General features: G+C 43.3%; 4 protein-coding genes, 1 long non-coding RNA gene and 2 other non-coding genes across 14 annotated transcripts; 4 read left to right on the top strand and 3 right to left on the bottom strand.

Annotated features, from left to right (window-relative positions):
• Positions 1-205: 205 nt before the first annotated feature.
• PSME3IP1 (proteasome activator subunit 3 interacting protein 1) lies at positions 206-44130 on the bottom strand. Of its 6 annotated transcripts, none has more exons than XM_032613133.1 (8): positions 43931-44130; positions 34107-34202; positions 33565-33706; positions 32969-33067; positions 32433-32554; positions 27483-27616; positions 20185-20249; positions 206-2804 (listed from the first exon to the last, which is right to left on the bottom strand). In XM_032613133.1, the coding sequence occupies exons 3-8, from the start codon at positions 33689-33691 to the stop codon at positions 2587-2589; spliced, it is 765 nt and encodes a 254-aa protein (XP_032469024.1). In that variant the 5' UTR covers positions 33692-33706; positions 34107-34202; positions 43931-44130; the 3' UTR covers positions 206-2586. The 6 variants fall into 6 exon arrangements, with proteins under 6 accessions (XP_032469024.1, XP_032469025.1, XP_032469022.1 ...); XM_032613134.1 differs by lacking the exon at positions 34107-34202 and adding an exon at positions 43362-43422; XM_032613131.1 differs by lacking the exon at positions 34107-34202.
• Positions 44131-44362: 232 nt separating this feature from the next.
• On the top strand, positions 44363-91253 carry RSPRY1 (ring finger and SPRY domain containing 1). 2 transcript variants are annotated; one of them, XM_032613801.1, is made up of 15 exons: positions 44363-44868; positions 58429-58933; positions 63327-63379; positions 64068-64180; positions 65495-65621; positions 66419-66477; positions 68375-68441; positions 69389-69520; positions 70421-70536; positions 71718-71861; positions 76626-76737; positions 81361-81463; positions 81818-81970; positions 85513-85617; positions 89704-91251. In XM_032613801.1, exons 2-15 carry the CDS (start codon positions 58584-58586, stop codon positions 89798-89800), a joined length of 1731 nt encoding a protein of 576 aa, XP_032469692.1. In that variant the 5' UTR covers positions 44363-44868; positions 58429-58583; the 3' UTR covers positions 89801-91251. The 2 variants fall into 2 exon arrangements, with proteins under 2 accessions (XP_032469692.1, XP_032469691.1); XM_032613800.1 differs by having other exon boundaries at positions 44399-44531; positions 89704-91253.
• A 3494-nt stretch (positions 91254-94747) lies between these two features.
• Positions 94748-101883, top strand: ARL2BP (ADP ribosylation factor like GTPase 2 binding protein). Of its 2 annotated transcripts, none has more exons than XM_032613763.1 (6): positions 94748-95144; positions 95881-95942; positions 97989-98095; positions 99108-99193; positions 99409-99505; positions 100156-101883. In XM_032613763.1, the coding sequence occupies exons 1-6, from the start codon at positions 95107-95109 to the stop codon at positions 100255-100257; spliced, it is 492 nt and encodes a 163-aa protein (XP_032469654.1). In that variant the 5' UTR covers positions 94748-95106; the 3' UTR covers positions 100258-101883. The 2 variants fall into 2 exon arrangements, with proteins under 2 accessions (XP_032469654.1, XP_032469655.1); XM_032613764.1 differs by lacking the exon at positions 94748-95144 and adding an exon at positions 95157-95567.
• A 1644-nt stretch (positions 101884-103527) lies between these two features.
• On the bottom strand, positions 103528-124632 carry PLLP (plasmolipin). Its single transcript, XM_032613762.1, has 4 exons — positions 124308-124632; positions 107785-107958; positions 105647-105769; positions 103528-104517 (listed from the first exon to the last, which is right to left on the bottom strand). The coding sequence occupies exons 1-4, from the start codon at positions 124440-124442 to the stop codon at positions 104401-104403; spliced, it is 549 nt and encodes a 182-aa protein (XP_032469653.1). The 5' UTR covers positions 124443-124632; the 3' UTR covers positions 103528-104400.
• Positions 123924-130559, top strand: LOC116744260. Its single transcript, XR_004347003.1, has 3 exons — positions 123924-123988; positions 129184-129297; positions 129986-130559. It is a non-coding gene; the product is annotated as an uncharacterized LOC116744260 (long non-coding RNA).
• Positions 130560-139750: 9191 nt separating this feature from the next.
• Positions 139751-139833, top strand: TRNAL-CAG. The gene has a single exon. It is a non-coding gene; the product is annotated as a tRNA-Leu (tRNA).
• A 228-nt stretch (positions 139834-140061) lies between these two features.
• TRNAL-CAG lies at positions 140062-140144 on the bottom strand. The gene has a single exon. It is a non-coding gene; the product is annotated as a tRNA-Leu (tRNA).
• Positions 140145-143649: the final 3505 nt, after the last annotated feature.

Genomic DNA, 143649 nt, shown 5'->3' on the forward strand with positions numbered 1-143649 from the left:
GCCAGCTCTGTGGGTCCAGTCACATTGCCCTCCCTGCTTTTTATAGATGGAAAAACAGATGCTGTGGATTTCATGCTCCCTTCCTCCCCACCCAGGTGGGTGACAGGGCCAAAGGTAGATGCTAGCAGGAAGTGCTTGAGAGAGAGGCCGTGGTATGACACAAGCTAGATAATCCAGATAGAGCTGGCAATAGGATTCCTCAGAGACAAGCTTTCTCCCTCACATGGTTCAAAGTTGTAAGAAGACTACCACTCAGGACAACGCAAGCAGGTTTTAAGAAACCACCTCAAACCTTGTTTTTATCCCTTATTACCTAGTTATAAAATCCCAATTATCTATTAAGGCAGGAAAGCTGCACCTTGTGATTTAAAGCAATGTTTCCTTCCATCCCAGGTTTTCCTATTCTTCTTTGGGTTTGAAACACACAGTCTACACTAGATGTTTTCCAAGGTGACTTCTTCTACTGGGAGACCAGACTTCCTCCACTGGGAGACCTGCTTTGCTGTTCATGGTTTCTATAGAACCTGTACCTCAGCTCTAGGGCTCTCTGCTAACAGGTACGGCGAAAGATGAAATGATCACTGGTGATTCTCAACTTTTTCTGAGATACCAAGAGCAGAAATCTCAGTCTGATGAGTCTCAACTTCCTTGACACAATCTAGCTGTTACAGTAGATGGGGACGAAGGTGGGAGCACAAGATCCAGTACAAGAAAAGCAAGATCTTATTCTCTGACAGGTTTATTAGCTTTCAAATTAATATAGGTTTTTAATCCCTGCAACCCTTTGTCAACTTCTCCCAACATCGACAGAGGCAATGAGGTATAGTAATGGCCTCTTAAAAGTCAAACCAGCAACTTCCCTGGCGGCCCAGTTGTTAAGACTCTATGCTCCCACTGCAGGGGGCATGAGTTCGATCCCTGGGGTCGGGGAACTAAGATCCCGCATGCTGTATGGTGCAGCCAAAAGAAACCCAAAAGTCAAACCACGTAAAGATGGTGACTTTGGTTCCTCGGTCTGCCTCCTGAAATGATCTGACGTTGCTCTGGGTACGGGCTGTAATAGCAACAGCACAATTGCAGAACAACGAAGCAGAGGAGCAGAAGGTGCCTACACAGTGTTACCTCAACGTCTTGTTTGTAAGGATGGAGCTGATGTGCCTGTACTGACAGTCAGGAACAATTAGCACAGAGTAGCTCTGAAAAGGAAAAAGAATTCACAAGCCATCAGTTATGGGTGAAGGGAAGTCACCATCTGCCAGCGGGCACCAGAGTGTCACTGCTGTGGGAGGGAAAAGGAGTGGGTTTGGAGGAGATCCAGGGGCCTCTGTGCCCACGTTAAAACTGAGTAGCTTCTCTGCCTGCCAGCATCACAGTGTCAACACATCCTGTGTGTGTGTGTCTCTCCGTCTCACACCCAAGGAAGTAGAAACAATTGACGTAGGAACCCAGCGGAAGAAAGAACCGTACAGGCTCACTCTTCTGAAGCAGGGGAGCCTACAGCTTTATGTTGTTGTTGTTAAAAGCTCATGGCCTACCTCTGTCCTCAGGGCCTCCATACCTTGTCTCCCCCTGCCCTTCCCTGCCTCCCTTTAGGGGATGGAGGTGGAGCAGCATGTCTGGGTCTTGGCTGCTCTGTATGGGAAGGGAAGAGCAGGAAGGGCAGCAGGTCAAAGCAGAGGAAAGGACAAGTGTAGCACCTTTAGTCTAGAAACAGCTTCCATAGTTAGAGGCCACAACTAGAAATGTAGCCAACAGAGAGGGGCCTTAACAGGTTAGAGCCAGAATATGCAGGTGGGTCCCCCTGGCTTGCCATATTAGAATTCCAGGAGCTGCCAGAAATAAGTCACCTCATCCACACACCTACCAGCACTTCTGATCTCTGGCTACAACAAAATAAGGCCTATGTTTGTTTCTCTAAGGTTTAGAGTCTTAAATGGGATTAGGTGGAGGGAGATGGAATAGCCAAGGGTAAGGGAAAACTTCACAATGAACCATGAGTGTTAAGTGACACCCCCTGCGGATGTAGTTTAGAACCTTTACTTAGTCACACAACATCAAGAATAGGTTAGTTCCAGGGCAGTGCGCCATTCCATCACCTGGGACCTTCTCTCCCCACTGCACACTCCACAACACAGTATAGTCAAACGGCGCCTTCGTCTAGAATAGAATGTTTTAAATGATACCTGTTCAATAACTGTCCTTGCTTCTTTGTGGCGTTGGGAAAGGAAAAAAAAGAAACAAAAAACAAGAAAGCAACTGAACCCAAACCCTTTGCAAGCCGCTTGGTACCTATTTTCCCAGGGCATTCTTAGTGGAATTTCTGCTGGGCCCTGACCTCTGCCCTACTACAACAGTGAGGACAGAGGCTGTGGGACAGGTTTGGGCATCCATACTGGAGTAGAAAGAGAAAACAAACACAAGTCGGGCCACAAGTGGATTCTGGCACATTTTTAGATGAGGTTAAAAATGTCACGGTGTGCACAGGGAGCAGGCAAAGGACTTTTCTGTGGGAGGTAATGCCTGTAGGCAGAATAAACTGTCCAGTCTATTCTTGGGGAGGAGCTCCCTGCAGTAAGAACAGAGGAACTAGGGGGCCTCGAGGAAGGTGTTGGTTCGGAAGATGGAGGAGACGATCTTGCCGGTGGCGTTGATGGTGCCTTCGCTGTCTGAGCTGGACTCAGAGTCGCTGCTCCCAGAGTAGGCACCCAAACCTGGGAGGATGCCGATACAGACGGCAGCGGAGGGGCAGTGGATGGAGGGACCACTCAGAGATGTGCTTCCAAGAGACACGCAGGAAGGGGCTTCTGCAAAAAAGGAGGCAGGACTGTTACTTCATCACCCTTTTCCAAAGGTGATGGTGTGCTTTCCATGTGTAGAGGGCTTTATGTTGGAAGCCTCAAAACAACCCTATGTAGTCGACACTATTGCCATCCTCATTTTTTTTTTTTTTTTTTTTTTTTTTTTGGCGGTACGCGGGCCTCTCACTGCCGTGGCCTCTCCCGTTGCGGAGCACAGGCTCCGGAAGCGCAGGCTCAGCGGCCACGGCTCACGGGCCCAGCCGCTCCGTGGCACGTGGGATCTTCCCAGACCGGGGCACGAACCCGTGTTCCTTGCATGGGCAGGCGGACTCTCAACCACTGTGCCATCAGGGAAGCCCTGCCATTCTTATCTTAATGTTCGTCGTTTACAACTGAGAAAACTGAAGCCACAGCAGAGAACATTTTAAGACCATGCAGAATAACACCAAGTAGCTGGGGCTCTTTTTGCCCTAGGAAACCCAGAGTCACAGCAGCACCTCCATGCAGAAAGCCTCAACCTAGAAAACACAGGACTTGAAGGTTAGAGGAAAAGTTAAGAACTCTCCTCCACCCCTTCTTCTTCCGTTTCCAGCCTCATTTAATCACTACAACAACCTGGTATATAGATATCCCCCACTTTGCTGATGAGGGAGGTCCAAAACCCAGCTAAGGTTAAAGGCCACTTAGAGTAGAAAACATTAAACTAAATTTGAATCAAAAGATAATGTACTAAAATGATCCCAGAGCTCACCGCAGAGTAAGGGTTGGAGTTCAAACACTGTATCAGGCTGACAAGCATATTACCTTCTAGGATTTTGCCTTAACAAACCCCTAACACTTCATGTAAATGTGAAAAGGATACATGGTTCCAAGTATATGAAATCAGGAGTAAGCAAAAAATATCACTGAGAAGCAAAGAGAGATCTCCAACAGCCAGTATACATAGTTCATTTGCTTATACAGGAAGTACTAATAAGGGAAGGAAGCTGCTAAAGATAAGTAATGTGAAAACATGGAGATGTAGGAAAGTGAGAGCTCACAATGATTGCAGAGGCTACAAGAGGTAACAAGGCTACAAGAAAACAGGCAAATATTTACAATAAGTATCACAAAAGCTAATTTCTTTACGATAGAAAGAGTTCTTCCAAAACCAATAACAAACCAACAACTGAACAGAAAAGTAGACAGAAGACACGAATAGTTCACAGAAAAAGAAACAAATGACTTTTAAACATAGAAGAATAAACAATATAAGGAGGAATAGGCATCTATATATGTTGCTGAGGGAACGTAGGATAATTCGGCTAAGTCCTTCACACTTAAATGATGTTCATGCAGCACTGGTGACAGTAGAAACCAAAAGGTTCATTAATAGAGGACCAGTGTAATGGACTAGTATTCAGCCATTAAGAAGAATAAAGCATCTCTGTGTGTAATGGTATTGAATGATCTCTAAGATACCATGTGTTAAATGAAAAAGGCAAGGGTGAGTACAAGTTATAATCTGGGGGGGGGACATTAAATATGCATGATAATGTATGAAAAAATACATTAAAAACTGGTAACAGTGGCTGCTCTGGGGAGAGCAACTGAGTGGCTGAGGACCAGGGAAAACCTAACTTTTTATTCCACACTCTTGTGTCCCTTTTCAATTTACTATTAGGTACATATAACTACCTATTTAGACAACTGTTAAGAAAGCCAAATGCCACAATTCAAAGAGTATCCTAGGACATTTAATTCAGAAGGACCAGCCCCTCTTACCTCTGTAATCCCTGTATTATAGCCAGGAAGGCTGTAGAAGACTGACAGTCCTAATGGCTATCTTCTCCTTATCCATATTCTCCTCAGACTGTAAGTCTCTGGAGGACAAGGGCTCCTTCTCTATCCCATCCCCTGGGCATAGAGCAGACGGCCTGGCACAGAGCAGGCCAACATTCACAATGTGTGAGAATGCAGGAAAATGCATAACAGAGTTTCACTGCAAATGGCTAAATTTTGGGGGTGGGGGAAATGTGAAAATTTGGGACATAACATCAAATTAAAAACCATTCATTTACCTGAACATTCATTGTATTACTATTTTCACACATACAAGGATACTTTCAGTATTCTGTGAGAAAAACTGGGTTGTTTAAAAAAAAAAAAAAAAAACCCTGATATCATAAGGGTATGAATCAGTTACTTGGAAAAGTAATTTATGTGAAGTTACTCAGTGAAATGTGTCCTTTTATTAAGTATTTCAAGGGTGAATTGAATTTTAGGGTCTATCTTAGAAAAGAAAGATCAAGTTCTGAGTACCTCTGGAGGACTAGAGCCGGCCTAAGGGAAGGATGGAAGCCAGCCACAGAAATGTAACCCAAGGAATCTGGACGACAGGAGCATTAGCAGAGTTTAAGCAAGAGGACCAAATCTCCCAATTATCTAGGAAGTTTCAAGAAAGAAAAGAGATTGCAACTCAAACAAATTTCATTCCAAAAGCAGTTAACTGGGACTTCCCTGGCAGTCCAGTGGTTAAGACTTTGCCTTCCAGTGTAGGAGGCAAATTTGGCAATATTTTTCTAAGTTACAAATGTATATCTGACTCAATAATTCTCCTTCTAAGTATTTAACCTGACATATTACAAATGTGAACAATGATCCATGTACAGGGTTATTTAATGAAACATCATAATAGAGAAAGAATGGAAACAATCTAAATGTTCATCAATAAAAAATGAAATAAATATACTATGGTACAACCATACAATGGATTACTACACAGCCTTAAAAAGGAATGAAGAAGCTCTTTATGCACAGGAATGCTATGATTCCCAAGGTAAGTAAGCAATGAACAGAAGAGTATGTTAATTAAAATAATGATGATGGGGCTTCCATGGTGGCGCAGCGGTTGAGAGTCCGCCTACCGATGCAGGGGACACAGGTTCGTGCCCGGGTCCGGGAAGATCCCACATGCCGCGGAGCGGCTAGGCCCGTGAGCCATGGCCACTGAGCCTGTGTGTCTGGAGCCTGTGCTCCGCAACGGGAGAGGCCACAACAGTGAGAGGCCCGTGTACCGCAAAAAAAAAAAAAAAAATGATGATGATAGGAAATGCAAAACAACATATTAAGTAAATCTTGCCAAAAAATCAACGTGAATTGACCAAGCTCTAGACCTAATTACCATTTTATAGGAAACACAGGATATAAAGGAATCCCATGGGGATGCAATTAGCAAAATCTAGAGTGCAGGAAACTCCACAGGGCAGAGGCCCAGTTTCTTCGCAAGTAAAATAAAAATGAAACAAAAAATAAATTAAGAAAGAGGAAGAACCCATAGGTTAGATGAGACTGAAAAGGCAGATTAGCCTACTGTTAAGATGCCATAAAATGGCAATATTCCCAAACTGATCTACAGATTTAAGCAATCCCTATCAAAATCCCAGCTGCGTGAATTGACAAGTTCATCCCCAAATTCATATGGAAATGCAAGGGACCTCAAATAGCAAAACAATATTGAAAAAGAACAAACTTGGAGGACTGATACTTCCTGATTTCAAAACTTACTACAAAGCTAGAATGATCAAAACTGTGTGGTAGGGAATTCCCTGGCAGTCCCGTGGTTAGGACTCCATGCTCTCACTGCCCAGGGCCTGGGTTCAATCTCTGGTCAGGGAACTAAGATCCCACAAGCCGTGCAGCATGGCCAAAAAATAAAACAAAACAAAAACAAACAAACAAAAACAAAACTGTGTGGTGATGGCATAAGGATAGACATACAAATCAATGGAAGAGAAAAGTTAGTCCAGAAATAAACCCAAACATGCTGTTCAACTGATTTTCAACAAACTGTCATGACAATTCAGTGGGAGAAAAAACAGTCCTTTCAACAAATTATTGAGTCAAAAAATTAACACAAAATGGGCCAAAGATCAAAATGTAAGAGTTAAAACTATAAAACTCTTTGAAAAAAATGTAAGCATAAATCTTCATGACCATGAATTAGGCAAACTGTTTCTTAGATATGACATTTAAAGTACAAGCAACCAAAGAAAAAATAAATTGATGTCATCAAAATGTAAAACTTTTGTGCTCCAAAGAACACTATCAAGAAAGTGAAAGTACAACCCACAGAGAGACAATATTTATAAATCATCTATCTGACAAGTGTCTAGCATCCAGAACATATAAAGAACACTTACAACTCAAAATAAAAAGACAAATAACCCAATTTTAAAATAGGCTCAGGATATGAGTAGATATTTCTCTAAAGAAGATAAAAAAATGGCCATTAAGTACACAATGGCAACGTCATTAGGGAAACTCCAATCAGAACCACAATAAAGTATCACTTCACACCCAATGGATGGATATAAGAAACACAGTAACAACTGTTGATAAGGATGTAAAGAAACTGAAACCCTCATATACTGCTGGTAGAATATAAAAATGGTGCAGCTACAGTGGAAAACAGTGTGGCTGTTCCTCAAAAAGTTAAACATAGATTTACTGTATGACCCAATTCCACTCTTAGGTATATACCCAAGAGAACTGAAAACAGGTTTCACACAAAATCTTGGACATGAATGTTCATAGCAGCATGGTTTGTAACAGCCCAAATGTGGAAACAACCCAAATGTTCATCAATTGACGAGTGGACAAAAAGGTAGCATACCATAAAATGGGATATTATTCAGCTGTAAAAAGCACTGATACATGCCACAACATGAACTATGAAAACATTATGTTACGTGAAAAGAAGTCAGACACAAAAGGCCCTATATTGCATGATTTCATTTATAAAAAATGTCCAGAAAAGGCAAATCCATAGAGACAGAAGTTGACTGGTGGTTGCTAGTGGCTGTGGAGAGGGAAGAATGGGGAAGAATGGGGAATAACTGCTAATGGTCACGGAGCTTCTTTTCGCAGTGATGAAAATGTTCTGGAATTAGATAGTGGTGATAAATACACATTCTTCTGAACATATTAAAAACCACTGAACTGCATCCTTTAAAAGGGTGAATTTTATGGTATGTGGATTATATCTCAATCTTTTTTTTTAAGCCATATAAGCCAAATACAATGTCTAATCCTTCCTTGGATACTACTTTTTAAAAAAACCAATTGTCGGATTGGAATAAAAATGGTGGAGTAGCAGGATGTAGAACTCAAGCTCTTCCTGCAAATATATCAAGAATACATCTACAAATGGAACAATTCTCATAGATCACCTACTGAACACTAGCAGAAGACCTCAAACACCTGAAAGGACAAAAAAGATCTCCATGTAACCAGGTAGGACAAAAGGAAAAAAAAAAGAGAGAGAGAGAAAGTAGAATGGGTCTGGCACCCCTGGGAGGGAGCTGAAGGAAAGTAGAGGTTCCCACACCCTGGGAAGTCCCCTCATGGGCGGGGAGATCAGCTGGGACAAAAAAGAAGCTTCAGAGGCTCAGAAGGAGAGCGCAACAACTAGTTAGTGTTAGGCAGGACAGAGAGAGACCTACACAGTCTGTGTCACCACTCTGCACACCCCAGCCTGAGAGGCATGTCCACTGGTATGGGCAGGGGATGGGTGCTGGAACACAGGGTTTAGAGGACAGACCTGGGGAGAAGACTGCTGTTGGCTGTGTGGAGACAGCCTGAAGGGGCTGGAGTGTGGGGTGTTGCAACCAGGAGTGTTGGTGGCAGAACCCTGGGTTGCCAGAGAAGCGAAGCGAGATTGTTAAGTGGCATGCAAAAGGAAGGGGTGGGGCCAACATTGCAGCCTCTTTCCCCACCTGCCGTCTCCTGCTTCCTTGGGCTCCATGCGGGGGCCCTACCCCAGGCCAGCTCATGCATTAAAGCTGCTCTGGCCCCCTCCCACCAGAGCAGGCTCGCAAGCTCCGGCCGCTGCCTCAGTGGTCTTGGGAACAGATGCCAGTGGGTTGCCCACACGCAGAGGTGGGGCTGAAATTACAGCTGAGCCCCAGGAGTCGTGCAACTTAGGAAGCAGAGCTGAAATCTCTCCCCATGGCCGTGCAAACCGCAGAATTACACCTACACTGCCGGCTTTGTGAATTCAGTGCCTGCGGAACATCTGAACGGACAGCTGGTGCTCCTGTGGCTGGGACAGGTCTGGCCTTAGCAGCTATGGGCTTTGAGGGCACGTACACACAGGGGTCTGAGCTGCCTCCATAGCTCCCATAGCAGGTCAAGGCGTGCAACTACTGCAGTCCTGGGACACGACTTCAGTGGATCTGCACTGGTGGTCTTGTGAAAACAAAGTCTGAGAGGCACCAGGGCCAACTGTCGGCATACCCACAACTTAGGTGGGGCCTAGGGCAGTGCCAACAACAGTGTACTCTGTGAGCCCACACAACGGATGAAAGGTGACAAAACAGAGCACACTCACAGGTGAACGGCTCCAGCGGAGGAATACTCAGTGGCTCCTCTCCCAGTGGAAGCACTCCAATCCCGCCTACCTCACACCACAGATCAGAAATGGAGCTGGGGGCTTCTACTCCAACAACTAGGGAGCAGGCCCTACCCTGGACAGGGCAGTGACAACCACAGAGCAAAGAGGAGGCCCGCTCAATAGCCAGTGCAGGCTCTAATTACCACAGCATCAGTCACACCTTCTAGCAAGGGGATAATGGCCTGCATACACTGAGAAAAGAGGTGGCAAGCATCCATACTAAAAGCAGCCCTCACACCAAAAAATATTAAACCCACAGAGGCTATACGGGGATGTTCCCACTTAAAAATAGCCCTCTAAGACCACAGTAGATAATTGTTTCTCCTAAACTCATAGAGCAAGAGAAATATAAGTAAAATGAAGAAGCAGGGGAACCACTCCCAATTAAAAGATCAAGAGAATTCCCACGAAAGAATAAACAATTAAACAGACATCTTCAGTCTAATACCAAGTTCAAAAAGGAGATAATGAAAATACTGAAGGAATTAAGAAAGGCTATCAATAGAAATGTAGATTACTGTAAAAAGGAACTAGAAACTATAAGGAGAAGCCAAGAAAAATCAGAGAATTCATTTGAAGAGATGAAAGCTGAAAGGCTATGAATAGTAGAATGAATAATGCAGAAGAGCGAATAAGTGACCTAGAAGATAGAATAACGGAAATCACCTAATTAGAACAGCAGACAAAAACCCAAATGAAAAAAAAAATGAAAGCAATATAAGAGACCTATGGGACAATATAAAGCATGCCAATCTATGCATAATAGGGATCCCATAAGAAGAAGAAACAGAAAAGGGGATTGAAAATGAAGAAATTACAGCTGAAAACTTGCCAAACCTGAAGAAGGAAACAGATATCCAGATACAGAAAGCATAGAGGATCTTGAACAAGGTAAACCCAAACAGACCTACACCAAGACGTATTATAATAAAAATGGCAGAAGTTAAAGAGATGATTCTAAAGGCAGCAAGAGAAAAACAAAGAATCACAAGGGAACACCCATAAGGGTACCAGCTGATTTCTCTACAGAAACACTGCAGGCCAGAAGGGAATGGCAAGATATATTCAAAGCCCTGAAAGGGAAAAATCTGCAACCTAGGATACTCTACCCAGAAAGATTATCATTTAGAACAGAGGGAGAGACAAAGAATTTCCCAGACAAGTAAAAACTAAAAGAATACAGCAATACTGACATTATCCTAAAGGAAATATTGAAAGGTCTTCTCTAAATAGAAAGTAGTAAGAATCTATAGGAAAGAAAAAATCACAATTGGAAAGTAAATCACATAAATAAGACAGTACACAGATTAAAAAGAAAAACCAAAAAATTTCTGTGAAAGTGATGATAACCACAATGAACAGCAAAAGGATGAACATGAAGATGCAAAAGGGGACATTAAAATCATAATATGTGGGGAAGGAGAGTAAGAAAATGTAGATTTTTTTTTTTTTCTAGAATGTGTTTGGGCCTATATGACTACCGGTCTAAAGCAAGTAGACATACGAAGGGGTTAACATACTTGAAAAACAGGGCAACCACAAATCAAAAACATACAATAGATTCACAAAAACCAAAAAGAACAGAAGCATAATACGAAAGAAAATCATCAAACCACAAAAGGAAAAACAAAAAGAGACAAAGAAGAATTATAAAATCAACAGGAAGACAAGGTTTAAAATGGCAATGAATACATATCTATCATTAATTATCTTAAATGTCAAATGGACTAAATTCTCCAATCAAAAGACACAGTGATCATCCAAACTGAAAATAAATAAGGGAGCCTGAACCAAGATGGCGGAATAGAAGGACATGCGCTCACTCCCTCTTGTGAGAACACCAGAATCACAACTAACTGCTGGACAATCATTGACAGGAAGACACTGGAACTCACCAAAAAAGATACCCCACATCCAAAGACAAAGGAGAAGCCACAATGAGACGGGAGGAGGGGCGCAATCACAGTAAAATAAAATCCCATAACTGCTAGGTGGGTGACTCACAGACTGGAGAACATTTATACCACAGAAGCCCACCCACTGGAGTGAAGGTTCTGAGCCCCACGTCAGACTTCCCAACCTGGGGGGCCGGCAACGGGAGAAGGAATTCCTAGAGAATCAGACTTTGAAGGCCAGTGGGATTTGATTGCAGGACTTGGACACGACTGGGGGAAACAGAGACTCCACTCTTGGAGGGCACACACAAAGTAGTGTGTGCATCGGGACCCAGGGGAAGGAGCAGTGAACCCAGGGGAGAATGAACCAGACCTACCTGCTAGTGTTGGAGGGTCTCCTGCAGAGGCGGGGGGTGGCTGTGGCTCACCACGGGGACAAGAACACTGGTAGCAGAAGTTCTGGGAAGTACTCCTTGGCGTGAGCCCTCCCAGAGTCGGCCATTAGCCCCACCAAAGAGCCCAGGTAGGCTCCAGTGTTGGGTTGCCTCAGGCCAAACAACCAACAGGGAGGGAACCCAGCCCCACCCATCAGCAGTCAAGCAGATTAAAGTTTTACTGAGCTCTGCCCACCAGAGCAACAGTCAGCTCTACCCACCACCAGTCCCTCCCATCAGGAAACCTGCACAAGCCTCTCAGATAGCCTCATCCACCAGAGGGCAGACAGCAGAAACAAGAAGAACTACAATCCTGCAGCCTGTGGAACAAAAACCACATTCACAGAAAGATAGACAAGATGAAAAGGCAGAGGGCTATGTACCAGATGAAGGAACAAGATAAAACACCAGAAAAACAACTAAATGAAGTGGAGATAGGCAACCTTCCAGAAAAAGAATTCAGAATAATGATAGTGAAGATGATCCAGGACCTCGGAAAAAGAATGGAGGCAAAGATCAAGAAGATGCAAGAAATGTTTAACAAACACCTAGAAGAATTAAAGAACAAACAAACAGAGATGAACAATACAATAACTGAAATGAAAACTACACTAGAAGGAATCAATAGCAGAATAACTGAGGCAGAAGAACGGATAAGTGACCTGGAAGACAGAATGGTGGAATTCACTGCTGCGGAACAGAATAAAGAAAAAAGAATGAAAATAAATGAAGACAGCCAAGAGACCTCTGGGACAACATTAAACGTAACAACATTCGCATTACAGGGGTCCCAGAAGGAGAAGAGAGAGAGAAAGGACCTGAGAAAATATCTGAAGAGATTATAGTCGAAAACTTCCCTAACACGGGAAAGGAAATAGCCACCCAAGTCCAGGAAGTGCAGCGAGTCCCATACAGAATAAACCCAAGGACAAACATGCCAAGACACACAGTAATCAAATTGGCAAAAATTAAAGACAAAGAAAAATTATTGAAAACAGCTAGGGAAAAACGACAAATAACATACAAGGGAACTCCCATAATGTTAACAGGTGATTTCTCAACAGAAACTCTATAAGCCAGAAGGGAGTGGCATGATATACTTAAAGTGATGAAAGGGAAGAACCTACAACCAAGATTACTCTAGCCAGCAAGGATCTCATTCAGATTCGATGGAGAAATCAAAAGCTTTACAGACAAGCAAAAGTTAAGAGAATTCAGCACCACCAAACCAGCTCTACAACAAATGCTAAAGGAACTTCTGTAAGTGGGAAACACAAGAGAAGAAAAGGACCTACAAAAACAAACCCAAGGGGCTTCCCTGGTGGCGCGGTGGTTGAGAGTCTGCCTGCTGATGCAGGGGACGCGGGTTGGTGCCCCTGTCCGGGAGGATCCCATGTGCCACGGAGCGGCGGGGCCCATGAGCCATGGCCGCTGGGCCTGCATGTCCGGAGCCTGTGCTCTGCAACGGGAGAGGCCACAACAGTGAGAGGCCCATGTACCCCCCCCCCCACACACAAAAACCAAAACAATTAAGAAAATGGTCATAGGAACATACATATCAATAATTACCTTAAACGTGAAAGGATTAAATGCTCCCACCAAAAGACAGATTTGCTGAATGGATACAAAAACAAGACCCATATATATGCTGTCTACAAGAGACCCACTTCAGACCTAGGGACACATACAGACTGAAAGTGAGGGGATGGAAAAAGATATTCCATGCAAATGGAAATCAAAAGAAAGCTGGAGGGCTTCCCTGGTGGCGCAGTGGTTGAGAGTCCGCCTGCCGATGCAGGGGACGCGGGTTCATGCCCCGGTCCGGGAAGATCCCACATGCCGCGGAGCGGCTGGGCCCGTGAGCCATGGCCGCTGAGCCTGCGCATCCGGAGCCTGTGCTCCGCAACGGGAGAGGCCACGACAGTGAGAGGCCCGCGTACCGCAAAAAAAAAAAAAAAAAAAAAAAAAAAAAAGAAAGCTGGAGTAGCAATACTCATCGGATAAAATAGACTTTAAAATAAAGAATGTTACAAGAGACGAGGAAGGACACTACATAATGATCAAGGGATCAATCCAAAAAGAAGATATAACAATTATAAATATATATGCACCCAACATAGAAGCACCTCAATATGTAAGGCAACTGCTAACAGCTGTAAAAGAGGAAATCAACAGTAACACAATAACAGTGGGGGACTTTAACACCTCACTTATACCAATGGACAGATCATTCAAAATGAAAATAAGGAAACAGAAGCTTTAAATGACACAATAGACCAGATAGGTTTAATTGATATTTATAGGACATTCCATCCAAAAACAGCAGATTACACTTTCTTCTCAAGTGCACACAGAACATTCTCCAGGACAGATCACATCTTGGGTCACAAATCAAGCCTCAGTAAATTTAAGAAAATTGAAATCGTATCAACCATCTTTCCTGACCACAACGCTATGAGATTAGAAATGAATTACAGGGAAAAAACCATAAAAAACGCAAACACATGGAGGCTAAACAATACGTTACTAAATAACCAAGAGATCACTGTAGAAATCAAAGAGGAAATCAAAAAATACCTAGAGACAAATGACAATGAAAACACGATGATCCAAAACCTATGGGATGCAGCAAAAGCATGGGTAGAATGGGTATCATCAGAAAATCTACAAACAGCAAATGCTGGAGAGGGTGTGGAGAAAAGGGAACCCTCTTGCACTGTTGGTGGGAATGTAAATTGATACAGCCACTATGGAGAACAGTATGGAGGTTCCTTAAAAAACTAAAAATAGAATTACCATATGATCCAGCAATCCCACTACTGGGCATATACCCAGAGAAAACTATAATTCAAAAAGACACATGCACCCCAATGTTCATTGCAGCACTATTTACAATAGCCAGGTCATGGAAGCAACCTAAATGCCCATCAACAGACGAATGGATAAAGAAGATGTGGCACATATATACGATGGAATATTACTCAGCCATAAAAAGGAACGAAATTGGGTCATTTATTGAGACGTGGATGGATCTGGAGACTGTCATACAGAGTGAAGTAAGTCAGAAAGAGAAAAACAAATATCGTATATTAACGCATGTATGTGGAACCTAGAAAAATGGTACAGATGAACCGGTTTGCAGGGCAGAAATTGAGACACAGAGGTAGAGAACAAACGTATGGACACCAAGGGGGGAAGCCACAGGGGGGTCAGAATGGTGGTGTGATGAATTGGGTGATTGGGACTGACATGTATACACTGATGTGTATAAAACTGATGACTAATAAGAACCTGCTGTATAAAAATATAAATTAAATTTAAAAAATTTTTTAAAAAAGGCACAGAGTGGCAGATTGGATAAAAAAACAAGAGCCTACAATATGCTGCTTACAAAGGACACACTTCAGGGCAAAGGACACACACAGATTAAAAGTGAGGGCATGGAAAAACATCTTTTATGCAAACAGAAATGACGAGATAGCGAGGGTCACAATACTCAGAGAAAATAGACTTTAAGACAAAGATAAAGAAGGACACTACATAATGATAAAAGGATCAATAAAAGGAGAGGATATTATACTTTTCAACATATATGTACCCAACATAGGAGCACCAAAATACATAAAACATATACTAACAGACATAAAGGGAGAAACTGACAGGAATACAATAGTAGGAGACCTTAACACCCCACTCATACCAATGGACAGATCTTCGAGACAAAAAAAAGTCAATAAAACAACAGAGATCCTAAATGATAGAACAGTTAGACTTAATTGATATATTCAGGACATTACATCTAAAAAAAGCAGAATACACATTCTTTTCAAGTGCACATGGAACATTCTCTAGGGTTGACTTGGGCACAAAACAAGCCTAAACAAATTTAAGAGTACAGAAATTATTTCAAGCATCTTTTCTGACCACAATAGCATGAAACCAAAAATCAACCACTGAAAAAGAAACAAAAACAAAACAAAACAAAAAAACAATTACATGGAGACTAAACAACATGCTACTAAAAGAACCAATGGATCAACAATGAAAGCAAAGAAGAAATTTAACAATACCTTGAGGCAAATGACAATGAAAACACAACCATACAAAATCCATGGGATGCAGCAAAAGCAGTTCTCAGAAGGAAGTTCATAGCAATATAGGGGCCTTCTTTAAGAAACAAGAAAAATCTCAAATAAACACCATAGTCCACCACCTAAAAGAATTAGAAAAAAAAGAAGAACAAACAAAACCTAAAGTCAGCAGAAGGAAGGAGATAAGAAAGATCAGAGAAGAAATAAATAAAATAGAACTTAAAAAAACAATAGAAAAAATTCAATAAAACCAAGAGCTGGTTCTTTGAACGGGTAAACAAAATTGACAGACCTGTGGTCCCGCTCGACAAGAAGAAAAGAGAGAAGACCCAAATAAACGAAATAAGAAGTGAAAGCAGAGAAATCACAACAGATATCACAGAAGTGCAACAAACCATAAGAGAATACTGTGAACAATTATATGCCAACAAATTTGACAACCTTGAAGAAATGTTCAACTTTCCTACAAACATATAGGCCACCAAAACTGAATCAAGAAGAAACAGATAACTTGAGCAGACCAGTCACTAGAAATGAAATAAAATCTGTAATAAAGAAAAAATCCCTACAAACAAAAGTCCAGGACCAGATGGCTTCACTGGGAAATTCTACCAAACATACAAAGAACTTATAGCAATCATTCTCAAACTCCTCCAAAAAACGGAAGAGGAAGGAACACTCCCAATGGGGTGACATTCTATGAAGCCACCGTCACCTGGATAACAAAACCAGACAAAGACACTACAAAAAAAGAAAATTACAGGCGAATATCTTTTTTTTTTTTGGAAATGTTCTGATTTTTTAAAAATTTTTATTTATTTATTTTTTGGGGGCTGTGTTGGGTCTTCACTTCTGTGCGAGGGCTTTCTCTAGTTGTGGCAAGTGGGGGCCACTCTTCATCACAGTGCGCGGGCCTCTCACTATCGTGGCCTCTCCTGTTGCGGAGCACAGGCTCCAGACGTGCAGGCTGAGTAGCTGTGGCTCACGGGCTTAGTTGCTCTGCAGCATGTGGGATCCTTCCAGACCAGGGCTCGAACCCGTGTCCCCTGCATTAGCAGGCAGATTCTCAACCACTGCGCCACCAGAGAAGCTCCCAGGCGAATCTTTGACGAATATAGACACAAAAATTCTCAACAAAATATTAGCAAACCAAATCCAAAAACACATAAAAAAGGTCATACACCACGACCAAGTTGGATTCATCCCAGGGTCACAAGGATGGTTCAACATACTCAAATCAGTATGTGGGACTTCGCTGGTGGTGCAGTGGTTGAGAATCCGCCTGCCAATGCAGGGGACACAGGTTCGAGCCCTGGTCCGGGAAGATCCCACATGCTGCAGAGCAACTAAACCCACACGCCACAACTACTGAGCCTGTGCACCACAATTACTGAAGCCCGCATGCCTAGAGCCAACGAAGTTAGAACACACCCTCACACCATACACAAAAATAAACTCAAAATGGCTTAAAGAATTAAATATAAGACAAGACACCATAAAGCTCTTAGAAGAAAACACAGGCAAAACACTCTCTGACATAAATCGTACCAATGTTTTCTTAGGTCAGTCTCCCAAGGCAATAGAAATAAAAGCAAAAATTAAAAAATGGGACCTAATCAAATTTATAAGCTTTTGCACAGCAAAGGAAGCCATAAATAAAACGAAAAGACAACCTATGGACTGGGAGAAAATATTTGCAAATGATGTGACGGACAAGGGCTTAATTACCAAAATATACAAACAGCTCACACAACCAAACAACAAAACAACCCAATCCAAAAATGGGCAGAAGACTTAAACAGACATTTCTCCAAAGAAGACATACAGACATGAAAAGATGCTCAACAGCACTAATTATTAGAGAAATACAAATCAAACCTACAATGAGGTACCACCTCACACTGGTCAGAGTAGCCATCATTAAAAAGTCTACAAATAACAGGGCTTCCCTGGTGGCGCAGTGGTTGAGAGTCTGCCTGCTGATGCAGGGGACACGAGTTCATGCCCCGGTCCGGGAAGATCTCACATGCCACGGAGCAGCTGGGCCTGTGAGCCAATGGCCGCTGAGCCTACGTGTCCAGAGCCTGTGCTCCACAACGGGAGAGGCCACAGCAGGGAGGGGCCTGCGTACTGCAAAAAAAAAAAAAAAGTCTACAAATAGCAAATGCTGGAGAGGGTGTGGAGAAGAGGGAACCTTCCTACACTGTTGGTGGGAATGTAAACTGGTACAGCCACTATGGGAAACAGTATGGTGGCGCGTGTGCACGCGCAATGGAATATTACTTGGCCATAAAAAAGATGAAATAAAGCCATTTGCAGCAACATGGGTGAACTCAGAGATTATCGTACTAAGTGAAGTAAGTCAGAAAGGGAAAGACAAACACCACATGATATTACTTACATGTGGAATCTAAGATATGGCACACATCAGCATAACTATGAAACAACAACAGACTCAGATATAGAGAACAGATTTGTGGTTGCCAAGGGTAAGGCGGGATGGGGGAGGGACGGATTGGGAGTTTGGGATTAGCAGAGGCAAACTATTAATATGTAGCATGGATAAACATCAAGGTCCTATTATATAGTATAGGGAACTATATTCAATATCCTGTGACCAACCATAATGGAAAAGAATATGAAAAATATATATGTATAACTGAGTCACTTTGCTGTACAGAAGAAATTAACACAATATTATAAATCAACTATACTTCAATACAATTTAAAAAAACAAGTGATCACAGTGTTGCATTTGAATCTTAAAAACAAAAATCAACTGTTAAGAAAAAAAATGTATGGGAAAACTGAGGAAAATGAATACTAATCTGATACTTGATAACATTTAGTAATTATTATAATTATTTCAGGTGTGATAATAGTAGTGCAATTATGTTAAAAAAACAAAGAATCCTTATTTTTTTAGGGATACATACAGAAGAATTATAGATGAAATAATTTGATGTCTGAGATTTGCCTCAAAATACTACAGTTGGGAGATTTAAATGAAATAGGATTGGACGGGGAATTCCCTGGCGGTCCAGTGGTTAGGACTCAGCACTTTCACTGCCGTGGCCTAGGTTCAATCCCTGGTTGGGGAACTAAGATCCCACAAGCCGTGCAGCGCAGCCAAAAAATAATAATAATAAATAAAACTTTCTTTAAAAAAAAAAGAAGATTGGACATGTGTTTAAAATTGTTGGGACTTCCCTGGTGGCGCAGTGGTTAAGAATCCATCTGCCAATGCAGGGGACAAGGGTTCGAGCCCTGGTTTGGGAAGATCCCACATGCCATGGAGCAACTAAGCCGGTGAACCACAACTACTGAGCCTGTGTGCCACAGTTACTGAAGCCTGTGTGCCTAGAGCCCATGCTCCACAGCAAGAGAAGCCACTGCGATGAGAAGCCCGCGCACTGCAACGAAGAGTAGCCCCCGCTCACCGCAACTAAAGAAAGCCCGTGCATAGCAACAAAGATCCAACACAGCCAAAAATAAATTAATTAATTACTTTTTAAAAAACTGTTCAAGGTACATGATGGGGTTCATTATACTTTCATCTCGATATTTGAATATGTTTTAAGTTATCTATAATAAAACACTTTAAAAAAAGAATATGTGTAATTTCTTATACATACACAGAATAGCTCTGGATATATACATATATACATTAAAAATATATAATACTATTTCCCACTGGGAAGGAGAATTGGATGGAAGAGGACATACAGGTAGAAGGGAGGCTCTTTGCTTAATATCTTTTTCAAAAGTAAATTCTAGAGTAAAAAGATATCAGCAACAGCTCACCATTACTGGAGTTCAGTGGATATACTTTTTTAAATAATCATTTTTTTGAAAGAAAAAAATATATTTTAAAATATCCATTTTTTTGCGTGACACAGAAATAAATGTAAGCCCTGTTTTATCGATGACCCTTTGAGTTCAGCTCAGAGTCTCAATTCCACAGGGAGTCAGGAGTAGAAGAACTGAAAACACTCTTGAATTTCTTATCCTTGATTCAGTCCTGAGTAACACTCACTTTCACTTATAACTTTGTGCCACTTAATACAGTAGCAGATTTGATCACATAAAAGGAACCACCAAAGAAAGTGTACTCCTGGAAACTGTATTTAGTAGCCTCTCGGTTCAATCCAATCCAACCAACAGCAAGAGCCAGGCATTCTACCTCTCACGGGTAGCCAGCCAGGTGAAATGAAGAAACTTGACATTTAAGGGAGACATAGAAAAACTCTTTGTGAGTAGAGGTGATATGACCAGGGCTTTGGCTTTGTAAGCGCTCCTGGGACAACACAATTGTCACTTATCAGTTCCACTGGTTTCTAACATATTACTTTGCAGGGCAGCTGACATATTGCTAGGTTTAAATCCTGCACAGCCTAAAACGGTTTGGTAAGTTAAGTTTAGGTAGGTTTGCTTAGAGATGCACGCATTCCTCCACAGATACAATGCATTCCAGCCTTTTACCATGGTTCACATATATGATGAGTAAAGAACAAAATGAAAGCTGCCACCCACCTTGATTCTTGTCATCTGGGTCAGGGTCCGATTTCAGTCTTTTCACACTGTTGCCACTCTCTGAGCTGTAACAAAAAAATATGGTGATTTGAGCTAGGTCCAATCTTGGGGATCAAACTTTGGGAATCAGGAGCTCCAATAACTATTTATATGGGTCTTAGGCAGCCTCAAGGAGCTGAGATGATCTGAAATGAAAAGTCTTCATTTCAGGTTCTTAATCTCCTTCCAGCTATATTATTGTTATAAATATAATTTAAACCTCTGACCAATTCAAGGGGTGAAGCATTACAGCTTCAAGCATCACCAAAACATCAGATTCTTTGTTGTCATCATTCATCTTGGTTAGAACCACAGATGGACTTCAAGAATATCTGGACATATTTATATATGACAAAAATTTAGTTAAATTATTAAAGATTGAAGGAAATATCTTTAGTGACAGGCTAGAGATTCTGAAAGTCACCCAAAATACCTTCACTAAAAGAATATCTAGAGAATGTACTTCTCTCGCCATGCAGCTAGAAGACACAATGCTCTCCAGCTCCACTGTTACCACTAATATTAAGTAATGTTTGTAAATTCTTACCTAATAAAAAATTTAGGACAGTCAAAAAAAAAGAAAAAAGAAAGCACTCCAAAGAGGAAGGAAATGGTCCCAGGAGGAAGGCCTTAATCCCAGAAGGAAGGGATGGTGAACAAAGAAACTTGTAAATACAAATCTAAACAGTCTATATAAAAAAAACAGCATCTAATTTGTGGTGTTAAACATGACCATGCTAAAGTCCTGGACAGCATGTAAGGAAGGAAGAACGTGACTGTAGCTAAAAGTTCTAAGGTCCATGGATAATTTTGCAGGGAAGTAAGATAGCTATTTACTTTAGGTTTTACTAAGTATTCTTGATAAATTGCAAGGTAAGCCACCAAACGAATAGAAATAGAATACAAAAATCCAAACAAGTAGAAAGAAAAGAAAATGAATAAAAGATTTTAAAATTGTAATCAATTTTTATAAAAAGAATACATGGAAAAAATTTTTTAAGTAAAAAGACAAATAACATTAAGATAGTAGAAGCTGGGGAGTCCCCTGGTGATCTAATGGTTAGGATTCTAGGCTTTCACTGCCACGGCCCGGGTTCAATCCTTGGTTGGGGAACTGAGATCCCACAAGCCATGTGGCATGGCCCAAAAATTAATTAATTAAAAAAAAAAGATAGCAGAAATTGTATAAAAAATCCTAGTATGTCCAAGCCTACCTATAAAGAGAGTTTAACAGACTAAATTTTAAATCAGCTATTCATGAGACACACCTAAAAATTTAGAAGCAAAACAAACAACTTAAGACCCAGAAGGACTGAAAGTAAAGGAATGGAAAAAGAGTTAACCATGGCAAACACTAACCCAAAGAAGACTGGGGTACCTATATTAATATTAAGGAAATAGACTTTAAAACAAAAAGTATTATAAGGGATAAAAGAAGTTAGTTTATAAGGAAACAAAGTTTAATTCACTATGAAGAAAGAACAATCCTGAACATCTATGCTTCTAAAAGAGCTTAAAAATATACTATGTTCAACAGACTGAAAAAAAAATCAAGAAATCATTACTATAGTAGGAGATTTCAAAAACTCCCCTCAAGTACTAATAGAACAAGCAGACAAATGTGTAAAGAAACAGATGATTTGAACAATACAATCAATTAGTTTGTTTTGTTGTACCTACATAGAACCCAGAACAATTACAAAACACAGATTCTCCTCAACTTGGAACATTCACAAAAATTAATCTCAGGAATAGGTCACAAAGCTAGTCTAAAGCAATTTCAAAAGAATCAGCACATATAAACCATAATGCAATTAAGGGAGAAATTGATAACAAAAGATAAAGATTATATTTCATAGACTCTAAGACACCACTGATTATAAGGTATTAAAATGTGAGGGAGAAACAGGTTCATCTTAGAACCAGTGAAATATGGTTAAGTTACCTCAATATGTTTGGAAATTTTAAAAAATGTTCTAATTCATGAGTCAACAAAGAAATCATAATGGATATTTAAAAGTACTTAGTTGGAAATACAAAACTGTATACAATGAAAGCTGAGGAAAAATTATAGCTTTAGATGCTTATAACTGAAATGAGCTGAAAATTAATTAGCATGGTATCTGACAGTTATTTATAACAGAAATAATAAAAGTATAAGTTTGAAGAAAGTAAAGAATATTCCAAAGAAGGTAGAAGATATTAAAGAGCAAAACTTAATAAAATAGAAAAAATAAGAAGTAAACCCAAAAGATCTTTTTTTTTTTATTTTTTTGCGGTATGCGGGCCTCTCACTGTTGTGGCCTCTCCTGTTGCAGAGCACAGGCCTCTCACTGTTGTGGCCTCTCCCATTGCGGAGCACAGACTCCGGACGCACAGGCTCAGTGGCCATGGCTCATGGGCCCAGCCGCTGCGCGGCATATGGGATCTTCCCAGACCGGGGCACGAACCCGTGTTCCCTGCATCGGCAGGCGAACTCTCAACCACTGCACCACCAGGGAAGCCCAACCCAAAAGATCTTTGAAAAGACTAATAAAACTAAGACTACCCTCTCATGAAAATAAGAATAAAAGTATAATTCATCAATATTTGGGATGAAAAAAGGACAATTACAGACAGAACAGCAATCAGAAAAATAGGGAATACTGACAATTTAGCTAACACACTTGAAAAAAGACAAAATGAGCAAATTCCCAGAAAATATAACTAAATAAAACTGACTCAAAAAGACATGGGAAAACATAGATAGTCCTATAATCACAAGTTAAAAGAACAGGGACCGGGATTCCCTGGTGGCGCAGTGGTTTAGAGTCCGCCTGCCGATGCAGGCGACACGGGTTCGTGCCCCGGTCTGGGAAGATCCCACATGCCGCAGAGCGGCTGGGCCCGTGAGCCATGGCCGCTGAGCCTGCGCGTCCGGAGCCTGTGCTCCGCAATGGGAGAGGCCACACAGTGAGAGGCCCGCGTACCACAAACAAAACAAAACAAAACAAAAACCTAGGAATAAATCTAACAAAAGACATGTACAACATGTACAACAACAAAACTATAACTTTATTGGATGACTTTAATTAAAGGAAACAAATAAATGTAGATATATGCCATGGATAGAGAAAGACTCAAATCCATAAAGATCTGTTCTCTCCATAAATTTATCAAGCAATTTAATAACATTCCAATAAAAATCCCAAAAGGATTATTAAAGAATTTAAACTAAAACTAAAATTTATATGGAAGAATGAAGTGGCCAAGAATAGACAAGACACCCTGAGAAGAATGTAAGGAGACTTGCTCTACCAGATATCAATATCTGTACAAAGCTACAGTAATTACACAGAGTGATACTGGTCCAACAGATCCTAGGAACAGAAAAAAGAATCCACAGACAAACCCGTATAGGTATGGAAACTTGTTATAAGACAGAGGTGACACTGAAGATCACTGAGGAAAGGCAGAAGTATTTAGTAAATTGCTAGAAAACTGGCTTTTCATTTGAAGAAAAAATTGCCATGGGATCCCTACCTCATACCCTTCAAAAATCAATTCCAGATTTAAAGACTAACATGTGAAAGACAAAAATTCTAAAACTTTTACAAGAAAAACTATATTACGACCTCAGAGTAGAAAGAATTTCTTGAACAAAATATAAAAGGCTCTAACCATAAAAAGAAAATATTAATGGATTTGACCACCTTAAAATGGACCACCTTCAAAAGGTACAAATTTCCAGTTATAAAATAAATAAGTAGTGAGGATGTAGTGTACATCATGGTGACTATAGTTAATGATGTTATATTGTATATTTGAAAGTTGCTAAGAGAACAGATCTTAGAAGTTCTCATCACAAGAAAAAAAATGTGTAACTATGTGTGGTGATGGATGTCAACTAGACTATGGGGATCATTTCACTATATATATGTATATATATCTCATATTATCAAATCATTATGTTGTACACTTGAAATTAATGTGTTATATGTCAATTATATCTCAATTTTTAAAAACTGACCACCTTAAAATTAAATATATTTGACCACTTTAAAGTAAAAAGATAAGCTATAAACTGGAGAAAATAAATATCAAGACTACGTTTAAAAACAAACAAAACCTATGAATCAATAAGAAGAATACAAATAACGCAGTAGAAAAATGGCAATATAAATGAACAGACCTTCCACACAACAGGACACATGAATGGCAAATCAACATATGATATGTCAACTACATTTGTTAACAGGGGAATGCAAATTAAGACCATAAGGAGATACTAGTTTATAAATCACTTTATTGCTGTATTTGTGCTGTCCAGCAGGGCAGCAACAAGCCACATGTAACTATTTAACACTTAAAATGTGACCAGTGTGGGGCTTCCCTCGTGGCGCAGTGGTTGAGTTCTGCCTGCCAATGCAGGGGACATGGGTTTGAGCCCTGGTCTGGGAAGATCCCACATGCCGCAGAGCAACTAGACCCGTGAGCCACAACTACTGACGCGCAGGCGCGTGTCTGGAGCCTGTGCTCCGCAACAGTGAGAGACCCGCGCACCGCGATGAAGAGTGGCCCCCACTCGCCGCAGCTGGAGAAAGCCCTCGAACAGAAACGAAGACCCAACACAGCCAAAAATAATAAAAATAAATAAATAAATAAAATGTGACTAGTGTGGCTAGGGAACTGGATTTTAAATTTCATTTAGTTTTCATTAATTTAGATAGCCACAGGTGCCCAGGGACTAACATATTGGACACACAGCTCTAGAGAAACAGATGTACATATGTAACAAAGTATGTCCTTGACCTGTCAGCACCGTTTGTCATAATTCAAACATTCATTCACAGGAGAATGAACAAATTTTGGACTCTCAAATAATGCACTATTATACAGCAGTGAAAGTGAATGAATTATAGCTATACATACACATACATACACACACACAAAACTGTTTCAATCAGAGAAACAATTTGATTGAAAAACGAAATTCACAGAAGGTGGTGTGTATATAATGAAATCTTTTTTTTGCGGTACACGGGCCTCTCACCGCTGTGGCCCCGCCCGTCGCGGAGCACAGGCTCCAGATGCACAGGCCCAGCTGCCATGGCTCACGGGCCCAGTCGCTCCGCGGCATGTGGGATCCTCCCTGGACCAGGACACGAACCCGTGCCCCCTGCATCGGCAGGCAGACCCCCAACCACTGAGCCACCAGGGAAGCCCATGAAATCATTTTTTATAAAGTTCAAAACAAGCAAGCTATTACATTATTTATGGGTACCTATATAGGTAGCAAAAAACAAAAAAACCCCCAAAACTACTAAGAGTAAAGAAAGGCGGGCTTCCTTGGTGGCGCAGTGGTTGAGAATCTACCTGCTAATGCAGGGGACACAGGTTTGGGCCCTGGTCTGGGAGGATCCCACATGCCGCGGAGCAACTAGGCCCATGAGCCACAACTACTGAGCCTGCGCGTCTGGAGCCTGTGCTCTGCAACAAAAGAGGCCCACACACTGCAATGAAGAGTGGCCCCTGCCTGCCACAACTAGAGAAAGCCCTCGCACAGAAACAAAGACCCAACACAGCAAAAGTAGATTAATTAATTAATAAACTCCTACCCCCAACATCGTCTTAAAAAAAAAAAGAGAGAGGCAAAAGAATGGTAAACTAGATATAGGAAAGTGGTGTGAGGATGTCAAGGCACAGAGACAGAATGGGGAGGAACACAGAGGCAGACTCATATTGTTGATAATGCTCTAGGTCTTAAGTTGGGTGATGGGTTCAGGGGGGCGTTTTATTACTATGCTTCATAACATATATCAGGCATCAGACTTTCACCAAGCATCGGAATTATCCATGGAACTTTAAAAATTAGACTTCCAGACCTCACTCCAAACTTACTGAGCCAGACAGAATTACTGTGAGGCAATCTACAGTATTAACAAACTCCCAGGTGACTCTAATAAACCCAAGGCTGGGTAGATTAGGAACTCCTGCCCCAGGAGACTAATTTATCACCTTGCTACACAAAACAACAATAAAGGATGATCTAATAAAAGTTGATCTAAGGACTAGGAGAGCTACTTACAACACATTCTGTTAGAAGCAAGACACTGCTGAGAGGTAACTAACTGACCGCCTAGAGAGCCCTTTCTTGGTATAGCCCAGTACAACTGACCCACATCCAAATCCTCAAAGACACTAGGCCAGCAAGAAAGCTTATATGAAAACTTGAAAGGAATAATTCATGGCTGGGGTAACTGGCCCTTTTCAGGCTACTGATATTCCTCCCCTTGGCTGCTATACCACGACGACATTTTTACATGTAAACAACATTCCTAGCAATGTTCCTGGGAACATCAGCATACAGAAGGTGTGCCAAACCACAAAACTGCATCAACACACTTTCTTCAAAACATGTGGCTGGTTGCCAATATACTATATTGATTTCCCTAATAGTCTGCACTTAAGCTTAACATCCTTTTGCCTGTGGTAGGGTTGGTCAAATTGAAATGACCAGATTTAATCACTTTGGTGCCATTTCAAGACTTGAAAAGAGAGGAGCAAACAAGGCAGTGCTGCCACCCCACACCAAACAAGCAGAGCCCCAGCCAGGTGTGTAACCCTGTCACAGCTGCCATGTTCTTATAGATCATTGTGCCCTTGCCCCAGCTCTTCTCTCTTCCTGGGATGTTCTGCTCTCCCCGTCTGCCCGTCAAAGCCCTAGTTGTCTTACCTAGTCAATCTCTTCTTTCTAAGGCCTTAACTTCCCCAACATGAGCACATATATCCACCTCCAGGCAGTTATTCCTCCTCCATGATCTAAGTACACCCTATATAAATCCTTCCATAGAACTTGCTACCTTGTTTGCCTAGAAACAGATGCTCAAGTACTGAACTCCACCTCTCCTACTACTTTGTGACCTTGGACAAAGGTTCTCAACCTCTGAGATTCTCAGTCTCTTCCTCTGATAATAAGAACCTGTACTTCACAGAGTTGTTGAGAGGAATAAAAGAAATCATGTATGGAAAGTACTTAACACAATGCCTGGCACATAGCAGGTATCCAATGAAGAGTAGCTATTATGTTCAATGAACAGAGAGACAATGGTCAAAGGCTATAGAAGACACCAAATCTGGTAGGGGAGAGAGAGGTAAGACCACCAAAGGAACTTCACCAAGACCTATGTTTAGGTAACCTTTTGTTCTGGCTACCATTAGTCTGGCATTTCAAAGCACACAGTCAGAAGGAGATTAAAGTTGTGTGAATTCGGGCTGACCTCTTATGCTTCACAGCTCCTGCCAACAGCTTTGCCTGGGAGAACTTGGTCTTGGTTTCTGTGGGTTTCACAGCCACTTTCTTCTCCACTTCCTTCTTGTTTTCTTGAGAAATTCCAACCTTGTTGAGATTACTGTGAGTTACAGGTTAAGGGTCAAACTAAGCAAAAAGAAGAGCTACAGCAGGACAATGATAAATCAAGAGATGGAAGGCAGATATAACCCGTGAACACTTCAGCTCTGCCATGGAATGTTCAATCTACTTATTTTAAAAATGCCCTCCCCTCCTTATTCTGCCAGTCAAATCCAGCTGATTTAAAAAGAAATGAAGGGACTTCCCTGATGGTCCAGTGGTTAAGACTCTGCACTCCCAATGCAGGGGACCCGGCTTTGATCCCTCATCAGGGAACCAGATCCTGCATGCCACAACTAAGACCCAGCACAGCCAAAATATATATATATTTTTCTTTTAAAAATAAATAAAGGTGACTAGGAGGAAAACAGCAAATCAAGCCCAAAATAATACAGAGAAGCAAACTTTTTCCTTTTGATTCTCAATGAGAATCTGAGTACAGCCAGAAAACCTGCTATTACCAAAGACATGGCCAATATCACGCTTGCTGGAGAAAACAAAGATCTCGAAGAATGCAACAGAAAAAATGTAGCTTCCCTGAAAACATAAAAATATTTGCTTTTTCCCCCCAAGGGTAAAAATCAAATTTTGCGGAGTGTCCTATGACTACCAGTGGCATTCAATTTTAGACATCATGAAGACTAACTCCTACTCTGCTGGTGCAAGACAACATCAGAAATCACCTTAAGGCTCATTAAAAGACAGAGTCCCTCCCCTGTCCCAAACCTACTGAATAAGGACCTCCAGAGGCCCAGGAACCTGTTTTAAACACTCTCAAGGTGATTTAATGAGAAACCCCTGTGCATATGCAACACAACACAGGACTGAAAAGTTGTTTTAAAAGCATAAAGCAACCAGTTCACTTGTAACATACTTTTTTCATGCTTGATGTCAATCTCTAGCCCTCAAGCTTTGCCAGTTTCTTTTGTTCTCTCCACCAACCCCCTCCCCTCCTTCCTTTTCATGCTCTCCCACAACATATCAATCAACAGATAAGTACTGAAACATGTATTGGAACATCATAAGATACAGTAATGCCTTGCTGGAACAATAGTGACATCTAGTGCCCAAGATATCTAAGAAGTATGTATTATCAGCCCAAAGGGGTGGGGGTAGGGGTATACGGTCTAAGCTATTCCTGTATCTTTGAATAATGGAGAAATTGGGTACCAGAAATTAGGAAATTCTAATTCTGATCACTCTTCAGACACTAACTCAATTCTTATGGGCACCAGTTATCTTAAGCATTTTTAATATTCAATACAGATTATGCATAATGCTCAGTACTATTCTGAGTTTCATCAATTTAATGTTTTTAAGGTCATCATGGAAACTGATAATATGTTAATACTAAATGTTTATTTTTTAGAATAAAAATTAAAGAAACAAGTTTCATCTTTCTAGTACAGAATACCAAAAACAATGAGCATGCTGTGATTTTTACCTACAACTCTATCACTAAAGGATAGAAACTCTCAAAGAAAATTAATATTAAATATTGAAAAATAAAACAAAAATGGAAAAAATATAACAAAACCACACATTTATAATACCAAGACAAAGACAAAAACCAACACTTAACTTTCTATTCTTTTGAAGTGAAGAAAAGCCCTCAACCTCTTCTTTTTTGGTGGGCAGGAAGGAAGTGGTAGTTATATTTTTGATCCATATCCAAAGCATAAGCCCTTTTTTCCCCTAAGTCCCTCTCCCCCTAAAATGCTTTAAATACACAAACACATCTCAAAAACCTCATAGAATGCATTAGATGAGCATTTTTTTAAAAAATCACATTGTTTTACAACACACATAATATTAATAAATACTGCTCTGACCTGAAAGAAACAAGAGTTCTGTTGTTTGTACTGGCACAAACCATAGCTTATTTGTATTCACAAGTATCACATTACAAAATGTATCATTTTATAGCAACCAAGCAAAGCCAAGAACCAGCTCCTGATTTAGAGCTTCAATAAACAAATGTCTAATCCTTCAACTCCTATTTCAACATGACTCTGGCTACATGCATGCTTGGGATTAGCACATCAGTGGGTTGGAAGGCTTGCTTTGCTTCAGTTTTTCTAGACAGTCAGAACGTTCCAAGTTTCCAATAAAAACGAATACCCTGGGCTTCCCTGGTGGCTCAGTGGTTAAGAATCCGCCTGCCAACGCAGCGGACATGGATTCGAGTTCTGGTCCAGGAAGATCCCACATGCCGCGAAGCAACTAAGCCCGTGCGCCACAACTACTGAGCCTGCGCACCTAGAGCCCGTGCTCCGCAACAAGAGAAGCCACGGCGATGAGAAGCCCCCACTCTCTGCAACTAGAGAAAGCCTGCACACAGCAACGAAGACCCAACACAGCCAAAGATAAAAATAAACAAAATAAATTTATATACATACATAAAAAAAGCTAATACCCCTGAAGCCTCTTCAATATTGTGCTGTAATGTTACCAGGACAGAAAAGTATCTTTTGCCTCATGGCTGCCCTGTTCATTCTTCTCTTTGAATTGAAAACCGAAAGGCCTCTCACACTCATACCACACCAACAATACTCTCCAAAATGCTGCTTTGGGAGACACTTTGTCTTATTTGCTTGCCTACCAAATGAAGCACATGAAACAAGACATAATTCAAATGAGAGTGTAATTAATATATTTTTCTTTAGAGGAAAAAGCCAGGTGCCTGAAACAATGCAATACATATATCTGCCCATCTCAGATATATCAATGCATAATATCATCCTGGGGTCACCACGGAACAGAGTTCGGGAGGGAAGCTTCAGAGAAACCAAGCTCAGTCCTACAATTGGGATGGAGGTGTGACTTTCCATCAACTCCTATCTTACTTAGTGTTATACCAGAATTCCACTAGAAGAACTGGGACTTGAAGCCAGGTCTTTCGCTACCAGTTCAGAGCAGGTTTTGCGGCACCGTGCTGCCACCTTATCTCGATCACCGTCAGTCACCTTAAACCAAATTTGTCTTAAACCAAATCCCTGGGAATCTGTCCACATTTTTTCCTACATAACTTTTTAATGGAACCTACTGCACACTCTCTTCAACAAATACCAATTAGCACATACACACAGTCATATTATCAATCTTAGAGGTAAAGCCTGCTCAGTCACACTAGTGAGGTTATTCAACATACAAGCATGAAATACTCAAATTAGCTTTCTCACAGAAGGAAAAAGCTAAGGTGGCCCTTTTAACCTCTCCTATGAGTCATTCATTAATATATTCACATATATACTAAGAACTTATTATATGCCATGCACTGGAGAATTCAGTGGTGATCAAGTCCTTGTTCTTATGGAGCTTACTTTATATTCCAGCAATAAAGAACAACACAAACCAGTAAGCATATAAATTAAGATTTTCAGGTAGTGACAGAGACCATTAAAAAAATGACATTATAGGGCTTCCCTGGTGGCGCAGTGGTTGAGAGTCCGCCTGCCGATGCAGGGGACACGGGTTCGTGCCCCGGTCCGGGAAGATCCCACATGCCGCGGAGCGGCTGGGCCCGTGAGCCATGGCCGCTGAGCCTGCGCATCCGGAGCCTGTGCTCCGCAACGGGAGAGGCCACAACAGTGAGAGGCCCGCGTACCGCAAAAAAAAAAAAAAAAATGACATGATAGTCAGTGATGGGGGTGGGTACAATTTTAGATGGGGTGCTCTATGAGTAACGGAGCTGAGACCCAAGTGTCATGAAATGCCAGCCTTGTAAACTCTGAGAGCAGAGCATTCCAGGCTGAGGAAATAGCAAATGCCTCACAGAGCTCAGTATGAGAGGAACATAAGGCAGGCCAGTAGGCTGGAGTATAGTAAACAGGAGGAAGAGTAGTTCAAGATACAACAGGGTGGTGGGTTGGCCGAAATCATGCAGAGCCTTGTAGGACCTGGTGAAGAATGTAGACTTAAGACTAAATGCAACAGGAAGCCACTAGTGTTTCAAACAGGAAAGTGATATGATCCCACGTATGTTTTCAAGTTCCCCAGACTATTGTCTAGAGAATGGATTGTGGGGGAGGAGAGCAGAAGCAGAGACAATTAGATGGTCACAGTAGCCCAGAGAAGGTCTACGACGACTGCAGTGGCAGCAGAGAAAGCAAGAAATGCAGGATTTGGAGTACATTTTGGAAGTAGTTTTTGGCCCAGGCACCTGGGGGTATAGGAGTACCATTACTGAGATTGGGAAGACCAGAAAAAGAAGAGATTGGGAGGGGGGTGGGGGTGGGGGTGGGGAAGGAGATGGTGTGATGAGGGTCGGGGTAATGAGGCACGGAATTGAGAATTTTGATTCAGCCAAGTTACATTTGGGATGTCTATTAAGACATTCAAGTGGATGCCAAAAAGGCAATAGTGAACCAAAGCAAAGTTCTCTTGGATGCTTTCTCTACCCACCTATGGAGACAAACCAGGCTGTATCTGTAGGGAAGGTCTTACTAAGGACACAGGAGGGCTGCTAAACATTTCCTTTTAAAACGTAGAAGCCAGTTTCTCCCCTGGATGAGGTTCACTGCATCGTCCACCTGTTTCAGAGTCTAATACCACAAGGCAAGAATAACCTGGTACTATTAGGATTTAGGCCTTTAGTTAATCCTAAAGGATCTGGACTTTTGATTGCGACAGATTCCTGCACGCAACATAACTCTACATATCACTACCAGTTACTCAGCGTCCTAGGAACATCAGTGTTGAAAGGGAACTAGAGATCACCAGGCAGAAAACCCTCATTCTACTTATGAAGAAACTAAAATGCATAGATGTTGATGAGAAACTGACACCTTATACATTCCTAACAAAGTACAAAGGATATTCTGTATTCCTTCAGTTCTTTCAGTTCTTCTTCTCTTCGTTGCTTTTCTATTAGTTCCTGCTGACGAGAAACCTCATCAAGGAAGTTGGTCTCATCTTCGTCTAAGCCTCTTACCATGTTTTCTGAGGAAATAATTAAACAAGGAACACTTAACAGGCTAAAGGAAAAATATAGTCAAATAAGATTTTCCTTGTCCTATTTTTAAATAAATAGCAGGTACTTCAGGGGATTAGAAGAAAGAATTTGTAAACACCAAAGCTTTTGGATAGATAACATGACATAAAATCAAGGCATCTCTCCCATCACTAGATATTAGCATAAATTAAAATGGGTACCTTGAGTTCTAAACAAAAATGTTCAATGTGGTCTAGATAGTAGAAAGTTGTCTCTTTTCCACCAAATGAGCATCTACAGACAATTTTATCTAAAGATAATCAAGACAATTTCATGGCTGGTTAGTAAAAGTGTTCACAGGGCAAAAGTGCACCAAAAAGGCCCTGCAGAGTCCCTTGGACACTGTGTTTTCTGAAGCTTACTGAATTTGAACTGTTCTTCATACTCCTGCTGCTTCCTATCTTTCTGTTCCTGTAGCCTTTCATATAGAGACCGAGGGTCATAAACCTCCTCTGGGCATTCTGAAAGAAAGGGAGGGGAAAAATACATACTTTAGAATCCTTTCATATTATTTTGGAATCACAAAGGATTTTAAAGATAAAGTCAAGTCTCTGCATGATCTGAGGGCAAAGATAACACAAAAATAGTACAAAGTCCACAGCTTCCCTTTGGACCTCAGAGAGGGGCCAGCAGTTCTCAAAGCCAACTATCAATGTTAATAGGGCCCAAGGCTTGAGACAGTTAACTGGATGAGGGATCCACCCAAACCCTGCATGGTAGCAGCATTCTCAGCGGTTCAGATCCTGGATCCACCTGAATAGATGGAATAGACTAGCAGAATCTCCTGGAAGACAGTGTGGCAGAGTGGAAAGGGCAAAGATGTGAGGACCCTGGTTCTGCTCCCAGCTATGGAGGCCTTACATAGCTCCCTTGAGCCTCATTTTCTCTACTCTAAAGCAAAGACATTAATACCCACTTTGCAGGGTTGTAAGGATTAAAGGTCTACAAGCCTCTATACCTTCTGGATCTTCAGGTTTTCGAACTTTCTCCCATTCTTCTTGCCTCCTTTTGCGCCGTTCATCTAATTCTGCCTCAGACACAAACCTCTTTTTGATAACAAGGTTACCATCATCCCCTCCATCCATAATGGAACAATCAGTCTACAAAAAAAACCAAAAAACAAAAAACCATTTCGAGTGAGAACTGCAATTAAAATTCTAAAGAGAAACAAGAAGATTGAGCTCTGTCTCCCCCAGCAATAGACTACCTCAAAACTCCTTTCAACCTTGAATTGAGAAATCCTCAAGCAGTTTAACTTACAGGTCATTGATGAAAGCACATGATTACATTTTCCTAATGTATCAAGTAGTTTTATCAACATCTATGTTATCTACAAACTCAGCAGAGGACCTGGAATAATTCTCATGATATGCCACAGTAAATCTTACATTCCAGATTTGTCTCTGTCCCTCTAATATAGACAAATTGGTCTCCTGGGCACCCTGACATTGTTCCTTCTCGAAATTCCTGTTTCAGGGATATTACACCACCTTGATTCACCTGTTTTTATTTCCAAGTAGATTCCAAAAGGAGAAACTCGGATATTCAAGGAGTCTTAGAGATGAGTCTAGTCCGTTCAGCAGAAAAGTGATATGCCTAGAGGCACACAGACCACAAGTGGAGAAAGTAAGACTAGAAGAACCCAGATCTCCCCACTTCAGGTTCCATGTCCTCTGTACTCTACTAAAATGACTCCTCTTTCATCTCTTCCTGACCTTCCTCCCTGTAAACTCCAAATCTGCCCCACTTAAGATTCTATCCTCCATCCTTCTTTTTTCTCATTCCCACAATGACCTCAACCATTTTACGCACTTTAGGCCCAGAGAAGTTAGGTCACTTGTCTAAGGTGATAAAGGTGGTGAATGGTGGAGCTGAGAATCAAATCCAGGCCTGAGAGCAAAAATTCATACTCTTACCCACTTCACCATACCCCTTCCCAGAAACCAGGGATCCTCCTTGAGAAGAAGGACATGTCAATTTCAGCTTTCTTCCTACATCAAATTCCAGTGCTGAGAATGTTCATGAAACATTTTTCTCTAGTAAAGACGAAAATGGAAACTGAGAAAATAAATCCGAACATGCAGAACAAAAGAATAGTCTCCGCCTAAATCCTACTGTTGAAGTTTAGTTCAACGAAACAACAATGAGAAAATTTTTAAATTTACTAGAAAGAAAACCAAATCAATTGACAGAAGCTGTTGTTCCCACCTAAAGCCCACAACCTGGACACTTGATTTAGCATTACTTAGCATTTGATTTAGCATTACAGACAGAATTGTTCTCTGTGACCATGCCAAAAATTCCTCAAGTTCTGCATAATGACCTCTTATGGAACAAGAGCCAACATTTTCTTAAATCTCTCTGGCAGAGAAAACATCAACTATGTAGAACTCTAATGGATGGGAGAGACATATTGGGCCCTCAATGTCCCCTTTCTTAGCTGTAGCTCTCCTTTTTCACCCTAAATTGGCTGTCCTCTCACCCTTATTTCCTGGTAAATAATTCAGAGTGCAACGGGTCCTTATAGCCCACCTCAAACAATTCTCCATCTGACAGCAGAACCCACCATCCATACCCAGGAGATTTTCATCCAACCCATACTTTAAAACTGTACTCCCTTCCAGGCAGCTGACTCTCTCTGAGCAGCTCTGACTGGTAGGATAGTTCTTCCTTAAACTGAACTGAAATCTGTCTCCCTATAAATTCCACACACAGGTTCAGTCCACTGGGACTACACAAAAGGAGCCAAATCCCTTTTTCAACATGACAATGCTGCAGTTGTTTGAAGACAACTCCCATTTTCTTCCTAATTTGTCGCTTTTATAAGTCAAACATTTCTAGTTCCTTTAATCTTATAAAATAGAGAAAAAAGTGTCTCTAAGCAGTGAACTTAATGAATTGCATATGATTTAAACCTGGTAAATAAATTTTAGGATATGGTAATGCAACTGGTATGCCATTAAATGCATCTCTTCACTCTCGTTACACTTAAAAAATGAAAATATTAATACTGAAAGAACTCTTCTAAAAGGCCAAAATAAAAACCTAGAATCTTACATGCTTCAATCTAAATAAGAATTCAGAGACTCTTAAGATTATTCTTATAATGTAAAATTAAGGAAGTAAAACCATTTAATTTTCATAGCCTGTTGAGTTTTTGGAAAAAGAAGAACCTACCTTCACTTAACTTTAACAAAAATCCCTGAAACTCAAGGGACATAGCCTTTAGGATACATATAAACAAGCCTTTAGGATACATGTAAACAAGGGTTTGAATTTGAAATGGAAACTCTAGAAAAATAAGAATCTTCCCAACATTTATCAATTACTTTTGGGAAAAGACAAATTTATGGGATTCCAAGACATTCTTACTCTCCTTTTCATCAACCTTTTTCTCAAAAGTGTTAGAATTTGGGACTTCCCTGGTAGCGCAGTGGTTAAGAATCCGCCTGCCAAGGCAGGGGACACGGGTCCGATCCCTGGTCCGGGAAGATCCCACATGCCATGAAGCAACTAAGTCCGTGTGCCATAACTACTGAGCCCAAATGCCACAACTACTGAAGCCTGCATGCCTAGGGCCCGTGCTCTGCAACAAGAGAAGCAACTGCAATGAGAAGCCTGCGCACCTCAACGAAGAGTAGCCCCCACTCACTGCAACTAGAGAAAGCCTGCGCACAGCAACAAAGACCCAACACGGCCAATAAATAAATAAATAAATAGATTTTTAAAAAAAGTGTTAGAATTCAATTTCTACCCAAAGAGTTTAGCCTGTGCTATTTCCCCATCTTTCACAAATAAGGACAAAATCAAGGATCACCGTTGGCTAATGAAAATGAAAACAAGGCAGAAACACATCAAAAAAAGGAAATTTAAAGACAATGGATTTAGAATTTGACAGAGAAACTCTACTTCTCTCAAAGGGTTGACTTCCTGAGAAAACACTCACACAGTAAAAACTAATGAACACTTGTAAAAAATCTGTTCTTTATTTTATTTTTTAAATAAATTTATTTAGTAGCTTGTGGGCTCCAGAGCACAGGCTCAACAGTTGTGGTGCACAGGCTTAGTTGCTCCATGGCATGTGGGATCTTCCCAGACCAGGGCTCAAACCGGTGTCCCCTGAATTGGCAGGCGGGTTCTTAACCACTGCGCCACCAGGGAAGTCCAAAACTCTATCCTTTAAAGCTAATATAATCCTGACATTCCCTCATTCCCAAAATAAAACTAGATGGACACACCTAATTATAATAAATTTCTGTGAGTTTAAAAGGGCCAAGACTAAACCATAGACTGCTTTATCCATCTCTTTCTTCAATTTGCACATCTTCTGTAGGTCCTCATTCCCTGGCACTTCAACTACTGTTGTTCCCTTCTTGCCTTCAATGCCACCAGTGGCCCTCTGGCTAATTAATTTTTATATTAGGAGAGGTTAAAGTACAGAAAATATTCATGAATAAGTGGTCATACTCCTGAGTATTCTGGATAACATTCAGAATATTTCTTCTCCAGAAATATTCAGGTCTTTTCAGAATTCAAAACTTCACTGTCAATAAATATTGCCAAGAAGTCAGCTTAACTTCAAGACACCTTTCACTACAACCTAATCTAATTCAACCAATATATAACAAATACCTTCTGTTGCAGTCTCCTTACAAGAGGTAATGATACAGGTAATGATGAAGACTATAGACTCTGAGATCAAGAGGCCTCGGTTCTGCCACTTACAAGTTGTATGATCCTGGACAAGTCACTTAACTCCTCTGAGCCTTAGTTTCCCAATCCATAGATTGCACTCACCAATGGGGATTAAAATAGTACTGCACAACTTATAAAGCTTTTGTGAGAATAACAAGAGAATTCATGTAAAGCATTTAGCACAGTGTTTGGCACCTGCTTAAAAATGCTTTGAAAGGTTTGCCATTACTACAAAGTGCTATGCTAAGCTCTGGTTATGGGAGTGAGAGAAATACTGTCTGCACTCAAGGAGTGCAGGAGAAATAAATCAGTGACATAAACAACCATGATATGTGAAGTGGGAAAGGGACCACAAGAGAAATTAGGGAAAACGTACATGTATACATATTTGGTAATTCTATATTTCCCCTTTACTGTGGTTCTCTTTTACTGTTTTATTATTAATTCAATTTAAATAAACTCAACATTGTGCTGAATGCTGAACTGTGTCCAGCACTGTGCCAAATTCTATGGGGTGATAAAGAAAATAAACTTTAAGAGTTAGTACTCTTGCACTAGTTAATACCAATAGTGTATGTAATGAATTACCAAAGTGAACAGTACAGGTAGGAGGCAGTAATGAAGGGCACAAATATGGATCAAACAAGTTTCCCAGGCTGAAAACCTGGGCATATATCTAGACTCCTTTTTCCTTTTTCCCTTACATGCCACCAGTCTCTAAGTTCTGTTATTTCTACCTCATAATGATCTCTTTCTAATTCATCCTCTCCTTTAAGAGTCCTTTCCTTTCTAATCTCTTCTTTTCAGGGCCTCATCTTGCATAAACTACTGCAAGAGCATTCCATTAGTCTCCCTGTTTCTCCTCTGGCCCCTATTCCAGCTATTTATTACTCTACTATAGCACTTACCCATTGTGTTTTACCATTTATGACTATTCCAACAGCTCTTTTTACTCACAGTGCTTCTTAGCACAGTGTCTGCCATACATTAAATATAAAGACATACTTATTGAATAAACCAACCATGGAGAGGATTTGAAGAATTTGAGCAGGGAGGAATGCTCTCATATGAATATTCTTAGATACTGTCCAATGTAAATTATAGAAAATGGTAGTCATTAAACAAATATTCACCAAAGCGTCTTTGTCCCATAGGGAATTCTGTTCAAACACTATACAACTTGTGCAATAGGAAACACAAGACCAAAGATTACATCACCTTACTATATTAGATAACTGACGTCTTCTTCAAGAATAACTCCTGTGGGACTTCCCTGGTGGTGCAGTGGTTAAGAATCTGCCTGCCGATGCAGGGGACATGGGTTCGGGCCCTTATCTGGGAAGATCCCACATGCCACGGAGCAACTAAGTCCATACACCACAACTACTGAGCCTGCACTCTAGAGCCCATGAGCCACAACTACTGAGCCCACGTGCCACAACTACTGAAGCCCGTGTGCCTAGAGTCCGTGCTCCTCAACAAGAGAAGCCACCACAATGAGAAGCCCGTGCACCGCAAGGAAGAGTAGCCCCTGCTCGTTGCAACTACAGAAAGCCCGTGCACAGCGATGACGACCCAACGCAGCCAAAAATAAATAAATAATTTATTAAAAAAAAAAAAAAAAAAAACTCTTGCTACTTTCCTTTACTTTCAACTGACTAAAAAAATGCTCTCACACTAAGCAATAAATATTTCCCACACAAAGCATTTTTCTCTGAAGAGTCCAACATTCACTGACTGTTTATTCTGCATTAGAAAGGTGATGAGTACCCACAACTTACCTTCTTCTGGAAGTAGACAGAGAAACCAGAAATTAAAGTGTCTATTTCAAATTCCTACAGCCTATCTAAATTTTCACAAGTCTCTTATTTTCCTCTTTTGTTTGCTAAAATAATTTAAAACAAAACACAAACAAACAAAAGCCCAGGGGTCCGAGGATCTAATTATAAAAATTCATTTAGGGATGAAGAGGATTTACATTGAGAATGCTTATTTTGTCCTTACTGTGTTTAATTTTAGAAAGAATAAATGCTGCCAACTTTCCTTTACTCACATAGCTTTTCTGCATGGTGACTCAAGTTTAATTATCAAATTAAACATTACATTATTTTTAAAAGGATTATTTAAGTTCTTCAAATAGGGAATTCATGGAAAACCAAAACCATGCCAAAATCACTTTGTCCCAACTTAAAAGTTTCAAACTGATGCAGAGTTTTCAAATTTGCTTGACAGCCAAAGAAACAAAGTTCTTATATTTCAAGCTGAAGTAAATGTTAAACACTGCACTACTGTATTTGTACTAGAGACTGTAGTATTTAATTTCCAGGTTGGTGGGACAGAATGGACTCATACATACCATGCTACACAAGTTTTAAAAAACAAAACTTACATTGCTGCTCCCCAAATAATTGCCATTGCTGACCTGAAAATTATTCCATTTAGCTCGTTCCATGATACAAATTAATGGGATCTGGTTTCCTATGAAACTGAATTTTGTGATGGCAGACTACCTAAGTGTTTGCATCACTAGCCACCATACCCTCCTAATTTCTAACATTAGATACACTGTACGTGTTAAAATACACCAGGGAGGATCAGATCTCTGTGTTACAGTGTTCTAAGGCTTCCCTTTGCGGAGCAAAAACAATAGGCCAATCCACTTTCTTTCTGTCAGTAAATATACTTAAGTACTGCTCTTCCAACATTTTTATCCTGATGTTCAAGTCACATGGGATTTCAAAATGCAGGACAGCAACTAAGAGGAATTTGCCATCTGGCAAACTCAAAAATATTCCAAATAAAGACTGCTTTCTGGCCAGGAGACACTTCTACCAAGCTACAACAGTTTAGATCAAGCCAACTTTCCCTGTATTATAAAACTTCAGGGACTTCCCTGGTGGCGCAGTGGTTAAGAATCCGCCTGCCAAGGCAGGGGACACGGTTCTATCCCTGGTCTGGGAAGATCCCACATGTCACAGAGCAACTAAGCCCATGTGCCACAACTACTGAAGCCTGCGTGCCTAAAGCCCGTGCTCTGCAACCAGAGAAGCCACGGCAATGAGAAGCCCGCGCACCGCAACCAAGAGTAGCCCCCACTCACGGCAACTAGAGAAAGCCCACGGGCAGCAACGAAGACCCAACTCAGCCATAAATAAATAAATAAAACTTCAGAGAATGACAACTACTAACAGAGAACACTTTGTCAGCACTTATTATTAGACAAAGTAATCCTTAGTCACTCTTCTAACACTGAGGCTTATTTAACCTACTCCACTAGCAAAGGAGACAAAAGAATCTCAAAATGAGGGTACACCATAAGCAGTGTAATTCATATTTAGAATGTTTACTATAAAGAGCAATTTGAAGTAAACTTCTGGTTGTCTAGGCATCTAAAAAACACATGAAGTTAAAAGTTTAAAAGAAACCTAAATATACATTTATCTTTCCACAGCGCAAGAACAAAATCTCATCATATGTGCATTTACCCTGAATTCATCTATATCCACTGGAAGAAAAAAAGAGAGAACTTAAATATTGGTTCCCTTAGCTGATTCTCAGCTCCCCAATTCATGTGTGCCTCTCAGAGTGTAAACACTTCCCTCACTATGTGTGATTCTAGTATTAGTTATATTTTTCTACACATTGTGATTCCTAAAGGCAAACCAACTACTTCATTTGGGACTCAAAGGAAGAAAAACAGCATCTGTTTCAAAGCCGGAGGAAAATCTGGCCATGCTGGAATTTTGCTGCACTGGTATACCTACATCCAACATGATGCCTCCCTAAAAGTTTTTCGAGGATAGCTTTGATTACACACTATTTTACGATCTGGGCTAACTCTGGAACCTAACCCACACTAAATCATACTCCTTCCCACCCCCACCCTCCAGGCTTTATCTATCTCCTCTCTTAAGACCAAATTTAAAAAAGAAAAAAAAAGGTTTTACATTACACCAGTCATACAAGGCCCACTAACTCATTCAGCTGTACTTTTGAAGTAAATTTTACAGGGAACCTATTATGTGCAAGGCACAGTGCTAGGCAGTAAACTGGCACTACTTTTTAGCAAGTGAGGAACTTGCACTCAATAAAAGAGATAAAGCTGGTACATGAGCAATTTAAGGAAGTATAGAATGAGGTTAAATGGTCTCAGAGAATGGAAGTTAGATAAGGAAGACTAGAAAAAAAGCACAGGGGAAGCTTAATTTTGCAGCTATGACACTGCACAGTGAAAAGTGGTGGAAGTTTTACATATATTAAGAAAAATAATCTTTAACTCAAGTTTGCCTGAAATGACATATTTCACACTCTAAAATCAAAATCAAAGGGGGCCTTCATTTCCAGAAATAGTGGGCTAGGTAACTGAGACCAATCCCCTACCTCTATGATTAGTAAAACTGGAAGAATTTTTAAAAATAATTTTTAAACAAATAGAAAAGCTAACAAGATGGTAAAGAACTTGGCCAAAAACCCAAGACAAGGTGAAAACCAGATTAAGTCCAATATTCAAACTGGTTTTCATCCCAAGGATTTCTCTGATCTTGAAAATTGAAAGTTACTGTTTTGGTGCCCTTGCAAAGCAAAACTCAAAAGCAGGGAGTCCACCCAGGGTGTGCGGAGTCTGATAACCAACCACCTCTTTCTCCATCTTAATCTGGTACCCCAAAGAACTACACCATGAAGGTAAAGGTGAACTGGTAAGAAAAAAAGCAAGAATAATGGGTAACAGAAACAGATTCAAAGGAAATTCACATTCCCAAAGGAATTAACACATATAGATTACAAAACAACTATGCTTACCATGTTTAAAGAAATAAAAACCAAGTCTCAAAATTAATAGCAGAGAATAAGAAGCTGTAAGACAGTGGCATGGCACATTTGAAAAGAAAAAAAAAATAGAACTTCAGTAACTAAAACATGCAATAACTGAATTTAAGATTGCAACAGATGAGTTTAGTAACAGGTTAGAAGTAACCTATGAAAGAATTAATAAAGAAGAAATTATCCATAATATAGTATAGAAAAATAAGAAGAGTAAGAGGCATAAAGAAGAGAGTGAAAAGGTCTATGTTAAATCAATAAAGAAGGAAGATAAACAAGGGGGCAGAAGCAATACATGAATATAAAATGGCTGAGAATTTTACAGAACTAATGAAAGACACCAATCCACAAATTAATAAGTGTAATAAACACCAAACTGAACAGAAACAAATCCATAGTTGCACACATCATAATGAAAATGCAGAAAACCAAAGACAAGGACAAAATAATCTGTAAAACACATCCTATAGTAAAAAGTGACACAGATCATATTTGAGAATTAAGACAAAGCGTGTACAAAAGGTGATCAACAGTGAGCACACTGAAATTGTTTAATTTAGCAGACACGAAGACATAATTACACACAACTGAGTCTATGGCTAAACCATGCACTTAAATTACTTCATTTACCAGATACGTGGTTTTCAATTTCTGAAGCAGCAGCTTGATTCTAACCAAAACAGCAAGATTCTTAGAAGCTAAACACTGTTAACCAGGTAAATGGTATTGACATAATTCTTCCTTTCTTACAACCACGAAGAATTTCTCACCGGAGGCACCAAGACCTCAGGTGAGAAAGATAATTGGGTAGCCTCTGCTTTCAGACCCTTACAAATTGTTAACCTCGATTGAAAGACTGTACAAGCTGCCTTTACCTCAGCTCAATTGCTTGTTATCAAAAAGGGGCCTACACACTAATTCCTCTCAAGTGTTTCAAAAGCAGTGCCTTCCAAACCATTTAACGGGGTCCTTGTTAACAAAGCAATAAGGCACACAGCTGAATGAATTATCAACAAATCTTACCCAACAGCTGGTACACAATAGGTCATTGGGAATTCTGACCACGAGACCCGCACTTGGCTTCCTGGGTCCCACCCAACACCCCAGTCCGACTATCTAGGGTGGGGTCCGAGAATATGCATTTTAAAAGGGCCGCAGAAGCTCTTGTTTTCTACTAGTTTAAGAACCAGTGTTCTGAACGCGCACTCCCCCTTTCCCGCCATGCGCACTGACATTCACCTGGGCCAGCAACTCTCAAACAAGACGCTTCAACCCGCGCGGTCTTAGTTTCCTAAGTTTTCTGCAAAACGAGCACACCGGTTTGTTTTCCATTAGAAGAAAATGCACTGAGCACATCTACTGGTACATGGTACATAATAAATGTTTCTCCTCCTGCACTCATTCTGTGACTCAATCATTTCCAACCAGGCACCCCCCCACATCTCCCGAGTAGCCTGGAGCCGTTCCAAGACCTTTGGGATAGAGCCCGTTCCTCACCTGGAGCCTGGGCGGCCCCACCTGACAGAAAAGGTAGAGGGGAGCCGACTAGAGGCCCAAAGTCCCAGGACCCCTTGAAAGGGTTGGCATCCCCCTCCACAGGACCTGAAGGCATTCCCGCGGGCTCCCTCGGCTTCCCTCAGGCTGGGCCCCGCCAGCCCCAGTCCCCGGTGACTCAGAACACTGGGCGAGAGAGCGGACTGAGGGCAGACCTGGCCCTAAACCTCCCATCAAACGCAGCCCCTCACCTCCGGAGCGAGGAAGCCGGAGCCCAGGTCTCGCTGCCTGGCCAGGGCCCAGGCCGCACTCACCTACCAGCGTGCGGGAGGCGAGACCCCCTCACCTCGGCGGCGCCCACCCCAAAACGCCACCGCAAGGGCCGCTCGCTCTTCAGGGAAAAGAAACAGAAAGAAAGTAAAAACAGAAAGCAAGAAAATAGCCTTTGCTTTTATATTTCTTTCGACCCTGCCGAGCTTCCTTCTCCTCACCGCCACAACAGAGCTCCGCCCCCCTTCCGGCAGCGTAACCCAATCCGCACCTCTCTTCCTCCGCAGGAGACAGATGGAAATCCGGGCCTTAGAAAGCTAGCGGGAAAGACTTGATTGGGCCATTCGCACTTCAGCAAGGGGATTGGCCAGCTGCCTCCAAGGGGGCGGGCCGAGCGCTGATGTCACGTGACGTATTATCTGAAAGCTGATTGGCTTTCAGGAAGAGGGATTGCCACCGAGGAAGGGGCGTTTCCTAGGGGACTGAGGGAGGGCCTGGGCGGTACGAAGCGGGGGTGGGCCCAGCACGTAATGGCAGCGCCGTGGCCTCGCGTCCATCTTTACCGCTCTCTCGGACCTGTCACAAAGGAGTTGCGCCGTCGCCGCAGCCGCCTCCTCCCTCGGGTGGGCCCGGGAGCTGGAGAAAGTCAGTGCCGCAGCCCAGTCACGCTGCTCCGGGAAGCCCCTGGGGACGCGGAGCGGGGGGAATCCCAGGGCTGGGGACGTCCGTGAGGGAGGGGAACAGCCGCCCGAGTCTGCGGCGGAGAGACCGGACTGGGGCCGGGGGAGGTTCCGAGAAGGGGCCTGGGAGGGGGTGGCGTTGGGCAGAGCCCAGGAAACAGCCCGAAGGTCCTCCAGCGAGGCCCGTGCTGAAGACGCTCGGAGAGGTTTCTGGAAGCGGGTGTTCCCCCTTTAGGGGGTTCTTGACCGAGGAGGTTGTTGGGGATCGCCTTTCTGAGGAGGCCGCGGCTAAAGGGGCCCAGGTGAGAAGCAGGTAGCTCCTGGGAGGCTGCTGATATTTAGGAGCGCTCCTCAGGGGTGCCCAGGGTGGAGGAGGTAGGTGGGAGGACGTTTGGGGAGGGTTTCCTTTTGTGGAGTTTGAGGTTTAGGTGGCACGAGTGGGAGGTAGACCATAGCCGGGGAAGCTTAGACGTGCCTTAGGGTCAAGAGACGCCTCAGAGAGAGAGGCTAGGAGTTGGGAGCCAGAGCTAGCGGGTTCTACCTCGGAGGCCCCATGTGACAAATGGGTAAGGGCCTGGAGAGAGGGGATTTGCTGCGCGATTCCGGGAAGAAAAGACCCCCATCCATAGGAAAGCCTGGGTGGGGAATAGTGAGAGGGAAGCGGGAATGGCAAGCGTTTTCTTCTCAAACACAGGATTCAGCCGCTTCTGGGTATAGTGCAGGTGGAGTGGGGGAAGTCCGTCCCACCAACACGCCCTGCGTGACTCTAGATCAGGCTTTTGTTCTACCTGCTACCTCAGTTTCCCTGTCTTTGGGGGCGGAGGTAGAGGCAGAAATGGTCCACTGAGACTCTGGCGTTCTATCCTGTATAGCTGAATGAGGTTGCTCCCCCTGGAGTGTTGTACTTTGAACTTCTAAAGGTTAGAAGTGTCTATTTAACTGACTGAATAGAGTCCCTTGGTTGTCCAGGCCCCTTACCTACCATCTCCTCCTCCTTAACCTCCTTGGGTCTCTTCTGTAAAATAACAGTGTGTGAAAGTACTTTACAGACTACAAGCTGTGTGGAAGTAAAGTACTGTGATTCTACCATCAAAGGGGTTGCTGTTGAGAAATGAAAGTGAAGGCACTTTCTAAACTGTAAAGCAATATGTAGATGTAAGGGATTAGCATTTAATACACTTGTTGATCACCTATGGAGTGTTGGAAGCCATATTGTACCGAAAGCTTCAAGGTTTACAGCTTTGTAGGTCATATAATTTTAAACCCATGATTTCAACCCCTGCTTAGATGGGGGTAGAGGGATTTCCAGTTTTGCTCCCAGAGTTTTAATTTACTTTGAACTTCTGATGGTACTGGCAGAAGATAGCCCTATGATATAATCTTTTCCTTCGGGAATTTTTTTTTCTGACAGCTGAAATTTTCTTGTAGGTAATTTGATCTCAATATTGTAAACTACCTCCCATTTTCCCATATATATGTATTTGTGGCCTTTGGATGTCTACAGGTAGTGACTATCATGTTTCCTCCCTCAGTTGTGATTTTATAAATGAGACCTCCTCTTTTTTCCATGAATACTATGCCTTCCTGTAGTAGCCCCAAACTATAGATTATGAGGCGCATTAGCTATTGCTTTTATATTTCTCTTCCACAGTGGTTTTTTCTACTTTTCACCATATATAGTTTGCATTTCCTGGGGTGACATCTTGCCTTGTAGCTCCCTCTGTGAGGGTATACGTACTGTGCCCATGTCTGACATTTTCCTAATTTTTGTTTAGTTGTATTTGTTAGAGCTGGTTTAACAAATATTTAGTAATTTGTGATTTTTGAAGTTTTTTTTTAAAAAACAAAAAGCCGACTTGAACTTCCTGTTTTTCTAATCTTATGTTCCATGAGTCTTTTTTGAAAAAATCACTGTGGTGATTTTGTGAGCTTTCTGGTTCCCAGGGTACATGTCGTCCAGACCTACTGCTTAAGGTCTGTGTCCTGCTTTTGCTGTTTTCATTATTTCTGTACTCCATGATGATTTTTACGTTATTGACTATAGGAAGTGTTCCAGCATACTCTATGTGGACTTTTTCTGCTTTGTCAGCAAAATAACTTTCCAGTTAGTAAATTGGCCAAGAATCAAGAGAAAATAAAATCTTAGCATTTTATGTAGTAGTATGCTATTCTGTAGTGAATAGGGGAAAACAACAACTTTGAAGTATGTTTTGGCAAGAGTATAATGAAAAAAAAAAGCATTGTGTGTTCCTAAAGTGAATTTATTACAGTCTGTTTCAACTCATGAGCTTAATTCAGTCTATCAGGAATTGCCTCTGCTTTTCCTAATAATGAAGTAATTTGTTATAATGAAATGAGAAGTCATTTTGCATTCTTTAAAATACAACTCTCTTGGACAATCTAGTACCCATATAGTTTGAAAATTATTAGGAATTCTTGAGATGGTAATCGTTATCACGCTACTGTTTTTTTAAATTAATATATTTTTTTGGCTGTGTTGGGTTTTCGTTGCTGCGTGCAGTCTTTTCTCTCTTAATTGTGGCAAGCGGGGGCTACTCTTCATTGCAGGGTGTGGGCTTCTCATTGAGGTGGCTTCTCTTGCTGTGGAGCACGGGCTCTAGGCACGCGGGCTTCAGTAGTTGTGGCACGCGGGCTCTAGAGCACAGGCTCAGTAGTTGTGGCACGCAGGCTTAGTTGCTCCGTGGCATGTGGGATCTTCCCGGACCAGGGATCGAACCTGTGTCCCCTGCATCCGCAGGTGGATTCTTAACCACTGCACCACTAGGGAAGTCTCACTATTATGCTACTTTAAATTGGAAATTTTCTGTTTTGTGGTGGGATTCTTGTAAAGTAGGATGTGACCGTCGCAGGGTTGCAAAAGTAAGTGAAAAGTCATTAGGCATCACAGACAGGAACCACGGTAGAACAACGGTAATCTACTTCAAAAGAGTTATGGCTGGGGAAGGGTGGGTAGTAAAGTATCTATTTAGCTTCTCTTCAAATATTTGGGCATTTTTCAAGGCATTTACCATTGAATTTGGATAGTTTTTTCCTGGTATGCAAGTTAGAAAATTGAAGAACAGAACAGTTATGAAGTAGTAAATGCCATAACTTGGGCCACCAGCTTAGGAGGAGACTTTCACAACTTTTAGGAATGCAAAAAAGTGAATATGTGCCCTTTGGTTTATCTGTTCAATAAGTTGGCTTTTGATATAGTTTTCTTGCCAACCTTTATGATTAAAAAAAAGTACATATTTGTTATATTTTACTCTCAGTGTCCATTCCAAAAGGGAATGCTTGCTGGTTCAGTATGTAAAAGCATGTTTAACTGTAGATAACTATGATATATACAAGGCTAAATGAGATAAAGTTATCTAATAAATAGTGATAAGCTCTTAGAGAATATTCCCCTTTCTCCCTCTCTAAGCTTTTGAAAACTAAGAATGCATTTGAGACAGCAAAGGATTGATGCACTCCTTAAGTTTGTTAAGGAATGAACCCTGTATGTAGCTTTCTTATTGCTTGAAATTATAGTTTCCAAGCATAATTTCATGTATGTATATATACATCAAGTAGAAGGTTTTGAAATACCTTACTTGGCAGGTTTATTATTACCTCAGCTTAATGTTTCAGTGTTAGTTTTTTTTTCTTACCCCTTCTACCTCCTGAAGAATTAAGTTTCCTCATCTGTGCTCCTTTAATGCAATGATTCTCAAAGTATGGCTCCTACCTGGCCCCTCTCCTTTTTTTCAATTCTTATTGCTTCATAGTTGTTCATACCTACCTATGCCTAAAGGCTACTTATTAATAACCTGCCAAGTAAATTATTAAGGAGTACTAAAACATAATATTCATAAACTAAAACTAGCACAGCATTAGAGTTTACTGTTATCTCTAATACCTTTTTCTCCCAGGAAGTACTGTCATGGGAAACTTGGCACCAATGCAAAGCTTCTTACATGTCATATGCAGAATGGGGATTCCTACAATATTCAGGAAGGGATGATGCTTATTTGGGATGCATCATCAGTATTGTCTCAAATTGATCTCGGTTTTTCATCATGTTTCCTCTTTATTTTTCATTAGAGTTACTGTTAGCTTCATCTTTATCAATTTAATTTATGGACTTTCAGTTAACTTTCACTGTGTGGTCAGGGATATTTGTACCAACAATATTTTGGCTTATTTAAGACATGAATGTGTTGCAGTGCAAATATAAATCCTTCATTCCTCTTTTGCTAATGCTGATTTATACAGTCACCTAAAAACTTGCTCCTATGGAGATACTTGAATGTTACTAAGTTCCTTTTCCACTGGAAGAATGGGGGAACGAGAGGCCTCCTCCTAGTGAACCTGACACTATATGCATGGACTTCTGTGGCAGGTGCTATATTATGGGTTGGGCACTCTGTGTTGTCTGTCCTTCATCCCTTTAAGAACAGCACAAGGGACCTGTTTTCATCTTTGCTCTGTGCCTGGCATATAAGCATTAGATTCATATTTATTGAGTGATGTTGTCTCAGCTTCTCAAAGAGATAAATATTTTTTTACAGATTTTTTTAACATTTTTATTGGAGTATAATTGCTTTACAACGGTGTGTTAGTTTCTGCTTTATAACAGACTGAATCAGTTATACATATACATATATCCCCTTTACAGATTTTAGAATAAACTCACTTAAAATGCTTATTGAATGCCTGTTAGGTTCTGGTAGGTATACAGTCGAGAGTGCAATTGAGTGTTTTCAGACACCACTTTAAGTGGATCTCATTAAGGAAAGTGTTGCTATTCATACTGTTTACACATTTTGTTTGCTTTTCTTAATAGCAAAGAGTTTCCTATAACAGAAAAGTCCTTTTCCTTCAGATTTGTTAATCATGTGTGTGTTTGAATGACACATCTATATTATTTCCTGTTATTTGGTCTCCTGGAGGTGAAAATCCCAAACAGCATGGAGTATTACATTTGTTTTTCTCCTCTGAATGATAGCCATCATTAGCACTTACCTCAGTTCTTCCTTAGCATTTCCTTTTTGGGTCCAAGGCAAATTTTTCAAACTTTGAGACCAGGCAGGGATTATTCATTTCTCTTTTTTTTTTTTTCCCCTCTCTTTTTTACTGTTATTTGCTTCTGGAAATCCCTTACTCTGTCCTAGCCATAAATACTCCTTCTCTAACAATTCAACCAGAAAAATTATCTACTTTTACCTCAAAGATGTACTTTCTTAAACCAACCTCAGTGCATAAGAGAAATATCAGAATCATTCAGTGCTTTTCCCAGACAACTTGAAGGTTACAATGCAGGGGATAAGAATACTCTATGTGACTTAAACCTCAAGTGCCCAGTGCCACTGCAGACAGTTTTGGACACCTGGATGACATGTAAAAATATCTTATCAGAGCTGCCTTTCCTTTTGGGGGAAAAGTGAAGTTCCAACCAAATATTTCACAATCTTTCACTTCCCTTTCCCCTGAATATCAGATACCTTAGAGTCTAGAGACAAAAAATGCTCTTGTTAAAATGTCTTTAGGTGGTTTCTGTTTCAACTGGCAAGTGTACTCTTGATATACAATACACCTTTCTTATCTACTTTGCTACCAAAGAATCTTGTTGCCCTCCAAGTTTTCCCCATTTAAATACAAGAAAATTGTGGTCATTGGGGCGTCCTGCAGGATATTTTAAAAGCAAATATATTTCTGGGTAAGTTTCCCTATCTTGATAGGGTTTGAGTTATACAGGTATACGCACTAGACAAAGTTCAGCACGTACATGCTTAAGACCTGTACATTTCATTACATATAAATGTAACCTCAAAACATATTGAAGTCCAGTTAGTGATATGCATACTGAATTTTTTAGGGGGAAGTATACTGATGCCTTTGAAATGCATCAAAAAAAATAGGTGGATTGATGATGGTTAGAGATGTGATAAAGCAAGTATAGTAAAATGTAAATGGTAGAATCTAGGTGCTGGGTATATAGGTGTTCACTGTAAAATTCACCTTTGCTATATGTTTGAAATTTTTCATAATAAAATGTCCGAGGGGCATAGTGAACACTAGAAGCTATCACTTGTAATGCATTCACTGTCTTAGGGGAAAAATCCAAAACATTTTCTAAGGAGAGAAAATAGTTAATATTTCCAGTGTATTATATATTGTTATTGTTCATGCTATACAATTTAGCCTTCGGGTGGTGGATTGGAAAAAAGTCCTGCATCCCACTGTTTTGGAACAATGAGGTAAAGATGACAGCGATAGTAATTTTATGCCCAAAGTTTGGTTTTTCTTCCTATGGTCATTCATTTAACCAGCCTCTCCTGTCTTGGCAGCACAATCCTGAAGTCTTATTTTCAGAGAAAAGAAAGTATTCTTAAAGTCACTGAGCTGTATTATGATTGAATGCAAGCAAATATTTGAAGAGATGAATCATTGATTCCTGGACCATTTGTTAGAGAGGGTTAGGCCATTTGGCAGATGTCTCTGTGGTGAGCTGTTTATGATGGTAGAGGTCTGTGTTTTTTGAACCAGACCTCACTCCTTTAACACTAAACTTACTGAGAGCCCAAGTTTGTTTTTTCCCCCCTCTCAGAGCGGCTTTAAAACATATAAAATGTAAAATTAATAAATCATAAATGATATAGAAATGGAAAGAATAGTCTTTCTTTTTTCAAAGGGGGAGGATAAAAATAAATAATACTACACTTCAGAGAAGTAGATTTGCAAAGGAAATGTTTGTAATTATGCCCTTTTAGCAAAATAGTCATGAACAGTGTAACGATTTAAAAAGCATTACCATTTAGATGGTAAGAAAAGTATTTCTTTTTTTTTAAATAAATTTATTTTTATTTATTTATTTATTATTTTTGGCTGTGTTGGGTCTTCGTTGCTGCCCGCAGGCTTTCTCTAGTTGCGGCGAGCGGGGGCTACTCATCGTTGTGGGGCGCGGCTTCTCGTTGAGGAGCACAGGCTCTAGGCGCCCGGGCTTCAGTAGTTGTGGCTCGCAGGCTCTAGAACGCAGGCTCAGTAGTTGTGGCACACGAGCTTAGTTACTCTGCAGCATGTGGGATCTTCGTGGACCAGGGCTCGAACCCTTGTCCGCTGCATTGGCAGGTGGATTCTTAACCACTGTGCCACCAGGGAAGCCCAAGAAAAATATTTCTACTAAGCAATGGCATCCAGTGGTATCACTATCATGAAATCAGTTGATGATTGCCACAGCTGCAAATCTGATAATTGTATATATTTAAATTATGTGACTAGCTTTTTTTTTTGGTCAAAACTGACTTGACCATCTAATGCTAAGTAGTCTTCAAACTTAAGGTGAAGTATATAGGTATTACAAATGTGTTGCCTTTACATAATCTCTAGTCTTACTCATTTTCCATTCCATTCTGTCTGTCAGCCCTTGGATAACATTACCCATAAGCAGGATACTGTCTAGGTCCAGTATGATGCTTCATAGGATGGATGTGGTGGGAAATACAGGGAGCTGTTTCATTGTGTTAGTATGTACTGTACATGATCACTAATGGATGTAAATGTTGCCTAATGGTTATTTTGGCTAACCTCTCCAAAAGACTATGTTCAAAGATAGTCTCAGTTCATTTTTCTGGAAAAGGAGATTAACTTTTTAGACCCCAGAAGAATCACCCTTTAGTGTTTCAATTTGTCCCTTCATTCAGTCAGGAAGTCCTGCCTACGGTGCCAGTTTCTGTGTTGGGTTCTGTAGCACAGTGATTTCCAGACCTGGCCACCATCAGAATCACCTGGGGAGCTTTTAAGGAAACACTTGCTTGGGCCACATCCTAGAAATTCAGATGCTGGCTATTTGGAGTAGAATGAGGAATTTGGATTTTAAGAAGTACCTAAGTGACTCTAATGCCCATCACCTTTGGGATTATTAAGCTACAATCTTTTCCAAGGTTCTTTGTCTAAAAGTATAGATAAGTAATAATTATTTCAGTACAGGGTAGACGAGTTCTATAAAAGATGAGTTTGTTAGTTATCTTAGTGCTCTTAATTAAGACAGATCTGATTCCAGAGCCCCCACCTCCCAGATTATCTGGTTACTTCTGATTAGCTACCTGCTCATTTTATAATATCTTGCATTTTGGGATCCATTTTACATGTTGGGCACTGTGCCATGTATTTTACATGTACTATTTCATTTAATCCTCATAGAACTACTATGAGGTGTAAGAACTATTACTATCTCCATGTTTTTTTATTTTATTTATTTATTTATTTTTGCCTGTGTTGGGTCTTCGTTACTGCGTGCGGGCTTTCTCTAGTTGTGGTGAGCGGGGGCTGCTCTTCATTGTGGTGCGTGGGCTTCGCATTGCAGTGCTTGTTGCAGAGCTCAGGTTCTAGGTGCACAGGCTTTAGTAGTTGTGGCTCACAGGCTTAGTTGCTCCGCGGCACGTGGAATCATCATGGACCAGGGCTCGAACCCATGTTCCCTGTGTTGGCAGGCGGATTCTTAACCACTGCGTCACCAGGGAAGCCCTCCATGTTTTAAAGTGTGTCAGTAGTCAGGATAATTAGAATGCATATTTGGAAATATTGCAGGGCTGAGACCTGTGCCCAAACTGTGTGACTGCAAAGCCAGTGCCCTTGTACTGTAGGTGGCCTCTGGCATCCTGTACAAGATCTGTACATTGAATGTTACTGTCTTAAAACAATGGTCTTTGGAAAGTGGGCCACATAATGCTTTTTGGAATGAGATAAAATGAAGCTGTCTAAAGTGTAATTGTTTAGCTTCACTACCCAGTCTTTTGCCTAAGGTATTCACAATTTAGTCTCTGAGAAGTGTCATAAGTGACAGCCATTTCCAGATGAAAAGCTATACATTTTTTAGTGCTGAATAAATCTGAAAGATCATACGCTTTGTTCACTTATTTGTCCTGCTTTTGGCTGTAACCCTCAAGAGTACTCTGTATGCTCATTTCAGAAAAAAATTAAAGATAACAGCTCTTATTTTTTCCTTGTATGTTTCATATAGTCTTTGCTTTGAAATGCCTCCTGGCTTCTCCCCCCTAATTAACTTATTTATACCTGGTCTTTACAGATAGTCCTTAAAAAAGAGTCTTTGGTTTTAAAATATTGAAAATACTTGTATTTTTTTACTCCATTTCCTTCTCTGACAAATTTTGTAGTTGACAACATTTTCTAGGTCATTTAAGGAAAATGACTCTTTTGGAAAAAATTGACCTGAACTATACTTGAGTTCAATTTGGAAATAGAAAAAAAGCAAAAACAAAACAAAAAAAACCCCACTACATTTAATTCTCCTCACCTCCAAATTAGTCAGATTTTTAGAAATACCTGTATTATTGGATATCTTCCATTTGCTTTGAAATATACTAAATGGAAATCTGCATAGATTTAATTATTCTACATTCAGTTTAAATAAGCCTTAGCAAAAATATTTGGATAGAATAAAGTTTAAGAATTTGATGAGGACAAGGGGAGGGGGGAAGGGTAAGCTGGGACAAAGTGAGAGAGTGGCATGGACATATATACACTACCAAGTGTAAAATAGATAGCTAGTGGGAAGCAGCTGCATCGCACAGGGAGATCAGCTCCGTGCTTTGTGACCACTTAGAGGGGTGGGATAGGGATGGGTGGGAGGGAGACGCAAGAGGGAGGAGATACGGGGATATATGTACACATATAGCTGATTCACTTTGTTATACAGCAGAAACTAACATACCATTGTAAAGCAATTATACTCCAATAAAGATGTTTAAAAAAAAAAGAATTTGAGATCCAACAAACTTCCATCCTTCCTTCCTTCCTTTCTTTCTTTCTTTCTTATGTATTTATATTTTAATTTAAAAATTTCATCCATTTGGAATTTTCACATATGGCTTGTGATAGGAATCTCTTTCCCCTTACATGGATAGTTAGTTGTATCCTAACAGATCATGTATATATCATAACTCACACTTTTCCACTGGTTTTTCAATGTCTGTAAACTTATTTTTAACCCACTGTTTTCCTTACAATCACTCGCAACATTGTTTCTTGTTAGTTATTCTAAATAGCTCTACAAGTGTTAGCATTAAACTGTAACTTTATAGGATCCCCTGTTCTCTCCCCTTCAGGGCTTTGTTTTCTGAGACTTATCTCACCTTGACATCCTCAAATCATTGCCGATATTTTTACTACCTGATTTGTCTCCCTTAGGTATGCCTTCTCCAATTTAATGTGTCATGTTGGATTGAATCTACTGTTTGCATGTCATGTCCATCCCAACTTCCATACTGATTGCATGGAAAGGTTCTGGAGCTTTAGAGAAGCCAGTGGAATTCCCTCCTGCTCTGATAACATTGAGAGCACCTCCCCAGAAGACAGAGCGTTCATTCCCAAGTAGAGTTGCCTTGTATCAAATCTTGGACCACTACATTCTGCCATCCGCAAAGTATTAGCTGGCTTAGCCACAGACGTTTATAGACTATTGGTTAAGAAACTATGTTAATCCAGAGTATGGATTTCTGTACAGCCTTAAACGGAATGAGGTCGTTTTATATATACTGGTATAGAAAGATGTTAAGGGGGGAAAAGCAAATCATAGAAAATATGGTGATGTTCTAATTAATTTTTTTAAAGCCAATTTGTAAGTACATAATAATAGGTGTGGAAACAGATTCATGAAGCTTTTAGCAGCGGTTACCTCCGGGAAGGGAATGGGCTATGAAGAAAGCCTTTCAGAAAAGAGCAAAAGACCTTTGCAGCATTTAGGTCTTAAAATGAACATGTATTCACTTTTTATGTTTTTTGGTTTTGTTTATTTGTTTGGGCCACATTTCGGCATGTGGGGTCTTAGTTCGCTGACCAGAGATTGAACCTGTGCCCCCTGCAGTGGAAGCACAGAGTCTTAGCCACTGGACCACCAGTGAATTCCCTCTCACTTTTTATTTTTTAAAAATCACCAAATGTAAAATAGCTAGTGGGAAGCAGCCGCATAGCACAGGGAGATCAGCTCAGTGCTTTGTAACCACCTAGAGGTGGGATAGGGAGGGTGGGAGGGAGACGCAAGAGGGAGGAGATAGGGGGATATATTTATATGTATAGCTGATTCACTTTGTTATAAAGCAGAAACTAACACCATTGTAAAGCAATTATACTCCAATAAAGATGTTAAAAAAAAATCAATGGATGTTGTAAAGCAACTATACTCCAATAAAAATTAATTTTAAAAAATCAATGGATGAAAAAATTTTAATCTAATAATTTAAGATTTCAAGGAAGTGACATTAGCTAAGCTACTGCCCAGTGGCAGGCCTGCCAGAAACCTTGGATTCTTACCTCCTGTCATCCAAATTGTTCCAGCAGTGCCTCCTCTGTGAACTTTCTTGTGAGAAGGGCCAACGCATCACTTTTTTATTTTAACCTAATGTTTGCTGTCTGAGATTTTACCACTTCTTTTTTTTTTTTAATTTTATTTGGTTGTGCTGGGTCTTAGTTGCAGCTCTAAGGCTCCTTAGTTGTGGCATGCGAACTCTTAGATGCAGCATGCATGTGGGATCTAGTTCCCTGACCAGAGATTGAACCCGAGCCCCTTGCATTGGGAGCACGGAGTATTATCCACTGTACCACCAGGGAAGTTCCAAAGCATCACTTCTTAAATGTTGCTTTTTGGTCTTTCTCAGAAACCAGCATAATTTATAAGATCAACAGAAATTTATACCAAGGACCCTTTAAAAGAGTTATTTCTGATTTCTGTCTCCTTTTAAGCATTGAAATCTCTTGGTTATCTACCCTCTGGAGGGAATTATATACCCTGGTCCCTGCAGTGATGGGAATGGTATGGTATTACTTCCACTCTTTACTGTTTTAGAATGTGTTCTCTTTCATTTATTTATTTATTTTTAATTTATTTTTGGCTGTGCCACACGGCTTGCAGGATCTCAGTCCCCCAACCAGGGATTGAACCCGGACCGGGGATTGAACCCGGGCCACAGCAGTGAAAGCGCTGAATCCTAACCACCAGACCACCAGGGAATTTCCACTGTGTTTTCTTTTAAAAGGTTATTTTCAGCTGAGTCCCTGCGTCATATTCCTACCTATACTTCAGTCACATCCTTTAAAGTACAACCTCCAAATTTTGAACACAGCCTGACTATGTTGGGAGAACCAGGAACATCTGTCATATTGCTTGGCTCAGCCATTGCTGTCTTGGTAGTCTGGAGGGAGATAATGTCTATCCATTGCCTCTCCTCTCTCCTCTTCTTCCCTCCCTCCCTTACCCTGTCCCTCCCCCTCTCTACATATTAGATTAAATATTATATATATATTTTTCCCTTCCATTTTTCCCCTATGAGCAGTAATTAGACTGGGCAAATATTAAAAGAATTTACTACAGATCTGTCCAAAATAACAGAAATAAGTTTTCTCTTGCTTCTGATCCCACTAAATTATTTTATTTATATCTATTTCTGAGCCAGTGCTCAAGATATGAGGATGTAATTATAAATAGCCAAATGTTGAGTAGAGACTACCAGTCTCTAATCCTTATGTGTCTGTTTGTGTCCTTATGGGTCCTAGTCTTCAGGTCTCAACATGATTTTTTACTTTTTGCTACCAGCCCCACCGTTAGTCTCCTGCTTCCAAATCTTTACTTCTTTTTACATGTAACCAGATTTCCTCAGCTTAATGAAGAGCTGGCTCTATCATTAGGCTTTTTTTTTTTTTTTATGATAAACATGCTGTGTGGGATGAGAATGGCCATCCACAAATTCCTGGAGGGTGGGGACTGTATCTTGTTCATCTTTATTCTGCCAGTGCCAGCCTGGTGCCTGATATGAGGTGCTCAGACAAAGATCATTGGTGCATCCCTGTTCTTAACTTTGTAGCAGTTGTGTGCAACAAACTTATCATTGTGAAAATGTAACCTTGTGATATATATTTACCTTCCCCAAAACAGAGTCTTGCTTACATAACAGAAAAACTTTGTAACTACTTATATGATTTCTGTAAATTCTCAAGAGTGTCTCCAAATGGGAAATCTATGCAGTTTGGGCAATTTAAACAGAACACTCTGGGCTTCCCTGGTGGCACAGTGGTTGAGAGTCCGCCTGCCGATGCAGGGGACACGGGTTTGTGCCCCGGTCCGGGAAGATCCCACGTGCCACGGAGCGGCTGGGCCCGTGAGCCATGGCCGCTGAGCCTGCGCGTCCGGAGCCTGTGCTCCGCAACGGGAGAGGCCACAACAGTGAGAGGCCCGCGTACCGCAAAAAAAAAAAAACAGAACACTCTATCCTTTTATTATTCTTGTTATAATGTGGGTGCTATCACGTTGGTATCATAACTTTTTTTTTCTGTCCTTTTTTTAAACTTTACTTTATATTGGAGTATAGCAGATCAACAACATTGTTACCATTTCAGGTGTATAGCAAAGTGACTCAGCCATACATATACATGTAGCCATCCTTCCCCATATAGACAAACATCTGTAATTAGATATTTTTATTTGAAACATATTAAAATTTCTCATACACTTAAATTAAGAAAGGAGACAATTTTTTTTTAATCCACAAAAGGAGCCCTTAAAAGAGTTGAACACATTCTTCTCTTGTATTTCTGTATCGATAGAGATTTTTTTTTTTTAATCTATGGTAACTCCTGTGGTTTACCAGGATATAGTTTAGCAATCATCTTTATACTATAATGATAGAAAGGAACCACTGGTTGTTAATTCTTATATAAAGACACCTCTTTGCGTCAGAAACCTATAAAAATAACCAAAGATGATTCTTCACTGTAATCCTAATATCTATAATATCAAACTAGGAAAGTTTGAGTAATTGAGTAGGTGAGAATCTTTTATTCATTTTCCTTTTCATTTTTTCTTTTAGAACTGCCACTGGATGACCAGGATTCCTTGTAATTGATAATGTTGGAGATCAACTCTGCAACTTTCTTCAGCATTCAGTTGTTAAAAACAAATAGGATGCAGGTTCCTCAAATCCAGATTATGACAACAGTACTTGGAAAACTGAAAACTATCTAAATGATTATCTTTGGTTGGGCTGTGTTCTTAGTGAGCAGAAGCCTTGGCCAGGGTCTGCTGTTGACTCTTGAGGAGCACATAGCCCGCTTCCTGGGGACTAGAGGTGCCACTGCTACCATGGGTAATTCCTGTATCTGCCGAGACGACAGTGGAGCAGAAGACAGTGTTGACACCCAGCAGCAGCAGGCCGATAACAGTGCAGTACCCACTGCTGACATGAGGAGCCAACCCCGGGACCCTGTTCGGCCACCAAGGAGGGGCCGAGGACCTCACGAGCCAAGGAGAAAGAAACAAAATGTAGACGGACTAGTGCTGGATACACTGGCAGTCATACGGACTCTTGTAGATAAGTAAGTATCTGGCTCACGGTCACCTCCTATCTAATGAAAAGTCTTCTGCCAGGAACCATAACTTTTGGACTTCTTCCCTTCATTAGGATATATTCGCCAAGCCTTGTTGCTCATAGGGCAAGGGGAGAATATTTTATTCCTCCTCTGATGGCAGAGTAAATTATAAGGTTTGATGTTTTTACTTGCTAACATGTACACCGGTTGGGAAATGTGTAAACATTTCTGTAGCAGAAAACACTATTTAAAGCTATGATCTTTATTAGGGAACGTAGTCAGTATGGAGTGAGTTTGTGTTGAAGTTACAAGAGGTAATGGTTTCATGAAGACTCACTCTTATCTTGCTTGACTATCTACTCCACTGACCAGAGATTCAAGATGAGTTGTTTTACCAAGAGCATAGCTGCATGCAACTTCTGTTGGCAATGGAAGGACTTAAGTCAAGGAGAGTTTTCATCCTTCTCCCTCTTTTTTATCCCTTAGTTGGCCCTCTTAGATCCATTTGGGAAGCTTGTAAATTAAAAGAAACTGCAGGACACACCTGTACCTGTTTTGTTTTCCCCTCTGCTTTGTCTAAGTACGAAATCCCAGATTGAATAACAGTGAAATTAAAGGGCATTGTTCAAGTTGAAAAAAATATTTTAACTTAACCCTATAGCACAGTAGTTAGGAGTAAGTTTTAGAACCGTGGTGGACAAAGGTTCAAATTCTAGGCCAGCCCCTTAACTAGCTACATGACATTGAGTAAATTACTTCTTTTAAGCCTCAGATTCCTCATCTATAAAAGGAGAATAATACCTTTCTTACAAGGATTATCATGATAAAATATATATAAAGCATCTAGTACGGTGCCTTGCATGTAACAATTGCTCAATAGAAGACAGTATTTTTTTAAAAGTTCTATCTGGGTTCTTTTTGCTTCAGGGTCAGCTAGTATTATATATTTAAGTATCTAAATATTTGATAATCACATTTATAAAAACACAGTTTTGTTTATTCCTGAGAAAGTATAGCATAAAGCAAGGTATACCTGTGCATATTATTCTGAGGTATTTTTTTTTTCCTCATAGAAATAAATTTATTTTGCATATTTTTCTATCTGCCATAGAGCATGCTGGGGGAAGGTAGTTCTTACAAATATTCACCATAACCAATTCAGAAAGGCCTTCCTAAGTTTACTAAAACCTGCCTTTGAAGTAGTTCTGGTACCTGAATTAATTTAATGTAATCTTTATATGTTTGTGGGAAATATCTGTTGAATATAACTCTATGCCATTTACATCCTCTAAATTCAAGCAAGGGTCTAGAAGCTGTTATGTAAAGTTTCTTCACAGTGACATTTAAAACGTGCTGTGAAATTGTAATGAAAAGTTGTCCTTCCCAAATAAGGAAGTAAACCACAGCAGTGTTATTTAAGCCCATTGGAAAAACAGGTACAGAATAGACTTCGCTGTATTTTTTAAAAGGGTGATTAAGAGAGTGTGGGGGCAAAGCAGGAGGAGCTTTAATTCCAAGCTTCAGGAAAATATTACAAATTATAAGAAAACTTGTTGCTAAAGCACATAATCCACTTATGTGAGGCAAGTAGTGTACACTTGAATAACAGCCTAACTTTTACCTTAAACCTGTTTGTACTAAATTATAGTTAAAACTCTTCTGAGAATGGAAAAATTAGGCAGATGCAGAGCAAGTATGAAGGGACATGTTGGAAAATATAATGGCAAAACGGGGTTCAGACAGTTTGTAAACATAGTTACATAGCTTATTTTTTTTAAACTGCTAAAGAAAAGAATTTCTTAACCTGCGAAGTTTATAAGGCTATTAAAACTAAACATAAAAGACAGGACAGATGGGCTTAGTAAGAATATATGTAAAAGGGTGTATGCAGATATCACAATTATAAAATGACCTATATTTATTGTTCTCCTCTCTCCTTGTTACTTAGGAGAGGATGACTTTGATTTGAGAGGACAGTACAGTTCTTAATGGCATAGTGAGAGACCTGCTACAGGAAATACACTTGAAATACACTTATTTTAAAATCATTTTGAAGTTTGATTATTTGCTTTTTTTTTTTTGGTAGTAACTTTACCCTCAGATTGCTAATGGTATTAATGTTATTCACATGACTTTGGAATTTTAATTTGCAGGCTCCTCCTGATGGAAGTTTTTTTCCTCACTCTGTGTGTGTGTGTGTGTGTGTGTGTGTGTGTGTGTGTGTGTGTTCCCTGTCTTTTTCTCCCTTTCTCTCTGACACCTTTGTTGTCTCCATCTGGGTCTCAGGGACCTTCAGTCCACAGCTGAACCTAAAAGTGGTGGTTCTGAGTTCCCATCCTACTGTAAGAAGCCCAGGTCCTGCTGCATGGCTTTCTCTGCCTTTTTCTGTCACCAGAGACTTGCAGGTTTATACCGGTTGCAGCTCAGATTATCATTCAGAGCTCTGCAACTCCTTTCACTGAGAGCAGTACCCTGTTCCCACTTTATTTGGTGAGTCTCTGCTCCATCACTTGCACAGGTGGGGTTTTGGTCCCCATTACCTGCCTTGCAGGCATAAAGCTCCTGGTGACCTCTGTCTAGTTCTTGACCCAGAACCCAGTAGTCGTATGACTTTAGCTTTTGTCTTCCACCGGAAGTTTCTGCTCTATTTCTGTTCCACAAAGAATTTTATCTTGTTTTTTTGAGTGTAGGGATGTGTATGTCCTTTAAGTGTGTCTGTATAGAATTCAGGTGCTCATATTCGTTATTGGTCACTGATCTTGTCATATTTTTATTAGTTTGTCCTTCTTCCCTAATCCCATTGTCCTTTTTACCACCCACCTCCAAATATCAGTAGGTAATCATTCTACTGAATTTAAGGTATGTTCTTCCAATATGCTTGGCATATGTTTGTCTATGTCTGTATAGGAAGTTTATAAATATTGTTTTGTGTATGATTTTAAAATTTTACATAACACAGAAGTCTCTTTGGTTTTAACTTCTCTCAACATTATATTTGAGACCTATAAAGCTACAACTGCTTCTGACTGCTACAGAGTATTCCTCTGTATGCTCAAAATTACTATATTTTGTTATCATATAATCTGGTGACAGTCACTTAGGTCACTACTTCTAAATTTTTTGTTTCTACAAATAACATTGCAGCAAATAACCTCATATGCACCTGTGTAATAATTTCTCTAGCATTGTTGAGTATATGCATACGTAATTTCATTATTGCCAGATTGCCCCAGAGCAACGTTTGTATCAGTTAGTTATATCATTTAAGACAATTCTTTTAAATAAGAATTTTCCCTTATTATGAAAAGGCGCAGGATGTGTCAAACACCGGCACCTAATGAGTACCTGAAATGAATTTAGTAATTCGCATATTGCAAGGTTATTCTGAGGATTAAAAGATTGAAGACAATAGTTTTTGTTTTTGTTTTTTTTCCACAGTGAAACAGAGAGCCACGATATGTAAACAAATAAGCAGTGAATATACTCGTTAAATAATTAGATTATCATTGTTTGATGGGAAATATTTCATTCATTATTAAAAGTTCCCCTAGGGTCCCTGGTGGCGCAGTGGATGAGAGTCCGCCTGACGATGTAGGGGACACGGGTTCGTGCCCTGGTCCGGGAAGATCCCACATGCCGCGGAGCGGCTGGGCCCATTAGCCATGGCTGCTGAGCCTGTGTGTCCGGAGCCTGTGTTCCGCAATGGGAGAGGCCACAACAGTGAGAGGCCCACATACAGCAAAAAAAAAAAAAAAAAGTTCCCCTAAAGCACCTCTTTGGATTCCTGAGATCACAGTTTGAAAGTCCACTGAATTAAGGGGAAAATGCCATTTTAGAGCAGTGACTAGAAGATTAAGTAGCTTAAGTTTGATTTCTTTTTCTTCTAACACCATTTTATGAAGTTTAAGCACATAGTGATATTTACCAGAAGAACACTTAAAAATGAAGATGTTACGTAGGCCCTTGCTTCTGTAAGTCCTCATTTGGGATTGTCGTCTCCCTTCCTGGTGATTCTTTGAGGTACATGTGAGGAAGATGATGTTGGCCTCCCTGGCTTGTCTCTATTGGCATTGGGCCACTAGAGGTAAAGCTGAAAGTGGGCTCTGGGCTCCAGTATTAGTCCCATGCTTTGACTTCAGGCTACATGGTGGTCCTTTCATGTGCCCTTGTGCCCATTTTATTTGTGGGCCATCATAGACAGTAACCTTGGAAATGAGCACATGTGGTGTGCGTTTGTCCTTATAGATTATAGCTCTGGTTGTCTCCTCCGTCTCTTTCTCTACGCTCACTAATGTACATTTCTTTCTCTTCCTGCCCCCACACTTCCAGTTTGAACTTTTATTTGAAATTGTCATTTCTTATTTCTTCAAGTTTGATGTCTTGAATGTTTGTTTTTCAGTGATCAGGAACCTCCTTATTCAATGATTACATTGCACGAAATGGCAGAAACAGGTATTTTTAAAGTTTTTTAAAATACTTCCTAATTAATGATCATGAAGAAGTGTAGCCACTTTTTTTTTTTTTAATAAAAGACTTCAAAAATACTTAACACATATGATGAAGAAAAGACCCCCTAGTCTATGGAAATTTTCTTGTATAAGGACAATAATTAATAAGCACGGTATTGTATCCTGAGTATATGCTGCATATTTCAGTAATGGTTTTATCTCACTAAAATTATTAAAATAAAATTATTTTTGGCATTGACAGATCTTCGACTATAACTCTTCTAGAATGGGGAGGATAACTTTTTTGTCCCTCAATTTCCTAAATGTCATTCTGAAAATAGAGCCAGCTGTTTCAGATACTTAATCTTCTCAGTTAACTCCTATGTCATAAATAAGATGCTGGAAACTATTTAATCATAATTTGAGAACCCAGAACCATAGCTTAAATGTTCTTCAAATAAAGATACCCCCAAATCACCAGAGTCCTGTAAGTTAGGATTCTTTGTCTCTACTGTGATGACTAGCAGTTGATGACCATGTCCATACCAAATACTAGCTGCTTAAAAGCTATAGGATGTTTCTGTTTTCCAAGAGTGTTTCTATTTTAATGTGAAGTCATCTTGTGTTGTAAGTTATATATTCACATTTTTAAAATATGGCTCCATCGTATAATCTTCTTGATTTGCTCCTAGATGAAGGATGGTTGGACGTTGTCCAGTCTTTAATTAGAGTTATTCCATTGGAAGATCCACTGGGACCAGCTGTTATAACATTATTACTAGATGAATGTCCATTGCCCACTAAAGTAAGTTAATACTTATCGTTTATGAAACTGACATCTCCGCTTAAACACAGGATGAATGACCACAAAGAACATTTGATATAATGCATTTCTTTTTATATATTTTGGGTCTGTTTTATTTAATGTTAATTTCATTATGTAAACTTGTTTTTTATTACTAATAAATTGCTACATCCTCTTTCTGTCAATAGCTTACTCTAAAACTTTAGTTTAAAATTTTTAAAATGTTAAAAATGGAAGCATTTATATCTGAAATGGCAATCTTTGAAACTAGAAAAGAATGTTCAGTTGCTGAGCTGATTTTATCTCTCTCCAAACAATTTCCTCATAACAAAAGTTTTTTAAACATTTTCTATTAAGAGAAAACACTGTTATACCAAAAGTACTTTTGAGTCTTAAACATATTAAATATTGGCATAACTTTGATTATCCCTTATGTAGAATGAAAGTATCTAACTTTCATTGCCTTATTCCATATGGTCTGTGGAATCCTTTTTTAAAAATTTTGGACTCTGGCATCTTTCATTTGTTTAAAGCCTCAGACATTTGGGCCTAACATGGAAAACATGGACAGAGGGAAAAGTCTTTGGCCTTGTCACTGGTGAATTGACCTTTGCCTAGTCTTTTAAAGTCTTTGCCTTTAAAATTCTGGTGATATTTGTTCTTGATTGATAAAAAAAAATTTGTAAGAAACTTTTTACTTTAGTATCACTAGGCCCTATTGTTATCAATCATACTGGCATTTGGGTGGATTTACTCTGTTTAACGACTCGAGTATATAGCATATATTTGATACAACTGGTACATTTTGAATTAAATGGAATCTAGCAATTCATTTAAGAAAACTTTCAGGTTGATCAAATAATATTTCCCATCAATAATGGTATCCTGGGCTTCCCTGGTGGCGCAGTGGTTGAGAGTCCGCCTGCCGATGCAGGGGACGCAGGTTCGTGCCCCGGTCCGGGAGGATCCCACATGCTGCGGAGTGGCTGGGCCTGTGAGCCATGGCCGCGGAGGCTGTGCGTCCGGAGCCTGTGCTCCGCAACAGGAGAGGCCACACAGTGAGAGGCCCGTGTACCGCAAAAAACAAAAATAAATAAATAAAATAAAAATTTAAAAAATAATGGTATCCTAAAAAAAAAAAAAAAAAAAAAAAAAAAAAAATGGTATCCTGTGACTATATTATATCATTTTTGTATGGTCATTCTGAGTTAATTTAACACATGGTTATTGCTTTTGTGTCAAAGAATTACCTTGAGGAAAAAAAAAACCTAAGTAATATATTTATCAAATCCGTTTATACATTTTTGTTTTTAGGATGCACTCCAGAAATTGACTGAAATTCTCAACTTAAATGGAGAAGTAGCTTGCCAGGACTCAGGTCATCCTGCCAAACACAGGAACACATCTGCAGTCCTAGGCTGCTTGGCTGAGAAACTAGCAGGTAACTCTGGGAAGCTCCATCAAGGAAGATCTTAAGTTGTTTAACATCAAGGGGAAGATGGCACTGCAGGTCTTTGATCAAACCTGCTTTACCACAAAGAAGTGTCTCTAAAAAAATAAAATAAAATTGAGCAACAGGGTCTAACTGGAAAAAAATTACTCAAGGCCACAGAGGTAAATGCAAACTAATTTAGCTTTGAGGACTTTCAGAGGGAAATTTAAAAGAAAAAGTTTTCCTTATTTGCTTTAAAATTAAAAATAAGAGAAAAGGCTAAGCTCATATGATAAAGATTGTATGTAATATGTAATATACATATACACACACTTTATAAAGTTTAGCTAGGCAATAGAGACATATTTGGTAGGGGAAGAAGAAAAGGAACTTTAAATTGGAGCAATTCCTGAGAAGACAAGCAGATTTTTTACTTGTCTGTGAATGTTACCCATTTTACGAAAGTTAACATCAAAGTATAGGTGAATAACCCAGCTAGTTGCATCATTTATGGTGGAAGAAACAATGGATTAGAAATCAAAACATGGGTATTGGTTCAACCTCTACCATGTGCTCCCCAAGTGCCCTGGAGTAAGTCACTTCAGGAGTGTGTCTCAGGAGTGGGCTCAGTTGCTCAACTGTGAAATGGGGATAGTACTATTCCCTACCTTAAGCAGGAGGCTTGAATAAGATAATGCACATGAGAGTACTTTGTAAAAGAGCTCTACAATTTTATTGGTATTAGTTACAAATTCAAAATAATGTAACACATTTAATTATATCCAGTGTTTGTTGTATTCATCTAGGTCCTGCAAGTATAAGTTTACTTAGCCCAGGAATACTGGAATATTTGCTACAGTGTCTGGTAAGTGAGACATCAAAGCTAGTTATTCTTAGTCATCTGGAATTGTGCATTTTTCTAAAATTGCCCACTTAGCCACTGGCACAGAGAATGGAATCAGCTATAAATTTTATTTGCAGGTGTTTCCTGAGTGTTTATCTATTCCTTCCTGTGTTTAAAAAAAAGTAAGGGCAGGATAGGAATTTATTGCAAGCAAAAACAGCTGAGTTGGTCTGGTATTAAATTTAGTCATAAGATAGGTGCTATGATTGGCTTTTTTTGTGTGTGTCCTTAGAGTCTGCCAAATGGTAGTAGGAACCTCCGCAGTGGAAACAAAATTACACGGCATTCCAACAGGAAACTGTGAGGTCAGATTCCCAGTGTATATAAACCTCTGTTCCCCCATCCCTCCCACCATTACTGCTCTTAAAACTATTGTTGAGTATTTGATATATCGTCTGTGAAGCTTGTGGTTTGCCAAGGCTGTGCTATCGGATCTCTCACACTGCTTGACTGCAGTCTTGACTGGTCTGTGTTTTTTAAAGTTATTTTTCAGGGCTACTGTGCATTGGCCTTTTTTCAAAATCTGAAAGACCCTTTTTTTCAGGACCTATATGAAAGGTACTTAAAACACTTAACACTATGCTAAGTAAGCACTGTAGGGGTATAGAAGTAGTCTAACAGTCCTTCGCCCTCAAGCAGTTTCCTGGTTAGGGGAACAAAACTACTCAGACAAGATTATTAGCTTCCATTTTATGACAGGATACGATCAAGGGCAAAATAGCTTCCTTCGGACCAAGTGCCAAGGGTTCTGAGAAGGTGGTTGGGAAGTGGGAGAAACGGGTGGAGGGGGCTGGGAGTCATGGGAGGCAGACTTCCTGATGAAGGTGGGACCTCAGCTGGGTCACACCACAGGGCTAGGATTTGTTTGTGCACACAGGAGGAAGAAATGGGTTTCTTGGCTAAGGGCACATCACCGGCAGAAGCCCAGAGCCAGAAATGGCCATGTTCCCAGCATATTACAGAGAATTATCTGATCAGAAGACAGTGTTCAGAGACAGGAGGACATAGACTTAGTAGCCAGGTGGGGAGGGCTCAGGGCCTGAAAAACCAGACAGAGGGAATGAGGATGGATGTGGCCAAGAAGCAGGGTGCTAAACAGGCTTTGCAGCAGGGAAGGGCAATGGTTACATGAGCTCTGCAGAACCCAGTTGGGCACCAGAAAAGTGAGTGGAAATCATCTGTTGTTCTAGAGCTCTTTTGCAGGCACCTAGCATAGCTGTGGGGAAGGATGGCTGTGAGAAGATATGATGTTAAGCAGTTAGACCTTCCTTCAAATGTGAACACATGTGACATGAACTTAAATGTAACTGAAAGAGCTCACTTGTTGCTCTATCCCACCTACCATCAGCATTTGTAGAATTCCTTTCAGAGAACAGGTTGAAAATGAAGCCATAAGTTGTTAATTTCATTATTTATAATTTTGGAACTTGGTAGTGATGAATGGCTCCTTTTAGGGTTCTGAATAAAAAGCCATTTTTAGCTATATTTCTGGGCTTCTGTTTGGCTTGCTTAAAGGAATATAAGAATCAGCATGATTTTATTTAACAAAGCTTTAATATATAAATGATACTAAGTAAAATAACATAGTACATTTAATAAGATACTTTTGAAATTTCCATATCTATAAATGAACACAGTAACTTCAAGAAAATAATATGTTTTAAGAGACTCTATCTTGGTTTATTAATAACAATATTAGCAAATGGATAATCATGGACTTGAATGAGTAAAACTTGTCCTACGGCTCCAAAAAAAATCTAGCACACATTGGGTAAGAAGAGGAAATTGATAACTTGCCACCTCTGCAGGGCAATGATTTTTTTTTTTTTTTTTTTTTTTACCTTTTGTTGTCTTTCAGAAATTACAGTCCCACCCCACAGTCATGCTTTTTGCACTTATCGCACTGGAAAAGTTTGCACAGACAAGTAGGTATAGTGACTTCTTACATTAATGATCTATATCGCTTGTTAAAAATCTTATTTTTCATAGTTACTGGATGAGCTGATGCTTTTGAACCCCATCAAACATGCATACATTCTGGGGAATTCCCTGGTGGCCTGGTGGTTAGGATTCTGGGCGTTCACTGCCGTGGCCCCAGGTTCAATCCCCGGTTGGGGAACTAAGGTCCCTCAAGCCGTGTGGCACAGCCAAATAAATAGATAAGAAGCATGCATACATTCTGATTTGTCTGGGTAAACATCTCAAAGCCAGTAAGATGTAACAGTGACAAAGGCAAGAGTTTTCTCACCTAAAGAATCAAAACTTAATGGTTCTGAAGAACCTAGGGGCAGGACAGGAATAAAGACGCAAACATAGAGAATGGACTTGAGGACACGGGGAGGGGAAGGGTAAGCTGGGACAGTGAGAGAGTGGCATGGACATATATATACTACCAAATGTAAAACAGATAGCTAGTGGGAAGCAGCCACATAACACAGGGAGATCAGCTTGATGCTTTGTGACCACCTAGAGGGGTGGGATAGGGAGGGTGGGAGGGAGACGCAAGAGGGAGGGGATGTGGGGATATATGTATACGTATAGCTGATTCACTTTGTTATACAGCAGAAACTGACACACCATTGTAAAGCAATTATATTCCAATAAAGATGTTAAAAAAGAAATATATATATATATATATATATATATATATATATAAAGAATCAAAACTTGGTGACCGTGATTACCCACTTTTTATAGCTAAAAATTTAGTGATCATATTGCTACTTTCTAGAAAATAGAGCTCTTGGGCTTTGTCATTATTATAGTTTCCAGATTCTCTAATTGTCTCTCCTCACTCTTTCCCTCCATTAATCTACCCAGCAAATCATCCTACTCTTTCATGGTTAATTTAAGGTTTATGTCTTCCCAACAGGTGAAAATAAATTGACTATATCTGAATCCAGTATTAGTGACCGGCTTGTCACGTTAGAGTCCTGGGCTGATGATCCTGATTATCTGAAACGTCAAGTTGGTTTCTGTGCCCAGTGGAGCTTAGACAATCTCTGTAAGTAGGAGTTGTCCTTTATTAAAATGCCTATTTTCATTTCCAAATCCACTTCTTAAATAGGATCACAGGTCTTTATTTTGTGACAGTGAGTGTGAGTTTTTCCATATAAGGTCCTCTACTGGTGGGTTGGCTATATTCTAGCAGTAAAGAGTCTAGGGACTCTTCAGACTATTAGATGGAATGCTTCTAATTGCAGCACTCTCCTGTTCAAAAACTTTTATTGGTCCCCTGTTTCCTCCTGCATCCAGGCCATTAATCAGATGCCACTGTCTAATCAACTCTTTCCAACACAAACTCTTCTCACTGTCCTACAAGCAGTTCCCAATCATTCCTACCCCTGGGCATGTTCCCCTCACTTGGAATTCCCTCTTTACTCTTTTCTTTGTCCCAACTTTGCTCTTCAAAACTCAAGTCATGTCTTACCTATACCGTGAGAGTTGCTCCCAACTTTTCTTTTTCTCCTCCAAGAGCTGCAAGAACTAAAACTATATTACTGCTCTATCCTCACTCCCCCTCCCACAGGTAGCACTGTGCTAAAGCACAGTTGGATGTGTGACCCCTCTGCTCCCTACTGCAGCATTATGGGGAGTAGCTCAGTGCCCAGCCTGTGTAGTGCCAGTTAAAGAATAATTCTGAAAAAGTACCATTTGGATTTTGCTGCATGCAAAATAATGACTATAGGGAACAGAAATATAAACCTAGCAGTGCTGCCTTTACTAGCATTTGCTTAATTAATCTTCATATGGCAGTGTAGCAGCAAAGTTAAGGTTATAAATCTACCAATTCTGCCATTTATGAGCACCTCCACTTCTTAACTAGAATGGCAACTAGCAATGACAGTAGCTTTTTTCTCCACAACAGCCTGCCTTAGAAATGTGCCCACTTTTTCTTTTGCAGTTTTAAAAGAAGGTAGGCAGCTGACCTATGAGAAAGTGGACTTGAATAGCATTAAGGCCATGCTAAATAGCAACGATGTCAGCGAGTACCTGAAGATCTCACCTCATGGCTTGGAGGTAAAGCTTCCATAGACGGACCATTCTGGGGAGAAAATCTTGTCCTCATTTTCCTGCCCTGGTTCTGAACAAAAGCAATCCTTGCAAAATAGATGGAAATTTTCTACATACGCAAAGAGTGTTTAGAGGTAGAAGTGGTGGGAGAGAGCGTGTTTGGGATATTATTTACTCTTTCATGTCTAACATGGTCCTATACATATAGTACATGCTATAATGTTTATTGACTGGTTTAAATATGTCTGATTTTCATCTCTGCCATTTTATGCAGTTAAAGGTACAAAGACTAGTGTTTCTAAAAGAGGCCCTTCCTTTTTTTGTTGTTATTGTTGTTGTTGTTTTGTTTTTTTTTTTTTGCGGTATGCGGGCCTCTCACTGTTGTGGCCTCTCCCGTTGCGGAGTACAGGCTCCGGACGCGCAGGCCCAGCGGCCATGGCCCACGGGCCCAGCTGCTCCGTGGCACGTGGGATCTTCCTGGACCGGGGCACGAACCCGTGTCCCCTGCATCGGCAGGCGAACTCTCAACCACTGCGCCACCAGGGAAGCCCGGCCCTTCCTTTTTTAAATCCCTGTATAACCAATTGTATTCAGTCTAGAGCTTCACCTTCTCCCTTTATGTTGAAAATGTTGCTGATTTGGAGGTGAAGGTTAATGAAAGAGCCGCTTATATACAGGAAGGTACCGTTAGGCACTAGACATGTCAAGATTAAAGAGCCGTTGAAGAATGGCTGCAAATAGGTTCTTTGATCTTACATCTTTTTACCAAATGCTTTACATAGTTTTCTGCTTCAGATTATTTTTAGGTACTCCATCTAATACACTTCAGTATCCTTCTCTCCCTCATCTCCCTCCCTAACAAGTACAATGTTTATGCATTTGGAAAAGATTCTACTATAAGAGCAAAGCTCTGTAAGTACTTAAAAATGAAGCCAGTAGCCTTCACTAATTCTTACTTTGAGGTCTTCCAATCCTTTCAACCTGGAACTCCCTGGAAATTAAACTATAAAATAGAGTGTCCTTCCTTCGGTTTTATACTTTTTGTCACTGAGAATGCACAGGGAAGAAGACAGTAGTCCACCAGGAGCTTTAATGAGGAAGAATAGATTCTACCTTCTGAGCCGTCAGTTATCTCTGGTGGTCTTCAGGCATTGATGGTGGACTGCCATGCTCTTTGATTTTGCCAGGCTCGCTGTGATGCCTCTTCTTTTGAAAGTGTGCGCTGCACCTTTTGTGTGGATGCTGGGGTGTGGTACTACGAAGTAACAGTGGTCACTTCTGGTGTCATGCAGATCGGCTGGGCCACACGAGACAGCAAGTTTCTCAATCATGTGAGTACCTTGGACACCTGTGTGGATGAGAGCAGCAGCAGTTTTTTGGCGAGTGGGTGGCGGATACTCATTTTTCAGATAGTTTTGCACAATAATCGTTCCTTGGGCTGAATCACATGGTGCCAAATCCCTAACAGTGGTTTTCTAAACTGATTTAGAAATAGGAAAACACAGGTGAAATTGCCCGTCAGCTGTTTTTTTCCCTTCAAGTTTTAAGTTCATGTTAATCTTCCACCCAGAGTTTAGATGTGCTCTTTTTCCTCTTTTTTTTTTTTAAATTAATTAATTAATTTTGTTTTTGGCTGCATTGGGTCTTTGTTGCTGCGCATGGGCTTTTCTCTAGTTGCAGCGGGGGGGGGGGCGCTACTCTTCGTTGGGGTGGCTCCTCTTGCTGTGGAGCACAGGCTCTAGGTGTGTGGGCTTCAGTAGTTGTGGCACACGGGCTTCAGTAGTTGTGGCGCACAGGCTTCAATAGTTGTGGCTCGCAGGCTGTAGAGCGCAGGCTCAGTAGCTGTGGTGCGCAGGCTTAGTTGCTCCGCGGCATGTGGGATCTTCCCGGACCAGGGCTCGAACCCATGTCCCCTGCACTGGCAGGCGGATTCTTGACCACTGTGCCACCAGGGAAGCCCCTATTTTTCTTTTTAGGCTCTGCTCCAGTGCCAGCCACATGTTTGGCTCAGTTTTTATATTGGGTCCAGTGATGGTTTTTACCTTGCGTTTAAGCTTTAGGAACTTCGTAGGAATTCTGTTCCTTTCATAAAATACTAAATGTTGTCTTGACTCCTCTTACTTTACTTTTACCTTGTAATTAGTAGGCACATTTGTTTTCAGTATTCAGTATTTATCTTTTGCTATACAAAGCTGTAATTTATAAGGGAAAATTAAGTCCACTAGAGGAAGCAGAATTGGGCTGCCTCTACCTGGGTGTGAGAGGTTGGGGTTCTTCGCTTTCCTACAAATGTTAATTTCTTGTCACTTTATACCCTTCTAATGCCCAACCCAATCGGCTTTCCTCTCATAGTCATATTATAAGCTGTTTGGAATTAATCCAGTTTTGATCAGGAATATTTTGTGGACATATGGTTTTTACCCTTTGAGCTGGGAAAAGTCCCTTAGATTTTTTTTTTATGTTAATCTAAATAATAGCCTCCCATCCCATATGTAAGATCCTGGGATGGGTTTTAGAAGTGATCCAACAAAATCAAACTAAACTTGCCTGCCATACAGCTAGTTTCTAAAGTGCCCTTTCAACAAAGCTGTACAGCATCCTGGAATTGTTCATGGCATTTTACTAAACTCCTTGCTGGAAAGAGACAAATTGGAGGAAGAGGGCCCAGGGAGAGGTCAGGTCTGGATTTTTGTCCAGGATGGAAAACTGGACCCCAGTCTGCCATTGCTTTGTTGGGAACCTTCCCTGATGCAGCGCCTCCTAGTCCTCTAGGCCTTAATTAAAACCTGGAAGAATGGGGCTTTTTTTGTGACACCATGTAGTCAGAAGTAAGTGGGTCTGGAGAACAATGCCAGTTAGTCTTTTAGTGCCCAACTTGGGCACTAATTTAAAGAAGACAGTATCAGTTACACTGACAGCCTGCCCCAAATGATGTCAAGATGATTTTTTAGGAGTTAAAAAAAAAATCTTAATTTCCAGAGCACCTTCATTTTAGAGCCTATCATCCAATTCCCACAACAGTTTTTACTGTCACAGTTTCCATTTCACAGATGAGAAAACTGAGACTAAGACTGGGACAAAAAGAAACTAGGACTAGAATTCAGTCCCTTTCCTATTCTACAATAGTTGTGTTCTTTGCATTTGAAAATGGGGAGAGTCTCAGAGAAGTAGCTAGTCTCATTTGGAAGTAAAGATTTGTTTGGGAACTAGAAGAAATGTGGAATCCTCTCGGGAGAAAGCTTCGATATAAAATGTGCCTCTCCTAATTTGGCAGCACACTACAGGTCTGAGTGTAGTATAGTTGAGACTGAATGTTGCAGATTGTTTTTTTTTAGTGGCCAATGAAGCTGGATCATTTTATCTGATGGGTGAAACTAATTTCTGCCATATAGTTGCAAAAACTTTGGCTTCTCAAGTTAAGAGGCTTAACATACTATCTTCCTACCCTCCAGATTGCTTGATAGACTTAATTTCTTTCTTTAAAAAACAAAAATGAAACATTTTTCCCTGATTCAAGTACTGGTTGGTTAGAAATTGGTGAAGTCTGATGTATCTTTCCCCAAATGTAGGATTTTAATGATGTTGCCATACTTAACTTTGCTTCACATGGACATTGTTCTGGTGATTCTGAATCCTTTTGCCTGTACAGATAGAGTGTGGTTTTATGGAATAAGTCATTCCTAGAATACATGCAGTTTCTAAAACTTTGAATCTGTTCATAGACATATTTTAACTCCTACTGCTTGGGCTTCGGTTTTGAAAAGATGGTCAAAGTGTTGGGCTTGGACATAGATCATTAGTCTGAGAAGCTAAAGGATAGTTCTTGTTCAGGTCACTTAGAGAATAGTTATCTTGTATATATTTATGGGGGTTTGGGAGGAGCAAGTCTCCAAGGGTGCATTTTGACTTATCTAAAATATCTTTTGCCTTTTCATGAACATCTACCATGTGACAGGTCTTTCACATACTTATCTCTAATCTTTTTGAGAGTTTGGGAAGGTATTATTCTCCCATTTAGAGATGAGAATGAAGTTCAAAGAAATTAATTTAGAAACTTGCCCAAAGTCACCTAGCCTCCAACTGCTGGCGAAGAATTCAAACCCTGGTCGAGGCAGCCCGTGCTTCTTTCCCTGTTGAAGCCTCTTGCCATGGAGAAAATGACTCTGCTATCTTAAACAGAAAAAGAATGACTTGGAAGCCTATTGGGGGCTCCCAGACTATTGAGGGGTTTGAGAACCAGACAGGCTCCAAGGCAGCATCAGAGGCTAAGACACAGGAAGTACAACAGCCAGTGTTTTAGGGACCAGGATGCCAACACTGCTGCCACAAAGGTCCTAACCATTCCTCCACGTGGGGTCACAGACACTAGGTGTCTGATGGGAGGGTCCAGTTGGCCAAGGTCACATCTTACCCCTCCATCTCCAGAGCAGGAGGCAGGACATTGTATCTTCATTACATTCCCCATAGCAGGAAGTGGTAGGGATACTGGACAGCAGAAGAAAGGATGGTGTCCACCACATAGGGAAGGAGTCAATATATTCCGTAAACAACAAACTATGGATAAATGCTTTTTTGTTGTTTGTTTTTATTAATGTTGCCATTACTAAAGTATACGGGACCAGAACATACAGATCAAAATAATCACCCCAAGTACCAAGCTAGCTACACTGTTCTCTCATTTGTCTGCCTCAGCTGATGCAGACCATAGTTATAGTTCTGCTGGGAATGTTTTCACGTTGAAAGAGGGTGTAGTACATCTGGACTGCTCTTTGGTATGTGAGCTCAAAGGGCTTTTTAAAGTGTATCTCTGCTTAGCAGAGGCACCTACTTCTTAGCCTGTAGAAGTTGATCTGTGGTTAAAACGATTAGAGTTCCCCCTCTGTCTCCAAATGCCACTTTACTGTGAAATTCATCCAGGCATAGAAGACATTGCATGGTAAAGTCTGCTCTTAACCAATTCTTGGTGGCTGGGAATCTTCTAGGAATTTCTTTCAAGTGTTCAGTGGAGGACTTCCTAGGACATTAGAAAGGAAAGATAGAAAAGAATTGCTTGCCTTTTGCCTATGCCCCAACACTCCACAAATAAAAAGTAAGTTTTTACTTATTTGTTCAGGCTTTGAAAGGAATAGCAAGGTGTTTTTTCTAATAGACTGGTGAATATCTTCTCGGCCTTACACTGAGAACTTATGCAAGTTCATTTAACTCTTGAGTAGTCTGAATAGTGCACTCAGAAGCTAATTCAGAAGCCTCACTTTGGAGAACACTCATCCGAATTCAGTATGTTGTGGCCGAGTAGTCAAGAGGCATCTTGGAGCCCTTTTTCCAATCTATCTCCTCACTGCCTTGTCGCATAGAATAAGCAGACCATCACCAGGATCTGAGATCTTACTTGGATTCAGCCCACATTTTCAATGCCTTTCTCCACTATAATCTTTCACCATTGAGCCTTAAAGATAGCAGTTGTCTGATCTGCATGTTTCCTCTGTATTTTCTATTTTCTTCTTATAAGTGCTCAAAATAATTTCTTAAGATCCCACCTCCCCTTTTATGTTAACAATAAAATAATTGTGAAATAATTAAAAGGCAGTAACTAACAAAAGAAGCTGCCAAGGACCTGTGTGATGTTCAAATATCTCAGAATACCTATTAGCTGATTACCCACTATAACCTTCTGTTGTCTCCAGTTTTGAAATCTCTGAGCATGTGGGTGTTTTGAAGTGTACTACATGAAAGAAAGGTGTTTGCCCACACCAGCCTTGGAATCAGAAAATTCCAGGGTCCAAACTTGACTTTTTTAGTAACATGTCCTTGGGCAAGCTGGCTGACTTCTCTGAGCCTTATTTCCTCTTAAGATGGAATATAATACCACCAGCCTCAAGGTGGTTCATGAGAATTAAATGAACTGACAGACGTGAAACTTGGGAAAAATTTGTTGGTGAAGTCACACTCTATTCTGACTCTATGTCAGAATTTTGGTATCTTCCAAGAACTGTAGGCTCTCTCCCTTCATCCAAAAAGCTTAGAATTCTAGCCACCAGGTTAATGGAACACAGCAGGCAGAACCTTGCTAATCTTCTGGGCCCTCTCCCCTCCAGGAAGGCTACGGCATTGGGGACGACGAATACTCCTGTGCATACGATGGCTGCAGGCAGCTGATTTGGTACAACGCCAGAAGTAAGCCTCACCAACACCCCTGCTGGAAAGAAGGTATTCATTCCTCTTCATCATGAATTTGTTAATTAGGTTAAGACATCTGGTTATGATGAGGCGTTTATTATGTTAGGCTTTAAAATCTTTTAATGGAAAAAGAGTAAATGTGAAAAGGGATATTAGCTTTTGTATCCCCTACCATAGATGTGAACCGTACTCCTGATATTCACCTCTGATGGAGCCCTTCCTTTAGCAAAACATTTCAGACTATAAAATTCTTAATTTAGTGGGAAAATGATCATCTTAAAATTAATATGAATTCTAGTTTCCTCTCTGGGTATATGTCTTAAATCAAAGCAGCCGTGGAGATATTGAGGACACTGAAATTGTAATGCCGGTAAAATAAGATTATTTTCAGAGAATTGGCACTATTCAGGGGACACATTCTGGGGCTCTCTAGGGCAGCTTTTAAAGATGAACTGAGTACTGTTAGCCTCAAAAACTTCTGCCCAGCCTCATTTCTCCAGACATCAGGCTCAGGATGCTGCAGGGCCAGGACTCTCAATCAAGGCTCTAGGATTTTAGCAAGAATATATCTTATCAACAGCATGATCTTTTTTGCCCAATCCAGTTTTTTTCTCCAACTGCTTTGCAATATTCAATGCCCTAGACCCATGAAAACATTTATTAATGAAAGATTCAAACAGCATAGTTAGAGCCACAGTTGATTTGTTAAACACTTATACCAAAAAATTTAAGGTGAGTGTTTACCCCCAACTAAATACAGTGAAAACAGGGCTTCCCTGCTTTAGCACCACTGCACCGGAGGGTAGTATTCTCAAGGGGCCTCCTGGTGCACTGCCTTGTTCTGAAGATATAGAGTCATATGGTAGGGAATGGAACCTCCGGAAAAATTTTATTCCCAGCATTGGAGCTAGATGGGGGATATAGCCCAGCTTCTTCTCCAAGCTGCCCTCTCTCTGTTTCCTGCCACAATCAGCATTATAGATGTAAACTGAATTTTCAGGCATGCTAAGAGAGCAGGAATTTGACCCTTGCTGTGAGGGGACAGCTTCTCAATTAACTAATAGTGTGGAAAGGAAAAAACCTGCAAAGCCCACATAAGCCCTCATTTTAAGGGTTTGCAGGTTAAAGGAACATAATACTTCTTCATTTTTTTAAAAAATACTTTTCTGATATTTTTTTGTTGTCGTTATAAATTTATTTATTTATTTTTGTCTGTGTTGGGTCTTCGTTGCTGCGCACAGGCTTTCTCTAGTTGCGGTGAGCGGGGGCTACTCTTTGTTGCAGTGCGCAGCCTTCTCATTGTGGTGGCTCCTCTTGTTGCGGAGCACAGGCTCTAAGCACATGGGCTTCAGTAGTTATGGCTCGCGGGCTCTAGACCACAGACTCAGTAGTTGTGGCACACTGGTTTAGTTGCTCTGCAGCATGTGGGATCTTCCCTGACCAGAGATCGAACCCATGTCCCCTGCATTGGCAGGCGGATTCTTAACCACTGCGCCACCAGGGAAGTCCCAACACTTCTTCATTTAACAAAGCATAAGATAGAGGTACTGTCTGCAAAGACTGTCTTGTTTGTTTTTTAAATGATTTTTTAAAAGATTTCTTAAGTTTATTATAAAATTTGGAAAATAGGGGTAAAAAGCAAAGTGAAACCAAAATCTCATGTAATTCCTCCATCCAGAGATTTCTTTAAAACACAATCTGGTGTGTATATATAGATATGTATTTTTTTATTAATTTACCTTTAAAATTTTTTTTTAATTTTTATTGGAGTATAGTTGATTTACAAGGTTGTGTTAGTTTCAGATGTACAGCAAAGCAAATCAGTTATACATATGCATATATCCACTCTTTTTTAGATTCTTTTCCCATATAGGCCATTAGAGAGTACTGAGTAGAGTTCCCTGTGCTATACAGTAGGTCCTTATTAGTTATCTATTTTATATATAGTAGTGTGTATGTGTCAATCCCAATCTCCCAATTTGTCCCTCGCCCGCCCTTAACCCCTGGTAACCATAAGTTTGTTTTCTACATCTATAACTCTATTTCTGTTTTATAGATAAGTTCATTTGTACCCTTACTTTAGACTCCACATATAAGTGATATCGTGTGATATTTGTCTTTCTCTGTCTGACTTACATCACTCAGTATGACAATCTCTGGGTCCATCCATGTTGCTGCAAATGGCATTATTTCATTCTATTTTATGGCTGAGTAATATTACATTGTATATATGCACCACATCTTTTTTATCCATTCCTCTGTTGATGGACATTTAGGTTGTTTCCATGTCCTGACTATTGTAAATAGAGCTGCAGTGAACATTGGGATGCATGTATCTTCTCAAATTATGGTTTTCTCCTGATATATGCCCAGGAGTGGGATTGCTGGATCATATGGTAGCTCTATTTTTAGTTTTTTAAGGAACCTCCATACCGTTCTTCATAGTGCCTGTACCAATTTACATTCCCACCAAAAGTGTAGGAAGACTCCCTTTTCTCCCCACCCTCTCCAACATTTATTGTTTGTATATTTTTTGATGATGGCCATTCTAACTGGTGTGAGTTCTTACTTCATTGTAGTTTTGATTTGCATTTCTCTAATAATTAGTGATGTTGAGCTTTTTTTTTTTTTTTTTGCGGTACACGGGCCTCTCACTGTTGTGGCCTCTCCCGTTGCGGAGCACAGGCTCCGGACACACAGGCTCAGCGGCCATGGCTCACGGGCCCAGCCACTCCGCGGTATGTGGGATCATCCCGGACCGGGACAGAAACCCGTGTCCCCTGCATTGGCAGGCGGACTCTCAACCACTGTGCCACCAGGGAAGCCCAAAGCATCTTTTCATGTGCTTTTTAGCCATATGTATGTCTTCTTTGGAGAAATGTCTATTTAGATCTTCCACCCATTTTTTAATTGGGTTGTTTTGTTTTTTTGATATTGAGCTGCATGAGCTGTTTGTATATTTCGGAGATTAATCCCTTGTTGGTTGCTTTGTTTGCAAATATTTTCTCCCATTCTGAGGGTTGTCTTTTCATTTTGTTTATGGTTTCCTTTGCTGTGCAAGAGCTTTAAGTTTAATTAGGTCCCATTTGTTTGTTTTTATTTTCATTACTCTAGGAGGTGGATCAAAAAAGATCTTGCTGCGATTTATGTGAAAAAGTGTTCTGCCTATGTTTTCCCCTAAGAGTTTTATAGTATCCGGCATTACATTTAGGTCTTTAATCCATTTTGAGTTTATTTTTGTGTATGGTGTATATTTTTTGTTGTTACACTTACTATGCCTTGAACAGCTTTCCAGGTTATTAAATAACATTGTTTTCAATGGCTTTTCAATATTCCATTATATAATAGTACTATATTAATCAATGCCTCAAGGTTGGAAGTTACATTTTTGCCTTTTAAAATTATTATTATAAAAAAATTATAAACTATTCTGGATTTTCTCAGGATAAATCCTTAGAAGTGAATCTTCTCTGGCAAAGGGTATACAGAATTTCAAGGCTTTTGCCATATATTGCCAGATTTTCCTCCAGTACCACTGAGGGTCCGTTTTTCTTGTCATTACTTTATAATTTCATGTATTTGTCTTTGACAATTTATTTATTTATTTATTTTTATAAACTTATTTTTTATTTATTTATTTTTGGCTGCATTGGGTCTTTTTTGCTGCGTTCGGGCTTTCTCTAGTTGCGGTGAGCGGGGGCTACTCTTCATTGTGGTGCGTGCACTTCTCATTGCGTAGGCTTCCCTGTTGCAGAGCAAAGGCTCTAGGCGTACAGGCTTCAGTAGTTGTGGCACGTGGGCTCTTCCCAAACCAGGGATCGAACCCGTATCCCCTGCGTTGGCAGACAGATTCTTAACCACTGTGCCACCAGGGAAGTCCCTTTGACATTTTAAAAAGTAAAAACTTGGGCTTCCCTGGTGGCGCAGTGGTTGAGAGTCCGCCTGCTGATGCAGGGCACATGGGTTCGTGCCGTGGTCCGGGAGGATCCTACATGCCACGGAGCAGCTGGACCCATGAGCCATGGCCGCTGGGACTGCGCGTCCGGAGTCTGTGCTCCGCGGCGGGAGAGGCCACAGCGGTGAGAGGCCCACGTACCGCAAAAAAAAAAAAAAAGCAAAAACTTTATGAGTGAATATGAATGCTTTAAAAAAAAAACATGTTTGGGGGCAGTTGTTAGGTCAGACAGTTTTGTTTTGTTTTTTTGGCTGTGCCTCACAACTTTCAGGATCTCAGTTCCCAGACCAGGGATTGAACCCTTGCCCTCGGCAGTGAAAGCACAGAGTCCTAACCACTGGACTGCCGGGGAATTCCCTCTCAGAGAGTTTTAACTCTCACCAGAGAGGCAAAAAAGTTCATGATTTTGATCTTACCATATTTTACTGATCCCCAAATGCACATTTTCCCCACATTTTCACATCTTTGAAATTGGGATGCATCTTACAATTGATGACTTTTCATAGATTAATTGGCAGCATTTTCCTCTTAATGGTACATCAAAATATTGATGTAAATGGGTCAGATCAGTTGCAGAAGAAGCAAAAACGATGAATATGTTGACTACAGGGCTATAAAAACAGACTTAATACAGTGACATTAAAACCCTGAGACAGCAGAATCTCCATATCCTAACAGTGTTTCACTTTATCCTCTAGGAGACACAGTAGGATTTCTGTTAGATTTGAATGAAAAGCAAATGATTTTCTTTTTAAATGGCAACCAGCTGCCTCCTGAGAAGCAAGTCTTTTCATCTACTGTGTAAGTACCTTCTCTCAGTCAAAAATTTGAGCAGATGCATGGAATGTACTTTTCTCCAGAAAAATAAAAACAAAAAAACTTTGTCCGTTTATGTAGTCAGTTGTGATGAGAAATCACTGTATTTCAAGTAATTGGAGACCCATTTGATCTTACCTAAAACCCTCCCAGAGTTTGATATAGGAAAGTAAGAGCAGGATGCTCTCTGGTTCACAGTCCTGTCTAGGTTAATAAACAGAATGTCACCCTTCTTTCTGCTTGGGTATGACCTATTTCCATTTTCTGAACACCACTTTGTGTAAGAGCTTTACTTCGTTTTTATGAATTCTCTTGACCTCTGTTCATTTTTATTTGTAGATCTGGATTTTTTGCTGCAGCTAGTTTCATGTCATATCAACAATGTGAGTTCAATTTTGGAGCAAAACCATTCAAATATCCACCATCTGTGAAATTTAGCACTTTTAATGACTACGCCTTCCTAACAGCTGAAGAGAAAATCATTTTGCCTAGGTAAGGAATCTGCAGTCAAAGAGACCACACTGGCCATGGCATAGCCAGTGTTGGGCCTTTATGGTCTTAAAGGTATCTATAACATAATGTTGTAATCCTAGCTCCTGTTCTGGCTCAAAACGCAGGTTTGTAATGAGCCCTTCTGCAGTGTACTTCACCTTGGACTCAGTGTCCCAAGGCTTGAGAGTGGCTCAGTCAGCAGTTTCCAGATGAACTAGAAAATGTCACACAGTGATGACAGCCCTGCAGTGGCAGAGCCTCCATAATATCTCAGGAACAGAAGGGCCACTTGTATCCCAGCTCAGAGATCTGAAATTCATTCTTAGATCTTCCTTTCACCTTGTCTTGGTGCCTGACAGGGATTCTGAACTTCAGATTCCTCTTAGTGGAAGTGTGAAGTAACACCTTTCTCATCTGTCATACCCCATCATTTTTTTTATGTAGCCTGTCTTCTTGGATGCGGCCCATAAATAAGTCTGCCTTCTCACACACGCCCTGAAAGGTACAATCGATCCATCTAAGAGTTCCCCTGGAGGCTGGCCTTGGTTAAAAGTGCTTCAGCATTTAGTTAACCACCCCTGCAGAATTAAACTTTCCAAAAGTCAGATGGCAGTAGGCGCCAACTGTCAGAAAGTCTTCTTTTATGGGCAGCTTCTCTTGGTACCACATCACTTTCATGCCCAAAGTGCAGCCTGCCTTGAATAAAAACAGCAGAGTTACAAGCTCGGGCAGTCCTATAATACACTAGACTTTGTTTTTTGTGACAGTGACACCAAGACAGGAGTTGTTGGAGACTGAGTGGCCTCCTTAATGTGAAGGGGTCCTTTTTTACTCATAGAAATAGTATTCTTTTCTGACTTCAGGGTAGGAGATCATGGTCCTGTTTCTATCTGGCATTTTGTAAATTGTTCTATATTGTAAATCCTCTCTGTCTCTATCTCTTCTTCTATTCATTCTTTTTTTTTCTTCTTAAACTTTTTATTATGGAAAACTTCAGATACACACAAAAGAAAAAAAAGAATAGTACAATAAAGCACCATGTACCCACCTCTCAGCTACAGAAGTCATCCACTCATGACCACCTGCTTCTCTTAGAGTTTTCCCTCATCTCTGTTAATAGCTCCATTGTCATTCCAGTTTCCCTGGCCATAATCCTAGAGTATCCTTGACAAGGCAGGGAATGACTTTCTGCCATTTCCACGACAGATCCCTCAGCAAATCCTGTAGGCTGTGCCTTCAGAATATATCCCAAATCCAACTACTTCTTATCCCTCTCCCTGCTACCACCATGGTTGAAGCCTCCATCATTTTCCACCTGGATTGTTCTTGCCCTGCCCTTAAACTGTAGTCTCCCTGTTCCTGCCTTAACCCCCTTCGGTCTATTCAGCACAGCCTCCAGAATGTTTTTGTTACAACATAAATCAGATCATGCACTTCTGTGCTGAAAAGACTCTAGTGGCTTCCTCTCACTTAAGGTAAAAGCTTAAATCCTCTATATGATTTGTCCCCTCCTCTCCTCCATTACTTCTCTGACCTCCGACCCTCTCCCATATGCTCCTGCTCTTTCAGCCATCCTGGCCTCCTTGCTGCTTCTGAAACATACCAGGTCTACTATTGTAGCCCCAGAGCCTTTGCACTAGAATGTTCTGCTGTCGCAATGCTTCTTGCTACTAGAATGTTCTGATGTGTGTTTTCCAGTACCACTGAGCAGTTAACTCGATTCTGACACTGTCTACCTGGAGATAGCATCAGATCCCACTGGTGAAGGGCTCAGTCCTGCAAAGACTGCCCTTTTCTCCCACTTTAGATGCCAGTCACAAGTCCAGGTTATGACCAAGTGGCTGTAAATTGGAGGCTCCCATGACCTCCTCCTTGGGTTTGATTAATTTGCTAGAGCTGCCACCACAGAACTCAGGAAAGCAGTTTACTTCTTACTAGGTTACCGGTTTATTAGAATAGTATATAACTCAGGAGCAGGCTATCTGTGCATGCCAATCTCCCTGCCTCTCACTTGTTCACGAGCCCTGAAACTCTTTGAACCTTGTCCTTTTCGGTTGGTAGGGAGGCTTCATTACACAGGGCTGGTTCATTAAATCATTGGCCTTTGATGATCGAACTCAGTCTCCAGCCCACTTCCCATCCCAGGAGGTGGGGCAGAGGAGAGAGGAGGGAACTGAAAAGTTCCAACCTTCTAATCACTTGGTTGGTTCCCAGTCCCATCCTTAGGTACCTAACGGGCTTTTTAAAAGCTGCCTCATTAACAGAACAAAAGACCTTTCTAGCTCTCTTAACTTATGAATCATCGAGGGTTTTAGGAATCTGTGCCAGGAATGCAGATGTAAACAAAATATATTTTTTATCATAAATCACAATTTCTCTTCAAGATGCCCGCAAGGATCACTCTCTCACTCCCTTCATGTCTTCACTTAAATGTCATCTTAGTGAGACCTTCCCTAGCTGCCGTATTTAAAATTATAACTCCCTGCCTCTCACATACACACTCCTTATTCTTCTCCCTGCTTTATTTTTCTTCACACTACTCATTAGCATTTAAAATTCTGCCTATCTTTTTAATCTGATTTATTGTCTGTTTTCCCCCCACTGGAGTGTAAACTCTCTGAAGGCAGGGATATTTTTTTAGTCCTCTCTTCACTGCTGAATCTCCAAAGCTTGGAACAGTGCCTGGCACATAATAAGGCCTTATGTGAATTGAACGAATGTTTCCTGTTTCTCTTGGCCATCCATCAGGCTGTACCTTCAGCAGAGCAGTTCTGCATGTCTGCTTTTCCATTCCAAGCTGAGTGAAAGTATAATGCGAGGCTTCTAACCCGAGGTGTCTGGACTTCCAGGGCGACTATGATGAGCTATCATAAACACCTTGAAAATTGTGTGTGTGCATTTTTCTTGGGAAATGCTCTATGCGTTTCCTCAAACTCTTAGAGTGTGTGACTTAAAATGTTAAAATTTGCTGGTAGGGACTTCCCTGGTGGTCCAGTGGGTAAGATTCCGCACTCCCAATGCAGGGTGCCCGGGTTCGATCCCTGGTCAGGGAACTAGATCCTGCACGCATGCTGTAACCAAGAATTCCGAGTGCCGAAACTAAGACCCGGCACAGCCGAGATAGACAAGATAGATAGATAGATGATAGATAGATAGATAAACAAAAAAAATTTTTTTTAATTTGCTGGTAAAATTTAAAAAGCACTGGACTTAGAACCAAAAGACTTAAATTTGATTCCTGAATCTGTTTACTGTGTCTGACCCATACAAATCATTTCCTTGTCTGTGACCTCATGCAAATCATTTCCTGCCCTTTTCTTTGTAAAATGGGAATGACCATGCCTCCTTCATTCTCTATTTTAGAAAATCATTGAAAGATTGAAATGAGATGTCTTGTGTGATAACTTTACTGAACAAAGCTTAGGGAATGCATGGTAGACTCACATGTGCAGAGCATTTCCAAGGCACTTCGTATGCATCACTGCTAACAGGCCCCATTTATTTGTCGACAAAATGAGTTTCAAACTGTGTTTTCTACTCAGGCACAGGCGTCTTGCTCTGTTGAAGCAAGTTAGTATCCGGGAAAACTGCTGCTCCCTGTGTTGCGATGAGGTAGCAGACACACAATTGAAGCCATGTGGACACAGGTAAGAGGGTTTGTTTGGTCATTTCCTCTTTTGTACATTATATTAGACAAAGTTTCATCCTGTTCCTGAATTGCTTTTTACAGTGTTACCAGTTCCATAGCTGTTCATCAAGGTTTATAATATCCGAAGTGGGCTGAATGAGGAATTAGAGTTTGCCAAGTAGTACATGGCTGTCTTCCAGAAAGTACCTGAAATAGAAGAAGCTGCTTGATATGGAAGGCCTGTTTTTGTTTTACTTAATTTACTCAACACTATAGTTTAAACAGTTTTTATTCACAAAATGTAAAAGGTTTAATGCTAATTATGAGCCTCTTGGGAGATCCCTTTTAGTTTTAGAGCCTTCTCATTTACTTATTATTCACCCTCCTAAGCATTGAGATGGCAGCACCTCCCTGCCATCTAACCAAATTTCAGTTGTATGAGACAAGAGCAGCCTGGATCCTATAGAACAGAGTGTCTAAGACATCAGCAAGAGCAGCAAGTAAGACAGTCCCTAAAAAGGCCATCCCAACTAAGGTTAGAAAAGGGAAGAAGAGTTGGGCAGTGTACTGGCCTTGGCCTAGCCCGGGCTTCTGTGATGATTGTATATGAGCAATACCTATGCTGATGTTCCAGGCTAGCTCCCTGTAATTCATCACATCCCATACCCTGCCTTGCTCTTATTCTTGACATAGCTTTAGCTAGCAGGTCGCCTACGGGGCCAGAGCCTGGAGTGATGGACCCCAGTTTGTCTCCCCCAGGTCTGACTCAGCCTGAGCCCCTGACTCTGCCTCTGTACATTTGCCATCTTATGAAATGGGTTGTTATCTAATAGTCTGGTAAGGGACATACATGCAGTGAGTTTATCTCATTTCACCAGTCTCTCTTCTGAAAGAAAGGCACAGTGACCCCAGCTGTGATTATTCCTCTGTATCAACTCTCTAGCCCAGAACGCCTGAGGATCTGGGCTTATTCATCTCTGAGCTTTCTAGCCCTTCTTGGTGGTTTTGTGCACAATAAGGGCTCGTGAAAGAGGGCTGAAATCTATAAACTTAGAACCAGGTATCTTAAGTATGACCACAGTCTCCTTACTAGATATATCCAAAACAGAGTTGGAAGAGGAAATAAAAGAATTATAAGAAAATTTAGCTCCACTTTCAGCAACAACAACAATTTTAGAAGGGTAGAGGTTAAGAAGAGAAATCTGGCTAAATGGAATGACATGAGCCAACCCCTAGAAGAGACTGAAAATCTAAGCATTCCTGTTACCGTAGAAGAAATTGAGATGATTATCAAAGCTACCTTTGCCTCTGCCACTAAAAGCACTAAGCCCACATGGTTTCACAGGTGAATTCTTTCAAACTTTCAGGGAATAGATTCTATTTAAACTTCTCCAGACCACAGAGATAATAGGAAAACTACAATATTCTTTTTACAAAGCCTGCATCGTAATCATATGAAAAGCTGACAAAACACACAAAAAAAGAAAACTTATGTGGGACTTCCCTCGTGGCCCAGTGGTTAAGACTTTGCCTTCCAATGTAGTGGGTGCGGGTTCGATTCCTGGTCCGGAAGCTAAGATCCCACATGCCTCACGGCCAAAAAACCAAAATGTAAGACAGAAGCAATATTGTAACAGATCCAATAAAGACTTTAAAAATGGTCCACATCAAAAAAAATCTTTAAAAAAAAAGGAAAGAAAACTTATGAACATAAACCTAAAAATCCCAAATAAATTATTACCAAATAGGACCCAGCAACACAACCAAGGGGGCTTATTTCAGGAATGCAAGGTTAGTACAATATAGGAAATCAATTCATATAATTTCCCAAATAGGCCGAGGGACAGTGGAGCAAAGAATTAACACTTTCTCCAAAAATGCTGAAAAGGTATTTGTTAAAATTCAGTATCCATCCCAAATGGATGGAATACTGCAAAACAGAAATGGATGTAGGGAATAAAATAGTATAAAATAAGAATGGATGGATACTTCCTTAGCAATATAAAAGATGTATATATCTCAGCCGAACACTAGCATCTTTTTAATGGTGTCACACTGGAAGCATTGCAAGAGACGCTGGAGACAAGACAAGGATGCCTGCTATCACCACTGTGACTTGCATTGTATAAGCTAAAACAGACAAGAAAGAGAAAAGGGATTAAAACTGGAAAAAGGAGCAAAATCATCCTTTGGAGATAATAGATTACATAGGTAGATATCAGGAGAATTGACTAAAAGCCTATTAGAATCATTGTGACAATTGAATAAGCTAGCTGGTTACAAAAAATAACTTAAAACAATAGCTTTCTATATATAAATAACAACTAATTAGAACAAATATTTGAAGGTCCCTTTTACAATAGACAAAAAAAAAGCTTAAGAATACATTCCAAGAAATATATGGTGCCTATCTGAAGAAAACTTTAAACTACCAAGGAATGTAAAGACGACGTGAATAATTGGATCTGGTCTTGGATAGGAAGACCTCTCAGTGTCATAAACGTGACAGTTTTCCCTAAACTCTAAGTTTAATTTGGTCCATATAAAAAGGACAACATGGGGCTTCCCTTGTGGCGCATTGGTTGAGAGTCCGCCTGCCAATGCAGGGAACACGGGTTCGTGCCTCGGTCTGGGAAGATCCCACATGCCGTGGAGCGGCTGGGCCTGCGAGCCATGGCCGCTGAGCCTGCACGTCCGGAGCCTATGCTCTGCAATGGGAGAGGCCACAACAGTGAGAGGCCCGCGTACCGAGAAAAAAAAAAAAAAGGACAACATGGGTTTTTGGGATTTTTTGGTTTTTTTTCTGGAAATAGAAATGCTAACTTAAAAGTTTATGATACTAAGGCAAGAAAATTCTGAAAAAGAAGAGTTATGGAGAGGACCAACCCTACCTACCACATCTTAAAATATATTAAAATAAATGTTAAATTTGCAACAACATGGATGGACCTGGAAGGTATTAGGCTTAGTGAATAAGTCAGACAAAGAAAGACAAATACTGTATGTTATCACTTATATGTGGAATCTAAAATAAAACAAACGAGTGAATATAACAAAACAGAAACAGACTTACAGATACAGAGAACAAACTAGCAGTTACCAGTGGGAAGAGGGCGGGGGCTAGATAGGGGCAGGGGATTAAGAGGTCCGAACTACTATGTATAAAATAAATAAGCTACAAGGATATATTGTCCAGCACAGGGACGATAGCCAATATCTTTTTTTTTTTTTTAATGTATTTATTTATTTATTTTTGGCTGCGTCCGGTCTTAATTGAGGCACGCAGGATCTTTCGTTGTGGTGCACAGGCTTCTCTCTAGTTGTGGCGTGCGGGCACCAGAGTGTGAGGGCTCAGTGGTTGCAGTGCACGCGGGCTTTCTAGTTGTGGGGAGCAGGCTCAGTAGTTGCGGCGCTAGGGCTTAGTTGCCCCGCGGCATGTGGGATCTTAGTTCCCCGACCAGGGATCAAACCTGCGTCCCTTGCACTGGAAGGCAGATTCTTAACCGCTGGACCACAGGGAAGTCCCTAGCTTTAATTGGAGTATAATTTATAAAAAATTTTAATCACTATGTTGTATGCCTGAAACTAATACAATAATGTAAATCAACTATACTTAAAGAAAGGTTGATAGTTTTGCCCCAGTATATGAAAAGAATGACACAACAATGGAACAGAAGCCCAGAAATAGAACTGATTACAAAGAAAAATTTGATAAAAAATTTGACATATGATAAAGGCATCATGTCAAATCTGTGGTGAGAGAAGGACTATTCAGCAAATGATATTGGGATAGATGGCTAGCAGTCTGGGAAAAAATAGCCTTGTATCTCTACCTACATATATACATCTGTATGTATAGGCTGTGTACATACAGACTTTCTGGAAGAATGCACATGAACTTTTAACTTATTCCTCAGAAGAGGAAGATTGAGGATCAGAAATGGAAGAGAGACTTGCTGTTTATATATTTACTTTTTGTTTTAGCCATGTGCGATTATTACCCTTTCAGTTAACATGCTTGTTAACATTTTAGGTGGAGTCAGCAGATCGTCATTCTGACCTTTTGAAGCACTGACCTAACTGGCATTTATGTCTTTCTCCTCAGTGACCTGTGCATGGATTGTGCCTTGCAACTGGAGACCTGCCCATTGTGTCGTAAAGAAATAGTGTCTAGAGTCAGACAGATTTCTCATATTTCATGACACACGAGAAGAGGCATCATGGACTTACTTCTACTCAATTCCAGCCAATGTTGAAAAGAAAAACAAAGAAAAAAAATTTCTCAAATCAGTTGTACGCACATTGAAACTTACAGCCATGGCCAGATTTTATGCTAAAAAATGATAGTTTGTCAAAGACAAAATTCTCCTAGAATCTAACCCAACTTGCCAGCCCTGAGAAATTCCTTTTAAGACCAAGGAAAGCTGAATGCTAACAGCTAGGCCTGCAGTACTTCCATGAGAAACAATAGGAGACAATGCCCTCCTGAGTGCTGAAGCCACACCGGATTTCTCCAGGTTGGGTTCATTTGATTGTTTAACACAGGATGTTTTGTCTCATATTCTAAAGTTTTTATTTTGGGCAAAAGTCATTATGGAGAAGTAAATGACAGCGTTTCTGAGTTAAGCATAACTTCCCATTGGTCAGAGAGCCACCGGTGTGTTAAGCATGGATATTGCAAGACTTGAAGCTATGAAACTAGAATCACACAGGTCAATACTACAAGCAACATGGAGGGCCTGAAAGAAGGTGAAAAGAATGTAGGAAAAAAACCCAAATTTTTGATATTTCAGTGATTCCAAAGAACACTCTAGTTTTTTTTAACTGCAGAAAATTGGTGGTATTTTCACATTCATGGTGTTTTTATCCAATTTCAGTACCCACATTTTGTGAGGAAAAAATGTTTTAACAATGCAGGAGGAATTCTTAAATTAATCGCAATGTTAGACTGGAGAAAATTTGGTATTTAGGGTATTTTTAAGCTACCATCAAATGAGGTCTCTCTGTTTTTTGTTTAAAAAAATTTTTTTTAATCAGTATTGTTTTTGGAAGTAATATACTTTGCAACTCTTGAACCAGTAGTCTCAAAAACTCTTAGAGGTCAGTCTGAGAGCATGTATTCCTATTGTTTAAAATAAATACATGTTTTTGAATAGTAAATTCAATCATGGATTGTTGACTATGTCTTCATCCAAAGTGTTATTCCCTCTCAGGGTCTCTGGTGAAGACCTTCAAGAGTTTGGTTTTTTCTCCCAGAAAATTGGAAGGTAGAATTGTAAATTCATAGAACTTATTTTATAATGGTGTACCTCAGCAGCTGCCTTTCAATTTATGCCAAGTCCTTACTGAGTTTATACTTGAATAGCAAATATGTCTTCTGAGTTTTACAGTGTCTTAAATTCAATGCACATTTTTTTCTTCCTTTCCCACCCTTTCTTGTTTGTAGTTCATTAAATTGTCCTGTTACAGAGCTGATTTCCTTCCTGGCCGTACTTGTTGGGGTGCTGGATTTTTTCCATGTCTTTAGTCTTCCGTAAATTCAAAAAAATATATAAATATATATATATATATATATATATATGTTCTCTTCTTTAGCTTGTGGTGAATACAGTAATTTGCATTGAAGAAATAAAACATTTGTTGCCTTTTTTGACTAAGATTTCACAACTTTCATTGGTGCCTGCTGCTAAGGTTCCAAGATATTATACTCTCAGGTTTATACTTTCCGGGGTAGGACAGAATCAAGTATTAGAATTAAGAAAAAAGGTTAATCACTTATTCATCCAGCAAACCTTTATTGGACACCTAATATGTTCTGGGCACTGCACCTATACGGTATATAAAACAGATCTGTTCGTGGAGCTGACATCTGGTAGTGGGGAGAAAACTATATTTTTCCTTATTGTAATAAATTTTTGGTGCCCTGAAAGAAAATAGGGTGCCTTTGAGAAAGAACAAGGGGAACCTAATTTAGATGAGGGGAAAGGGAGAAAACTCACTGAAAGAGTAATATTAGTAAAAACTTAGAGGAGGGACTTCCCTGGTGTCACAGTGGTTAAGAATCCACCTGCCAGTGCAGGGGACACGGGGTCGAGCCCTGGTCCGGGAAGATTCCACATACCACGGAGCAACTAAGCCCGTGCGCCACAACAAGAGAGGCCACCGCAATGAGAAGCCCGCGCACCGCAACAAAGAGTGGCCCCCGCTCGCTGCAACTAGAGAAAGCCTGTGCGCAGCAAGGAAGACCCAACGCAGCCAAAAATAAATTAATTAAAAATAAATAAAAAGAAATCATAAATCCATTACAAAAAAAAAAAACTTAAAGGAGGAAGTAGGACCTAGGGATATAGCCAGGCAGAGAGACTGAGGACAGGCTTCTAGGACTGGGTAGCTAGGTGAACACATTATAGGCAAAGGCCTTAACTAAGGAGGAAAGGAGCTCAGTAGGCCCCAGGATCAGATGGAAGTCCCTTGAACTAGTTAGGTAGGAACTGAGTGGGTAGAAAAGCATGCTCCAAGGTTGGAGAGGTCAGGGAACTGCTCGTGAAGGCCATGTTCAGGATTTTGTATTTTATCCTAAGTGCCATAGAAAACAAAGTAGTTTAAGCATGTAAGTATGCTTTGATAAATAAGTTTAAAAGATGGCTCTGGCTTCTATCTGGAGAATGGAATTGGAGTGGGGTTGGAAGGGGGGCAGTATAGAGAACAAGCAAAAAATGGAAATAATATGACCAGTGGGGAGACTTTTAATTAGTCCAGCAGAGAGGTAAAAGTGATCTGTAAATTCAGTGGAGAGAGAAAAAAGTAGATGGAAAAATAGGTAATTTGTAGTAATTTCTGCAATGAGTCATTGGGGAAATGACCCCGGGGTTCCAGCCAAAAAGATTTTAATAATTGCTGTGTTTTTTGAATGATATTGATAGAGCAGGATAAAGTCATGGTGTCATTTGCAGAATGCCTGGGAATGATGATTCAATCACAGAAACCAAAACAATTTCATTAGCAGAAAATGCCTTTTGCATGAATTTCAACCATCTTGATTATGTAACCAAGAAAACTAAGATCAGCAGTTTCCAAGATTGTCCATTTTCTTGCTATTTAGTCACATAAAACAATTCTTAATGCCAATCCAAAATGAATGAAGAAAGTATTATTAATGGAAAGTATTTCATATATACAAGTGAATTTTCTATTTTTCTATAAAAAGTCTGCCATTCTGTTTTCAGCAGAAAAACATCATGTTCTGATTTCCAGGAATATTATTTGACAACTCGGGGATTGGGACCATACATAACTTGATGGTTAGGCTCTTAGGAGTGGGGCGGACCCAGGTTCCAACCCCGCTATGCCGCATTACCTGTATGCAAGTACTTCTAGGCCTTAGTTTCCTAATATGTAAAATGGTGATAATACTTTTTAGAGTTTTGGGGGATTTTCTCATAGGGTTTCAAGTATTTTAAAAGGAAACAATGTGTTTTTAAATGTGTATCACAGTATCTGGCACATGCCTGAATAGGTGGATACCTATTATTCTTTATTCCCACTTGTTCGTAGAGCCAGAGATGGTGAAGTGGACTAAAGAGGGCCACAAATTCTTTGACATTCCTCCCATCTATAAATGAAATTTCTGCCCCCTCCCCTTAAATCTGGGTGAGCTCTATGTTTGCTTGAACAACTGAATGCAGTGGAAGGGATACTGAGCCAGTTTCTGGTCCCAGGCCATTGAGTGACTGGCAGCTTCCACGTCCCGTCTCTTGAAATATTTGCTCTTGGACCTAGCTGCCATGGTGTGAGAAAACCCAAGCATCCATGGGAAGACCTATGTGGAGAGGAACGGTGACCACCTCCCACCTCCCAGGTCCTCTGTTCAACGTCCACAACTGAGCTACCCCAGCCAATACTGATTTGCCAGCCACGTGAGTAAGCTTCTTGGAAGAGGCTTCTCTAGCCCCATTCCAGCTACCCTAACTGATGCCAAGTGGAACAGAGACTAGCTGTCCCTACCAAGTCCTGTCCAAATTGCAGACTAGAGAGCAAAATAATTGAGTTTTTTTAGCCAATAAGTTTTCTGGTGGCTTGTAACAGCATTAGATAACCAGAACAGATGAAATCAAGTTTCCTCCTCTGCTCTGATCCCATATATGTATTAGCAGTAGAACGTGTGGGCAAGTTCATTTAGTCCAGCAGAAGTAAGTGTGGTTTATAGAGAAAGTAGGTCATGAGGAAATTGCTGAGTTTGCCTTGAGCTGTGTGACCAGTGTTTGACTTACAGAACTCAGTCCAGTTATTCAGCAAATCTTTCTGGATGCCTGCCTTCTACTTGGTGGTAAGCAGAGGTAGTACCTCTGAGAATTGATCTCACCCTGGATACAACTGTGTCATGGTAACCATTTTTAGTTCCACATCCCACTGATATCTATTTTATGTCCATTCAAAAATGTCAATTTATTCAGACTGTCCATCTGACCCACAGATCAAACTTAAGCCATACCTAAAATTCCTCTAGACATGTACCAGACATTTGGCCAAAAAATAAACTGCAACCGAAGAGACAATGTCTAGTGATCCAATCAGGAGAAAACAGATCTAGGGTATCCTTTTGCAAAATTCGTCAGTTTTGGAGGGGTACTTTTCCTGGAGCAAAGTCACCTGATGTAGTTGCTCAAAGTGGTTCTGTCAACTTTTATCTTGCCTAATTACCCAAGAAACCAGTTAGTGCCGAATAATCTTTTTGATGTAAATATTATATTTATGATGTAAATTACAAGACCTCCACTTCTTGCGGTGGGGCGATCCTTCCACGAGAGGGAGTAACTGTCTCGCAAATCAGAGGTCTTCATTATCTGGCTCAAAAGCTAAGGGATTGGCTCTCAAAAGATTTTCGATTTACAGTGCTCTTAAAACCCGCTTTAAACGACCTGAAGCTTCATCTTAAATCTTGTAATTCATTCCAAGTTGCAAGTGAGGAAATCAAGGCTCTCTCTGGGCTTGGATTCCTTCCCCTTCAAAATGGGGACGACGTCAGATTTAATCATCCCACAGAGTGAGTATACCTGAGAGAGCCTCTGACCTGCTCAAAGAAGTCCGACTTCCGTTCGCGACCCTCCATCCCTTTCCCTCACTTCCTCTCCCTATCTTTGCCCCGCCCCTGACGTTTGGCAACGCACGCCTGTGATTGGCTGCTGAGAGGCGCGAGGCGGCGGAAGGGTCGCGGAGGCCTTGGTGACGGCGGGGTGGGCGCGGTAACGGACGCCGGGACCCCCGAGGCGGCAGCGGCGAGTTTAGTGCGGCCCGGCTGGCGCGTGGCAGCAGCCGGGGAGCCTGAGGCCGAGGTGTCGTGCGCAGGCGCTACTCGGTTGGGCCGTGAACCGGCCGAGGCCTCGGCTGCGAGGCCTTCCCGATGCCGGTTGGGGCTCTGCGGAGCAGAGCGGAGGCTGCTCCCGGGCCTCGGGCGGGGTAGAAGCCCGACGGGCCCGCTGCGCCGCGCGCGGTGGATGCGGCGGCGGCGATGGACGCCCTAGAGGAAGAGAGCTTCGCGCTGTCCTTGTGAGTGACGCCGCACGAGCCCGGGAGGCTGAAGGTCGGGGCTGCCGGCGCTTGGCCTCGGCCTCTGCCTCCGCCCTGCGAAACCAGTATCCCCGGTGTGGGTGGGAGACCAACAAGACTCCGCCCCAGTTCCCGCGGTCGATTCTGCCGCCGCGGCGACCGCGGGGTTCAGCCCTGGAGGACAGGAGTGCAGTGCGGTGTCATGCGATGATACACGCCTCTGTCACAATGCCCCCCGCCTCCAATCCTTGGTCGTCAGCAAAACCTGGCGAGTTTGAGCTGCAGAGGCCCGACCACGGGTCAGAAGACCACCACCACTACCCCCAGGGGCTCTAATTGCCCCCCTTCCCGGCCAGTGTCTTAACCGCACCAAGTTTACGCCCGCCCACAAGCAGATTGGTGTGGGGTGATAGCGAAAATGCGGTGAGTAGGACCCCAGCGAAATAAGTGCGAGGAGCCTTAAGATGTCCGCTGTGAGCCTTTGCCCCTTTTATTTGTCCCTGTTGTAAGTCCTTGGGTCGTATCATGTTTTATGAAAGTGGAGCCATTGCATTCAACTTTGATGTCACAGATGTGTCAAATGTGTTTTCTTCTGTGTGGCATTGCTGAATTAGACAGTAATTATTATTAATTTTTGAAGCTAGTTGATGGGAAGTTCATTTGAAAATGTCCATAATACATTTTGAAAAAAAGAGGAATTATCTGAAACAGCTCCTAATCCACGTGTATTTTTCAGCTCTTCCGCCTCTGATGCAGAATTTGATGCTGTGGTTGGATATTTAGAAGACATTATCATGGGTAAGCTTCCTTGCCTGTGCTTTTTAGGTTTTAGGCCCTTGCTTTTAAGGACGTTGAAATCCATTTGGAGAGTTAATTTTCAAAAAGAGAGAAAACATGAAGCTGCATGTAATGTTTAATGTAACGTACTGTAATATAAAGTAAGCCTTACTGTGCTTTGCTTTACAGGCTACAGCCCCTACTCCTTTAAGTAACTAGTAACCATAGATTCAGTCCCCTGAAGGGACTTATTCAGGTAATGGGGCACCTTGAAGTTATGGGGCTCTTGGCAAAACTTCAGAAAATATTAACCTAGTTTATTTCAGAGAGCAAAATCAATTTTTAGTCTTGTGTTTTAATATTTTGTGACATAAATCACAGTGTAATACCATAGCCATTGGGACTTCCCTGGTGGCGCAGTGGTTAAGAGTTTGTCTACCAGTGCATGGAACACGGGTTCGAGCCCTGGTCCAGGAAGATCCCACATGCCGCAGAGCAACTAAGCCCGTGTGTCACAACTGCTGAGCCCGCGAGCCACAACTACTGAAGCCTGCGCCCTAGAGCCTGTGCTCTGCAACAAGAGAAGCCACCGCGATGAGAAGCCTGCACACCTCAAGGAAGAGTAGCCCCCAGCTCGCCACAACCAGAGAAAGCCTGCACACAGCAGCGAAGACCCAGCGCAGCCAAAAATTAATTAATTAATTAATTTAAAAATACCATAGCCATAGCACACATGTTCATGAGGAACAAGATGTCATACTTCAGCTGGGTTCTGAGTTCGAATTTGTGGATTCATTTTGGCATCCATAAGTCCTGCTAAGTAATAAGCAGTAATAGGCACCAACCATTTAAGACAAATATGTGGGAGAGAAAAATTTGAGAAAATCTTGTCTGTTGACTTTAAGTTTTCTGAGAATTAGGAAAAGAACACTGTTGTTTGGTGTTACTAGCTGTATTTCTTAGCCTTGTTTAGTGAAAAATCATTGACCAAGTTTTTATACCTTCGGGTCCTGTAAAGGTTCATACCCTTAACTCCTAAATGCAGATGTTTCACTGTTAAGATCCCATGTGGATCTGAGGATTTCTGGGGAATGCTGAGGAATACTTTCTTTTGGCCTCTATGAGTAACCTGTGTGCTGTGGGAAAGCCCAGGGTATTTATTCCAAAGTCTAGGTCATTTATGAACCTTTCCTTTTATTTTTAGAAGTTATATTCTATTTGGTTGTTAAAATACCCTAAGTACCATAAACCTTTTTTTTTTTTTAGAAATTGTGACAGCCTTTATTGAGCACTTTGTATTTTGCTGAGCACTCTGAATTATTACATGTCATCGTTACTAATATTATTAATATTTGCCTTTTTTTTTTTTTTTTTTGTGGTATGCGGGCCTCTCACTGCTGTGGCCTCCCCCATTGCGGAGCACAGGCTCCGGACGCGCAGGCTCGACGGCCATGGCTCACAGGCCCAGCCGCTCCGCGGCATGTGGGATCCTCCCGGACCGGGGCACGAACCCGCGTCCCCTGCATCGGCAGGCGGACTCTCAACCACTGCGCCACCAGGGAAGCCCTACCATAAACCTTAATGTTTGCTATGAACCAATCTCTATACATGAATTCTCATCTAAATTCCACATAGCAAGTCTTATAGGATAGGTACTCTGATCATCCTCATTTTTCCGATGAAGAAACTGGGGCTTAGAGAAATTAAGTAACAGGCCGAAGGTCACACAGTTGTAAGTGGCCGAGGTGGGATTTGAACGCAGGTAGTCTAGCCTCTATCAGAGCCCATGCATTTAATCACTACACTGTTTACACCACTGCTGCTGAAATTATATTAAGAGAACCCTTTGTGGAGTTCCCAAGCCACCCTGGTTAAAGTGGACTAGAGGATAGTGGTGGTTGCTCTTCATGCCGCGAAACTGTACGGTTAACACCTTCAGCTTCCCCTCCTAGAGACTGGCCATCCATCCGTAAAGCAGTTCTGCTGACATCTCTTCCTGCCTGTTTAGAAATCAGAATGGTTTTTAGTCTCCACTAAAAAGAGTACATTTTTCCTATTGCGGTTCAGATGATGAGTTCCAGTTATTACAGAGGAATTTCATGGACAAGTACTACCAGGAGTTTGAAGACACAGAAGAGAATAAGCTCACCTACACACCTATTTTTAATGAATATGTAAGTGGATTCCTGTTTCTCTTACTGGAGATTAGGATTTCTTTAAATTATGAATTTAGAAACAAATGATGTTGAAATCTGCTCAACTTTTAAAATCTGCCATCAGCACCCTGCTGGGAAGCCTAATTAGAATCTGATTTAGTCTTCATCTCCTGTTGTTTTCCTCTGCACAGTTCTTGGGGCTGTTTTCCAAATATTTAATGACTTCGTCTTCTGTTTTAAAACATGTTTGGCTTTATCATAATCCTGCTTTCAGTTACATATGTGGATTCACCATACCTTGCACTTACATACTTTTGACCCTTTGGGCTTTCACACACTATTTTTTCCTACTGCATAATCCAGTCAGGTATGCACGACTGTTTGATAAAAGTGAAAACTAAGACCAAGATCATTAAGTAGTTGGTGGCGAAACCAAGACTAGAACCCAGGAACCTCGACTCTGACCCCTTGGGTCTTTGCCCTATGCCAAGGCCTCGTGCAGCCTCCTGTTATGATCTCATCGGTCCGAGAAGAGGTTTGAGCCTCCAGGACTTTCTTCCCTTAACATAGAAGTGTGGCAGAGTCGAAGAAGGTTTCTTAAGCCAAGCCTCAGCTTTTAAGGAACCTGCAATTACCTTCAACTGTGTGCTTTTTTATATGTTCTTTCCGCACAGATTCCGTCTACCCAGGCAGAAAAGCCCCCACTTACCTCACTCCTCACTTCCCGCCGTGGGGAGTGGGAGCCCTTCTGCTCCCTATCCCTACCCACCTTGGAGCATTCCTCTTGTTACATCGTAATTACTTGCAAATGCCTCTCCCACGGGTGGGCCAGGGCACAGGGGGTGTGCTCACTGAGGACAGGAGCTGGGTTTGGGTTTGGGTTCTCTGGGTTCTCCCAGCACTCGGCGGGGAGCCAGGCACACAGAATAGGCTCTTAGGAAATGTTTTCAAAGGGCTGGAGGACAGGCTTTCTGAAGAGAAACTTTGTTTTCTTAAAGCACAGTCTGACCAAGATCCTTTCCACTGTTAGATTTCTTTGGTAGAAAAGTATATAGAAGAACAGCTGTTGGAGCGGATTCCTGGATTTAACATGGCGGCTTTCACTACAACTTTACAGTGAGTTGAGCTTGACTCTGCTTTTTTACGTCTTTTTACCCTCCTCAACTCTGAAAGAAGACCCTCCCCCTTGTTTTCCTCAGTGCTTGAATATCAAGCTTTAGAGCACTTGGTTAGGTCCTGGGTGGGAGGCCCTCCAGACCTTTGAGGGAAATCTCGAAGAGACAGTCTGTATCATCATTCATTCATGAAGCAGCCACCCTTTTCTTTTGCAGGCACCATAAAGATGAAGTGGCCGGTGACATTTTCGACATGCTGCTCACGTTTACGGATTTTCTGGCTTTTAAAGAAATGTTTCTGGACTATAGAGCAGTAAGTTCCTCTGTCTGTTTAGTCACAGTGAACTGCTTAGAAAGTTCCAAGTAGACCTGTCGAGCACAAACCACCCCCTGTGCTCTTCTCTGTAAGACTGGCCAGTATCAGCCCAGCAGTGAGTGACGTGTCAGCAGAGCGAGCTGCTGTCCTCTGCTGGCCGGGGCCTGGGACCCTTAACAAGGAATTACATTCTCATGGTTTTGGTGAAACAGGTCCCAGGCACCTTATAGGGTTCCTAAATAATCGAAAGGACAAAGCCAAAAAACAGGTCAAATTGCCTTGCTTTTCTTGGAGTACAGGTTCTTAATAGGAAAAAGAAATGTTTTTCAGTGAAGAGAGGTCATTTTTTTGTTTTTTTGGCTGCGCCTCATGGCATGTGGGATCTTAGTTCCCCAACCAAGGGACCAGGGATCGAACCCGTGACCCCTGCAGTGGAAGCGTGGAGTCTTAACCACTGGACTGCCAGAGAAGTCCCCAAGAGGTGCATTTTTAAAGAGTGACCAGCTCTGAATATAAATGCAAAATCACATACTCCCTCTTCCTGTGTGCTCCCTGGTGGCCCACCCTGAACACTTCCTTCCCTGTTACGAGCTAGAAAGGACTTTTTTTTGTCTCTTGCCTCTTAAAGTTGCTCTCTTCTCATGTAGGAAAAAGAAGGCCGGGGACTGGACTTAAGCAGCGGTTTAGTGGTGACTTCATTGTGCAAATCATCTTCTATGACAGCTTCCCAGAACAATCTGCGGCCCTAGGTCCCACCTCCAGGTAATGGGATCTTTCTAGACATCACCAGCCCAGTAGACTGGGAGAGGCTTTGGCTGATGATGTCAGAAGAATACATCTTGGAATGACTGACTCTGTTCTGCAACTCTTTGTTAAGTATTGATGGGTCAGAAGATGACCCGACCTTCCTGGGACACGTGCTTGTCTTCAGTAACCCTAGTACTCCTCCCTGAGTAGACACCTCTTTCAGGAGCTTCTGAGCCTGGCTCCTGCACCAAGCCCAAGTCCAGCATTCCACCTGGGGGGCACTTCCCTAGCATATGTGTTGGTGTGTCCTTGTTGGAAGAACCCACCATTACCAACTCTCTTGGCCCAGCAGGCCTTGCATGTCCCAGCAGGCTTTTTTTTTTTTTTTTTTTTTTTTTTTTTTTTTTTGCGGTATGCGGGCCTCTCACTGCTGTGGCCTCTCCCATTGCGGAGCCCAGGCTCCGGACGCACAGGCTCAGCGGCCATGGCTCACGGGCCCAGCCGCTCTGCAGCATGTGGGATCTTCCCAGACCAGGGCATGAACCCATGTCCCCTGCATCAGCAGGCGGACTCTCAACCACTGCGCCACCAGGGAAGCCCTCCCAACCAGGGTTTTTGTGCACTCACAGCTTTTTATATGGGTCAGAGTTTCAGTCCTGCAGCTGCAGTAGGCTTTTTGACTGGGAATATTTATCTAGGGTTTAACTCAAGCTAGGTACCCATCTCAAGATTTCTGAAACTCCTACTATCATAGCTAGTCTTGGCTGTAGGAATCGACTTAGAGAGTTGTCCTTTACCTAAAAAGGTACTTGTGAAAATCAGTTCCTAGTCTTACATGTACAGTCCTTGTATCACTTTACTGTCTTCTACTGGTCCTGATGCAGTCCCATTGTTTCTATAACTCTCATTTATGTGTTTTTGAAAACATTTTTATAGATGAATACTCAGGCTAACCTAGTGGATATAATCTTGGAACTTCCATGATTACCCACTTCAAGATCAAAGTATTATATTGCTGTGTGCTTTTTAGCTGTTAGTGCTATGAAAGCAAAAATGCTTTCCGTGTTGGTGTTCCTATTTTACTGGGCACCAATGAATGTATGCTGGAAGTAGTCTAAAAGGTTTCCTTTTCTTAGAGCATGTTAGTGTTTGTGCAGGTTTGCTTAAAACCCTTTCTATGTAGAACAGCTCCTTAGGTTTTCTGTTGGGGTAGGGGCTCTGCACTTCCTTCTTGCTGTCAAAATAATCCTACCAAGATAGTGCTCCACTGGTCTAGCTCAGTAGGAGATAGCAAACAGCTTTACTGGTCATCTGTCTGCTTGGATTTAGTACACTGGTTTAGTACAATGTTTGATAGAACATTACTGACCAGAAAACATGGGTGTCACCTCTCTAGAAAGAAAAACTATAGTAGTTCAATTCCCAGTGTATACCTTAGTTGTTTTTTTGTTGCTTTTTTTATTTTTAAAGTAAAAATAAGACTCTTCTGACTTTTCACTTGGCTGTTCTGGTTTTAAAGGATGAGCTAGCTGTAGGCTGTGCGTTTTTCTGTACCAACGTGGCGCTTATTAAATACTTTTGTACCATGAGTAAAATTTCAGGTGTTTTGAAAAAAACAAAAACCATCATTCTAAATGAGTCATCCCTTCTTTACTTTTGCTGCTGCCATCAGGTTATCAGTACTTTGGTCTTTCGAGACGAAGGCTTTTTAAAACACTTCCTCTCCTGGCCTTGCCTACCCTTCTTGCTCTTTTTATAAACGGGACTGCCCATCGCAGGCCAGGCATGTTGGAAGCACTTGATGAAGAATCCCTCTATTCAGTCTGGCTGAGAAAAGGCAGGTGGACAAATCCAAAGATGAAATTATGAAAAGTGAACAAAAAAGGCAAATGGTTCTTTTTCATCCTTTTCCACTCAGGAAAAAAGCAGGCACGTCTGTTGTAGCTTCACATTAGAAAGCAGGCTTTCTGATTTTTTTAAAACAAACTAGAACTCTCTCCATCTGCTCAGGAACTTAGCTCATCATGTCCCACCTTCAGAGGGGCTCAGGGATGGTTGGGATGAGAAGGCCCCACGTGCAGACCTAGCCTCAGGGGACATTTGCCTCCTCCTATTGCTTAGGCCTCCTCAGCCATGGGAAGCACTCTTCACCCAAACTGCAGGGCCAGGGGCTAAGGGCTGGGGGATGCATTGGCCTGAGCCAACAGGTAGTTGTTTGACAAAGAGTGTTAACATCTCCAGCAAAATAGGCTGTGTTTTAGGGTGTCAGAAACCTGGTAAGACTTGCCAAGGATTTTGTTTTCTCTTAAGCCTCAAAAGAAAATCGGTTGGTCTTCCTTAAAACTATCCTTTTATGGCTTAATTCTAGAATGACTTTAATTTGTTATTCAAACTCTGAGACACTGGAGAGTAAAAAGGGATGCTATTAATTGTCACACCAGGACAACAGGCACAAACTAGGCCTGGGACCCAAATGGGACATGGGTATCAGACTTAGTCCTCCCCCCAACCCTTCGCAATGGAGCAGCTCATCTGCAACTGTTTGAATCTAGTTACATTTTAATTGTTCCCAGTTTTTTAAGACAGGACCAAGGAGTGCCCAGAAATGCCTGTGGCTTATTATTCAGAGCATGTTGCGCTGTGGTGGGAAAATAAGTTCAGAAGGACTCCCCCTCTTTGCTGCTCTCCCCCCTCTCTCTACTGTCTGTAGCAGCTCCGCGCATCAGGCACTTGGATTATCTGATCTCTGAACTTCATAAACTGTCAAGGTAGGCGACATTATGGCAATCTTAAGTTCATCAAGATGACTAAATGATTTACTGTTAAACTGAGACCCTTTTCTGAATAAAAAGGGGTGCTATTAAATTTACGCCATGACAAGCGGCATAAACGGGACTGTCCCAGCAAAGCAGGCAGGAAGTTGGTCATCCTACCTCAGGTCAAAGTGGCTGGTGGTGCTGAGTGACTCCAGGACTGGAATTGCCTTTAAATAGGCATTTGGAACCTTTGTACGGTTGTCCCTTGGTATCCGTGGGGCACTGGTTCCAGGACCGCTGGGGATACCAAAACCCACAGATGCTTAAGGGACTTGAGCATCTGTGCTCAAGTCCCTTATGTAAAATGGCGAGTATTTTGAATACAGCTGACTCTGCATATCACCTGATTGGTTGAATCCTCAGATGTGAAACCCACGGATATGGAGGCCTGACTGTACTGACTTATGCTGCAGCGTCCTGGAGTTTATAAGCATCTATAACCGTGATTCCCCAACATCTTTTCCAAATAAGTTCTTTCATCTTTATTTTTGTAAAAAAAAAACAAAAACAACGAAGTCGCCACCAAGCACAGGACAAGGACCTAGCCAGGACTTGCCACCTAGCAAGGACTTGCTTTCCCTCCCTCCCTCATGTCCCAGGTGCCTGATCAACAGTGTCAAGGAGGCAGTCGGCATTGATGTTAGCTTTTCCCAAAGGGAAAACTACAAACAAGCGCTTGGGAAAGGGAGGGAAACCTGGATAAGCTTTTCATCATTGAGAAGTCACTTAAAACTGATTAGTTTAAAATAACTGGTATGTCTGAAATGTAGGAAAGGAAGACCATGCTGTCAGCATCATAACCCTCTTTCGACATGTTTCCCTACAAGTGACGTGCTAGCTTGGTGGAGGGTCAGGCCAGGATTATGTTTTAAGGAATCAGAACGGTTTCATGAATTTGCTCAGCTTCCCAGAACAGAAACAGAGATAAATAATTGCTGCTTGTTAGGCATATTCTATGGTGGGCTGCAAGTCTGGAGTCATTGTTAGTGTATTTAGTGCCAATGAGAAGGCTGGGTTCCAGCCTTGGACACCGAAGTCCTAAAGACAAAGCAGAGAGAGTCCTGTATCCCCCATCACCTTCTGCTGAATATGGAGGATGGAGAGGTCTTGGCTGTTGGCCTCTCTTCCAGCCCATGCGCCTGCCAGAGGAAGGGTCCTGATTCCTTGGGAGTGTGGGGTGAGCCCAAGGAGTCTGATGAGCAGAGAAGAGCAAGTGTAGTCCCTTCCGGGCTGACTCCATGCAGGGCTCAGGCTTCGGGCTTGCAGGGCCACCTGCACAGGGACCAGGCTACAGCCTTCAGGCCCAGGGTGGCCCATGGCACCAGTGGTTTAGGCATAGCCGCCAGCCATCTGACTGGTGGCTGCATTGCTGCCTACTCCTCGCCAGGCCTGGAAGCTGAAGAAAGCGCTCACTCCATAGGCAATCATCACTAAACACGAAAAGAACTGAAAGAGAAGACAGCAGAGGTGAGTCTGTCTGCAGCACGGCACACGGGGCTGGGGGCTATGACAGTGATACAAGCACCAGGAAGGTAGATGCAGACAGTGAAACCCGGGGCCCCTCAACCAGAATGAGCTGCTCTGGAGCCACACCACCTCCTCCTTAACCATACACCCATTTAACCACCATGGGGGCTGATGGGTACCGGGTTCTGGGGTGCCAACTTTATATTCTAGTGGGGAACCATTAACCACACAAGCCAGGTGTGTCTTAGATTGAGAGGGATAACTGGACAATGTGCTAAGAGTCACCAAGGGGTAGGAGCTACTTTATAGACACATTTCAGGGATTTAGTTTTAAAAAGGCAATGTTCAGCTACCCTAGGAGTTTTTCTGGAATCAATTCATAGGTATCCCTACACTAGCACCTAAGGCCATGTTCAGAATTTCCATGTCTCTATCCTGGTGACTGAGTTCACAGATTTCAAAACCATCCTCACCAGAAAGAATGAGGAAACCCAAGTCCTGGTCTAACTCCCGCCCTACCCAGGACTCAGTTTAGGTGTGTCTCTTCACCTCTCTTAGCCTCAGTTTCCTGGTCTGTCGAAAGGACTGGCAGTCCCTGTCCCCCTCCCCACTGAGGGAGTGGAAGGACAGTGAGGAAGTGCCTGCAGGGGCTCATGGGTGAGGCGTGCCAGGTATGGAGGGGATTCTGATTCTTCACTGGCTACCTGACGTGGAGCCAGAGTTTGAGCTGCATGGGAGAGCCTGAGGATCTCCCAAATGGTTTAAGCCGAAAGGTTTTTGTGCGTGCCTTTCTCCAGGGGGGAGGATAGAGCGCTTTTAACAGATTCTCCAAGAGGACCTATGACCCTAAATCATTGCAGCACGACCGATTTACAGTAGCGTGAACCCACACTTCATTTTTGCCACCCAGGTATTTCCCAAGCATTCTGGTTCCTCAGGGTTTTGCTGTTGATTATGGAAAACTGTGAGCCCACTGAGAGGAGGGTAATTCAGCACGTGGCAGGTGCCTGGCCTGGGACCAGGGAGCAGTGAGAGTCCAGGGGCCCAGACCTTGCTTTGGCCCGTCTCCCCTGTAACTGCCGAGGGTGCCCCAGGGAACCATACTCACGGAGGCAGCTGCACGCTGGTTGTACTGCCGGGTGCCCTTCAGGGACGTCAGTTCAACCGAAGCAGAGCAGGTGATGAAGGCCGTGATGTAGAGAACGGTGGCGCCCACATTAAATATCATTAACTGGGGGTAGGTGGGGGAGAGAAGTCTTAAGACATGAGACACTTCCAGTAACTGTGGAACCTCCTGGTCCCCACGAGCACATCCCTTTAGTAGCCAGAACAGGGGCTGGGGCTCAAGGATGAGGACGGAGACACGTGGGTCTTTCCCACTAAAAAGGCCTCAAGAGACGGCGGTCTACACAGGGTCAGCCTGGAGGCCATATGAGCAGGAAACGTAGACATACCGAAGGCTGAGAGATGGCGGTGGGGGGGGGGGGGGGGCGGTTGTGGAGGGGCTGCTAAAGTGACCTGGTCAGGACAGCAACAGTTCCACAAGTCAAAACCCATTCCTGATGGCAAGAGACCGAACCAAGTCTGTCTCTGAGTGCACCAGCTCAACCCGGGGCCTGCTTGTGTTGGCTCCCAGCCAGGCCCGGCCCTCCCTGTTCTCCGAGGACTTGGCTCTGAGGCTGACCCGTGCGGTGGGGGCGTGGGTGGTGGTGCCTCACGTCCCTCTCTGCCCTCAGTGGGAAGAACCTATGTCTGCCTTTCGGCCACATCCTAGGCTCTAGGCCCCATGTCAAATGCCAGGGTGAGGACCCCTAAGCCAGGCTGGCAAGGAAGGGTCCTGGGCTGACAACCAGGCCCAGGTCCCATTCCCCCAGCGCTTGGCCCCGGGAGCCAGTTGACACTTAGCAGAGATCACAAACTGGTGGCCCTCAGGCATGTTTGGCTCATCCCATAGATTTTTAAAAAATATTACATCTTAAATTTGATTTCATACGAAAACTTTAAGATTTATAACTTTCAATCTTAAAATATCAAGATTTGGCACTTGCATTCCCACTAACAACAGAGCTGAGTAGAGGCGGCTTCCTATGGACAGATGGGTGCGGGTTCTCCAGAACCCCTCCTGACCTATTTGACCCACGCCTTTTACCTGCGCCCGGAAGGGGACTTGTAGCCCCTATCCCAGAAAAGCCCAATTTGGCAATCATAATTCAGCCTCCTCTAGGAGGGTGAGACACTGCCTTGCCATCATGGCCTGGGAAAGGAGCCTCCTTCCATCAGCAGCTGTGGCTGGGCCCCAGATCTGTGCTAAGAGACACCAAGGCCCCTCCATCTCCGGGGATGTCTTTCTTCAAGGCTCCTAGAACACGAGGCAGGGGCTGGACCCTAGCCAGGAAGTCAGGCCGCCCCCTCCTCATGCCAGGATCTTCCCTCCAAGCCCAGTGCCCGCCGCAAACACCACCTGGCTCCTGCCAGTGATGTCAAGATCTAACAAACACGGTCTGTCTTGAGGATGACTCACGTTTCCTCAGCTTCAAAAGTCATTGAATTGCAAACAATGCTGCCTAGTCCCAGCTTTGCTTGTCTTACAATCATGTGCCTCTCTTGCCTCTCTCCGCTCACTGAAAGCCTCAGACCCCAGCTGCAGGGGTTTTCCGGGTCAGAGAAAAAAGCCCTAGCAGCTTTCTCTGTGTCTGGCCAGGGTACTTCCTATGGACACTCACAGCTCTGTGTCCCAAGGAGACTGACCCGGGCAACCCGGGACACCGTCCTCTGCCAGGCTGCAGGGGCCTCACCCTGCAGACGCGGGGTGCGGGGGGTGAGATGGCACGTTGAGCCCTGCACACACCAGGCCCAGCCTTGGTGATTCCTGCCAGCTCAGCCCAACCTCCAGGCCCAGGGCTGCCAGTCAGAACCCACAGATTCAAATCCCGACTGCCCCCCAAAAGGAAAAATACTTTCAAGATCCCACCTCCGGTCTCTCCATTCAACAGCCCCTCACTTCTACTCCCTTCATGAGAGAAAGTCAAGCCTAAGTCCTCCTGGATTCATGGCTCTCAGTGCTCAGAAAATCTGGACACCTGAACCACCAATCCTCCCTCCCCCACCCAGAGCTACAGGCCAGCGAGGACTTCAGCCAACCCCCACCTGCCACTTCTCATTTAGGGAAGGCTGCATTGTCACAGCTACACCCAAAGGCAGAGGGGTCAGCCTGGACCCACCCCCAGGGTTCCTACCCAGACTCACCACCAGCGGCCAAGGCACCATGTATAGCTTCATGTGCAGCTGAAACAGGTAGAGGATGAAGAAGACGATTGTCACCAGCCAGAGGAAGACAGCGACAAACATCACCCAGCCATAGGCCGGGTACAGGTGGTACGAGGTGTCGGCAATCAGGGCCCACACCAGCAGCCCCAGCACCTGGAGGGAGCGAGACAGGGCCAGCGTCTCCCAGAGCCCCCAGCACTCAGGCTGGAGGCCACAGACCAGAGGCTTCCAGGCCTTTGCCGTGGAGCGCCCTCTGCAGGACACATTTCTCATTTGCCCAAGAAAAATGTACTTGGCTCCTACTACGTATCAATACATACCAAGCCCTTGCCTGGTAACGTACTCCTTTCAGATCTCAGCTGAAATGTTATGTGCTCCAGGGCACCTTCCCTGCTCCTCCAGTCTGGGTTCCAGAACTCTCTTCTGTGCTCACATGGCCCCCCAGGCACCCACCACCCAAGACTGTAATTCTGTTTCCTTCCCCAGACTGGAAGCCACAGCAGCAGTGCCTTCCACCCTGCTGCCTCCAGGGTGAGACCCCTGCAGCCCCGGAGGGGTGGTGTCCCAAGCTTGCCTAGTTCCCCACGGGCAAGACAATGACTGTCCCATTCATAGGTGCATCTCAGCACCCAGTACAGGACCCGAGCTTGGTCAGGGGCTTAGTAAAAGCCTCTGAAAGAAAGATGAAGTCACCAGCACATCCCTGAAGGAGGGACACACAAGCACAGAGTCCCAGAGGTACGGTGACCTCTGCCTGGTGCCCTACCAAGCCCCTTCCACCCCCAGCTTCTCCCGACTCTCCTAATTGCCCCTCAATACAGGTGTTACCATCCCCACCTTACAGGTGAAACGGCCTCAGAAAAGCAGAAGGACCTATCATGCCATTCCTATGTGGCAGGGTGGGCCCCAACATCCCTGTAGTGTGTGTAGCGGCTGGCAGCATGGCCTCCGGAGCCAACTGCCTGATTTAAAACGCACTCCCCTTACCAGCTGTGTGACACTGGGTAAGCTCACAACCACTCTGTGCTCTAGACACATCACCTGTCACATGAGTATAAAGAGTATACCTACCTCATAGGTTCAGGACCCATGGGGGTTTGTATACATAAAGGAACAATTCCAGCTGGGGACGCCGTGCTGCAGGGAATTTTACACGGGTAGGTTGGCTGAACCCCTCAGTGGCCTCGTGGGGAACTTGGCAGGGTGGTACCTCACTTGTGGCCATCCTAGCCTCCCCCAAGCCTCTCCTGGCCCCTTCCCTGCTGGCTGAGACCCCACAGGCCAGCACGTCCTCCTTCACAAGGGCATTCTCCAGAATCCCTGGCCGGCAGCAGGCCTCGGGACTGGCCGCTGAGGGAGGGAGGATCAACTGGGGGGCTGTGGAGAAAGGCTGCTCTGCTGATGAAGGCACAGAGAAAGCTGTCACTCTTCTTCCCGTGGACAGTGTGTGACACCAAGGCTCCCAGTGACCTTGCCACCGTCTCAAGGATGAGCCAACCATCAGTCGGATCACAGGGAAGTGGCTCAGGAGTGAAACCCACCTCTGCTGCTGGTTTGGGGAACAGAAAGTCTCCCCGCCACAAGCTCCTAGACCAGACCCGGGAGAGCTGTCACTCACCCCAGAGCAGCCAGAATGGGTGCCTGCCAGGCACCCCACCAGAGCACCCCTGCCAAGGACCAAAAGGGAAGTTTCTGTATCGATCCCCCTACACCTGTGGGGTCAGGGCAGGAATTAGCCTAGGTGAGGCCGGGCATCCAGCAGCCCCTGTGATGACTTTCCTTTCTCCCCACCACCTGGACGTGAGAGGTGGAGCCCTGGGCTTAGGAGTCAGGAGCTGGGATTTCATCCTGCCTGGGACACCAGGCAAGTGCCTTCCCAGTCTGTGCGGCTCACCAGGGCAACTCGAGTCCGCCTGCTAGAACGCAGGCCCCTGAGGAATCCTTCTTTGGTCATCGCTGTGTCTCCAGTGCCCGGCAGTGCCTGGCACATAGACCTGCTCGATAAACACATGCTCAAGAGGTAACTGGCCTCAGTTTCCTTATCCAGGAAACAGAGGTCAGACCCCCGCCCCCGACAGGTGCTGTGTGTCACAAGAGGACGCAAGGGTGAATCGGTGAATGTGCTCCCAGCCCTGCCTGCCTCCACCCAGGGGTGGGAGTGGGAGACTCGGGAAAGCGCCCACTCCCCCCCTCTCCAGATTTTTGCACCTGCTCCTCCTCCCGTTCCGGGGTGGGGGGGGGTGAGACCCCAGGGACGCCCACCCCACACTGCACCCTGCCAGCCTCCCCTGCCCTACCTCTAGCCTCTAGTGCTCTCCTCTAGCCACCACCAACAGGTTGGGTGGCCCATGGGGCCCAGTTTGCAGGCGAGGAAGGTGGGACAGATAGCAGGGCCTTGAGGGCAGTCACACCGCTGGGGGCACAGCCCTGACCCATGAGGACCCAGAGTGCGGGTGTCTCAGCACAGTCCCCCAACCACCCAACCTTAGGACACCCTGCCTGAAACAGACACATCGGCGGGCAAGAGCCCCCAGGGCTGGGGGAGGGTCACTGTTACAAAGGAGGACAGACACTCCCAAAGCAGGACGCAGGACCCTCCCGGGGAGGACTGAGCATGTCAGGGGCAGACAATTATCTCCTCACTTAAAGCAGGGTCCTTACAGGCCTCCATGCCATCGTGTTGCCTGGTTCCAACTATCTAAAAGGAAGTTAGAAAATGCGGTGAACTGAAAAATCAAGAAAGGATCGATCTGGGTTTACACTAATGTACACTTATCAATTGTTGGTGTACTACTCATGGGCTTGGTCACAATAACCACATAATGCCCTCCAGCTGTGTGCCAGGCCTCAGGTAAGCACCTTCCCTTTTATTTCATTGACTTCCCCATAACCCTCTCATTAGTCAGTACTATGTATTATCTCCATTTTCCAAACAGGAGCTCAGAGGAAAATGAGTCATCTACGGTCACCCGTGGGTAAAGGGCAGGGCAGGATTTGAACCCAGATCTGTCGTTCTCTGGAACCTGGGCTACTGAGAGTTACTTAGTGATGTATAAAAAATGAGGACACTTCGCTGGCTCCGAGGGGGGAGGCCCCGCAGGCATCCAGGCTCTCTGGTCTCTGCCTCGCCCTCCTGCCCAGCCCTGATTTCCGGATCAGCAAGCGCAGCCTCTGAGAGACAAAGCTGCTGCATAAACAGTGGCAATTGCTGGTGTTCCTTCTGGCCTCGCTGCCCAGGGAGCCGCCTTGGTTTCTGCCCTCCCCCACCTCAACCAGACAGACTGGTTTTTCCCGTCCCCTCACCCCCAGCCCCAAGAATCTACAGGAAGTGCCCCAGCCCAGGACAGGGCACCCCTAATGTGTTGACCCTCTGCTGGCCGGGGTGGCCCTGCATGGGGAGCTGGGCCCAGGCCTCATCTCCAGAAGCTGCAGGAGCTGCTGGACCCCTCCCTCCTGCTGTGGACCCACAGTCTAGCTGGAAGAGGCCAGAGGACTTGTCTTATAGTCCAGTACAGAACAGTAAACCCCACTGTGCAGGGGGAGGGCAGTAGGGTGACGAGGGTGGAGAGCAAGGCAGGAGGCCCCAACTCTGCCACCTGCACACAGGGCTTCACCCAGGCCCTCGTGCAATTCTGACACCCTCTCTGACCACAGGCCTTGCCGTGTGCATCCCTCTGGGTTCACTCATTCAACAAATATCTGTTGAGCACCTACCATTGTGTGTGTGAACCAAAACATGAAAAGCCCTGCTCTCCTGGCGGGGCACAGCGGGGCGGGTAGCAGATAAAAACCCAATACATGAGGGAAACGCAGGATATGTGCTGTGGGGGAAAATCCAGCTGAGAAGGATAAGAAGGCCAAGAAAGATCTCACTAGAACATGTGAGCATGCGAGAGGTGAGGGGAGGGAGCCATGTGACGAAGAACAGAACTCTGTGCCTTACCTCTGGGGGTCCCTGTCTCTTGCCTACGTGTTCATCTGTCCCCATGTTTCTCCATGGGGGTCTACACATATATCTGTGTGTCTTACTCTTAAAGACAGACACACACACATACACATACATACACAGAACCAAACCTCATCCCCTTGGTCCTTCCAAACTCTCTGAGGCCCCAGCAACACCTCCTCAGGCATGCACTGCAGATAAACAAAGAGAAAGTTCTGGAAATCTTGAAGGAAAAAAACAAACAAACCCTGTCTTCCTGAAAACCTAAAGATTTCTGATTAGGGGTTTTCTCTTTAAATGATGGCTGTCAAAAAGGTCACATTCAAGAAATATAAGAAAAAAAAAAAAGGTCTCATTCACACATGCCCCAGGACCTTTGCACCTCCAAATAAAAATTTCTCAACGACTGGATAACAGAGATATTTTTGTTAAAGGCAACTGCAGGGCCAGAGAGGAGAGGGATTAGTCACAAATGCCTGACCAAGAGGCATTCCTCAGTTAGGGTGGGCCCCAATCCAGGGACTGGAGTTCTTATAAGAGGGAAACTGGACAAAGAGACACAGAGGGAGAACACCATGTGAAGATGGAGGCAGAGATTAGAGTGACGTGTCTCCAAGCCAAGGAACACAAAGGATTGCTGGCAACCACCAGAAGCTAGGAGAGAGGCATGGAACAGACTCTCCTTCAGAGCCTCCAGAAGGAACCAACCTTGCCAGCACCTTGATTTTGAACTTCTAATACTGTGAGACAATAAATTCTTGTTTTATTTTTAGCCACACCATGTGGCATGTGGGATCTTACATGGGATCAAACCCATGCCCCCCTGCAGTGGAAGCATGGAGTCTTTAACCACTGGACCGCCAGGGAAGTCCCTCTGTTTTTTGGTGGGTTTTTTTGTGTGTGTGTGTTTTTTTGCGGTACGTGGGCCTCTCACTGTTGTGGCCTCTCCCGTTGCAAAGCACAGGCTCACGGGCCCAGCCGCTTCGCAGCATGTGGGATCTTCCCGGACCGGGGCACGAACCCGTGTCCCCTGCATCAGCAAGCAGACTCTCAACCACTGCGCCACCAGGGAAGCCCCTTGTTATGTTTTTTAGGCGACCTAGTTTGTGGCATTTTGTTATGGCAGCTGTAGGAAACGAATACATCTATCTTAGCTACTCTTTGAGTCTACAAATGGCTGTTATGATCTGATTTAACTGGGGGGTGTTGGCATTAACTCTAATGGAAAGGTGGTCTATTAACTCCCCGGGTTCAAGCTCTGGCCCTGCCAACTTACTAGCTGTGTGACCTCGGGCAAGTTGCTGAACCACTCTGTGCCTCAGTGTCCTTATATTCAAAATGTGCCTACCTCACAGGGTAGATGTAAATGAAGTAATATATGTAAGGTACTTAGACCAATGCCCAACATAGGCTTAACACTCTCCGTGCTCTAATGTTATCACTCTGAGAGGTTAGAACATGGGTTTCCCGATCCATTCTCTGTGGCTGGTTTCCTGCAGTAGTAATAGTGTGTGCAGTTCCTAGGGGTGAGGCCTTGGAAAAATAATGCATCTAATAAGCACCAGGCACAGTTCCTGGCAGATAAGGGTCCTCAGCCAGTGGGGCCCCCGCCCAACTTTCAGATAAGGCAGCTGGGCTTATCCAAAGAAAGGGAGGTGCGCAGGTGGTAGGGAGCAGAACCCAGTCCAGCCACCCCCCAGGACACCTCCTGCAGCTACACTCCCTCCACTCCTCACAGGCTAAGGGTCCCTGGGCAGAACATTTCACCCCTTTAGACCTCAGTCTTCCCCCCTGTACAATGGGAGCAGGGAGGTCTGCTCAGTGTTCTCCAAGGATCCCCTAAGTCTGAGGCCTGACACTCCTCAACACAGGGCTCCTCCAGGGGGGCCCACAGCCTTCCCTCCCTTGTACTTACTGGAGGGACTCCACCAATCCCATGAGCACTTGGCTAACTCCTCTCCCGCCCAAAGATGGTCACGCCAACTCTCCTTTTAATCCTCTCCACCTCCTGGGCTGAGTTAGACCCTTGTAGATTTGGCGTGTGGTCTTAGAAGAGGCACCTAACCTTTCTGGTTTGTTTCTTCATCTGACACGTGAGGGGGTTGGACAAGTACACCTCTCCTGGTCACCTCATAGGTGTGTCATGCAAGTAAAATACTGTAAAGGAAAAAGTGAAAAGTTGTAGAAGTTGTGAGTGGCTAGGAAGGCTGTTAGACAGCTTAGAGGGAGTAAACCCCACACCGCAGCGTCCAGGCGGGGGACAAAACCTCAGTGCCTGGAGGCTGACATTAGGGTTTTAAACTCAGCAGCCGCCAAGGCACACAGGCCACAGAAGTGACTAAGGTGGGCCAGGGGAGGTCTGTGGAGCTGAGAGCAGCCTGCCAGAACTTAGTTCCCCAACCAGGGATTGAACACATGCCCCCTGTACTGGAAGCTCAGAGTCTTAACCACTGGACCACCAGGGCAGTCCCAAGAACTTCTGATTTTTCAGGAGACGTTAGAAATCCAAATTTCTAAGTGAAATCTTCAGCTTTTTAAACATTGGCAATGAAACCAAATGTTTTAGAAACAATCTGAGGGCAGGGCCCATCCAGCAGCCCCCAAGGACTCCCTTCTCCCCACTGCACCATCCAGAAAACTGAGGCCCAGGGGACCACGTGAACCCTTCCCGGGGTTCCCCCTCACAGGGACACATCTGGGCAGCTGAGGACACTCAGAACTTGGCCTGACCAGGCCCATACTCCACCCCCGCCCTGGCCCTTCTCCCTACAGTGAAAGGGACTTTATGGGGACAAAAAGCCACCCATTGTGTCCCAGGAGACAAAGGCGCAGGGGACAGAGGCTCCGGGTGCCTGCGTGGCCACAACAACTCCACACACCACCTCCTTCCTCCCTGTGCAGAGGGGCCGGGCTCTAGGGAAAGGCTCCTTGGAATTCCCGCTCTGTACACTACGAGCCTTCGAGAATCCTAGGCCATCACACCCCAGCTCTACAGGAGGTGCGAGGGCATTCAGAACCCAGCCCGAGCCAAGTGACCCGGTCTGGGCTGGTATTTAACTCGGCCAAGCCTCCCTTTTGTTACCTGAAAAGCAGGCACGTGAGTTACCAAATCGAGTCATTGAACAAACTCTCGCGAGGGCCCGCTCTCTGCCAGACACTGTTATAGGCCCCGGAAGTGCAGCGGGGAGCCAGGCAACCAGGGTCCCCACCCACGAGTACCCCGCTCCCAGCCTGGGCTGCCATGGAGGAGGAGGAGGATGGGAACACTGGCTCAGGGCCTGGTTCACCTCCAGGGCTTTCCAAATGCAGCCTTTATCACACTGCTTGTTATTCCTGAGTCCCCGAGTCTCAGAACTAGAGATGAAAGAGACTTCTGCCCCCATGGCCCTGCCGCCCCCAGAGCCCCTCATGAGGACCTCGGGCCCCTGTGTGCAGCCTGCAGGTCAAGGAGCCCACTGCCACCACTCTTCCTTTGGGGTCTCTCTCAGGGTTCTAGAAGAATGTTCCCAACATGAAGCTCAAGCTGCCTCCTGCCTACACCCTTGCTGGTTCCCACTCTGCACTCTGGGGCCAGAGACGCATCCCCGAGGCATCCGCGAGGCCTTCCCTGGCTCCCAGAGCCAGCAGCAATGCACCCCCTGGGTGAGGTTCCAGAAATTAAGACCTGCTCACCTTCCTCCCTTGGGGATCTCCTGGTCCTCCCCAGAAAGTCAACCAGTGTCTCCCCAGCACTAAGACCCTTACGGCGACACAGAGCTTTCCCAGGAAGGCCTTAGTCCCCTTGAAAGCCCAGGTCAAGTCCAAATCCAGCCCCCGTCAGTGCTTCACCCCCAGGAAGCCTAACTCTCTCAAGTAAAGCACTTGGCCCATTTCACAGATGAGGAAAGCAAAGCTCTCGGAAGAGATGGACGTGGCCCAAGGTCATGCACTGTAAGGGTGGGGACAGTTCTGTGACCCAGTAGATAGAGACGCCCAGAAGAGGACAGAACTCCAAATTCCAGGAGGTAGGGACACTCCCTGGAGACTAATTTGTTTGCAGGGAGCATCACTGCCCCGGAGGCGAGAGCAGAGAAGGGGCAGGGTCAGTCCTTGAACCCTGGCTGGAGAGGCATGACAGAATCTTATGTTCTCAGCACCCCAGGTGGGTCCCCGTCTGGCCGTTGGCCCTCCAGAGAGAGCTGGCTGCTGGGAGCGTGTGAACTTCATTAGCCCCATGAGGCCTGGCCTCTCTACCTGCTGAGGAACAGGGCTGGGGGGAGGGGCACCTAAAGTGAGCGTCTTCCTTATTCCCTGGACTTCCTTCCTCAGACACTAGCTCTAGTCCTGACTCTGTCACTAATGTTTGGGGTGACATTGAGCAAGCCCCACCCCATCTAAACTTCGAGGACAGACAAGTGACCCCATCTGGCTAATCTCATACAGGCTGGCAGACCATCTGGTATCTGACCTCTCCGCTCCTAACTGAAAGAAGCTCAAACATCCCAGAACAGCCCCAGGTCTGTTCCCTAGCAGCTGGGCCCTGCCTGACCTTCAGCCCTGGCCTTCCTGCTCTCACCTCTCCGTGAGACCCTGTGGTACCACCCTGTCCTCCCACTCCTTGGGCAAACAGGAGGGGCCAACTCAGCCCAACAGCAAAGGACCAGTTTATATCCAGGGCTGGGCTCACTGGACTGCCAAGGAAAACAGGCTCTCCCCCAACACTCAGGTTCCAAATCGCCATGGGGACCAGGGCAGGACCCCCTGCAGCTCCCTCAGACCATCTAAGAGCAGGAAATCAGGGCATAATCCTCACTGAGTTCCACCACAAACAACTCTCCAGCTGATAAGGAGTAACCAACACCTGGCCCTGATACTCCAACAGAAACTGAGAGCATCCACCACACGTGGACAGCTCCGCAGCCCTTACCTCTTTCCACTTACAGATGGTTAAGAAAAGGTCACCCAGCTAGTAACACTGAACTCAAAGCCATTGCTTGCTGCTCTGTGATCCTGGGAAAGTGCCTTCCCCTCTTTGGGCCTGAGGGAGACTTCAAGTGCCATCTTCATAGCTTTTGCTGCACCCATAAATGACCTGTCCTATTTTTTTACCCACTATTTTCATTTATTTGAAAGATTTTTTTGATAAGTTATTTTATTTTTAAAATGCATGATATGTATGACATGATAGGTAACAAAATGGTGCTTTTAGCATGTCTCCCTCTTCCCCTGATACTCAATTTCTTCCCTGGGGGCAACCAAGAGTGATTTCTCAAGTGTCTTGCCAAAGACTACCTAGGCATGCATGCACACACATACACATCAGATAGGTGAGTGTATATATTTATATAGCCTGTGTGTATTTCTCCCAGACAAATGACAGTATTCTACACACACAGGTTTTCACCTTGCATTTTCCACTTAACCATACAACCCGGAGACTGTCCATCATTACACACATACAGAGCTGCCTTATTGTTTTCATTGAGGGGTAAGAAGTTATCTTTTTACTAAATGTATCGTATGCCACTGCATAAATGTATCATAATTTATTTAACTAGTCCTCATTGATGAATGTGGATTTATCACACAAATAAGAATTTTAAGAAGAAACTTTTAAATCACTAAAAAGTAGAAAACCTGCATTATCTACCACAATAGAAGCTAACTATAAAATTAAATACAACAAAAATTAACAATATTAATACATCCCAGATAGATACAGTTGTCTTCCCAGGATCCAGAGCTCCAGATTTAAATTTAAAAAGTGTTGGGAAGGCACTCAAGACACTTTAGCACCCAAATGAGGCTGTCTCCTCCAGCAATCCTCCAGGACTGTGATTGACTGTGGATGACGCAACACTTTCCAAGCCCCACGTGGGAGACTTTCTTTATTACCTCGAAGTGGGAAAGTCCTAACTCTGACAGTTTCCAGAAGCCAGAAAGAAAAAAGGAAAAGGAAAGAAAACAAGAAATTCAGCAACATAAAAATAAGTCTTTCTGACCAAAACCAAAACAAGACAAACAAGCAAACAAAAACACCATAAAAAAACAAACAAAAAAAAAAACAAACAAACAAAAATACCCTGAGCAAAGTCAAAAAACAAACAAGGGAAAAAATATTTGCAAATCATGTAGCACTCCTAGCAACTGATAGGGCAAAGACCAACAACTCAATAGAATGTGGAAAGAAGCAAACATACAAGGAAATGCAAATGGCTCTTAAACATATTTTTTAAAGTGAGGTTCTTTAACCTCACTCATAAGAGAAATGCAAAACAATGCTACCCTGACCTGCCATTTCGCCTGTCAGATGGGAGCTGTAGGGAACAGGCACTCTACGAGAAGGCTCACTGAGGGGCACAAATGTGACCCCTATGGAGGGCATCTGACAATCTCTAACAAAATCACTAACACACATAACCTGAGCCAGCGGTCCCCCTTCCAGAAATGTACCATACAGATGCGCTCAGTGGCTTGGGCGAGATCATTCACCATGACAGGTGTGGAACAGCAAGAGTGGAAACCCAAGTGTCTGTCAACAAAGGGACCGGCCACACAACTCACACCACAGCTGCGGGATGGGCTGCTAGAGAAGCCGCAAGGGAAGTGATCACGCTTCAGGTACTGAGACGAAAAGACCTCCATGACACACTTTTAAGTGAAAAAGGAAAATTGCAGCAGGATGTGTATAGACTATAGCCCTGGAGTAAAGTGGGGAGAGGTGGGGATCTATAGCCACATTTGCAGATCTCCTTAAAGAAAGCCTAAAATGCTACACAGGAAACGGAGAAGAATGGGCATGAGGGAGGTCAACTCTAACCAAATGGGACAGAGATTTTTCACTGTGTTCTTTCCCACTCTTGTCTTATTCTGGACTGTTGTAAATACATTACCTATTAAAGAAATTAAGGAAATAAAAGATTAAAAAGAGAAAGATACGTGTAGCTCTATGTGCAATGATATAGAACATCCCTAGGTGTATTGCCAAGGGGGTAAAAGCGTGGCAGGGCACAGGCAGAGTGCGCCTACCTGTGTTTTGATAGGGGTTATGTGTAGAAATAACCGCACTGACTCACCCTGGAATGCCACACCCATGATGCCTCGGGCAAGGGCGGGGGATGGGGGTGGGAGGGAGGAGGGACCCGACTGGGGTGAGAGATTACATTTTCATTGATAACGCTTTGGACTGCTGGAACATTTTTGCCATATGTCTGTGTAATTTTTTCAAAGAATAAAAACAGGTCCATTGGGCTTCCCTGGCGGCGCAGTGGTTGAGAATCCGCCTGCCGATGCAGGGGACACGGGTTCGTGCCCCGGTCCGGGAAGATCCCACATGCCGCGGAGCGACTGGGCCCGTGAGCCATGGCCGCTGAGCCTGTGCTCCGCAACGGGAGAGGCCACAGCAGTGAGAGGCCCGCGTACCGCAAAAAAAAAAAAAAAAAAAAAAACAAAAAAAAAAACAAAAAACAGGTCCATCAATAGAGAAATGGCTAAATGAGCTCGGGCCCTACCGTGACATCCTGGGATAGCCCAAAACAGGAAGGAGGCAGACAGCTCTGCATAACATGAAGAGATGCAGGTGCCCTGGGTGTGAGAAAAGCAACCCAACAAAGGATACAGAATAAAACCATCAATGTTTTTTAAAATGCACAGGAAAAAGAACTAGAAACACCCCAACACGGCAGTTCCCTTGGGGAGAGGGGTAGGGGATCCAAGAATAACTTTAGCCTTACCTGTAACAGGTTTTTGCTTTTTAAGGATAATGTGCCCATATATTGTTACATAATTATAAATTGATTCCAAACACTCGACACTCTCCTAGCCACAAAGTGGGGCGGGTAGGCGGAGCTAACAATACAGGCATTGTTTTGCTGGGTACAGTGGAGTAGGAAGGAAGGTGGGTAGCATGCAGGGCGGGGAATGCTGCCCTAAGGAGGCTGAACCCATGAAACTCAGTGCTATAGAAAACCCTGTGAGTCCCCAACACTGTGATCCCAATATGGCCAACCTCTGCTCACACCTCACAGATCCCAACAACCTTGTCTAGCCAACCTAAAGAGTTGACTTTCAGCCTCTGCCCTGCCCCCAACCTGAAAAGGGCTGCCATGCCTTGTGGGGCTGGAGAGAGTCAGGATTACCACAAGGAAAATCTTTCTCACACTCCCAGGTGCACAAGGATGGAGCAGGTAGCCTTTAGAGGGACTGAGCTCCCTGTCCCTGGAAGAATGCAAGCTCATGTTGAGGACACACCGAGGGGCCTTTGGGAGCAAGTGTAAGAGCCCTAGGATTCTATGACCCTGTGAATCCTAACTGCCCTTCGTTCTAACATATATAGTGCTAAGCCCTTTGCAGGCATCAGCTTCCACATTCCTCACAATCCCACCATCACCATTTCACAGACAAGGAAACTGAGGCTCAGGGATATTAGGGAACTTGCCCAAGATGACAGAGCCAGGATTTGAACCCAAGGCTCTCTGCTTCCACCAATACTCTCACCAGCACCCATGGATCACTGTGATCAAGTGGCAGGTGAGGCTTCTGATCTGTTTATTCATCTGCCAACTGGGAATCATGTGACCACCCCCAATCCCAGGAGACAGGGCAAGAGGGAAGGATAAAAGGTGCCAAACACAACTGCCCTACCGACACAGGCCATTCATATGGTTTCTATGTCCTGAGCCTCAAGGATGCCTTCTGACTGCTGGGCCTTTATACGAGGTATTCCAAGGTTCATCTGTTCTGCACCTCCTTACTACCCCTTCCACATAACTAAACCCTTCAGGGCCCACTTCCATTAGGAAGCCTTCCCTAGTGGCCCTGGCCCCTGATGAGTTCCCCTTCCTGAATTTCCTCTCCTTCCCGTCCAAAGCACCCTACCTCCCACATGTGATGAATTGGGAGATTGGGATTGACATATATACACTAATATGTATAAAACAGATAACTAATAAGAACCTGCTGTATTAAAAAAAAAAAGCCTCCAGATTTTTAATGACCAAGAGCTGTCTCTAGATCAAACTTGCCTGCTTCCATTTTTAGATGCTATCTGCATAAATTCATGTTTCCCTTTTTGCCTAGGCTGCTAGGAAACTCAACAAAGAATTGACAGCCTTAAACTTGCGACAGATTCCAGATCTCCTTTTAGCTCTCTTTAAGTCAATCCCTACCCAACCCACAAATACACCACCAACTTTTAAAAATATATTACGTTAACTCTTCCATCACATGTGACTTGATATCATATTCCATCTCATGTTCTTTCTGGAGCTAGATGGGGTTGGGGGAGTGATAAATCAGTGAACACTGAAGTTGGTTCTTCAGGACACATTTAATACTAAAATAAACAAAAAACACATCTCCTTCTCAAGAAGCTGGGGCCTTTCTTCCTTCCCTTCCCACCACCCTCCTCCCACATCTGGAACTCTTCACCAGATCCTGGGAAACAAAAGGGTCTGATGGAGAATTAGCTTTCACCTTCTCGTGTACTGCCTCCTCCAGGCAGCCTTCCCTGATCCCTCCACAGGTAGCTCATCCTTTGAGCTCACAGACAAAGAGCTTCTGGACAGCAGGCCCTGAGCCTGGGGTCTCCATCACTCCCACAACAGCACCACACCCAGTGCCCAGTAGGAGCCCAGATGAGTGTGGTAATAGAGCACGGATCAGAAAAGTCAGGCCACTCAGGGCTTAGATCCCAGCTCTATCACTCTGTGAGCTCTTGGGCAAAGAACTGACCCCCTAAGCCTCAGTTTCCTCACCTGTAAAGTGGAGGAGAATAAGAGAATATGAAGCTCTTGGCAGAAGGCCTGGAGCTTAGTTTGCACCTGAGTGATGGGAGCTATGATGGCTTCCCAGAAGACGGGGTGCCTGTTGAGTGGAACCCTCCTTGTCTCAGACCCAGTGGAACTGTCCGTTGCCAGAGAAACAGTTCAGGAAGCAGCTTCTCCCACAAGCCAATTGGTGAAGGCACTAAAAGGTGCAGGTCTTCAGAACTCTGATGGGAGACCCTTGTCCCCCTTTCCCCGGGCCCCAAAAGCACTGCAGGGAGGGCAGAAGAAGGCCATCCCACTCACACTCAGTGTCTGGGAGTCTAAGTGCCAAGCTCCACCACAGCTCTCCAGGCCAGTCCTGCATTCCATGGACAGCTCAGTGTCTACATTTGCACGATGGACCCAGATGCTCAGCCCACGGGGACCCCCAAATCAGAGACCCAAGCCTCTGCCACAGGAAGCTACCCCAGTCCTTGCAGGCACAGCAGGGCCTTCCTCTAGTTCCCCTTATTCCAAGTTTCATTGTTCAAATGCAAAAGGGGCTGATGCTCAGGTCCTGTCTACCGGGAGTTAACCCTGGGGACCCACCAGGCAGCCTCATCCTGCTCAGCCCAGCAGGGATCCCTCTGCTGTTCCAAACCCCTTAAGGCTGCGAACAGAACATGGTCACCACTTCCGCTTCTGGCCACCCAGAAACAAGTGCTTCAGCTCCAGTGTAAGGGAGCAAAACTTGCCATCCCAAAATTCATCTCTTGGCATAATAATTTTAAGCTGCTGATCTAAGAAACAGCAGACATGGGAAAAACTGAAAACCAAGGTTTCTTACCCTTTTGTAAGAAACATTTACATGTGTAAGGGAAATCTCCATCTGTAAGGGTGTCTCCCTCACAGTACCAAGAGGTGGACCAAATCTCTAGAAACATATCATTGGAAAAAGTAACGACTTAAATCTGAATCACAATTTTTACTGTGCTTTTCCTGCTCACCTCCCATAACTGGCTCCCCATCCTCAACATCCTCTTGTGTCTTCAGCTGAAGATGGTGTTTAAGGGGAGGGATTTGGCCATTTGGGGAGTTTCTCAGTTTTTCTGGGTCTTTCCCATGTGTACATGTGATTAAACTTTGATTTTCTCCTGTTAATCTCTCTCATGTCAATTTAACTCTTAGACCAGCCGGAAGAACTAGACGGGTAGAGGAAAATTTCTTCCTCCCCTACACTGGCTAAACCAACCTGCTGGCTACTCTCCCCACTTCCCTTCCACTTCCCCAGCCCCAAGGCTTGCCCCGCACAGTGGCCCGCCCTTTGAACACCCTTTCCCTACCTCGGCCTCAGATTTCAGTGAAGTCCCTGCTCAAAAGTCACCTGTCCTCCATGAGCCTCCCTGGACTCAGAATTGATCATCCCTCTCCTCTGCCCTTTCCCACCCCTGGGACTGGGACTCCCTTCCTGCTAGGCTGCTGTACCCTTCACAACCACCCAGGAGCCTAGCGCTCAGCAGCGCTCCGGACAGGCTTTTCCTACCTGCAGATTTAAATTAGTCCCCAGTAGGGACCTCTCCCCCGCCCCGCCCCTCCCCTTCACAAAGAATCTGCCAGACTGCTCGGAGAGAAGCTAAAAATGTAGATTTCTGGGCTGTAGTGACTGAGATTCCAATTCCACATTTTTCCCGGGGGTGGGGACCAAGATCTACATTTTAAACCTCCGAGAGAGGCTGAGGCTGAGGTGGGGGAGGGGCCCCACAGGAAGAGATTTGAGGAATTCTGAAAGAGACACCAGGCCCAGGGGGAAGAATGCTCACCTGTGGTAAGGAGGGAGGTTTGGTCTCGGACCCTGCCTTCAGTCCTAAACCTGGCAGCCTAGCTAGGACCCAGCAGTGGGACAGCAGGAGGTGCCCTAATGCAAAATGGATCTTGGCCCACCTCCAATTCCCCCCTAGTCCTCTGAAAACGCACCAAGCCCCTCCCACAGGGCAGCCCCCAGCTTCCCGACTCGCACCAGAGGGTACCATGGGGAGAAAGCTAACGCCTTCAAGCCTGAAATTGGTGTGTGGGGGGAGGGGTGTTCCCATCGATCGGCCTCGGCTGGGGTCTACAAAGGGTATTGGATATAGAGGTGTCCTGCCTCTGGCTTCCCACAAATCCCTCCCCCAGCGTTGGGCGCGGTATCTCGGCCCCAAAGGGGCCCGTCAAACCGGCCGGAAACCGGCAGGTTACCCAGTGGAAGCCAGAAGGGCCGGGCTCCCGCGCGGGAGCCCATAGGGCCCTGCCGAAGGGTCTGTGCTGGACCGGATGTGCCCACTCGGTTAGACGAGGAGTGCTCTGGGGTGCAGCCACGGGGAGCCGCTGGGAGCTTGGCAAAGGGTCAGATGAGAGTGAACTTTGCCTCAGGCTGGTGCTGGAGGGCTTAGTCCTGGCAGAGGCAGAGCCAGAGACGGGGAAAGAGAGAGAGAGTGGCGCGCGGTGATTATGGCTTTTGTGAGAGCTTCTGTGGGTGAGCTCTTGGTGACCACTTGGGAGGGAGTGATGGGGCGCTGAGGTGGGCACTCTGACATTGGTGCACCTTGTGTGTGCTCCAAGAGACGGCAACTAGGACGTCTCGGGGTGAGAGGGTTCCAGGGTGATCTCGGGGGCGTCCGCCCTAGAGGCGCCCCCGAGGAAGGCACGGCGCATCGGGGCGCATGTGAACCTGGATTGGGGGTGTGCGAGAAGCAAGGAAAAAGGGCAGCTCTAGAGCCCCCGACCCCTCCTGGCCCCCCGGGACACCCCGCCACCCCCCGGCCCCGGACCCCAGGCCCCAAGCGCGCGCTCACCAACTGCAGCAGCATGAGCGCCCCGAGGCTGGAGCGCACGAAGCCCAGGTCTGGGCGCAGCGCCGAAACCGCGGCGCCGCCTCCCTGCGCCGGGCTGCTGGTCCGCGTGCTCACTTTAGACGGGAATTCAGCCATGGCGGCTCCGCTCGCCTCCACAGGTTGCTCCCGCCGCCGTCGCCGCCCCTCCCCGCGGCGGGTGCCGGCTTCTGCGCGGCTCCTCCGAGGAGACTCGCGCTCCCGATACGGCTCCCGGGGCTACGTGCGGCGTCTGGGCGAGCAGTCGGCAGCCGCCAGGTGCGGCAGGAATCCCGGCCCCGCCCTCTCCACGAAACCCTCCCCTTTAACCCTTCGCACACCGCCCGCCGGTCCATCCCGGAGCCACACCAAGTCGCCATCTCCTTGACGCGGAAACTGAGGCCGTGGGCAATGAGATGGCCCCACCAGAACCAGCCTAGATAGCCGCCCGTTTCTCTCCCCGGGAAAGCCGCCTGCTGACAATATCCCCCGCATTCGCGGCAGCTTTGACCGCTCCTTCGCTCCCTGCTCACCCTCAGCTTCCGAGCCTCGGGATAAATTGGCGGCCGCTAGCAGAGCGGGCAACTACCGGCTCCCTGCCGAATGCCTCACTGGCGCTGTGTGCCCTTGGGCGAGCCCTTGCCCCTCTCTGAAGTCTCCCCGTAAAGCGGGATCGGCATCCCTGTGCAGAGACTCCCAAGGAGTCCCGGGAGACCGAGCATCCTGGAGGGGAGGGTCTGGATAAATTGTGGGTGTGCGTGGAAGGGGGAGGCCCTTTTATGACTCAGTTGATGTGGTTTTCTCTTCTGAACTGATTGAGCAGTAATTTAGAAGGTCGCTGAGCCTCAGTTTCCTCGTCTGCAATATAGGGATATAAATGGACCTCACTCCACAGAGCCGCTGTGCAAAATAAATGAAATACTGCACGGAAAGCTCCTGCCACGCCAGGGGTAGGGGGTGGCAGTGAAGGTGTCAGAAGGTGGGAGATGATGTTGGACTTACGGTTTCGTTGCTCCACTTGCACCCTGAAACACACACACACACACACACACACGTCCCTCAGGCCATATCGACCTGCACAGATAATTGATTCATTTATTCATCAACCAATGATTGCTGAGACCTTACTATATGTCAGACCCTACCCCAGGCCATGTGAATACAGTAAGCAAAAAACCACCCAAGGCCTTCTTGGATCCCACTTTCTACTGGGGGTAACAAGCAATAAACTGGAGAGAAAAAATAAGTTCAGGTAGTGACAAATCCTGTAACTAAAATAAAACAGGGAATTCCCTGGCGGTCCAGTGGTTAGGACTCAGCGCTTTCACTGCTGGGGGCGGGTTCGATCCTTGGTCTTTGAAATAAAATGCCATGTGGTGTGGCCAAAACATAAATAAATAATAAATAAAACAGAGGAGCGTGACAGAGATGACCAGGAGGCAACTTTTAGACAGAGTGGTCAAAGATGACCTCTCAGAGAAGGTGACCTTTGATATTTACTCAACTGGAGGTTCAATGCCCACTCCCCACCCCCAATGCACCTGAGACCCTCTTCTCCACCCCACACATACAGCAGATACTCAGGGAATGAGGCGTGCTTCTTGGTAGCTGCCAAATCATTACCCAGAGCCCAGCCTCTCTGCAGTCTGTGTGAGCCCAAGTGCAGAACAAAGCTGTTGGGTAAACCCTTAATTTTACAGTGTCACGGAAAACAGTAAGATGATTGTTTCTGAGGCAGATTCTAAAACAGTAGGATGTTTTGGTTTGGGTTTGGATTTTGTGTTTTTGGTTAATCCCACTTTCATTCCTTTCAAATGGCAGCGAGCAAGCCTCAATCACTGTATTGTTTTTTCCTTCGACCTTTTCTTCCAAACCAACTTCACTCGTCCCCAGTCAGAAAAAGTGGGAAGGAACCTGATGCCCACCCAGAGCTCCCACTGTCACCCTGGGCTCTTGGGATGGGGGGGGGAGCCAGCTGGGGATGAGGAGGAGAGGGTCTGTCCGTTCCCAGAGCTAGTCCCCCCTCCTCGGGTCTGTGCAGGCCATCTCCACACAGATCACCTGCAGCACCTGTCCTGTCTCACCTCTCCTTAATTCTACAAAGGCTCCCTACTCTGGCCAAGCCCCTACTGGGTACTGGGCCTGCTGTCCCTTGGGGTGGGGATGGAGCATACTGGTGAGGCTGTGGGGTTCTGGCACTGAGCAGATGTTAAGTGTGCACCTTGGATGCGGATGCGCCAGGCACTGGGGACAGCCCTGAGAGCCATCCAAGCAGAGACCCTACCCTCAAGGAATCTGATGGGGGAGACCGCCTCTAGATATACAAATGCACAGATAAATAGATAATTACAGATTGTGATGATATTACTACAAGAAAAAGCAAGATGCCATGGGAAAGAATAATTGAGATTTGGGGGTGTCGTTTAGATAGCTGGGTCAGGGAAAGTGTAAACATTTAAGCAGAGACTTGAAGGATGCCTAAGAATCAGACAGGAAAAGAGCATTCCAGGCTGAGAAAACTACCATACATGCAAAGGCCCTGAGGCAGGAAAGACTTTGGAGTCTTTGAGGAGGGACATAAAGTTATAAACTGAAGGGACTGGGGAGAGATGAAGTTCAAGAGGAAGCCAGGGGCCAGGTCACCTGGTTCTTAAACCCTTGGTAAGACAGCGTTGTGGCCGCGTCTTATGGCATGCAGGATCTTAGTTGCCCTACCAGAGATTGAACCCGTGCCCCCGGCAGTGGGCGCATGCAGTCCTAACCGCTGGACCGCCAGAGAATTCTTGGATTTTATTATTAAAAAATAGACCATTAGGGCTTCCCTGGTGGCACAGTGGTTGAGAGTCCACCTGCTGATGCAGGGGACACGGGTTCGTGCCCCGGTCCGGGAGGATCCCACATGCCGCGGAGCGGCTGGGCCTGTGAGCCATGGCCGTCGAGCCTGCGCGTCCGGAGCCTGTGCTCCACAACAGGAGAGGCCACAACAGTGAGAGGCCCGCGTACCGGGTTAAAAAAAAATAGACCATTAGAGTGCAGTTACACTGTTTGATTTCCTATTTTAAAAAATTCACAGAAAGATTCCTCTGGAGGTCATCCAACAATTTCCAGAAGCCAGCTTTGGGAGGTTGCTGATTCTAATCAGCAAATATTGATTGAACACTTTTCCAACTGGCCCTCTGCTTGGTGCTGTGGGGTTGGGTAGTTTTGGTTTCTTTATTTTTAATTGCCCAATTAACTCATTCGTTTATTTCATTGCGCATCTCACACACACATCTCCAAACCTGCACCCTCACCTCTAGCTAATCACTGAGAAGAGTTTGGAGTATCCCATCAGATCTTTTCTTTCTTCTTTTTTTTTCACTACCATACAACATATGGAAATATAGAGACTTGCTTTGTTTGTAACTTTTAAACATTTTTACAAAAAAATGGGATTATACTGTATACATTGAAACTTGATTTTTTCACTTAACATATCTTGGAAATTTCTCCATGACAGCACCTGAAGACTGACCTAATTCCTTTTATATGTCGTATAATATTTCATGGAAGGGCTATTACATTATCCCTTCCCTTACTGGTAAAAAGGTAAGTGGTTTCCAACAGTTCCTCATTACAAGTAATATTGAAACAGGAGGGAAAGGGGCAGGGCACAACCTTTAAAAGAATGACATAGCCATTGAGGATATGACAAAAACTGGTTAGAACTGATCAGTCCCAAGATGGAAGATTTGATTTCCAGTAGACCCTGACCCTCATTATACACTCATTATAATCATTAGCATATACTAAATGACAAACCCACAGGAGCCAGAACAATTCTGCGGCTAACCATAAAAGGCCAATAAGTGGAAGGTGGCCCAAATCCTGGAAATCCCCGCTCCTTCTCCAAAATAGTTGGAATAATCCTCCCACTTGTTGGCCTATGAAATTACACAGCCCATGAAAACCAACCACTCCATATTTTGGAGCTGCTCTTGCCTTTTGAGAGAGACCGCATTCTGTCTATGGAATGTGTATCTCTCTAAATAAATACACTTCTTACCTATCACTTTACCTCTCCCTGAATTCCTTCTGCGCTGAGACATAAAGAACCTGAGCTTCGTTAAGTCCTGAAACCAGGTGTGTGATCTCAAAAGACAGTAGGTTCAAGTCCCAGCCCATGGGTTCAAGTCCTAATCTGAGTTTTGGCTGGGTTCGAATCCCATCTGAGTTATGAGGTTTCAATATTACATAAGCCTTCTTATTTATGCGTCTCTGTACACACATAACTCCAGTCTTCAAAGCAGAACCACTGGATTGAGGGTATTTGCATGTTTTTTTTTTTTTAAAGAGATACGTCCAAATTGCTCCAAAAGACCATATTTTTGACATCCTCATTAAGAGTAAGTGAGTTTATGGGACTTCCCTTGTGGTCCAGTGGTTAAGAATCCACCTTCTAATGCAGGGGATGTGGGTTTGAACCCTAGTCTGGGAACTAAGATTCCCACATGCCGTTGGATAACTAAGCCTGTGCACAACAACTAAGACCCAAGTCAGCCAAAAATAATAAAAAAATAAATATTAAAAAAAAAAAGAGTAAGTGAGCTTAACTATTTGCCTGCCCCTATGGTCATATGTAGTGAGCTTAAAAAAAAAAAGTCTCATTGTTTCCATTTGTATTTCCTAATACTTAGCCAGTGTGGCTGAATATTGGCCTTTCATATTTCCTTTTCTGTGAATTTAAGGTTTGAATCATTTGCCTTTGTGTAGTGAAGAATTAAATTTGCCCAAAGGGTGGTCTGGCCATTTTTCCTCAGTTTCTGAGAGGTAATCTCTAAACCTTTGGACTGTCATGCCTGATAGAAACATCTTTGCTTAGGGTGGAGGTACTGTCCATCAGCTCAAGTAGCTCCACCTGGAGGAGTTGGACACTGAGCTCAACCGTGGCCAGGTGATGAAATCCCAAGAAGGGCTCCGGCCACCAAGGCAGCTGGTGAGTTTACCTGGTTGGCAGTACTCCATGTGTACTGTCACACATCAGTGCTGGGAAAGTAATGCATGGAGTCCGTGACTCCCTGGGGAGAGGACAACAGACATTCCACTTTTGGAACTTAAAAATCACCCTTTAAAAAAGTATACAATTCAGTGGTTTTAGTGTATTCCCTATAATGAATCATCACCACCGTCTAATTCCAGAACATTTCCATCACCGCATGTCTGATTTTAATCTGTGTTCTTTATCTGTAACATACTGTAACTGCGAGTATAACAGCTTGCAGCACATTCTGTGAGGCCTTCTAGCTAATGAATTATTGAACCTGAGGGTGGTTTTGGGACCCCCCTGAACCCTGCAGTTGCGTCAGAAGTGACAGCGGTCTTGTGGAGTGCCGTACTCCCTCCAATGTTGCAGCCCAGTTTGTGTTGTTGTTTTTTAATTTTTGGAGCTCCTTTTATATGTTGGCTCCCCTCTCCCCATTGTCACTTTTGTATGTTGCTATTGTTTTCTCCTACGTTGTTTCTCCCACTCTGTGGCATTTTGATAAATGTGACAGTCATGTAACCACGACCAAAATTAAAATATAGAACATTTTGATCACCCCCAAAAGTTCCTTTGTGACCTCCACCCTGGCCCCAGGCAACCGCTGACCTGTTTTCTGTCATTGTTGTTTTGCCTTTTCCAGAATGTCATATAGAATCTTACATGATATACTTGTGGCAGGCCAAGATGTTCCATCCTAATCCCTGGAACCTGTGAACGTTACCTGTTATGGAAATAGGGATTTTGCAGATGTGATTAAAGACTTCGAGATGAGGAAATTATCCTGGATTATCTGAGTGGGCCCTAAATGTAACTACGGATGTCTTTATAAGAGGGAGGCAGAGGGAGATTTGATAACAGTAATGTGAGCACAGAAATAGAGATTGACAGGATGCAGTCAGGAGCCAAGGAATGCCGGTAGCTTTTAGAAGTGGAAGAGGCAAGGAACAAATTCTCCCTAAAGCCTCCAGAAGCAACCAGCCTTGCTGACACTTTGATTTAGCCCCTTAAGGCTCATTTTAGACTCCAGATCTACAATAGAATAAATGTGTTGTTTTAGACCACTGAATTTGTGATAATTTGTCACAGCAGCAAGAGGAAACTTATACAGTAGTCTTTTGTGAAAAGCTCTTTTGTGTAACATAAAGCTTTTGAAATTCATCTGATGAAATGAAATTCATATTTTATGGCAAGACAAGACAAATTTAAACACAAAATGTTTTTTCGTATGTTTCTCCTCCCTCCCTTTTAGTGTGTATTGTGTGTCTGCATTAACCAGACCTCTATAGGAGATAACATTCCTTCTTAATCTTGTAAGGGGTCACAATGACCCGCTACTTGCTTTGTACATGCAGATCTCGATTGTGTAAACTGTCAATATGTCATGTGATGCATAACCCTTTGTCTCAAAAATGTATATAACTCTGCCTTGACCTCTAACAGGTGGAGCAGTCAGTCCTCAGAGCTTTTGGAAAGGCTATCTGCCTGGTTATATCCTCAGATTGGCTTGGATGAAATTTTCTATTTCTTTCTTAGATTGACTATTAATTAACTTTTCATTGACACATCTATGTTGATGAGCATAGAGGTAGATTGTTTCCTTTTATTAAGAAATGTATTCCATTGTATTGATATACCACAATTTCTTTGTCCTTTCACTGGCTGATGAACATTTGGGTTCTTTCCAGTTTGGACGGCTATGAATAAAACTGCTATGAACATTCAAATGCAGGTTTTTTGTGTGAACATGTTTTTATTTCTCTTGGGTATGTACCTAGGAGTAGAATTTCTGGATCCTGTGGTATGTGTATCATTAACTTTATAAGACATTGCAAAACTGTTTTCGAAAGTGGCTGCACCATTTTTCCAAAGAGGCTGTTCACCAACTGGTTTTACTCATTTGTAAAGGGCAGTGACTTACCCAGGGTCACCTACTGAATTAGAGGCAACAGCAGAACTAGCATCTACATCTTCTCATCCCCAGCAGTGATCCTGAGAGAGGCAGTCCTGCCTGAGTATCCCCCTCCCATTTCCAGCCTCCCCATCCGCTTCTGCCCCTTCTTACCCTCTCTTCTGTCATCCAGCCCCAGCAGGAGGTGGAGGCCAGAGCAGCTTTCAATCTATTGCCATCTCCACCCCAGCCCAGAATGTACCAGAGGTGGGAAAGGCTCGGGGAATGGGGATCACTGACAAGAATCCCCTTTAAGATCTGAGGGCAGTGCATCCCCCTGGAAAAGACCTTTGTGTGGGATGTGAGATGATTTTTGATGGCCCAGGGGTAGTCTTCAAATGCTTCATTAGGAGTACTTTGTTTTTAATTTCACTTTCAATCTGATTATGCCAAGGAGAAAGACTTTTTTGGTGCTAATATATCTTTAACATCTAATTTTGTTAATCTTTTTTTTTTTTGGCCGCCCTGCGCAGCTTGCGGGATCTTAATTCCCCGACCAGGGATCGAACCCATGTCCCTCGCAGTGGAAGTGCAAGGTCTTAATGACTGGACTGCCAGGGAAGTCTTTGTAAGTTTCTTCAAAAAACACATTTATTACAGTTAAAATGAGTCCACTTAAAGAAAATATTTAATTTTCAAAAAGTGTGTAAAACCCCTTACACAGTCAAATGATTTTTGACAAAGGTGTCAAGACCACTCACTGGGGAAAGGATGGTCTTTTAACAAATGGTGTTGGGAAAACTGGATATCCACATACAGAAAATGAAATGGGACCCTTGCTTTATACTATATATGAAAATTAACTCAAAATGGATCAAAGACTTAAACATAAGACCTAGAACTATAAAACTCATAGAAGGAAACATAGGGGAAAATGCTTCATGGGCTTCGCTGGTGGTGCAGTTGTTAAGAATCCGCCTGCCAATGCAGCGGACACAAGTTCGAGCCCTGGTCTGGGAAGATCCCACATGCTAAGGAGCAATAAGCCCGTGCACCACAACTACTGCGTGAGTCTCTGCTCTAGAGCCCGCGCTCTAGAGCCTGCGAGCCACAATTACTAAAGCCTGCGCTCTAGAGCCCGTGCTCCGCAACAAGAGAAGCCACCGCGATGAGAAGCCTGTGCACCGCAACGAATAGTAGCCCCCGCTTGATGCAACTAGAGAAAGCCCACCCACAGCAACGAAGACCCAACGTAGCCAAAAAAAAAAAAAAAAAGCTTCATGATGTTGGGTTTGGCAATGATTTCTAGGATTTGACACCAAAAACACAAGCAACAAAAGTGAAAATAGATAAATTGTATTACATCAAAATGAAAACTTCCTGCATCAAAGGACACAGTTAAATAGAGTGAAAAGGCAACCTAAGGGAGAAAATATTTACCAATCATATATCTAAATCTAAAAAGAGGCTAACTTCCAGAACATATAAAGAACCCCTACAACTCAATAACAATAACAACAAAACTGATTTTAAAAATGGCCAAAGGACTTGAATAGACATTTCTCCAAAGAAGATATACAAATGGCCAACAAGCATACGAAAAGATGCTCAACACCACTAATCATTAAGGAAATGCAAATCAAAACCACAGTGAGATATCACCCCACATTTATTAGGATGGCTGCTATCAAAAAAACAAAACAGGGACTTCCTTGGTGGTCCAGTGGTTAAGAATCCACCTCCCAATGCAGGGGAAGTGGGTTCGATCCCTGGTCGGGGAACTAACCCGTGTGCCACAACTAGAGAGAAGGCTGTGTGCTGCAACTAAGACCCGATGAAGCCAAATAAATAAATAAATATTAAAAAAAAAAAAAAAAGAAAGAAAGAAAAGCAGTCAAACCCATAAAAAGAGAAAATGGAATGTTGATTGCCAGGGACTTCAGGAAGAGAGGAATGGGGAGTTATGGTTTGATGGGACAGAGTTTCAGTTGGAGAAGATGAAAAAATTCTGGAGATGGAATGTGGTGATGGTTGCATAACAGTGAATGCCATAGAACCGTACACTTACAAATGGTAAATTTTGTTATATGTATCTTATCACAATTAAAGAAAAAAAAATTTTAAGTGTACAGGGAATTCCCTGGTGGGCCAGTGGTTAGGACTGCCAAGGGCCCAGGTTCGATCCCTGGTCAGGGAACTAAGATCCCACATGTTGCCCAGCCAAAAAAAAAATAATAATAATACTAATAATAACAAATTAAAAAAAATTTTTTAGGTGCACAGTGATATGTAGATAGGGGAAAATAGGGTAATAAATGCCTGAAGTTTGGGGAAGAATGATCTTGTCCAATGCCCTCCTGGCACCGCTGGAACGTCTGTCCATCTCAGAGACGGACAAGAGTTAGCTCAAGATGTACATGAGCAACGTGACCAGGGGCCAGGTGGCTCCTCTTGTCACTCACTGCGCATCCCCCTGGGGGTGCATCCAAGGAGCAGGCTGCAACTGGGTGCGCATGAAGATCACAGCGCAACAGCTTTAGGGAGAGGGGGCTCTATTACTTCTAGGCAAACGCCAGTCTATGCAATGCCTCCAGGCCTGAACCTCCTGGGGTAGGAGAAGACGTGAGGCCTTCAGGGTGGAGGTGCCATTTGAACAGAGCCTTGAAAAGAGCCATTTGAGAAGGAGGTGTTCTAGGTGGATGTACAAGAGCGAAGGCTGGGCTTGCAGAGTGGTGTGGGCTGATGGCCTTTGTGAGCAAGTCTCTGTGTTGAGAGATGCAGCCGAAGTATGGACAGAGTGGGTGGGATGCTGGCATGAGCCTGCCAACCTCTGGGCCAGTTACTGATTTGCCCAGAATGAGGCATAGGTTGGTCACACGGTTTGGTCATTTTCCCTGCCTGGCCCCTTCAGCCCGTTAGGATTGGGACAGAGCTTGTGTGGGATGGGAGGTCAGAGCTCCAGAGAGAGGACATCAAGATTAACTATTTGTTCAGGGATCCACAACTCATGTTCCTGAGAGAGATGGCCAGGCCAGGGCTTAGGTGGACTGACTCCATGCTGTCCAGGTGCCAGATGCATGAGGAGGTCTGGAGTGGCATTTCCAGGAATTCCTGCCCCCTGGCCCTCCCCATCCTGTTGTATCATTCATTCATTATTCAGCATGTACTCAGTTAGCTCCTTCTCCACATTTTTGTGTCCTAGGCCCTGGGAATTCATGGGCAAATGAGACTTGCAATCTCTGCCTTTTTGAAGAGCTCAGCCTCAGGGGCAGGAAGACACCTAGAGAGGCCATTCCAATTCCAGTGCTTTGAGGGGTCAGCCCGGGAGTTGTGGGAACACAGAGGAAGCCAAAATACCTAGTCAAAAGAAAGAAGCATCAGGGAAGGCTTCCTGGAGGAGGTGACATATGAGAAGCAACCACTAGAAGAAGGAACACTGTCAGTTTCTTCAGCCTCCCTTCCAATGGTGCAAGATCCAGCTATAGCCATAGGGGCATCAACACTGTCCCTCACCCCACTCTGGCCCAGGGCCCTGCTTCTGGGAACTGCCTCCATCTTCCATCCTCCCTTGGCCCTTCCCACCCATGCCCACAGTTCCAGGACCCTTCCTGCAACCTCTTCTCTAGGACACCAAGCTTCACCATCTCCATCACCCCCACCACTGCCCCGATTTTTCTTTTCCTCCTCCTTTGCCCAACAGGAAATTGGCATATCCTAATTATATACGATGTCCTGTAGATGCTGTAGTTAAGTATCCATCTGTAGATGGGTCATCCTTCTATTCTCCTCCTGGACGTTGAGAACGTTTTGTTAAAGGATACATTTTTTTTTTTTTTTTTTTTTTTTGGCCATGGCTCACAGGCCTAGCCGCTTCACGGCATGTGGGATCTTCCCGGACCGGGGCACGAACCCGCGTCCCCTGCATCGGCAGGCGGACTCTCAACCACTGAGCCACCAGGGAAGCTCAAAGGATACATTTTTAAAGTAAAATGCAAAAATAATTGTGCAGTGGAAACAGTATGGCAGTTCCTCAAAGAAATAAAAATAGAATTACCATATGATCCAGAGATTCTACTTCTGGGTACACTATATGCAGGAGAATTGAAAGCAGGATCTTGAAGAGATATTTATACAGCCATGCTCATAGCAGCATTATTCACAATAGTTAAAACATGGAAGCAACCCAAGTGTTTACTGATGGGTGAATGGATAGCAAAATGTAGTATATATGTACAATGGAATATTATTCAGCCTTAAAAAGGAAGGAAATTCTGACACATGCTACAACATGGATGAACCTTGAAGACATCCTAAATGAAATAGGTCAGTCACAAAAGGACAAGTATTATATGATTCCACTTATATGAGGTACCTAGAGTAATCAAATGAATAGATAGGGAATTCCCTGGGGGTCCAGTGGTTAGCACTCCATGATTTCACTGCCGGGCTGCACAGGTTCAATCCCTGGTTGGGGAACTAACTAAGATCCTGCAACCTGTGTGGTGTGGCAAAAAAAAAAAAAAAAAAAAAAAAGTAGAATGGTGGTTGCCAGGGGTTGGGGGAGGAGGGAATGGAGGGTTATTGTTTAATGGGTATAGAGTCTCAGTTTTGCAAGATGAAAAGAGTACTGGAGAAGGATGGTGGTGATGTTTGTACAACAATATGTGTAGTTAATACCAGTGAACTGTGTAGTACACACACATATATGCATATATATATATGCACATATCTCTTGTAATCAGGAATGCTGAAATGAATTTGCTAATAAATGCAAAACTGTCCTCTGCCAAGGATGGAATCAATTCATTTTACCAGACAAGATTTGTTTGCATACTTATGAACTGAATTTTAAACAATTAAAAATAATATATCACATTTAACCCAAAATATTAACATTTAAACATATAAACATTATTACTGAGATATGTTGCATTCTTTTTTTCATACCAAGATTGCAAAACAGCTCAAGTGCTTGGTAGCTACACGTGGTTAGTGGCTTCTGTATTAGACAGCACAGCTGTAGACAACACATAATATTCCTTTGAAAGAACATCCAGGAATCTTTTTGCCTTTTCCAAAGCCTTCTCCAATTTTTCCTGACAGTTTTTTAATTAAAAAAGAATTACCCAAGTAATCTATGTTCATTATACAAATATCAAATGCAGGTAACTGATGAGAAAAAAATCACAATAAATACCACCATCCAGAGATAATCACAGATCCAGATTTTTTATGGCCTCTGAGACTTTATAGACACATTTTGTTATATATATATTTTTAAATAAATAATTTTATATATAATATAAATGTATAAACAATGTAGTTATATATTTTACAGTTTATGTTTTATTCATATATAATCTATGAAACTGTATTATTTTTAAGAGTTTTAAACTTTTCAGAATAGTTTCAGATTTACAGAATTATTGCAAAGAGTACAGAGAGTTCACTTATACCCCACACACAGTTTCCTCTGTTATTAATATCTTGCATTAGTAGTGTTACTGAACCAAACTTGTGTCTGCTCACCTGTGTGCAGTAAAGCCCATCTACTGACCCTGGGTTGTGGTGAAGGAAAGTGCAGCGTTTATTGCAGGGCGCCAAGCAAGGAGTCCAGAGCAGCTAATGCTCAGAAAGCCTGACCTTCCCCAATGGGTTTCAGTGAGGCAGCTTTAAAGGCAAAGTGAGGATGGGGTGTCCCAGGTTATGCAATCAGCTCGTGCACAATTCTCTGATTGGTTTATGGTGAGGTAACAGGGTGGTGTCACAGGGGTTAACATTATCAATCCTTAGGTGCTGATAGGTCTGGGGGCTACATGCTCATGATCATCAAGTAGTTAATTTCTTCCATTTGGTGGTGGTTTAAGCGTCAGTAAAACAGCTCAGGAAATGTGTAGCAGATACTCTTATCTATGTACTTCAGAGAGGAGCTAAAGCAGAGGATATGGGGGAGGGGTCTGTCCTGGGAAGGCCCCTTAGAGTCCTGCTCAGTTATAGTACGGTATATTTATCATAATTAATGAGCCAACATTGATACATTATTATTAAAGTCCATACCTCATTCAGATTTTTTCAGTTTTTCCCTAATGTCCTTTTACTGTTCCAGGATCCTATCCAGGACACCAGATTATATTTACTAGTGATGTCTTTTCTTAGGCTTATCTGTGACAGTTTCTTAGACTTTCCTTGTGTTTGATGACCTTGCTAGTTTTGAGACGCACTACTCAGGTATTTTGTAGAATGCTCTTAAATTGGGATTTGTCTGATGTTTCTCATGATTAGACTCAGAGTAATTGTGTTTTGGGGAGGAAGTCTACAGGGGCCAAGTGCCATTTAAGGGCACATCAAATCAATCTGACAAACTATCAATCTGACTTATCACTATTGATGTTGACCTTGATCACCTGGTGAAATCATATTTATTTTTGACTAGAGAATATATGCACATGATACAAAAATTTAAATATACAAGTCTCTCTCTCACCCTGCCTCTTCCCCCCTCAAACACACAAAGGCTGCCTCACCAAAGATAATTACCTCCAATTTCTGGAGCCTGTGAATATATTACTTTACATGATTAAAGGGATTTTGCAGATATGGCTAAATTAAGTATTTTGAAACAGGGAGATTACTCTGGATTATCAGGATGGACCCAGTGTAAATACAAGCATCTTTATAATGAAACCAAGTTCCCCTAAAACCAAGTTCCTCTACCAAGTTTATGATTGACCTCTCTGTTCAACACCTGTTCCCCTGAAGACTGAGGAGTATCAAAGAAAAGGAAGAATTGAAACTGTACAGGACCCTGTGGGGCCTTCCCAAGTACAAAGGTCTTTCTGTACTCCCCATCTCTTGTTTGTGGGAAAAAGGTTTCCACCTCCAATACCTTCTCTGAGTTCCAAAGGGCAGATTCAATTAGTAAGCAGAGTGAGGGAATACAGAAAGAAACCATAGTGCAGCCATGGGGCCTGCTCCTGGTTCCTCCTGGGGGGATGTAAGGAAAACCTGACATACATCTCTGAGTTCTTCTATAGGAACTAAGGCCCCTGCCCAGGTAGAGGATGGTAACTTCAGGCTCAGTACAAGCACTGGGACCCCAGACTGGTTGGAACCAGAAGGCTGATGATTAGATTCTTAGAACACCACACTGTTACCTCACTGCCAACTAAAGGAAGGTTACACACCCTGCGGCCCTCCCCCCCGCCCCCCAAATTTCCGTATAAAACCTTCTTCTCTGAAACCCATGGGGGAGTTCCGGCCTTTTGAGCACAAGCCACCCGTTCTCCTTGCATGGCCCTGGCAATAAGTCTTTCTCTGCTCCAAACTCTGATGTTCAGGTGTGTTTGGCTTCACTGTGCTTTGGGCACACAAACTTGCGTTAAGTGAGAATAAGAGGTTAGACAGGAGGGTCAGAGTCAGAGAAGGCATTATGAAGACAGAAGCAGAAGGTGGAGTGATGTGGGGATATGAGCCAATGAATGTGATGGTCTTTAGAAGCTGGAAAAGGAAAGGAAATGGATATCCCCTAGAGACTCCAGAAGGAACACAGTGTTGACCTCCAGAACTATAAGATAATAAATGGTGTGGTTTTAAGTCTCTAAGTTAGTAGTAATTTGTTACAGCAGCAATAAGAAACAGGAACTGTCAAATCCCTTTACCAGTTTTTCTGCCAGTGAATGTCCAGCCTCATCTTGAATGCCTCCAATGATGGGGATATCACTATCTACACAGGCACCCTGTTTTCTTTCCAGCAAGCTCTTTCTTCTGTGGAAACCTTCCTCCGTGGTAACCTCCCACCCATTGCATGCCCACCTCAAGCCCCAGTTCTTGGAGCAAGGATCAACAGACACAATCTAAATCCCTTGTACACATGAGGCTTTTATAGACATAAATTATCTCTCCTCCACGTTTAACATCCTCCAGCTTTGTCCTTGGCCAGTTTACAAAAAGGTATAAAAGCCAACTTTCTCTTGATGAGACTTCAGCTAAACACTTGTGGAATGGGATCCCATTGCCCGTGTCTTCCCATCCATGGAGGAGCCCACGGCAAAGTCCATAACCGAGCACACCCCCTTCCAAAAAGAACCATGTGGACCCCCTACTCACTTCCCTCAGGGGCTCAACAATAGTCTCGACCCCTTCGATAGTATTTGTCATTAAAAATAATGTCAAAACTTCAGGTTCCGAGCGTTGGCAAGTGACCAGAATTTAATAATTTAGTTTCATTTCCATAGTATTTATTTTTATAGTTATTTTCTATTGAGGGCAAGAGAAACTAATTTTCATTTTCTGTTCAGGCTAGTGTTTCCATTTAAAACATATAAGTAGTAAAAAGACTGAACCAGATTAAGGATAACGGTAAATCTTGGCAACGCGGGTGGTTATTGATTGCGGATGACAAGGGGCTGTGTGGTTGGATCTGGAGCTACCAGGGACCTCAAAATTATTTGGGTAATTCCCAAGCCGCGTCGCACCATACAGTGCACTAAAAATGATGCCACAAACTTGCTCACAAGAGTCAGGATGGCCGAGCGGTCTAAGGCGCTGCGTTCAGGTCGCAGTCTCCCCTGGAGGCGTGGGTTCGAATCCCACTTCTGACAATCTTCTCCTTTTTCTCTTTTCCTGTTCCAGGGTCTAAGGAGAGTGCCTTAGCGGTTTCAGATCGGATCTTTCTCTTTTACATTCCAAAAGTCAAATAAATATCATTAAGAAAAAAAACACCTTTTAAGAAGGAAATACTTGTTTCGTAAAAAGATTTATAGTATTACCTATTTGATGTGCCACTTTACGTGAAAAGCAAAAAAAAAAAAGAAAGAAAAGTGTAGGTTTGTCAGAAGTGGGATTCGAACCCACGCCTCCAGGGGAGACTGCGACCTGAACGCAGCGCCTTAGACCGCTCGGCCATCCTGACTACTCGGATATCTTTCTACGAGCAATTCTCTTCAAAATGGCTCTAATGTGCGCATGCGTACCGAACCACGGGAACTGTCTTGTTCTCCTCCCTGCGTTGGGAGGAGCTAGATACTGGCGTTGACTCGAAGGGGAGGAGCGAGACGGAACGAGAAGGTGCAGAACTAGGCGCCTGGGCAGCGGCAGAGGGCGCGCGCGGTGTGGTGGACACTGAACGGCGGAGAGACCGAGGACTATTACTTCGACCCGTGTGCGTTCGTGCTGACAGGCATTCATTCTGCATTCATGCATTTACTATTCACATCAGCTTTGATTCTTGCATATCTGTAAGTACCCTTGCATTTCTGCATACATGCCCTCTTGCCTGTTCCGCGAGAAACAGTCAAGTCCGCACACTCGCACAGGCTTATAGATCTCTGCTGGCGCCCGAACCAGGTGAAGCCCGGATATCGCAGGGTGTCTTGGCACGCGTACATTCGTCAAAACTGCAACTTCACATTTGTATGTGTGTTTAACTCATTCACTCAGGCTCCAGGTTACACCGAGTCCTGCAGCGGCACAGCCGGATCCACCCTTTTTCCTGACCGTGTTCCTAGTTCGCAAACCTTGCTTGGCACACAGTTGGCGTGCAGGGAACGTCCCCGGATTAATCAGTCCCTCGCCTCCTCCTTCCCGCAGTGCGTCATTTCGTGATTCACGTCTCCTCCCTAACCCCTGACTTACCCACGCGCTGGCTCTGCCCAGGGACCAGAAGACCTCAGGTCGCGAGTGTACCTTTCTCCACGGGATTTCGGGGAGGCTTGCGTACAAAACAGAATTTCCGCCCTTAAGACACATTCAAGCCTGAGGCAAAGGGAGAAAGATAAGAAATACGTGAAAGGTAAAATGGCAAAAAAAAAAAAAAAAAAAAAAAGAAAAAGAAAGAAAAGGTTAAAGGTTCTGCTAAGTGCAAGAAAGAGGATGCCAGGAAACTTGCAAGAGACTTTGAAATAGGCCAAGAAAGATAACTGGGTGTCCTGTTTGGGGCACCAGTCCTGGCTGGCTGATTCTCAAGGGCCTGCACCTTTCATTACTTCTATATACAAATGATTCTTATTCACGGAAATGCAAGTGGATTTTGTTGGAGTGGAATGCAATTAATTATTGCCCTGTGGATATTGACCATTTTTACATCTGTATTATAAATCCATTTGTGATTGCCAATATATGTATGTCCTTTGAGTCGGTGGTAACATCTTACTGGTTTCCCCACAAATTACTGAGTTAGATGAAATCTTTGACTTGTGTTCATTTTACAATTATGTGAGAATCACGATTTTACCTTTAAAAAAGTCTCTTTTAATAGTGATCAAGGGTGACTAGGGGGACTTCCCTGGTGGCGCGGTGGTTAAAATCTGCCTGCCAATGCAGGGAACATGGGTTCAGATCACTGGTCGAGGAAGATCCCACATGCGGCGGAGCCCATGAGCCACAACTACTGAGTTCGCATGATGCTACTATTGAAGCCCAAGCACTCTAGGGCCCACGTGCTGCAACTGCTGAAGCCTACGCACCTAGAGCCTGTGGTCCCCAATAAGAGGCGCCACTGAAATGAGAAGCCCGCGCACCCCAATGAAGAGTAGCTCCCCGCTCACCACAACTAGAGAAAGCCTGTGCAGCAACAAAGACCCAACGCAGCCTCCCCACCAAAAAAAAAAAAAAGTGACCAGGGGCTCCCACCATAAAAAATGGTACTGATGGACCTAGTGGCAGGGCAAGAATAAAGATACAGACGTAGACAACGGACTTGAGGACACAGTGGGGGAAGGGGAAGCTGGGACGAAGTGAGAGAATAGCACTGACATATATACACTATCAAATGTAAAACAGATAGCTACAGCTCAGTGCTTTGTGATGACCTAGAGGGGTGGGATAGGGAGGGGAGATGGGGTTATGGGGATATATCTTATAGCTGATTCACTTTGTTGTACAGCAGAAACTAACACAACATTGTAAAGCAATTATACTCCAATAAAGATGTATGAAAAGAAAAAAAAAGGAGTGACTAGGGGCTCTCATAGGAAGGGTGGTCAGGGAGGGCCACTCTCAGAGGAGGTGACAATGAGTTCCAAAGGGAGAGACAAGTACAGTCAAAGCCGGGAGTAGCAGTGTTCCAGGTGGGAGGCATAGCCAGTGCAAAGGTCCTGAGTCAGGGAGGGGCTGTGGTCTCTTGGAGGGGCAGCAAGGCCAATGGGGCAAGGGTATGGGTGGCAGGAGGCTGAAGTCCATATCACACATGGCTGGGATGCCAGGAAGAGGAGTTTGGCTTTTCTTCTGTGTGTGTTGGAGTCACTGGAGTGTTTAAAAGCAGACGAGTGACATGATTCAGTTGGCCTTTCAAAATGATCCCTTTGGCTGCTGTAGGAGAAAGGACATGAGAGGCAAGAGAAAAATCAAGAGTCCAGGGAGAAGGCCATGGAAAGGAGGATGAGAGATGATGGTGGCTGGACCCGGGAAGTGGAGATGCAAAAGGTGGTCAAGTTCAAGATTCAGGATGTGTTTTGGAGGTATAACGAACTGGCTGGGGGATATGTGTGTGTGTGTGTGTGTGTGTGCGCGCGCGCGTGAATGTGGAGAGAGGGAATGCAGGGATGCAACAGAAAGTCACCAAGATCATAGAGCTTATCCGATGCTCACAACTGCCCTTTGAGATCAGTGCTGTGGGCAGGAGCTGCTTCCTACTCCTACTCCAGGGAGCTCAGGCTCACACAGGCTGAGTGATTTGCCAACATCCTCTTTGGGGCAGAAGCCCTGTGCTCTCCACCTCTGGAACCCTCCCCTCATGCCTTACACCACCAACCTTTCTATGGGCGCATCGTTTTAGAGGTAAGAAAACAGTGGCAAGCCCAGAGCTGGAGCCCGAGCCAGACCCTCTCTGCCTGCTCCCCTCCTGGCCTGGCTGGGAGAAAGTGCTCATTGGGTGGAGGTGCTGAGGCCCCACTCAGCCCTACCTCCTGCGTTTGGGTGGATGGTCAGCTGTCCTCCCCTGACACCACCTTTCAGGTGCCAGACCTGTGGCGTGGAGGAAGCCATTTCAGGATCCCATTCCAGCTTCAGACCCCCAAGACCAAAAATGGGAAAGGGCCACTATTCCTGTTTGTTCCATTTCCCCCTTATCAGCAGCCTAGACACCAACGATGGATCCTCGAGGGACAGACCTCACTCATTTTCCACTCTGGGCATTTGTCCAGGTTGGAAGAGGAAAGTCCCCTGAGCTCAGCCTGGAAAGTCTACCAGCAACTGGGGAAGCCCCGGCACGGCCCTGCTCAGCCCTAATAGGGACAGATGGAGTCAGTCCCTGTGGGGACCTGGTGCTCAGCCAGCCCAGGGGCCTGAAAGGGGGAATCCTAGCATCCCTGTGACCTTGGCACACATACCCACCTCTGCTTGGGAAAAGAGTGGCAGGAAGCTGAGTTTTAGCGAATGCTTCCTTTACATCCATTATTTCACTTAATGTTCATAACATC

Source organism: Phocoena sinus, chromosome 19, assembly GCF_008692025.1.
Source record: "Phocoena sinus isolate mPhoSin1 chromosome 19, mPhoSin1.pri, whole genome shotgun sequence".
Taxonomy (NCBI): Eukaryota; Metazoa; Chordata; class Mammalia; order Artiodactyla; family Phocoenidae; genus Phocoena; species Phocoena sinus.

Coding starts and splice junctions, on each gene's coding strand:
- PSME3IP1 (XM_032613131.1), bottom strand. CDS start 33,691: ATGGATGGAGGGGATGATGGTAACCTTGTTATCAAAAAGAGGTTTGTG. Junction 27,617..32,432: donor AAGAACTGAAGGAATACAGA/ATATCCTTTGTA, acceptor CCTGTAACTCAC/AGTAATCTCAACAAGGTTGG. Junction 20,250..27,482: donor GGAGCTGTGAAGCATAAGAG/GTCAGCCCGAAT, acceptor TTTTTGTTACAG/CTCAGAGAGTGGCAACAGTG.
- RSPRY1 (XM_032613801.1), top strand. CDS start 58,584: ATGATTATCTTTGGTTGGGCTGTGTTCTTAGTGAGCAGAAGCCTTGGC. Junction 66,478..68,374: donor AATATTTGCTACAGTGTCTG/GTAAGTGAGACA, acceptor GTTGTCTTTCAG/AAATTACAGTCCCACCCCAC. Junction 81,971..85,512: donor GAGAAAATCATTTTGCCTAG/GTAAGGAATCTG, acceptor TTTTCTACTCAG/GCACAGGCGTCTTGCTCTGT.
- ARL2BP (XM_032613763.1), top strand. CDS start 95,107: ATGGACGCCCTAGAGGAAGAGAGCTTCGCGCTGTCCTT. Junction 95,145..95,880: donor GAGAGCTTCGCGCTGTCCTT/GTGAGTGACGCC, acceptor TGTATTTTTCAG/CTCTTCCGCCTCTGATGCAG. Junction 98,096..99,107: donor CACCTATTTTTAATGAATAT/GTAAGTGGATTC, acceptor TTCCACTGTTAG/ATTTCTTTGGTAGAAAAGTA.
- PLLP (XM_032613762.1), bottom strand. CDS start 124,442: ATGGCTGAATTCCCGTCTAAAGTGAGCACGCGGACCAGCAGCCCGGCG. Junction 105,770..107,784: donor TGGTGCCTTGGCCGCTGGTG/GTGAGTCTGGGT, acceptor ACCTACCCCCAG/TTAATGATATTTAATGTGGG. Junction 104,518..105,646: donor ACCAGCGTGCAGCTGCCTCC/GTGAGTATGGTT, acceptor CTTCTCTTTCAG/TTCTTTTCGTGTTTAGTGAT.